Consider the following 117,222-nt stretch of genomic DNA (forward strand, 5'->3'; position numbering starts at 1 on the left):
CTGAATGGTAGCTGTCAGTAAAAAACTCATCTGCTGGACTGCATTTCCCAAAATGGAAACATGGACAGAACTTAACACTCATATATCTATAGCAATGCTAAAGTTTCTGCTTCTTACCAAAGTTCATAACACAAGTAAAGATTTTAATATAAAACTTCAGGGATGACTGCTGACCATAAGTATTCTGATCAATACTTTATGATCAATATCAGGACAGATGTTACAATTCCAGCTGTTACATTAGACTGCAGTTATTCACAGAGAAATTAAAACATCACATTCCTCATAAAAACTAGATGGGACTTTTATTAAATAAAGTGTTGGTGAATAAACAGTGTAAAAAGTGCAAAGCAGCTCCATTAAATCAGGAGATGTGAGACTTCCACAGCATGGATCACCATCTGCTGTGTTGATTCATAGCTGAATGTCACAATGAACTGAGCTAGAAAAGCTGCTTTGAGCTGCAACATTACGGTCTGACAATCCAACACCATCACAGTTTTCATCTGGTTGTTTTGCTCCAACATGCTGTGAAGTTCAGTTTTTACCTGAATCAATACAGAGATTCTATTTCCAACCAAGACTGGAAGAAAAATTAGAATGTTAAGAGGTTATTAATGCAACTAAATCCTTTCAGATGGAAGGATTTACTTCTAATTTCTAATTCAAGTTTCAGTTGGAGCGCATTGCATTCACAAAGAAAAACAGTGAAACCTTCATAGCAACATTTAGTAAACCTAAAGCTTCCCTGTTGGCACATTGGTGGAGTTTGTTACTGAGCATCTGAACCTTAAATCCAGTGAGACGACCATCTTCAGTCGAGGCCAGTCAGAGAACTTCAAGACCTTCCATCAGCTGGACCAGATGTGGCATCATCTCCCTCTGAACATCTGGATGACAGGAGAAAAGACAGAAATCAAACACAGATCACAGAAATACAATTTATTCACTTTCATCATTTTATAAAAGTAGCATGAAGTTTATTAAAACTTGACAATATCAGTAATGAAAGTAAATGTTTTTATCTCATGTTGAAGCTAAATTTAAAGTCAATTTTAATGACAGTTTATCCTGAGAGAAGTGAGAATGGAGCTTTTCTTTCCTTTTTAGAATATTCCCTCAAAATATTCTGTTTATTATTGGCTTTAGAAGCATTTTTCTTTACTTATTTATTTTTAGATACCTCAGACTGATACACTTTGCTGGTTTGCAGATAATTTCATGTACAATGACAAAGATGTTCTATTATAACATATTGCTAAAACAAGAACTGCAAACCTTCCCCACCATCTCTCAGTCTGCAAAATTCCAACTGCGACCAAGAATTATCTGATGTAGTTATTATTATAATCTTTACTGAACCAGCCCTGGAATTAATAAAAATCTGTATATGGATATGATTTTCTCTGATGGGACCACTATGGAAGCTGTAGTAACAATTAACTATCCTTTGAAGGGAAAGATTAGGTCTTCATTCAGGTGGATAAAAAAAATGCTCTCCCTTAAAAAAAAAAAAACTGCATACAATAAAGTAAATCTCTTCTGCACTGCACACATACTACACTTTCATATAACTCTGGATGTCAGAGTAAAGGCAGACAGATCCACTGATCAGCCACAACATTCTGACCACTGACAGCTGAAGAGAACAGCATCCATCATCTTGTTCTAATGTAACATTCTGCTGGGAAACCTTGACATTCATGTGGATGTTTGACATGAATCACCACCTAAACACTGCAGGACAAACAACCCCCTAGTCTCCATGGCAACAGCAGTCCTTGATGCCAGCTGCCACCCTCAGCAGGACAAACTAATACTACTCAGGAGTGGTCCAAGGAACACGACAGAGCTAAGCTGTTCACCTGGGTTCCACACTCCCCACATCCAGATCTGATTGAGCATCTGTGGGATGGTCCAGGATCAGCCTGGTCTAGGTAGGACCCACCCTGCAACCCACAGGATCCACAGAATCCACAGGACATCCCCAGAGGTTCTGATGAACCACTGGGTCAGAGGAGTATTAGCAGCATAAAGGGACCAACACAGTATTAGTCAGGTGGTCAGAATGTTATACTGTTATATTGTCATGCTGATTATATGATCAGTAAATGTTACCATCAATTATAATGTCCACATTGATCAGGAAAAAAAACAATCAGTTCATTCAGAAACTGTGGGGTTGAACCTAAAAACACAGACCTCATCAGCAGTTTGTTTCAAAGCAGAACACCAGTCGGTTTTCACTAAAGAAGCTTTCAGAGCAACAATTAAATAACAGTTTTGTTCTCATTCAGTTCAGAGTCTGAGTCAGCCAAAATAATGTACACACATCAGGAAAAGAAAAACTTTTATAAATATTTCATTTGCATAAGTACTTCTATGCATATAGATACCTCTTTCTAAGTTTGATCAAATCACGATAACTCTGTGTCCTGTTGTACGATGTTTTCCCAACAGATGGCGCTACCCTCATGAATGGAGCATCAACAAGTGACGTCTACAACACAGCAGAAATGTCTGGAAGCCAGTGGCCACCACTTTGAGCACCTCTTGTAATTGTAGAGGCCAAAGATAACTTTTATTAATCTCGTGATGTCTGAATAAATTTGGTATTGAAATATTTATGCAAGTTTTTCTTTTCCTGATGTGTGTAAACATTATTTTGGCTGACTCTGTATAATGGGTTTCTGACAGGTCACCAGTCAACATCTTTTTATAATAATGACAAACATACCTGCATTCTACAGGAGTGATTTTCCTCATGTGCAGGTAAAGATGTGTGAGGAGCTTAGAGATGACAGGAGCAGGAGTCATCCTCACTAATTCAGCTTCCACCTAGGAACAGAAAGACCACAAACAAACACACTGATATACTCTCAAACGTTCAACCTCACAGCCTCAAAATATCTGTTTAGGAAGTGTTGTGTTTCTAAATTCTGCTGAAAGCATTGACAGACATTCTCTTACAAGGTTGTGTAAAAAGCAGCCTGTCCTTTGAGCTACTGAGAAATTTTCCTTAAAGTTTCTACGTGTAAATCGGCTCAACAAAAACTAAAGCCTCAGTCAGAGATAACAGGTATTGCAAATTATAAACAACTTTCTTTAACTCAGACTTTCTGCTTCAACCTCACATAAAAAGGGGAGTTTAACTCGTCAGGTGACTGAAAATGAACGGCTTGTGCAGTTCTAGAACCAAAAGTAGGATGTTTGAACTCATGTTTTACTACAAATACATGCAATAATAAATAAATACAATGGCTGGTTGTTAGTTTATTCACTATTAATGTCATTTTATATACTGGATTGAACTTGAGCAGTGGAAGAGAGAAGGAATTTAATGAAATTATGGAGATTCAGAGAGGTAATGTTGCGCAATGTTAAGTTAAGCTCGGTTTAATTCAAACCAGCTGAATGTTAAACTTCAGTGCAGGTGAACGGGTTTCAGTTAACCTTAAAGTAAAATAACTTTTTTAAAAGCTAAAATACACAGCAGAGAAATACAGGTTGAGAAGGTCATTCTAATAATGAGGACAGCTACGGCAGCAACTAACACAGGTGTTCAGGGGTAAGTTAATTAGACGCTAGCGAACTTAGCCGTTTAGCTAGCTAACGCGTCCGGACCAACTGCTCAAACACGACAAAACACAACTCTTCACAAGTCGCTGACTTAACCTACAAGACAACGCTACTAGTTAGAAGTATTTATCTTCTTACCGTGTTTTACTCCAAAAACAAGGTCAACAGCAGCCAGAGATGCTACCACACGTGCCGACCATAGATATATATAGCAGACTAGATACGCTAGCTCGCTGTCTTCTATGGTCTGACCAATCACTGCTCTCTGGCTCCGCCCTCTGAGAATCTTGTTGTCGTTTGGCTCCACACTTGCTGATGACCACTTCCGGTCTCAGAAAATTTAAAAAAACTGACCTTTTTTCGTTTCTGTCTCTTACTGATTTATTTATTTTTGTTATTCTAAATATAAAATGAGAATCAAACCATTTTATAAAATTTGGTATATCCCTTTTTGATCATGAAAAGGAAAAACGCCTTGTGTTTCAATTTAAATTTTTGTATTTTAAAACGAAAATCAAATAACCACTCTTTTTTTGTTTTTCAATACCCGTTTCAGAACGGAAAATCCAATTGCCAGATATATACACGGACCATGACAAGTTTATAGCGTTTTATATTTGTTAGTGCTTTTTTTAAAGCTTATTTGGGAGGTGAGGATTTATGGCCCTGTTGGCTTTCCATACTGTACACACGCGTCCAGAGGAAAAAAATGATAATAAAAATGATAAGATATGTTTCCTGTATTTGTCACTGGCGTAAATTACTACTTTAATTATTTATACCATTTGTATATTTATATACACTGTGTGATACACTCTGATAATTCAGCAATAACAGCACACTTTGCGACGACCAATCACAGTCCACAAACGATCTGGCTCATCCAATCAGCTGTGCGCTGCGGTTTATGTCCTCGCCCCCCCGCTGCAGTATTAATTTGACATGCTGACACGCTGCACCGGCTGTGGGATTTACTGTACAGAGAGCAGAGGACTGTGTGGCAGTTTTACGCTGAACTGGACCAATAACATCTGCAAAAATGGTTGATGCTTTCTGCGCTACATGGAAACTGGTGGACAGCCAGAACTTTGATGATTATATGAAGGCACTTGGTGAGCAAAAGACATTTTATTTTCCTTTTTGAGACACTTTTTGTACATGTTCCTCAAATACTTTAACTTAAGGTATAGACAAGAATAAAATAAAGAATCAAATGTTCTTATAGGTTCAATTTGCAAAATACATGATTAAAGATAGACCTTCTTTTCTGGGACAGGTGTTGGTTTGGCCACAAGAACGGTGGGCAACGCCACCAAACCAACAGTGGTGATTAGCAAAGATGGGGACAAAGTGGTGGTGAAAACCCTGAGCACCTTCAGGAACACTGAGATCTCCTCCAAACTGGGAGAGGAATTTGATGAGACCACTCCTGATGACCGTCATGTCAAAGTAAGCAGAGCAAAAGTTAAAGTATACTCCTGTGAGATGTTCTGTGGTGCTAAATAAGACATTGATTCTGCCTGCAGTCCACTTTCACCATGGAGGGAGACAAGTTCGTGCAAGTACAGAAGTGGGATGGCAAAGAGACCAGATTTGTCAGAGAAATCAAGGATGGGAAGATGGTGATGGTAAGAGCACGTTCTGTTGTGTTTCCCTGTTATTGCACCATGTAAAGCACTTGGAAGTTGTCTTAGGAAATTTGCAATACAAATAAACGGGCTTTGCCTCGTCATTGTGGTTACATTTATCAATTTATGGAGCCATTTGATCCACACAGCATTTCAGGCTTATTATGCAAGGCGCTTTGAATAATCCTGTTCTTAAAGGGTGTTCAAGCAAACCTGCCTCGCCTTGTCTTTGCAGTTGTGCAATAACTAATTTTATATGACTCACATGGATTGGAGAAAATTTTATATTTGCAACAGCAAAATGCCAACTGCCAAGTAATTATAATACACTGCATTTTCTTTTTTTCTGTCTCCAGACGTTAAGCTTTGAGGGAGTCCAGGCGGTCCGCACATATGAGAAAGCCTAACTTTACCTCCCACCTGAAAGAGCAAATCATCCCAGCACTGCGAACGATCAGCCAGGTGTTGTCCTTTTTTTAAAGGAAAAAAAAACGTAATACGTTGTTTTATTGCATGCAGTGATTTGTACCCAATGTGTTGTAACATGAGATAAATATTTTACGGGACTCTTTTGTAAGCTCTTTTGTACGAAACTCAGACAGTGAAGGGCCTAAAGTGTTTTAATTCTGTGTCACGTGTGGAAAAAAGGGAAAATAAACGACTGAACTAAACCTCTCAGATGTTTCAGCTGGTCATTTTGAAGCCCACAACTACCACTTTATCTCCACAGAGAACTTGCTTTTCTTTCTTCCCTACTTTGAATGCAGTCCCACATTTCTATTCAGATATGTCAGCCTTAATCGTGGGAACAGTGCGGTCCCTGTGATGGGTCAGTTCCAGGTGACAGCTGCAGGGTGACGGTGCAGGCCGGAGCCGACCGTGCAGCAGCAACAGCCAGTGTGACCATTGAACCCGGCGTCCTGTAGTAACCCCCAGATGGTCCGAGATGATGAGGGGAGGTGGGGGCGGTGATGTCACTCGCCTCGGGATAATCCGGTTTAAGTTGTGATGTCATTACGTAGAGGCATCATTCGATGGTGTGTGGACCAACCGTGACTGAAGGCTGCTGCTGGCATGACAGGCAGGTGATGGCGAGGGAGGACACCGTTTGTGTCAGGCCAACACTAGTCGGTCAGTAGTTCAAAGACTATAAATAGAGTCTGTCAATAAACCTTCGACCAACTGTGGGTCTTTAATCCAAACAAGAGGTGGATTCCCCTCATCTGTCCTCCGTCTTTCCCACACTATAAGAAGCTAAATCCTCCCAGTCCTGCCCCGTGTGCTGTGTCCAGCCTACTGAACACTGTGACTACAAGTGGCCATTCTTCTCATCGCCATGCATACGCTGCCAAGTTTCTGGCCACCTCTGAATAGCCTGCAACACAAAGAAACTGTGGTAACTGGAGTGGAACTCATTTGGCAGTTGCCAGCTGAATTCATTTAAATGAAAATCTTTTCTCATGCTCCAGTTATAGTAAACTAAAAAGTTGCCCCTGCTCTCACAAAATCATTTGCTTAGGCTGCATAGTTAAAAAGACAAACTCGAGGGAGCCCAACCTTAAAAACGATAAGAAAGGCAGCTTACCGCTTTCCGTGTTGGGGAGACAATGAGATTACATAGTTGAGTGTAGCTTCTTCTGTCCTCAGTGCTTGCAGAATTCTTCCCAGTAGAGCAGCAGGAGTTTCCTCTGCATGGGTAATCTGTGTCAGTGGTGTAAGCTGACCTGTAGTAACCCCTCTCTGGCCTCATTAAGGAGTGCAGCGTACAGACCTGACCAGCGACTGTATCTGCTCTTTGATTCACTTGTCCAACTTCCTCCACTGAACAACTCATCAAGGCCAAAGCTACCCCTCACAACACTTAGGCTATGTCCTTGGTAATTTCTAGAAAGTTCAGAGGATTGAACTCCACAACCTGCTGGCAAGTTTGGAAGGTATAGTATGTTAAAAAAAACTTCAAAATAACACAATTTATAAGAGCCAGAAACTGTAAAAACAGAACGACTCATCAGATTTTCAACTTTCCAGTGGTGCTAAACTTGATATTTCATCAAAATCACTTTATTCTACATGACTTATGTTAAAAAAACGACCAAAACTGAACCGTTTCACTAACTAGATTATGTCAAAACAAAAAAATTCAGCACTTCTTTGCACAGTCATAAAATCTTTAGTGACTCAGCTGCAACCAAAATTGACATGACAAAAATTCAGACTCAACTACATGCTGAGTTTACACAAAGCAAAGAGGACTATAGAGTAATTATAAACAAAATTTAAATAAAATTATGTATTAAAATATCAATATTATATAGAGTCACCATTTTTTCTTTGCATTGGTGACACATGTGGACACTTGAAAAAAAACGTTGCGCAGTTTGATGAAAAAAGAAAAACAAAGAAATCCAACCTTTATTTTTAATGAAATATGTCATAGCTGCGTAATACTGCACGGAGGACATTTGAGTTCCTTCTACTTCTAGCCATGGCTGTGCTGTTTCCATAGAGGTACAGGACTTTTTATTGCAGGGAAAAATGAGCCCAAAGTGAGTAAAAATGTGGAGCAAAAAACATCTAGCAAGTGCTTGAGGTTCAGAGGGTTGTTAAGGCAAACAGCATTCTGGATTCTGTTATTCAGATTATTCATTTATTTGCTATTGCTACAGAAAACATAATCTTTACTTGTAGAGCTTTTTTAAAACTAAAGCTACAAGACATGCTGTCTGTTAAGATTAAACTAAAAATGTTCCTTTTTGATGAATCGTATAGGTACGACTGGCATAAGTGACTCTGAACCATTCTTAGTTATGCAGCTATAGGCCACCTCTCTTTCTCTCTATATACACTTATAAGCCACAATTGCATGCCATCACTTTTCCTGTAATTTGTATTTTTGTGTTTTCTATCTGCTATCCTTTTCTATTTCTGCTTTACCGTTACCCCAGCCGGTTGAGGCAGATGGCCACCCTCCCCTAGCCTGGTTCTTCCAGAGGTTTCTTCCTGTTAGAGGGGAGTTTTTTTCTTCTGTACTGTTGTCAAGTGTGAATCCAGTGGAATCTTTGGATTTGTTGTGTTTCTCTTTATAATTTTGAAGGTCTTCACCTCACTATGTAAAATGCCTTACAAAAAACATGCTGCAGATTGGTGCTGTATAAATAAACTGAACTGAACTGAAAATCCGAATTATTAGTCAATATAATAATTTCAAAAAAAACTATTTCAGTGGCTGTGGTGTCTCGCCTAACCACCTGAGGGCGCTCGAGGACAGAGTGAGCAGGAAGGAGAGCAGGGTAAGAGCGCTGCTGGAATGAGGACCCTGCTAGCAGGTTTGTTCCATGCTATTCGTTGGCTTGAAATAAAGTAAAGAAATCAAGTAAGGACTGCTTGTGTTACATACCCAACATATTGGCGACGAGGATGACGGCCCTGAACCTGAGCCAGCCGGCCCCTTTTCTACAAAATGTCGGGGAACCGCCGGTCCCATTCAAAGCATGGATTCGTACTTTTGAAAACTACCTACTAGCACTGTCAGACGCTGATCTGAAGGAGGCACGTAAGAGAGCTCTACTAATACATTGTCTGGGGGCAGAAGGACAAAGACTCTTTTATACATTGACAGTAGCTGATGATAAATATGACACAGCACTGCAGGCCCTCACAGACTTTTTCACCCCAACTGTGAATGTGGTTGCGGAGCGCTACCGTTTCAGGCAACGTAGCCAGCGCCCGGGGGAAACTACGGATCAGTTTGTTGCCGCTTTGAAAGAACTGGTCACAACATGTCAGTTCGGGAACATGGAAGAAGAGATGATAAGGGACCAAATCATTGAAAAGACTAATTCAGCCCGCCTCAGGGAGCGGCTACTACTGGAAGTTCCCCTTACACTCGCCAAAGCTTTGACCATTGCGCGCCAAATTGAAACTGCGGTGGCAGAAGCTAAAGCTATGACTGTGTGCACTGGAGCAACAGACAACGCTGTCCAAGCTGTTCATCAAGGACCACAACAAAACAGAAAGTTTAAAAGAGGAAAACCTACACCACAAATATCACAAACGGGACTACAGAAATCATGCTACAGATGTGGCTCAACCCAACACACTGCAAATTTCAAAGGATGTGCTGCAAAAGAGGCACACTGCAATTCCTGCAAAAAGAAGGGGCACTTCGCCAAAGTTTGCCGAGGAAACAAGCATGTGAGTGAGGTTGACGCTGTCCCAGAAGTGACTATTTTGAATGTGAATAGTGTAGGCTCTAATGTCATAATGTGTACAGTTAAAGTAAGTACTGCAGAATCTGAGAGTCAGGATATTGAGCTAATACTAGACACAGGCTCAGCAGTATCCATCCTACCAGAATCTATGGTCACTGAGTACTTCCCTGCATCCTCCCTCACAGAACCAAAACTAAGATTGAAGGATTATGGTGGAAATTCTATTCCTGTGAAGGGTTGTCTACAAGCTAATGTGACATTTGGTGACCTAAGTGCAAACACTGTACTCTACATTGTTAAGAAAGGTTCAGCAGTCCTAGGCAGAAACCTGTTCAATGTACTAAAGATGCAAGTCGCTGGAGGAAAAGTCACTACTGATACCAATAAAACTACAGTAGCAAATGTGAAAGCTGAAGAAATAGGATGTGCCAAAGCTTTTGTCCATAAAGTTAAAGTTCGACCAGATGTACCACCAGTACAACAAAAACTACGCAGATTACCTTTCTCTGTGAGAGAAGCAGTGTCTAAAGAACTAAAGAAACTTGTGGACCAGGATGTTATAGAACCAGTGGACTCATCAGAATGGATTTCACCCATAGTAGTCACTACAAGAAAAGACAGACCTGAGCCAAGACTTTGTGTAGACTTAAGAGAACCAAATAAGTCTGTTGTCATTGATGGCTTTCCATTACCTCATATGGAGGAAATGTTTGCAGAGCTGAGAGGTGCAACACTGTTTTCCACATTGGACCTTCAGAGTGCGTACCATCAAATGCCACTACACGAGGACAGCCGTAGTTTAACAACTTTCATCACACATGACGGTTTATTCCGTTTTAAGCGGGTGCCATTCGGACTGGCATCTGCGCCCAGCTGCTTTCAACGGATGATGTCCACCATCCTCAAAGGTTTACCAGGTGTCCAATGCTACCTTGATGACATTATCGTCTCGGGAACAACGACTGAGGAGCATGACAAAAGACTCTCAGTTGTACTTCGTCGTATACATGAAGCTGGACTTAAACTAAATCACAGAAAATGCAACTTCAGGCAAACAGAACTATCTTTCTTAGGGCACACAGTATCAGGTAAAGGATTACAGCCTGATGCCTCACATGTGACTGCAGTCTCTCAAGCTCCTCCTCCTACAGACCTGCCCAAGTTGAGGTCGTTTCTTGGACTCACATCCTGGTATTCTAAATTCATACCAGGATATGCCGCTGTTGTCGAGCCACTTCGAGCGCTGTTACGGGGAGCAGACACATTCACATGGACACCAGAAGCCCAAGAGAGTTTTGAGACTGTAAAAAAGCTCATAGTGAACAGTCCTGCACTTTCTCTGTTTAACCCAGAACTACCTACTTTGGTCACTACAGATGCATCAGATTACGGACTTGGAGCAGTACTCACCCAGATTCATAAAGATGGATCAGAAAAATCAGTTGCTTTTGCATCCCGTACACTCACCCAGGCGGAGAGGAAATACTCTACTGTTGAAAAGGAGGCCCTGGGGTGTGTGTGGGCAACGGAAAGATGGAGAACGTATTTGTGGGGGAGACATTTCACATTACGTACTGATCACAGCCCTCTCACCACACTTCTCGCATCAAAAGGACAAGGACGAGCAGGTATGCGGATAGCCAGATGGTCCTCTAGACTGTTATCATTCAACTATGATATTCAGTATAAACCGGGACGAGAAAACGTGACTGCAGACTGTTTGTCTCGACTCCCACTGCCAAGCTCAGAACCAACTTCAGAGGAGGACACAGAGGTTGCACTTACCTCTACATTGACGGCCATTTCTGACTCTGCTTTTAAAGCTGCTTGTATTGCATGTCCTGTACAGACAAAACTGCGTGAACTGCTTACTTCCAAATGGCCAAAGTCAGGAAAAAACTTAACGCCTGATATCCAACCATTTCACAAGTTGCGACATGAACTTTCCCTACAAAATGACTTAATCGTGCGTGGCACGCACAGACTAGTGGTACCTGACAGTCTTCAACCAAAAATGATTTCACTGGCACATGACACTCATCAGGGTATTGTGAGAACTAAGCAGAGACTCAGAGAAGCATATTGGTGGCCAAAAATGGATGTACAAGTCGAAGCAGCCATCAAAGCATGTATTACATGCCAGTCACACGACAAGTCCGCAGTCACACACAATACTCCTCTACAACCTGTGCCATATCCAGATGGAGCTTGGGAAAAGGTAGCCATTGATGTGGTGGGGCCTTTTGATAGAGCACCTATAGACTGTCGTTTTGCAATAACACTTATTGACTACTACAGTAAGTGGCCAGAACTAACCTTTGTCCCACAGGTTACCTCAAGAACTGTTATCCAGTTTTTATCTGCAGTCTTCAGCAGGGAAGGTGACCCCAAGGAGCTAGTCTCGGACAATGGTTCCCAGTTCGTGTCCCAAGAGTTTGAATCATTTCTCTGTGACAGAGGCATCATACACAGGAAATCTTCAGTTTATTATCCGAGAGCTAATGGTGAGATTGAGCGCTTCAATCGCAGCCTTAAAGACACTCTGCAGACAGCCGTGCTCGAAGGAAGACCCTGGAAGGAGTTTATGAGGGAATTTCTACATGTCTATCGTGCAACTCCTCACTCTACAACCCAATGTTCGCCTGCTGAACTGTTACATGGTCGACCCATGCGCACAAAACTGAACGTGGCTGGACGTCCACTGACCACCAATAAAACACAGTCATCAGAACAGGTGGCTCGCAGAGTGAGTGAAATGCAAAAGAAGAGCAAAGAGTACACGGATAGAAAGCGAGGAGCAACAGCAGTGTCTTTCAAATGTGGATCATATGTCCGGGTCAGAAAACCTGGCATTATTCCTAAAACCCAGAGCAAGTTTTCCAAACCACTCAGAGTAATGGAGCAAAAAGGACAGTATACTTACCTGCTGTCAGACGGAAGATCCTGGAACGCATCTTACCTTGCGCCTGCTTCATGTCCGGAGAAGGGTAGTAATGGTCAACTACCGCCACTGGACTTTGTGAACACACCACCAACACCACCAGTGACACCTACACCCTCGACCAGACCAGTCAGGCTCAGACGATTGCCTGAGTGGACTAAAGACTTTGTGCGTTGAACAAAACGAATAGTTAACTGCTCAGGATAATGTTAGAAACTTATAGACTGCAAAGTTACTGTTACTTTATTCATGTTCTTTATGCAGACTTTAAGAAGGGTTCACTGATTTTATGAACATTAGAGCATGAGTTAAGTTCATTTCTAAATACTAATGCCAGTTACGAATAACATTTGTAATTCATTCACCTTCACAGCTAAAATGTTCATATAGATATAATGGTGGCTTAATTAAGGGGGATATGTGGTGTCTCGCCTAACCACCTGAGGGCGCTCGAGGACAGAGTGAGCAGGAAGGAGAGCAGGGTAAGAGCGCTGCTGGAATGAGGACCCTGCTAGCAGGTTTGTTCCATGCTATTCGTTGGCTTGAAATAAAGTAAAGAAATCAAGTAAGGACTGCTTGTGTTACATACCCAACAGTGGCATAAGTTAAAATAAGTTGTAGTCAAAGTTAAAAGGCCAGCAACAACAAAGATTAACCCTCAGTACTCACAGTATTATGCAAATAACCTCAGCCCTTTTAGGAGACTTGTAGCAAATCTGCTGATAGCAAAAAGCTCCAGTAATCAGTGGGATGTTGCAGCATTCAGGGGATTTAAAAGGCGTTACTGAATCAGATAAATTTACTCAAGCAGGTTGGACTTTAGCAGGAGAAAATCTTTGGATGTGCACTTTTTGACATCGTTTACACAATCCTGCAAGGCGAGTCTGGAACAGTGGATTGAACTGAGTGTGATCAGAAATACAATAAAATGCATCTCTTGAGCTGGTCCCAGACATGACCTCACCTGCATGATAGATTATAAAGATCTTCACATAGATATCTGCACTGAGGAACTTGCTCCCATGTGCAGAGATGTAAAAAAAAGTGCCATTCATGACTTTTCAAACCACAGGCTGCTTTTCTTAACCGCTAAAGGCTGTTACATTTGATTAAAGTTTTTAAATTTGTTTGTTAAGCACTCAAATCTTAATGCTCCGACACCAGAACATTACAGTTCTATAGGGTTATTGCTACTCTTCGTGTTGGAAATGTCGGCACCTTCAAAGAAAAGACAAATGCTTGCAGTGCTATGTTTTAATGTCAAATTGCCACTATTCACAAGCATAATGAGGGTCAGTTAAGGCATATTTTCAGTAGTAATGATTCAGGGATAAAACAACCCATTTTACCCATTTATTTAACTATTTACATCAGCATTATTTTAATATGAATGCTTTGTTTCTTGTACTTGTATGTAAGCAACACCACCGACAGACACATGTCAGTTTTTGGTATCAAATACCCTGATTCATATGTTCATAAGTGTGTGTGCCACATAAACATTTTGAGGGCATAAACAAAAGCACACACACATCATGCACAGTTCATTCAAAGACAAACATACAGTGATATACTCAAATAACTAAATATTGCACATGCTCACCTGGTTAAAGTGAGTCTTTTGATACATTTTAGATTGAAAGAATTTTGTAGCTTTTGTCACCATGAATCAAAATGTCTCATTTTGCAATAAAAAACATCTCCAATAACTGATATATTTAGGAACACCCACACCCTCATCAGTATCTCCATAAAACGACAGCTGTTACAGTTCAATTACTGGAGTCTGAGCTCACCGAGAGCTGCATCATTCCTCATAAAGATGTGTTCCTGTTATTTAAACTTAAAATAATAAGTGGATTTGCACTTGAATAGACTCAGGATTAGCGCCACAAGCTGTATTAACCGTCTCCTATGCAACATATGGAGCAAAATGCAGCGAGCCATATGTAGCTGGTACAAGCTGACTGAGAAATAATGTTTTACGTCTGAAATCATCCACTTGAACATGTGATACAATCTGCAGAGACCTGTCATCACATGGTGTGCCGATACAATCAAAGATGTTTAAACATTAGACTTAACATTTCATTTCTCTTTCTATCATTTTTCAGAAGTTTTGAATACATGATTTGGATATTTATGCATGACCAACACCAGTATTCAAAATCTGTCTTGCAGCCGTCGCTGCACATCTCAAGTACAGGATGTTCAGAAACACAAATCCTGTTTATTCTGTTGCATTCTAGCACACTTTATCTGAGATGTCATTATAAGATATGCCTTAATATTGTGTTATATATGCCCTTAGCATTCTATGAGACAATCACTCTCTCGTTTATAAGAACCTGCTTAAAAGGTTTCCAAAATATGTCAAGTTTCTACTTTGTGCACACACATAAACAGCCAGAGACTGAAGTCAGTGACGGCGTGTTTTTGGTCGATCAAGGAATTACAGAATGAATCTGATACTTGATGGTAGAAACAATCAAATTTAAAAAAAAAAAAAAAAACACAACTGAACTTCAACCTCATTCTGAGAGTTCAGGCTTGTTATTAGCACCAATAGCAAAATGAGGAGCTGGTGCAGATGTCCAGATGGTTTTAATAAGACTTTAAACACATTTTCAGGTAGTTTTCCACCAGTGAGTTTGGGAGCTCTCATATACAGTGCATGGTCATTCCTTTTGTTGCATAAAACTACAAAAATAATAATAAAAATATGTTGCTCTGACTTGAAAAATGCCAAGAGGATCCATTTTTCATTTGATTCCTTTTGTCCACCAAGTAAGGAAGAAATTGAGGAAAATTCCTAACAGAAATGGTTCCTTGAAATTCATAAAATAAATAATTATGAGCAACCACCAGTTTGGCATCAATCATATGGTGAAGAAAACAGCGAAAATTACACAGATGACTGAGCACAAAAATTAATGTTTAAATGTTTAGTGTACAAACCACTTTTCAAGTAAATGTAGGAGGAACTGCATCCCCTTCCACCTTTGATGAGCAACGTTCTTGTACCCTGTTTGCAGTTAATTTTGAACCATTATGTTATAAAATTGCACCATTGTGCACAAGCACAGTCTTTTTTTACAGACTGATAATGAGAAAATGAGTCATAAATACATTAAAAGTTTTTGCAAATGTTGCTTTATATACCTAAATGAATGATCCACTGAAGTTAATACACTAAATTGTTCCATTTTAAATATTCTCATGATATGTTATTGAGTGCATAAAACAAAATTTCAAAAAAAAAGAAAAGAAAAGAAAGGAATGACACTGGCTGCATGTATTTGGTACGAGAGCTCAACCAATCCTGGGAATAAAATAACGGTCCATCACATAAAATCCCCCATCATCCTCTGCTGTCCAGCTGCAGCTGTGTTTCAGCAGCGCAGGGTGTGATGCAACCTCGTCATTATCAGTAAATTGACTATATTGTAAACCTCAGACTGGATTCAGACTGAAGCCTCAAATCTGCAGCGGTGAGAAGGCATAAAACGGAAACTGGGCCTCGTCTTCGTCCACAAAGAAACACTGGAAGTAGGGCAGCTCGTCTGCGGAGAGACAGTAGAGAATGATGTGTTCCTGACCTTTCTCTGACTCCACAAAGAATGCTTGCCATCTGTACGCTTGTGCCATATTTCTGTTAGGAAAAGGGCAGTTTGTACTCACCCTCCATGAGAAGGCTGTCTGATACAGAAGGCTCTGCTGTTAGAATGGAAACATGATGTCAGCCATCAAACTATAAAGTATTTTATTCACTTATATTATGACAACACTACCTTTAACTTTCTCCTCCTTGGCAGCTTTCTTCGTCGCAGCTTTTTCTACAACAACAATAGATAAAGTGAATAAAAACTACACTAATATATTTCGAGCAGTACAAATTTAAATGATTCCCAAAAACAATTACCTTTCTTTGCAGACTCCTGTATCTCTTTAAGAACTCGATCCTCTGGAAATGACAACAAAACATTTAATTTAACACTGTTAATAATATATGTTTTCCTATTTCAACATTTTGCTGATTTAAATGATTAAAATTCAAAGCTGATTGCATACAATACCTTTAGCTTTCTCCTCCTTTTCTGCCTTCTTCTCAACTGTTTTTGTAACAACAAAAAGCAAAATTTGTTTTTGTACATGGATAATTCAGGTCTAAATTACAATAGGATGTACTGTGAACTGCTTGTTCGATTAGGGAGGCAAATAATGAATATTTTCCTACTAATTATTTTCTCAATTTTTCCTTGAGTCCTTTTTATAAGGTGCAAGTTCAGTTTATAATAAAACAAAACATACAAAAATATATTTGATAGGCTAAAAAATAGCTATTGTTGGAATTTTTGCCTAAGAATTATTGATTTCTTAACAAAATATAATGTTTTTTATCAATTAATTGACAATTTGTTGCAGCTCTAGTTTGATTACAAAGAACTCTTATTTTTCTTCTAAAAATTTTGCACATTTTATGATAATAATTACTCAGGGCTGATTGCATACCTTTCTTTTTTGCAGTGGGTTTGATCTTTTCTTTTAAAACATGAGGCTCTGTTTTCACAAATATGAAACAAACACAAGTAGGCAAGAAATCTGCAACATACTCTATAAACAATCATGTTTCACTGCCAGCCAAGACAGAGGTAATGATGCAGAATTTCAAAAAACACATTTTTACCCTTCAGTAAAAAGAAAAAGGTTTTCATTTTTGTGAATGCGATCCGGGGTAATTTGTTTGCGTATATTCTTTAGTTTTGGGGTGTATAATATAAGCTAATGTAAACTGAGTTTTACAGAACTATACCTCAGCATTGAAAGACATGCTAAAGTATAGCAAAGGGAAATGAAGCATCACAATCAAGAAACTTCTTTCTACCACTTCCTAATTGGGTTTCATTTTAAAGTGTTTGTAAGTCAGAGCAAAATTTCCATGGTCCATGTTTGCAGTTGTTTTATATAATCATATCAATCCATCGATAGTTAAAACATTTTGGTTGTTAACTTTCAGAAACCCACATTGGCTATTAATTTATAGGAAAGATCTGCCTATCATTTCTACAAAAATCAGTTTATAAACAGCTTAACTTCAGATAATGGCCTATCAGAAAGCAAGGAACCCATGAACAGTTATGCACTGTAAAACAAAATGAAAACAAAACATAAAATGGTGATATTCCAGCAGCGTAGACACCCACCTTTCTGCAGTTCTACAAGATATCTTTCATTTCAAAATCCATCTAATTATTTATTTTATTTTTTTAATGAAAAAATACAGAGCCAATATGTAATTTGCTGCTAATTGTCACTAATTGTATCTACGTTTTAGAAATATTTTTACAGTAGTAGACCTGAATTTCACAATTTAATCTATTAAATAAAAAAGAACTATTTGTAAAATTACACTAAATTATAAAATGTATTCAAACTTTTTGTGTTTTTTTGTTGTAAAAGTAGGATTATTCACAGTTAAATATTTTTTAACATTAGATGTTATTTTACATAAGACACGAGCATTTAGAGTTTATAATTCTATTTATATTTTCAAAAATAATCAAAAATACAAAAAATATGAAGGAAAAATTCTGTGAAAGTACAAATATTTTTATATTTTATTTCTTTACTATGATGTTTTGTCAACTGAATTGGCATTTAATTATTACTAAGCACAAGGGATAAACAATAGTCAGTGGGTTTCTCACAACACGTTACTCTCAGTTTGTTGTTGTACGTTATCTCATAACTTAGCCATAAAAGCACTGATAAATTATTTATTAATAACTAATTAAGTTATCCAAGTACTAAAACAAAGGCATGTCACCTCTGAAGAAACCTTGAAAACAGTGAAACATCTTCAATAAACTCACACATGTGCAGTTGCCTTCGTCTTAGCATTAATTAATTACCTAGTTGTGTCTTATAAACCCTTTATGAATGGGACTCTCTTAGAAAGTGGTAACAATACTTCAGGGTTGATTTAATCATTAGCATGCATGTTCTGTAAGACCATGGAACTTACTGTAAATCAATATATCTGTTATCCATTAACTTATTAAAAGATTCACAGAAAATAGATCAATAAACTTGCATTGACTTCATGAGACCATTTGCTTGCTGACTGTTAAGCTGTCTATATTTGTAGGTGATAGGTGAAGATTTATGACTCTTAACTTTCCATAATTGGTGAACTAATTGACATTCAGCAGGAAAATGTTCTCAGCCTTCAGCAAGAGCAGGTTTAATAGTTAATCTTTTATTTTTCAAAGCAAAATAGCCATTTTCCCTCTGAGTAACCCACTAACTACAGTTTGCAGTGGCCTTCATGTTGCAACCAGATTACATGATGTAATCAGATTACCACTGCTGGTTACATGAAGTACAGCCTTACACATGTACCTCTCCTCACAGGGACTGCTTTGGTCTTTTTCCTCAACATGGCTGCGCCATCAGGGACAAAATACAACTGATAAAACACACAGTTCTACTATTTGTGCAAATATTACTAATGATAACATATTTAACAGATTATAAGTCTCTAAGTCTCCAAACAGCTTAAAAAACTTTATATATCGATACATATAGAAGTAAAACATGTACTAGTATATTCTTTTGCTTCATGAAATGATCAAAACAATAATGGTGTAAAAATTAACAGTTGTCATTGCACTGTACCTTTCTTTACTGCTGCAGGTTTGTCCTTTTCTTTAGGAGCCTCCACTTCTGCAAAAAGACAACTAAGGTCAGATATGAGCAATCGGCACACTTGACTCTCCAAAAGAAGCCACACTTTGCCTATTTTCTAACAAAGCAGCTTAAACTACAGCAGTGCTACTCCACAAAGCATGATGCACTATAGCTAGACATTTGTAATCAGTTTTACAAAGTTATTTACGCCATTCTGCAAACAGCCAGAAGACATTTTCGATGTATTTTTATTGTCTTCTCAATATAAAATGGACTTATGACACTATTTTGTCTATGCACATGGATAACTATCGAAGTCTACTGGGGAAAGCCATTTAACTATTGTTGGTTTGACCACTTTTGACTCTTCACCCACTCACATCTTTTTATTTGATGTGGAATCTGTCACACTAGAGCAAAGGGCTTAAAGCTGCCATATTTACGCCACACATCCCAACATTTACAGCACATTGTTAATGTTTGGTGGATCAAATTGCTTTATCATGGAACTCCGCACTTAATTATGGTTGATCTCAGAGGCTCAAGGTTATCAGTCCAATCAGATGGTTTGTCACGTGACCTGACCTACATTCTGTGACCAGATCACTGCAGTCACAGTTCCACACCGGATTACGGCTTTTATAGAAACACCATTAATGTACCTTTCTTCACGTGGACAGGTTTGATCTTTTTCCTCAAAATGTCTGGGCCATCAGGGAGAGAGTACAGTTCATAATGTCATATAATTACACCAAAATACTGATGCAAATAGCTGTTTTTTTATAATCAGTCACAAACCATAACAATGTGAGACATAAATGTTGTTTTTGTACCTTTTTTAACAGCTGGTTTGACTTTTTCTTTTGTTACTTTGGGCTCTGAGTAAATCAGAATGCAGGATATGTAAGATAATGAGACTTGCTGTGTAGTTTGGTTGCTTTAGTACTATCACAATACAATAATACACTGGATGAAACCAGCGATTTTTGCAAGCTAAAAAAATAAAAAATAATAATCTACAAGCAGAAGGCAGTGGCAGGCTACCTTTCTTTAGGAGGGATTTGAGCTTTTCCTTCTTTATTTCAGCTTCTTTTTTAGAAGGAGCTAAATCAAATGACAAATAGCATTTTGAACTTTTTCAAACGATATACTTTCAGAATTAACATGAACAGCATATACCGTGTGTATGCATGTCAGGAAATCTGTGATCAATTTGAAAATGGAAATGAAATATAGAATAAAAGGTCTACACATGCTGTGCATCTATACATATATGTATATATTGTTTGTGACCTATTTTTAGTGTTTTAATGAAATATCTACCTTTCTTTTCTTGAGCTGGTTTAGGTTTCTCCTTTGCAACCTCTACTTATTTGAAAAAAGAAAATGATTTCAGTTGTTGTGTTAATGATATCTAACCTTAATAAATAATGATAATTTATATCTGTTACCTTTTTTGGCCAGGGCTGGCTTGGCCTCTAACAAGACAGAAGAAAAAACCGTGATGTGACAACCAACATGATTGGTAGATGATCTCATTTCTTTTTACAGGGGATTAAGTGACTGTATATGTAGTTTTTAAATCTGTAAAATGCATCTGTATTATATCTAATATTAGAAACTGAAACTACAGCGGCTGTGCACCTTGTTGTCAGACTTTAACCTTTTCTTTCACTGCATTAAAGGAACAAAAACATGAGAAAAAGTCACTGTGGCTCTTCTTAAAAAGCTTAGAAAACAAAGTGACTCAGCTTTTACAATTAACACATCAATAAAGCCTACAATAAGAGAAATTTGAACACCAACTTCAAAATGACAAAACTTTTGCTAAAACGACACCATTATAAGAACATTATGTGCAGTGTACTGAATACTCCACCTTTCTTTACTGCAGCAGGTTTGGCCTTTTCTTTAGGAGCCTCCACTTCTGCAAAGGAAGACTAAGGTCAGATGTGAGCAATCAACATATAGGACTGTCCAACAGAAGCCATTGTTAGCTCTTTTTTCAGCTATGCTCATTTAAACTACAGCATTGTTACTCCAAAATAAACTTCTCACAGCTTAAAGGAGAGCATTAGGCAACCAGAAAGCTGTAATGAATCATTTTTAAAGCGGCTGTATGTGAGCAGGAGTTTTGGATGGAAAATCAGCGATGACTGGATTAATTTCCCAACAGTACTGCAAATACTGTTTCTACAGCAGATTTATCAGTAGAACTATGTTACAACTAAACACTACAACCACACAGTTCTGCTTTATACCTTTCTTCTTTTTAGCAGGTGCTGGTTTTGCCTTAGCAACAGGTGCTAGAATAATAAACGGTGTGATTACTTCTAATGTAAGTATATGGAGCGATATAAGAACTATGAAAGACTAGCAAGATACAAACCTTTCTTGGGAGTCACTGGCTCAGCCTTCTTCTCCTTGAGAACTTCAGCTTCTAGAACAAATAATAGCAACAAAAATCAGTGCAGATTTATGTGGGGGCTTGGATATGACAACAGTATGATTACAGTTACAATGAATGCAGTTCATTCCCACATTATGATGCTGTACAAATCTGCAAACAGACCACTGTAACTACCTTTTGTTGTTGGTGCTGGTTTCACTTTTTCTTTTGGAGTTACAGGCACTAAGACAGAAAAAGAGTCACACAAGTCATAATTTGAGTTTGCAAAAATATTCAGAACACATGACTGTATGCTGAGGAGTTGGCACTTTGAATAATAAAGTGTACTGTAGTGATGGACATATACAAAATATTAAAGTTAATTGTGTAAACAACAACACGTACCTTTCTTCAGTGGCACCACTTTGGCCTTCTCCTTTGTTAGAGAGATATTTTTCTGTGGTACTTCTGCCTCTGTGAGAAAAATGAATGAGTATGAAAATTAGCTTGGCTATAACTGTATATATTCAAACGTATGCACATGTTTGAACGGCTTACAGCAACTTCAACATGAACATAAAATGTTACTCTCTTCACACCTTTAAGCACTGGTGCTGGTTTTGTCTTGATTTTTGCAGGTTCTGAGTAAAGACATTTTCGCTTCAGCATTACAGACAATAAGACACACTGATACTGAAAAGCTAAATACAGTTATGACTGCTGTTCAAACTTTCTGTCTTTAAACCTGAGTAGCTAAACATAATGTGTAACATAACATTCAGTTTGATGTAATCAACACTCTGAGGGTTTAAAACTTATGTCATATATGTGACGTACTTATCTTAGCAGAGACTTTGACTTTCTCTTTTGGTGCTTTGACCACTGTAAAAAGAAACAAACAAAAGAAAAACATGACACAGCAAATTATGAAGTGTTACGATTAGGACAACTCAGCACTAAGATATGGTAGAATCTGAAAGCAATGAAACATGAAATGAAAGACAATGACCTTTCTTCATAGGCACTATTTTGACCCTTTCTTTGGCCAGAGTGGCATTTTTGGGAGCACCTTCTTGTTCTGTTAACAAGAATTTGGTAGTGAAATATACAGTATTTTATTTAGTTTGGTATTTTTATGCACATTAGAACTGAACCACTCTTACCTTTGGTCAAGATGACTGGTTTGGCCTTTTCTTTTGGAGTCTCCACTTCTGCAAAAACAAAACTACAGTCAGGCTCGAGCTATTAACACACAGAACTTTGCAGCAGACGCCACTATTATCGTAGGTTCAACTACTCTGAAAGAAACTTCTCACACCTTGATGCAGAAACTAGAAAGCTGTAATCAGTTTTTTAAAGCAGCTACATGTCAGTGGGATGTTTTGATGAAAGCTCCCTAAATAGTGTTTCTACAGCAGATGTAATTAATCAGAACTACGTTACTAAAAGCACTATGAACACACAGTTCTGCTGTATACCTTTTTTCTTTTTAGCAGGTTTTGCCTTTGTAACAGGTGCTAGAATAATAAATAGTTTTGTTAACTTTAATGTACGTATGTTAAAAAAAAGTAAAAAACCACAAATAAACATGAAATGGGTGAAAATACAAGAGAAACAAACCTTTCTTGGGAGTCACTGGCTCAGCCTTCTTTTCCTTGACAATTTCAGCTTCTAAAACAAATAGTAACAATAAAAATCAGTACAATTTTCTGCAGAGGTTTGCATACAGCAACAATGTGATTGTTATTTTCACAATTACAACTGATGCAGTTTATTCCCACACTATGCTGCTGTACAAATCTGCAAACAGACCTGTTGTAAAGAGGGGAAAACAGAAAAAATGTACATGGAAGCTCATAAAAAATACAGACACGTGCAAAAAAAAAAAAAAATCATAGGTAGTACTGAGTATTGGTTCCTCTAGTATACTTGACCAGTAAAAGGTTCAGTTACTGCATTTACCTTTTTTAGTTGGTGCTGGTTTCACTTTTTCTTTCGGAGTTACAGGCACTAAGATAGAAAAAAGTGTTACACAGTTATAGTTTGAGTTTGCAAAACCATGGTGGGGGTTGTGTCTTAGTTACAGCTGCTAGAATAATAAATAATTACATAAAAGTAATGATAATTTAATAAATTGGGTACTTCCAATGAATAGTATGTAGAAAAAACAACAACTGTTCTATATATAATACGGGTAAAAATAAAGATAAACAAGAACTGTGAAAGATTAAAAAGAACCAAATACAAACCTTTCTTGGGAGTCACTGGCTCAGCCTTCTTCTCCTTGAGAACTTCAGCTTCTAGAACAAATAATAGCAACAAACATCAGCGCAATTATCTGTGTAGGTTTACTGCAACAGTGTGATTATTATTATTACAGTTACAATGAATGCAGTTCATTCCCACATTATGATGCTGTCCAAATCTGCAAACAGACCACTGTAACTACCTTTTTTCACTGGTGCTGGTTTGACTTTTTCTTTCAGAGTTACAGGCACTAAGACAGAAAAAAGTGTTACACAGTCATGGTTCGAGTTTGAATTAAAAAAACTGACAGTATTCAAAACTAATGAATGGATGTTGATCAGTTTTGAATAATAAAAGTGAACAGTAGTGAGGAACATACATAAAATATTATGGTTAGATGTGTACACAACAAGATGTACCTTTCTTCAGTGGCACCACCTTCACCTTCTCCTTGGTTAGAGAGATATTTTTGTGTGGTGCTTCTGCCTCTGTATAAAATAAAAAAGTACTGAAATTAGCTTGACGATATATGTACATATTTAATTTAAAAAGCTTATAGCTTCTTAACCGTGAACATAAAAGTCTAGTGTCATCTTACCTTTTACTACTGGTGTTGGTTTTGTCTTGATTTTTGCAGGTTCTAAATAAAGACATTTTAGATTCAGTTTTACATTAAACTGAATGAGTTAAACTTTAAACATATAACATAATGTTCAGTTTGATAATATTCTGATTGCTTAAAATATACACTACTGTTCAAAAGTTTGAGGTCACCCAGGCAATTTCATGTTTTCCATGAAAATTCACACTTTTATTCAAGTGTTAACATAACTGCACAAAGGTTTTCTAATCATCAGTTAGTCTTTCAACATCATTAACTAACACAATGTAGCATTAGAACACAGGAGTGATGGTTGCTGGAAATGTTCCTCTAGATATTCTTAGATATTCCATTAAAAACCAGCCGTTTCCAGCTAGAATAGTCATTTACCACATTAACAATGTCTACACTGTATTTATGATTAATTTGATGTTATCTTCATTGAAAAAAAATTGCTTTTCTTTCAAAAATAAGGACCCCAAACTTTTGAATGGTAGTGTATATAAAATATGTGATGTACTTGTCTTTGCAGAGACTTTGACCTTCTCTTTTGGCACCTTGACCTCTGTAAAAAAAAAACAAAAAAACACCACAAACACATTATAAAGCATTAAAATTAGGAAAAGTCAGCTCTGGGGTATATATGATTCTGTATCTAATGAAACATATGAAATGAAAGACAATGACCTTTCTTCATAGGCACTATTTTGACCCTCTCTTTGGCCAGAGTGGCATTTTTGGGAGCACCTTCTTGTTCTGTCAGCAGAAATTTGGTTGTAAAATACACAGTATTTTAATTTGTTTGGTATTCTTTTGTGTATTAGGACATGTACCACTCTTACCTTTGGTCAAGATGACTGGTTTGACCTTTTCCTTAGGAGCCTCCACTTCTGTAAAAAGAAGACGAAGGTCAGACACGAGCTCTCAGAACTTTACAGCAGAAGCCACATTTGGTTATTGCTGCTTGAACTACTGTTGCTACTCCAAAACAAACTTCTCACAGAGCCTGATGCATCTACAGCTAGAAAGCTCTAATGTTTAGTCAGAAAAGCTGTATAAATATTGTCTCTACAGCAGATGCACTATATTACAAAAAAAAAAAACACTACAGACACACAGTTCTGCTGTATACCTTTCTTCTTTTTAGCAGGTGCTGGTTTTGCCTTAGAAACAGGTGCTAGAATAATAAATGGTCTGATTAACTCCAACGTACATCATATAAAAATGCGAGAAACCAATAGGAACTAACTGCACTATACATATAATGTGGATAAAACTTAAGAGAAATAAGTGTGAAAGATTAAAAAGATACAAACCTTTCTTGGGAATCACTGGCTCAGCCTTCTTCTCCTTGAGAACTTCAGCATCTAAAAAGAAATAACAGCAACAACAATCACTGCCATTTTCTGCAGAAGTTTGAATATGGTGACTGTGTGATTATGTGATTATGGCTGCAAATGATGCAGTTAATTCCCACAACATGATGTTGAGGAAACCTGACAGCAGACCTGTTGTGAAGAGGTGATACCAGACAAAAGATATGCATAGAAAATGGAAACATTTATACATAAAATCAAAATACATGCAGTAAAGTTACTAATTAATATTGACCACATTAGGTCATCTAATGTATTTGTGAAATAAATCACTCTAACTACCTTTTTTTGTTGGTGCTGGTTCAACTTTTTCTTTTGGAGTCACAGGCACTAAGACAGAAAAAAAGTTTGTTAAAGGCTTCAGAATTCTTGCATTCTTACTCCAAAATAAACAGAGCAGAGCATGCATCTATAACTAGAAAGCTATAATCAATCATTGTTTTTACAGCAGTTACATGTCAGTGGAATGTTTAGATGGAAAATCAGTAATGACAGCATTTCCCGGCAGTCCTGCAAATAATGTCTCTACAGCAGATGGAATTTATCAGAAGAACTAAGATGCAGCTAAAGACTATAAACACACAGTTCTGCTGTATACCTTTCTTCTTTTTAGCAGGTGCTGGTTTTGCCTTAGAAACAGGTGCTAAAATAATAAATGGTTCAATTAACTTTAATGTACCTTTAAAAAAAGTGAGAAAACTGTACAGTAAATTCAATGGGTAAAAATGAGAGAAATAAGAGAAAATAAGAGAAAGCGAAAGGTTAAAAAGATACAAACCTTTCTTTGGAGTCACTGGCTCAGCCTTCTTCTCCTTGAGAACTTCAGCTTCTAAAGCAAATAACAGCAACAAAAATCAGTGAAGTTATCTGGAAGAAGTGTGATTACATTTACAGCTGATGCAGTTTTCTTCCTTTATACTGATGCTGTACAAATCTGCAAACAGACCTGTTTTAAAGAGGTGAAAGCAGGAAAAACACACATAGAAAGTTGCATAAAAAGTACAGACACATGCAGAAAAAATATTAATACTATTAAGAAGTGGTCCAATATATTTATTAAATAATATAAGTGTTCAATCGCTGTATGTACCTTTCTTTGTTGGTGCTGGTTTGACTTTTTCTTTCGGAGTTACAGGCACTGAAACAGAAAAAAGTGTTACAGCGTCAAAGTTTAAGTTTGTGAAAATACTATAAATAACCAAAAGCCATGAATGGGTGTTCAACTGTTAGTATTTTAAATAATAAAAGTGCACTGAAGTAGTTAGGATGTATCAAATATCAAAATTATCTGTGTAAACAACAAGATGCACCTTTCTTCAGTGGCACCACCTTCACCCTTTCCTTGCTTAGAGACACATTTTTGTGTGGTGCTTCTGCCTCTGTAAAAATAAATAAGTATCAAGATTAGCTTTATTATATATAGATATATACACATTTAAATGGACACATATGTTTAAAAAGCTTACAGCTACTTAAACATGAGCATAAAGGTTTAGTGTGTTATTACCTTTAACAACTGGTGCTGGTTTTGTCTTAGCAACAGATGCTGGAATTATAAATGCTCTGATTAACTCTAATGTACATGCAGAATTAGAAGAGTAACCACTGAGAAGCAACTGTTTCATATATGAAAAATAAAGGGGAAACAAACCTTTCTTGGGAGTCACTGGCTCAGGCTTCTTCTCCTTAAGAACTTTGGCTTCTAAACCAAACAAAAATAAAAGATCAGTATAGATTTCCACAGAGATTTTCATACAGCAACAGTGTGACTGTTGTTATTACAGTTACAATTGATGCAGTTTATTGCAACACTATGATGCTGTACAAAATCTACAAGCAGAGTTGCAGATTGTAGTCAGTTGGATGTTTAGATAGAAAATGATTTGCACTACGTGTATTCAGAAAAATTCATTTCCCAATTGTAGTGCAAATACTGTTTCTACAGCAAAGGTAGTTTATTAGTAGAACTATGTTCCACAAAACACTACAAACACACAGTTCTGCTGTATACCTTTCTTCTTTTTAGCAGGTGCTGGTTTTGCCTTAGAAACAGGCGCTACAATAATAAACAGTCTAATTAACTATAGTGTACATATATAGAAATGGGAGAAACCACTAAGAAACAACTATAAACTATATAATAATGGTTCAAATAAAAGAGAAACAAACCTTTCTTGGGAGTCACTGGCTCAGCCTTCTTCTCCTTGAGAACTTCAGCTTCTAAAGCAAATAATATCAAAAATCAGTGCAGTTTTCTGCAGAGGTTTACATACAGCAACAGTGTGATTGTTATTATTATTACATTAAAGAATGATGCAGTTTATTGCCACGCTAGGATGCTGTGAAAGTCTGCAGACAGGCCTGCTGTAAAGAGATGATGTCTCCTCCCACTCAGAATCAAGCACCAAACCTGGGGCAACAGCCTCCTCCACATCTGCCCCACACTCTGGAACTCCCTACCCCAACACATCCATGACTGCACTGACCTGACCACTTTCAAATCACTCATCAAGACCCACCTGTTCAGAACTGCTTTTAATATATAATACTAATTTATTTTATGATGTGCTTTATGACTTGATGTCCCTCTGTTTTAATGTTTGCTGATTTTATAATGTAACTATGTATAGTGTCTGAGTACTTTGAACAGCGCTATCCAAATAAAAGTAATTTTTATCATCATTTAAAAAATGGAAACATTTAGATTTAAAATCTAAATGAATGCAATAACGTTATGAATTAACATTGACCACATTAAGTCACCTAATATATTGGACCAATAAAATGTTCAATCACTGTAACTACTTTTTTTTGTTGTTGGTGGTTTAACTTTTTCATTCAGGCAGACAGAAAAAGTGTTACACAGTTATAAATATAACTCTTGCATTTCTACTCCAAAATAAACTTCTCACAGCTTGAAGCAGAGCATGATGCATCTACATCTGTAGTACAAATAGTGTTTCTACAGCAGATGTAATTTAGTAAAACTATGATACAACTAAACACTACAGACACACAGTTCTGCTGTATATTTCTTCTTTTTAGCAGGTGGTGGTTTTGCCTTAGTAACAGTTGCTAGAATAATAAATGGTCTGATTAACTCTAATGCATGGTATCTAGAAAAGTGAGAAAACTGTGCTATACATAATATGCATAAAAAGAACAATAACTGTGAACATTTGAAAGAATACAAACCTTTCTTGGGAGTCACTGGCTCAGCCTTCCTCTCCTTGAGAACTTCAGCTTCTAAAACAAATAGTAGCAACAAAAATCAGTGCAGTTTTCTGCAGAAGTTTGCATATGGTAACAGTGTGGTCACAGTTAAAAATTATGCAGTTTATTCCCACATGATGATGCTGTCCAAATCTGCAAACACACCACTGTATCTACCTTTTTTCGTTGGTGGTGGTTTGACTTTTTCTTTTGGAGTTACAGGCACTGAGACAGAACAAAGTGTTTCAGAGTCATGGTTTAAGTTTATGAAAATATTAAGTAAATATTAGCCATGAATGGGTGTTTAGCTAATAGGTGTGTACCTTTCTTTAGTGGCACCACCTTCACCTTCTCCTTGGTTAGAGACACATTTTTGTGTGGTGCTTCTGCCTCTGTAAGAAATTTTAAAAAGTAATAAAATAAATGTAACTACATATTTAAATGTATACACAAATTTTAAAAGCTTATAGCGACTTAAATGTGGGCATGAAAGGTTTCGTGTTGTTTTACCTTTAACAACTGGTGCTGGTTTTGTCTTGATTTTTGCAGGTTCTAAGCAAAGACATTTTAGGTTCAGCATTACAGACAATAAGACACTTTGAAAATAAATCTGTAGTCATTGTTGTTAGGACTGGTTTGAGCTCCTGTTCTGAAGACTCAGGCCAGATATGAGCGACCACCACAAAGAGCGTCATAGCGGAAGCTGAAATTAGTTTATGTTGCATAAAAGCTTATTGCACAGCTTGAAGCAGAGCATGAGGAATCTACAACTAGACAGCTGCAATCAAGCATTTTTTAAAGCAGCTACATGTCAGTTACAGCTGATGCAGTTTATTGTCAGTAGGAAGTTTAGATGGAAAATAAATGATGACTGGATTCATTTCCCATCAGTATTGCAAATCGTGTTTCTACAGCAGAAATAGTTTGTTAGAAAAACAGTGACAAAACACTACAAACACAGTTCTGCTGTATACCTTTCTTCTTTTTAGCAGGTGTTGGTTTTGCCTTGGAAACAGGTGCTAGAATAATAAATGGTCTGATTAACTCTAATGTATAGAACATAAAAAAGTGAAAATCCACAAAAAAACAACCGGATTATTGTCAAAAATTTGGACACACCTTCTCATTCAATGCTTTTTATTTATTTGTGTTATTTTCTACATTGTCAATTAATACTGAAGATTAACACTTTTTTGTTTACAACATAATTCCATATGTGTTCTTTTATACTTTTGATGTCTCCAGTATTAATTCACAATGTACAAAATAATTAAATATGAACCATTGAATGAGAAGGGGGCTGCACAGTGGTGTAGTGGTTAGCACTTTCGCCTTGCAGCAAGAAGGTCCCTGGTTCGCGTCCCGGCTTTCCCGGGATCTTTCTGCATGGAGTTTGCATGTTCTCCCTGTGCATGTGTGGGTTTTCTCCTGGTACTCCGGCTTCCTCCCACAGTCCAAAAATATGCTGAGGTTAATTGATCATTCTAAATTGCCCGTAGGTGTGAATGTGAGAGTGATTGTTTGTCTCTGTATGTAGCCCTGCGACAGACTGGCGACCTGTCTAGGGTGTCCCCTGCCTTCACCTGAGTCAGCTGGGATAGGCTCCAGCCCCCCCCCCGCGACCCTAATGAGGATTAAGCGGTGTATAGATAATGGATGGATGGATGGATGAATGAGAAGGTGTGTCCAAACTTTTGACTTGTACTGTATAACATAGATTAGAATAGAAGAGAAACAAACCTTTCTTGGGAGTCACTGGCTCAGCCACCTTCTCCTTGAGAACTTCAGCTTCTAAAACAAATAATATCAAAAATCAGTGCATTTTCCTGCGGAGGTTTTCATACAGCAACAGTGTGATTGTTACTACAGCTACAACTGATGCAGTTTATTGCCACACTATAATGCTCTGAAAAATATGCAAACAGACTTGCAGATTGTAGTCAGTAGGATGTTTAGATGGGAAATTATTTGAACTACATATATTTTGAAAAATTAATTTCCCAACAGTAGTGCAAATAATGTTTTGGTAGTTTATTAGTAGAACTATGTTCCACAAAACACTACAAACAGTTCTACTGTATACCTTTCTTCTGTTTAGCAGGTGTTGGTTTTGCATTAGAAACAAGTGCTAAAATAATGAATGATCTGATTAACTCTAGTGTACAGTATATATTTAGGAGAGAAACCACAAAGAAATAACTGTTTTATATAAAATATGGGTAATAATCAAAGAGAAACAAGAAATGTGAAAGACTAAAAAGATGCAAACCTTTCTTGGGAGTCACTGGCTCAGCCTTCTTCTCCTTGAGAACTTCAGCTTCTAAAGCAAATAGTAGCAAAAAAAATCAGTGACGCTTTCTGCAGAGGTTTGAATACTGTCATTACAACAGTTACAACTTATACAGTTTATTACCACACTATGATGCTCTACAAAATCTGCAAACAGAGTTGCAGATGCAGTAGGATGTTTTGATGGGAAATTATTTAAACTACATATATTTTGAAAAATTAATTTCCCAACAGTAGTGCAAATAGTGTTTCTACAGCAGATGTAATCTAATGGAAAAACAATATTACTAAAAGCACGACAGACACACAGTTCTGCTGTATAGCTTTCGTCTTTTCAGCAGGTTTTGGTTTTGCCTTGGTAACATGTGCTAGAGTAATAAATTGTTTGATTAACTTTAATGTACAGTTTCTAGATGGGTAAGAAACCACTGCATTATATATAATACGAATAAAAATTAAAGGATACAGACCTTTCTTGGGAGTCACTGGCTCAGGCTTCTTCTCCTTGAGAAGTTCAGCTTCTAAAACAAATAGTAGCAACAAAACTCAGTACAGTTTTCTGCAGAGGTTTTCATACAGCAACAGTGTGATTGTTGTTTTCACAGTTACAACTGATGCAGTTTATTCCCACACTATGATATTCTGCAAATCAGCAAGAAGTCCTGTTGTAAAGAGGTGAAAACAGAACAATATGCATAGAAAATGGAAACATTTAGAGAAAAAATCTAATCTGCAGTAAAGCTATTAACTAATATTTACCACATAAGGTAATTTAATATATTTGACCAATAAAATGTTCTATCACTGTAACTACAGTACCTTTTTTTGTTAATGCTGGTTTGACTTTTTCTTTTGGAGTTTCAGGCACTACGATAGAAAAAGTATTAGACATGCATGATGCAGAGCATGATGCATCTACAGCTAGAAAGCTTTAATCAATCCTTTTAAAAGCAGCTACAGGTCAGTAGGATGTTCCAATGGAAAATCTGAAAGGTCTGGATTCATTTTGCAATAGTACTGTAAATACTGTTTCTATGAAAGATGTAATCTATTAGAACTATGTTAGAACTAAATAATACAAACACAGTTCTGCTGTATACCTTTCTTCTTTTTAGCAGGTGTTGGTTTTGCCGCTAGAATAACAAATGGTCTGATTAACTGTAATGCACAGTTTATAGATAGAAACAACTTTTCTATATATAACATGAACAAAATAAAAGAGGAACAAGGACTGTGAACAACTAATAAGATCCAAACCTTTCTTTGGAGTCACTGGCTCAGCCTTCTTCTCCTTGAGAACTTCAGCTTCTAAAACAAATAGTAAGAAGAAGAAAAGAAATCATAGCAACAAAAATCTGTGCATTTTTATCGGGATGTTTGCGTTCAGCCACAGTGTGATCACAGCACAACTGGTGCTATTTATTCCCACATTATGATGCTGTACACATCTGCAAACACACCACTGTAACTACCTTTTTTTGTTGGTGCTGCTTTGACTTTTTCTTTCGGAGTTACAGGCACTGAGACAGAAAAGGTTTTACAGTCAGAGTTTGCGAAATGCTTCCAAACTCAGAGATGAATGTTGAAAATAAAAATGTTAAACAACAAGATGTACCTTTCTTCAGTGGCACCACCTTCACCTTCTCCTTTGTTAGAGACACATTTTTGTGTGGTGCTTCTGCCTCTGTAAGAAAAAAAATTAACATCAGTAACTCTCAAGTTTAAATGTATATTTACTTCAACATGAACATAAAACGTTACTCTCTTCTTACCTTTAACTACCGGTGTTGGTTTTGTCTTGATTTTTGCAGATTCTAAAAAAAAAAAAAACAAAAAAAAACCATTTTAGATTATTTTTTTCAGACAATAAAACAGGTTGAAGCTCTAAAGCCAAATACAGTCATAATTCATATATGTGACGTACTTGTCTTTGCAGAGACAGCTTTGACTTCTTTTTTTGGTGCCTTGACCACTGTGAAAAACACCACAACGAGATTATGAAGCACTAGAATCACAGATGTCCAGCCCTAATGTATATAAGAATCTAAATGCAATGAAACATGTGATATGAAAGAAAATGACCTTTCTTCATAGGCACTATTTTGACCCTCTCTTTGGCCAGAGTGGCATTTTTGGGAGCACCTTCTTGTTCTGTAAACAGAAACGACAGAGTGAAATCTACAGTATTTTATTTAATTTGGTAGCTCTTTGTGTATTAGGACATGCCTGACTCTTACCTTTGGTCAAGATGACTGGTTTGACCTTTTCTTTAGGAGCAGCAGCCTCTGTTTGTCAAAAAGGACATCATTTCTTATAGGAGGGTTGTTCAATTCCCACAATGGTAATTATTTATTTTGCTCTTTGCCAAAAAGAACATTATCTAAAGACGACTGTAACTTATGATAAAATATAATGTGACTTTACCTTTCTTTGCTGGAGCTGCTTTGGCCTTTTTCTTTGGAACTTCTGTGTCACACATAAGGCATAAAATTAGCATAGTTCTACAGTTTTGATTAGTTGTTTTTAGATTTTACATTGAAAAAAATTCATTTCGTACTAATTGTGAGGTTACATTGTTGATTTAAGTTAATAGCCTGAGCACAAGAGCACAACAAAATTAGAAACACCCTTGAATATATGTAGTCCAATTTAAGACAGAAAACCAACAAAAGCTGACAATTAAAAGGTCTAATTTTCTGTGGAAAAGTTCTATTAATAGTATAAATAGTAAATGTACCCTTCTTTGGTGGAGCTCGCTTGGCTTTTTCTTTAGTAACTGCAGCATCTAAAAACAGAAAACAACATAGAATATGGAACTCGCTCATAATATAGTATGTTCTTGATACATAGCTTAAAGATCAGACAATATTGGATTAAATACTGCAGTGAATCTCTTTTACCTTTCTGACCAGGTTTGGGCTTTAGTTCAGAAACTTCAGCTTCTACAAAAAGAAAATGGGATTTTTTTTTTATTATATGATCATTAACTTTCACATGCATCATTTAAAGAAAAAAACTAAACAAAACCCTGAGATCAAGCCTACCTTTCTTTTTAGGGGCTGCTTTTTCCTTTTCCTTCACTGCATCGATATCTGCAGGATTAACACAAAGCCAGCATACACCCTGCACTAATCACTGCTGGTCAAACTACTGTACAATAAATTAGCAGCTGTAGACGTTAAATCTGTGAATTATTGTTCGTTACTTTATACCTTAATGTAGGAATCATTTTATATTTTGTTGTCAATATCGAGCCACTGTCCAACTATATTTTTTCAATATTCTAACTGAGGCAGTCACTAAAGTTTTTTTTTTCATTACCTGGTTTTACAGGTTTACGTTTGATTTTTTGCTTTGGTTCCTTCTTGGCCTCCTTGGGAGCTGCCACTGGTGGGAAATTATGACATCAAAAAGCCTTTAAGTTTTAAGTTTCTACTAATATATATATATATAACGCTTTGTTTGTGTGTTCTACATATAAAAAAGTATGTGTCCTACACAGAAAAAGCCAGTGTCAGCAAACCAAGCATATACAGGATATCTAACTAGAATACAATTAAGTTTAATTCTTTAATAAGTCTGGTGAGATATTAGGTCATGAAACATTTAAATTACCTCCAAAAACAGAATGAGCTTCTACAGATGAATGTGTAATTGACAGAAGAATGTCAGTATGTTCGTACCTTTCTTTGTCACTTCTGGTTTGGCTGTCACCTTTGGGACTTCAGGAACCTCTGCTGTTGGGAAGCGTTCGAACATGTAACTCTTTAGCTCATCTTAATTTCACATCTACTTGCACAAGTGCTCTGTGACACTCACTTACTCGTCTTGATTTGTTATATTCTAGAAATTCTGTTTTTTAAGGTGATTCAACATTGACACACTGTTGCTTTAAAACGATTACAAAGTGAGTTGCCAGTTACTTACCTGCTTTAGTAACATTCTTATGTTCCTTTTTCAGGGCAGGAGCTATTTGCTTTTTAGCAAATTTAAGCACCTTTGCAGACTTCTTGGGTTCTTCAGCTGAAATGGAATTGACAGAAAAATAATTCAAGCTAGGTTAGGGTGTTGTGAATTTGGTTTATTCCCTGATGTTTTATTTGATTTAGAATTATAATGATGACTTATTTATCGAAATTTTGATCTTAACCCCTAGGTTCCATTCATTTGTTACGAAAAAGGTTGTTTGTCGGTGCATTGATTGAACTGACGCCCTGTCAACATGAAGACACAGCAGCAGTAGAAATAAAATTACTTGTTAATATTATGTAGCTTTTGGCATCTGAATCCAACGTTAAATCTAGGAAACAGGTCTTAAATGACATTCATGTGCTGTGTTTAGCCATCAATCAATCCCAGTCTCATCTGTGAAGCTCAATGCACCAGCACAGAAATATTACATGTTTCTAACTTTTAAACTTCTCCTTCATCCTTTCAAGAAGTTTATGTAAGGTTCTTCACAAGACAGCAAAGGGTAATTCATTGATCCCTTAACATTAAACTCAATTACTCATTCTTCTCCATATTGTCTCACCTGCTTTGGTAACATTAAGATGCTCCTTCTTGAGGACAGATGCAACTTCCTTCTTGACTACTTTAATTCTCTTTGCAGACTTTTTGGGTTTAGCTTCTGAAATTAGAAGAAGAGTTGTTTGACCAGTTTCACTGATTATGCAGAGAAAAGATGAACGTTGTCTTTTATTAAGAACAGTCGCATCTTTACATTGTGGTAAAAGCATTGTATTGTTGGCCCATACGTACCTGTCTTGGTGACTCTCTTCTTCGTTGGTTCTTTGTCTTCTTTGGTAGTTGTCTTGATTTCTTTCTCTTGTTTAGAAGGCTTTATTGGTTCCTTTCCATCTTTTGAAATCTTTTCTTTCTTTGATTCTGCCTCTTTTTTGGCTTCTTTAATAGGTTTCTTCTCCTCTTTCTCTTTTTTATCTTCTTTGGGAGGTGTCTTCACCTCCCTTTCTTTAAGGGGTTTCTTCTCTTCTTCAGAAGGTTTCTTCACTTCCTTCTTTTCTTTAAGGGGTTTCTTTTCTTCTTCAGAAGGTTTCTTCACTTCCTTCTTTTCTTTAAGGGGTTTCTTTTCTTCTTCAGAAGGCTTCTTCACTTCCTTCTTTTCTTTAAGGGGTTTCTTTTCTTCTTCAGAAGGTTTCTTCACTTCCTTCTTTTCTTTAAGGGGTTTCTTTTCTTCTTCAGAAGGCTTCTTCACTTCCTTCTTTTCTTTAAGGGGTTTCTTTTCTTCTTCAGAAGGTTTCTTTACTTCCTTCTTTTCTTTAAGGGGTTTCTTTTCCTCTTTGTCCTCTTTGGAAGGTTTCTTCATTTCTCTCTTTTCTTCAAGAGGTTTCTTCTCTTCTTTCTCATCTTTGATAGGTTTCTTGACTTTTTTGTCTTCTGAAGGTTGCTTCACTCCTTTCTTGTCTTTGGGAGATTCCTTTTCTTCTTTGACTTGTTTGAGGAGTTTCTCAATTTCCTTATCTTTGAGAGGTTTCTTTCCTTCTTTTTCTTCTTTGGGAGGTTTCTTAACTTCTTTCTCTTCCTTGTGAGGTTTCTTTACTTCTTTCTCATCTTTGGTAGGTATCTTGGCTTCTTTGTGAGGTTTCTCATCTTCTGTCTCTTCTTTGATAGGTTTCTTCTCCTTTTTGTCTTCTTTGGAAGGTTTCTTCACTTCTCTCTTTTCTTTGGGAGTTTCCTTTTCTTCTTTCTCTTTTTTCAGAGGTTTCTTAACTTCTTTATCTTCCTTTTGAGGTTTCTTGATTTCTTTCTCTTCTTTGGTAGGTTTCTTGGGTTCTTTTTCGTCTTTGGTAGGTTTCTCGGGTTCTTTCTCATCTTTGGTAGGTTTCTTGGGTTCTTTCTCTTCTTTTTGAGGTTTCTTGACTTCTTTCTCTTCTTTGGGTGGTTTCTTGACTTCTTTCTCTTCTTTGGGTGGTTTCTTCACTTCTTTCTGTTTTTTAGAAGGTATCTTCTCTTCTCTCTCTGTTTTGAGAGGTTTCTCCTCCTCCTTGTCTTCTTTGGCTGGTTTCTTGGCTTCTTTTTCCTCCTTGAGAAGTTTCCTAACTTCTTTCTCCTTCTTAGATGGTCTCTCCTCTTCTTTGGGAGATTTCTTTACCTCTTTCTCTTCTTTAAGAGGTTTCTTCACATCCCTCTCCTTTTTAAGGGCCCTCTCCTCTTTATTTTCAGGTTTATGTTTATCTTTAGCTTCTTTAATAGGTTTCTTCTCCTCTTTCTCTTCTTTAGGAGGTTTCTTCTCTTCTTTCGTCACTTCTGCAGCTTTAGGAGGTCTCTTCTCCTCTTTCTCCTTTTTGGGAGGTTTCTTAATTTCTTTCTCCTCTTTAGGAGGTTTCTTGGTTTCTTTCTCTTCTCTAGGTGGCTTCTTCACTTCTTTCTTGTCTCTAAGAGGTTTCTTGATTTCTTTTTCTTCTTTGGGTCGTTCTTTCACTTCTTCCTCTTTTTTAGAAAGTCTCTTATGTTTCCTTACTTCTTTGTGCTCTTTAGGTGGTTTCTTGACTTCTTTTTCTTCTTTGAGTTGTTTCTTCACCTTCTCTTCTTTGAGAGGTTTCTTGACTTCCTCCTCTTCTTTGGCTGGTTTCTTCACCTCTTTCTTTTCTTTAGAGGGTTTCTTTATTTCTTTCTCTTCTTTGAGGAGTTTCTTTACTTGTTTCTTTTCTTTGGGCAGCTTCTTCGCATCTTCCTCTTCTTTGAGAGCCTTCTTCACTGGCTCCTCTTCTAAAAGCAATCATTAAAGTGTCAGTTTATACTGTAAGATATAATGGACTGACATGTCAAGGAGTCTGAATATTGCACAATGTATCACATGCTCTTTGTGTGGAGAACTCACTAGCATCTTGTATAAAAGCATTTAGTAGAAATATTGTACTGCAGTGTGTGAATGCAGTTAAATGAACGATGTAGGAGCATATTTCACATTTTATATACACAGTGTGCTACACTTGAGAACACACACTTTTGAACAGTGTTTTGTAATTTCCTGATTGTATGTGATTACTTTTGGGTCTCTTTAGTTTCCATTCAAGGGGTTTTGCCTCAAGTTTGGCCTCCTTCTTTGGTTTTATAACTACAGTTTCTTCAAGTTTGACTTCATCCACTTTTTTCTCCTCTTTTTTAGCTTCTGCAGCTTTGACATCTACAAGTTGCAAAACATCGTCACAAGCTAATCTACTAGGTACATACATTACATTCATGTGTGTATACCCAATCAGTGCATTTAGTTGGAGTAGTAGGAAATACAAAACAGGTTTTGGGATTAGGAAAAGTTAAGAATATCCACAGGTTCAAGAATATTACCTTTAACAATGGCATCTTTAACTTCTTTAATTGCATGTCTTTCCTTTGCCTCTTTGAGAACTAAAGTGTATCATACAGAAATATGTAAAAATGCACAGCATATAAAAGTACAATTCTGACCAGTGATTAGACCTGTAATGTACTAGTAGTGTAGAAGTAGTCAACTAGCAGGTATCACGACAAATAATCATGCTTGCGAAAGCACTATAAGCGTTACAGTGCTAAAAACACCACAATCAAAAACACAACACAAACTATGTTGTTATGTCGTTAAAATAGTCAGATTTGTGTTTTATATCTAGACCTCAAAGACGTACAATAAAATAATATCTAGTTATTCTGTAATCTTCATTCAGAAAACTATGAGTGTTTTAATCTGCCTTTTAGCTCCACCTAGCTCTTTGTTGTGCTCATGACTCCAACTCATGCTAAGGGCAAGGACGGCACTGCTTGGATTAGGAACACTTTAGCACCTTGAGAAATAGACATGTCTGTACTGAGTCATCAGAAAGGAAAAAGCACTGTTTAGAGAGCTGGTTATAATCAGTCCCAAGATCTTCTTTCAGTGCAGCTGTTCACATCTAAGTCAAAATGATCTAAATAAATCTTGACTTATCCTTGTTCTGTCTATTTTTATTTGCTGTCAATTATAACTATATTTGTAATTTGTCTCTTAAAGAAACACATCAACTGTAATGTGTTCATGTCTTTCCTTTAGTCAGATGAGAAGATCAATATCACTTTAGCGCCTTTTTTTGAGTAAAGAGACTGATCAGACACATAAATTCTTTTTCAAGGATTATAATGAAACCAGATTATAGCCATATACCTGGAAAAGGTCACATTATTTCTCACAGAGGACTGGAATATAATATAATATAATATGAGCCTGAACACCTAAAACCATTGTTCAGACTGAATTCAAAGCAAGTTTTAGAGGCACCCTGACAGTTAATGCAAAGATGTAAGCTGTTGTGACCAGCATTCTGGTTAACACCATGCTGGGTAACACAAAAGCTGAAATACTGAAGCTCAATTTGACATTCTTACATTTTACCTTAGATTATATAATTGTATTACTTCTTAAACAGATATAATAGGAAGAATGGAGAAAAATAGCATAAAGAACTCAAGTTTCTACTGAGTTTTCAATCAAAATACATTTCATAAGTTACAGATAACAAAAACAAAACTTATAATATCCCAAAGTTGAAATTCTTGTGTTTAAAATGGGTTAAGCCCACCGCTTCAAATCAATCAAAAATTCAAATACAACTTTAACTCTAAAATGCTTTTGTTTAATTGGATTCTGTCAGCAAAAAAGGCTGATCATAAATCTGTCTGTGTGTATTCGCGACCTCATTTTCCAGTTTGAGGTTAAACTGATGTCAACCTTCTCTGTTGATTTATTTAACAGCTAATTATGATAAAAAAAATATATATCTGCTGGCTTTAAAAAATTGCTCTCTAGTCCCGCCTTTTCTGTGTCTTTTTAGCTGCCATGATTAAAGACGGCAAAATGCCAAAAATGTAATCTATATAGGTGTGCAGATCTATGAAGTTCCCGCTTCTCTCTACCCACCCCTTTGCTGCTCACTGCAGACTCTGCTAGAACATGTAAAGCTCCTCTACGTTGCACAATGCCAGGTTGTCATATGGATCTAATTCTGACAAACATGTTACAACCAGAAGAAATTCTACAGCAGAATAATGATACAGAAAGCCGCGCCCTGCAAGCTGACAGCATTTGAATCTTTAGGTTTGTTACATATGAACCCCTGGAAGTCAGAATCCATGTCTAGCTCATAAGAACGCCATAGTGACATGCTGACAAGGTAATAAAACTTGACTTGCACTAAAAGGGAATCTTCAATAAAGTCACAAAACCAGATCACAAACACATGTTAACACAAAAAAGAGAAGCAGTGGAATAAAAACATGATCAGTCATCAAACAGATCAGATAACATCTGTTAGGCCCTAAACACGCCAGTCATTACAGTATTAAGAAGAACACATAAGAAGAAGGTAAATCCACTACACCATCACTCTACATGTCACTCATCATTAATCAGCACACTCATCGGTCAGACATATTTTCACGACATAATAATGAAAGACAGAATGAAGAATATGTGATGATAGTGGGAAGAGTTGTGTACCTTTCTCATGTTTGCTGAGATGTTCTTCTTTGTGAGGCGCTCTGGATCCGACTCGTCTGAGCTTCTCAAAGGGAACATGAACCTTCCTCTTACGTTTAGGCTCAGTCTTTCTGCTCTCACTGTTGTTGTTGTTTTCATCGTGATCATCAACAATGTCAGCGAATTCGTCTTCATCATGTTCAGGTAGTAAAGTTTCTTCTTCAGATTCAGGTATCTGATCAATATGGAGCTTTTCTGATGCCAGAATTTTAAGATCAAGCTGTTGGACTAATGGTTCTTCTTCTGCATCTTTATCATCCTCCTTGATCTCTACATAGTCCAGTTTTTCTCCTTCCTCCTCCTCTTCATCCTCATTGTCCATTTCTAGATCCTGATCTTCTTCATCAGTTTTCTCGAACTGATCTCTGGCATCATCGTCAGTAATTTTGATGGTTTGTTGGACTCTTTCATCCTCTTCTTCTGACTTAACCTCCTCCTCCTCCTCTTGCTCTTCCTCCTCCTCCTCCTCTTCCTCCTCCTCCTCCTCCTCTTCTTCTGCTAGGTCTTCAAGTTTTGGTTCCTCCTTCTCCACATCTTCTGCCAAGTCTTTGTCAGTTTTGGTCTTATCATCTTCCTCATCCTCCTCCTCCTCCTCCTCCTCATCTTCGTCTTCTAACAAAACATCTTCAGTTTTGGTCTCCTCCTCCTTCTCCTCATCTTCATCTTCTGCCAAGTCTTCTTCTGTTTTGGTCTCCTCCTCCTCTTTCTCCTTCTCCTCATCTTCTAACAAAACTTCTTCAGGTTTGGCCTCCTCCTCCTCCTCCTCATCTTCATCTTCTAGCAAAGCATCTTCTGTTTTGGTCTCCTCCTCCTCCTCCTCTTCTACCAAAGCATCTATTGTTTTGGTCTCCTCCTCTTCCTCCTCCTCTTCTTCTACCAAAGCATCTTCAGTTTCGATCTCCTCCTCCTCTTCCTCCTCCTCTTCTTCTACCAAATCATCTTCAGTTTTGATCTCCTCCTCCTCTTTCTCCTCCTCTTCTTCTACCAAATCATCTTCAGTTTTGATCTCCTCCTCCTCTTCCTCCTCCTCTTCTTCTACCAAAACATCATCAGTTTTGATCTCCTCCTCCACTTCCTCCTCCTCTTCTTCTACCAAATAATCTTCAGTTTTGATCTCCTCCTCCACTTCCTCCTCCTCTTCTTCTACCAAAACATCTTCAGTTTTGATCTCCTCCTCCTCCTCTTTGTCTTCTACCACCCCGTCTGCTGCTTGTGCCTCCTCATCTTCTTCATCCACAGCCTCCTCTGTCTTTCCTTGATCTTCTTCACCCTCCTCTTCTTTTTTGTCCTCCTCCTGTTCCTCGCCTTCCTCTTTCTCCAACTGCTCTGCAGCTTCCTCTGTTATAATCTCCTCTTCTTCCTCTTTATCAGCCTCTTCCTTCTCCTCCTCCTTGCTGTCATGATCAAGGATTTCCTCCTCCAGAGGAGTTTCAGATTCTTTTTCTTCAAGGTCGACATGTTTCACTATTGACGTGACAGCAATACGTTTAGTGCCTGTTACCTATCTTTAATCGAATGAATGTGACAGTCAAAGAAAAGAAATCGTGTCAATACCCTCATCTTCCTCTGCATCCTGCACATCTGCTTCACTAGCGGCTTCAGGTGGCACTTCAGCCTCCTCCTCCTCCTCCTCCTCCTCCTTCTCCTCCTCCTCCTCCTCCGTCTTTGAGTCTTCACTTAACTCTGCAGCAGGAGCAGCTTCATCTTTGGCAGTGTGTAAGATCTCTGCAACTGTATCATGAACCCTCATCATCTGATTTGTCTGAAGTTCACATCTTTGGTATTATAATAGGAAATGAAGCTCCAAATGTATTTTATGATACAGAAGGGATTTTATGGGGTGAAATGGCAACGATGACAATAACAATGACAATTCATGACTTTTTACAGTGTACACCACATGCGGCAGTTAGTAACTGTCACCGACTGCTTATGGTATTATTAAAAATCATTTTTCTCACTGTTAACAAATCTTACAAATGACCAAAACCAATAATGAATTATTTTCTCTTTCAATACTTGCCTCTACTGATTACTTAACTGATTAATACACTATGACAGGATGACATACTAAACTATGATTTTTTTCAAGTTGTTTTTTGGACCCTTTAGTTGATTTTATTCAATAAGCAAGTAGAAAGGAAGACAGGAAAGCAGGGAAGACCTGCAGTAAAGGGCCATGAGCTGGAATCGAACCTGCGTCTCTGACACAGTCCTGTTCCTTGGCAGAGTAATAATAGTGTGAAACCCTGAAAAGATTATTTTTTTATTTTTTTTTAAATGATCTGGCCCACAATGATTATAGTATAAAAACTGTCTGCTATGGATTAAGATGTATCCTCTATTTACAGATTTTTTTCCTGCATATAGGACAAACTCCAAGTAAACTGAGATGCACATGATCATCTTAATGGAAGAACTTGCTTCAAAATGCAACAGTATGGCTTACTGCTGTTTAAAGTGTTTTTGTTAAATAGAGCAGAGGATGTATGAGCATTTGGCAACTCAGACAATAATTCATGGGACCAGCTCATTGTTGGTTTTAGTCTTGTCATGGAATTTCATAAAAAACTAAAAGATTACAGTCACACTTAATCGTTGATCTCCCCCCAAATACTCCCATGTTAAAAAGCCTCTCCAGACTAACTTTTGAAACGTGGTGTAGACTTGTATGATCACATGCATGGGAGTAACAAAATACTTCACATGAAAACATGTCTTCCAGTTCAGACAGTTCAAATATAAACAAATGACAGTTAATTATATGTTTTGAATACAGATGGCAGTCAGTACAGAAGATGCAGACAGAAGAATGCAACTCCAAAGGACACATATCATTAACAACTTGTCATGCACGTGACGCAAAACAAACTTTTAGATATATGACTGGATCAAGAGCAGCTTCGCAAAACACATGAATGCACAGTTCTATAAATCAAAACAACAAATGGTGAATGTGGCAAAGAAAAGGGGGAATGCAGTCATCAAATCCATAACAACGTGGTTGCTTACAGACATTTATTATAATAACGATGTACAACGGTTATAATGCGCATTTGTTCATGCCATAGGTTATCAAGTACAAATAAAGTTTGTTCAAACAGGACAGTTTCACAGTACATCAAGGAGGCTGTATTACACTGAACAGTAAAACGTAACACAAGTCAGATCTGACAACACTTTCCATCACGTGGCAAAGAAAACAAAATCAGTGCAAACATGCAGAAAAAGCCAGAAAAAATGTGTACAAAAGCATTCAACAAGTCTATGCATTCTATATGCTGGCAACACACACTGCACCTGTTGAAAAATACGTTGTGAAGAGAACATGTGCAACATGTGGGGAATATTTCTTACCTTTTTCAAATGGAGGCAGAAATTCACCTACGTTTCAAAGAAAATGTAAAGTAAGACCGTAAGCCTGTTTTTTAAATAAAGGATTTTCTGTATTGTTGTAGTGGAAAATATAGAATATTGCCATTACAATTACAATACTTACCTTTCCTTCTCACCAAATTGATGTCAGATGGGGCAGCGACAGCTTCATCTAAACCAAGTGAAACAAAGATGCTTTGTGAAATATTTGTGAGTTACAAGAATATTGTAGGATGCTTCCAAATGATTTACAACAGTAATTAAAAAGTGAAACCTTTTTCAGTTACTACATTTACAACTGGAGGGGCGGCAGGTTCACCTGAAACAGCAGAAAAAATGCATTAAGATGTCAGTAGATAAGCATATTTTCTGATCAAAGCAGACTATACATTTTTATACAAACCTACCTTGATCACCAACCAACATGCTTGACATATAAGCCACAAACAAATCTTTCTTGTCTGTGAACTCCAGCACTGCATCCTCAACAACCTTCATGGGGTCGAGGGACACTTCAGGCATGATTCCTGAAAAAGAAAAGAAAAGTCAGTGAGCAAAAGCTGCTTTTTAGAATATTTCTGCTGCATATTCATATATTGGAGTAGCCATGTTATGGTATGTAGTATATAAGTTATATTTTTTCATAATATAAGTTGAAACAGACCTTCTTCACCAATCAGTGTTGCTGAGAAGTAGCTCACAAGCATGCTGATCTGTTCTTTGGTGATGTCCGCAGTTGTCTTCAGAACCGACATGGGACTGAATCCCACTGCCTGCTGAATATCTGATCAACAGAGAAAAGAAGGCCGTTACTCACGAGGTTTGTGAAAACTGCAAACAGCGACTACAGCAGAGTGTGTGTTGCAATGAGACACATGGATTAGGTCCAAAACTCTTGGCAGGTACTGTACCTTTTAATGTGTCCAGTATCACATCCAAGATTACACAGAGCACATCCTGGATGTATCCTGCTATTCCACTCACAAAGTCATTAGTAACACTGAAGACATTCCTGCCAATAACCACAGGGTCAATGAAGCTAATGTCAGTTGTTCCTGAGAAAAACAACACACATTCAGGACAAACACTCCAGTGAGTTACTTCATTCGGCAAATTCAGTGTTTTCTTGTTACATAGACATCGGAAAAGATGGTTAAAGACCAACAGTAATCCATCATTTTCACTATAAAAACAAGCAATATTTGTATTTTAGTAAACAGATCAAGGTTACTTAAAAAGGACACAAGCTAAGATTTAATGAGTATTATGTTGATTTAGTCATCAATTTCTAATAGAGTTTTGAAAAAAAAAATCAGGCAAGAAGTAAACAGAAAGACATGATAATGTAGCATGTAAATGTTGGACCACAAACAAAACAAAGGGGGAAAAAATGGAGTAGGTACCTTTAACTATTTCCAGGATACTGTCTATGATGGTACAGAGTACGCTCTGGATGTAGCCCACTATTCCATTCACAAAGTCATTAGTAGCGCCGAAGGTATTCCTGCCGATTACTACTGGGTCTATGAAGCTAATGTCAGTGACTCCTGAGAAAAATAAACAGAAAACCAGTCAGCACACATCCAGCATGTAAATCCAACACTATCAATTGTGTCAAAAAGTCATTTTTTAGATGTTAAAAGGTTACAGGTTAACCAAAAGTGTAAATACCTTTCACTACATCCAGTATAGTGTCCAGTATCGAACAGAGCACACCCTGGATGTAGCCCACCACTCCACACACGAACTCATTAGTAACATTGAAGACACCTCTGCCTATTACCACAGGGTCTATGTAGCTAAGATCAATTTTTCCTGAGGAAAAAACATTTATGAGGGAGGAGATTAATTAATTAATGCTTCAACCAGGCAGTTAAAAGCTAGAATTAGATCAAGTTTAGTGCAATTTTCCCATGATACATTTATTTAATGTTATTTAATTTAATATGAAACAGGGAAAACAAAGTGTTATGTCAGAAATAAGCATTAGAATAAGGAAGACATACCTTTATTTATCTCCTGTATGGTATCTAATATAGAGTCCACAACAGTACATAGTGTGTCCCTGCAGCCGCCCACCACTCCACACATGAAGTCATTAGTTGAATGGAAAGCTCGTCTACCAATGACAACAGGGTCGATGTAGCTGAGGTAGAAGGTCCCTGCAGGTTTGGAGCAACATAATTAGAGACACGATGACTTCATATTTATATTAAACTCCTCTTTTCTCATACATGTGTGTTTGAAGCTTTAGTAGAAGCATGTTGTTGTACCTTCCTCATCTGAAAAGTATCGAACAACTCCATCTTTTGCTGCTGATATTTCCTCAGCTGCATAAGTGGCAGCAGACATGGGGTCACTTAAATCAGGTGCACATTCTGGGAAAAGAGATGTCAGACATTTATTACAATACTCACACTAATATATATATATTTAAAAATAAAGTGTAATGCCACTACCTTGAAACTTATTGAGCAGGCTGGTGGCTTCATCCACAGCATCGTTTACAGCTTTAACAGGGTCCGTAATGATTTGCTGAATGTCTGAGAATAATTGTAGAAATGTTTATAATTCTGCATGTATCTGAAAGTCCTAAAGAGATACATTTCCGGGTGTTTGTGACCTACCAGGGACTGCTTTGTACTCCACAAAGTCAAACATCACCACACCCACGACCACCCAGGAGAGCAGAGCAGCCAGGGCGATCAGCAGCTCCACGGACACCTTCAGCTTATTGAGGAGACTCAGAGCTCCGGATCTGAGGAAGCCCGGCTGTGGTGCTGCTGCTCCATTGGAGCCACCGGCTGCAGTAGCAGAGGCAGGTTTGGCCCCTGAAAAAAACAGAAGTACAAGAGTCATTCTGGAAAGAGATTTTAGTTTTTGGGTCACTAGCATTACATCTTTTTATACTGTTAAACTAATTGCTACAACTGCTGCACTGGACCAAAAGGTTATTTTTTAAAGTTGTTTAAGTGCTTGAGTGAGTTTTAAATGTTTCTTTTATTATTCACCACCTTCAAAGCTTATGTAGATTAAAATAAATACACTGATGAATAAGCATGGCTCACATGTTGCCCAATATTGACTTTTAGAATATTTACAGTAACTGTTACACATGACTGCTGATAAGTAGCATGAAATTGCACTTTAGAAATCCTGACATAATATTTAATTAGAATTACATAGTTTGTCCACCAGAGGGCACTGACATTTTTCATTTTTCAACTGTGCAATGTTCCCTGGAGTACATATCTCACTTAAATATTCATAGAGGACCCTATGAAAAATGCTTATTTATGTGTATGTGAAAATAATAGTAGCTTTAGAATTACAGAACCAGATAAGCACTTGAAAACACAACACAAAAGTTTGCGTTGCTACACAAAGAGTTCCTGATGAATATAACTTAGTTCCACAATTCTGTAAAGCAGCACTTTGAATTAGCAGGTGCACCAGTTGTACTGTCCCTGAAATGTAACTTGAGTCAAATCTTAAGTGTAAGGAAATATCATAAACTTTTGAGCAATTGTTTCAAAGTTCACTGCTCAAAAACTCAACTAAACTGCCTTATCAGGATTGTTTTGTGAGATTTAAACACATCTGACAAGGACAAAAGAAGAAATACACAAAATGCTGACGTGAAACCACCAAAAATATCCAGATTTTGTGACCCCAAATGTGCACACATGTCCATAAAATGGAAGCTGGTTGTGAACATAGCTGAGGAGTTCAGTAATTCCTAAATAATGATGTTGCAGAAGTCCCTGATACATTGTTTTACCATTGATATTCAGGTATTATTTTGTAACAAACAAACCAGGAATATTTGTTCAAATTAGAAATGTACATTTCTCCCAGGGATTTCATGAAAGCAAAAATTGTCAAATATCTGACAAGGACATTAACCGTGAAAACAGAGTCTCAAGCTGCCTTTTAGTCTAATCATATACACGCTAAAGTTGAACCATAACAGGTGGAGGGTGTTTCCTGTTTGATGAAAGGATTCACACGACATGGTGGTGACTGTGTGTCTAACTATTGCATTTACTGAATCTCATTGTCTGTTCTAAGCTCATTTAGTCTATTTTCTTCCTTAGTCTTTTTAGATTTATCTTTAATATTTTGAAAACCTCAGGAAAGACAGGAGCCGTCTGTCAGCAGTAAGCTTGTCCACCTGTATTCACTCATTTTCCACTTGTCCAGTACAGTGAAAAATGCCTGTCCAGCGTTTGGTGGCAGCCTCGATGTCATCAGCTGACAAGGTGTGAGAGTATCTGTTCTGCTCTGCTTTCCAACCTGCACCTGGTGCCAAGGTGTTAGAGACACCTTCAAACTGTGAATGAACTCTGAGCATGCCCGACTCATGACTCACTTCCTCATATGCAAATGCTGTTATGAAAAGAGCTCAAAACAGCTCCTTCAATCAACTGAGTTATTCAGGACAGATGGTGTCAGTGTTCCACCAAACATTTGCACTAATCCTGAAGTAAAACTGCTTGTTTTTGCACTTTTCATGGCTGCTAAAGCTCTGAAGATTCAACAGACAAAACATTTCGTATTGAAAGACCACTTGTTTCAACAGATTTCCCAAGGCAATAAGACTTTCAAGTGTCTGGAAACCAGGGATGGAACACAACTAAATGGATTTACTTAAGTACTAGTTTAGTAAAAACATGATGTATTTGCACTTGTAGAACTGAGTATTTTCATTTAAATACACATTATATTTGAACTAAACTTCATGTGAACCTGAATTTGCATCTTCATTTGATCCGACAGCTATGGCTACTGTTTACTTCACGTATTAAGGTTTCGCATTAAAAAACATGCAATATATTTAAATGCAGCACGCTATTAGGATGGCACTAGTAGTTTTAAACCTTTCTGGCTTGTGACACCTCATAAGAAACCTGCTAAGGGCGCTTTATTATTATATCTCAGATGTTTATGAGCAGTTTATTGTCAGAGGTTTCTCTGACAAACCTCTTAAATGCTTTCATTTAAGCAACTGTTTGAGGCCCAAAGAGGGTCCAATTATCTAATAGTTCACAAAAAACACAAAGATTAAAAGAAAGTCCCAAAAGTAAAACCAGATGTGTTCATCTAAACTGTTATTTTTCCACTTTCCAGCTCCTTATTCACCTCATTCCTTTATTTAATCCAGTAGTTCCCAACCTCAGACTGGGAACTCCTGGGCTAAATTAAAATACTGTAATATTTGAGGAATATATAATAGTTAAAACTAGCTACACAGTGGCTATTTAAAGGAGTAAAATGGTACGTACACACTGATGCGCCAGTATTCAGAGCATAATAATGTCACATGTAACAATATATCAGGCACAGGGAACATTTTACTCCAGAATCAATACTTTTGTTGTTGACACTTTTAAGTTTGCTGATGACACTGATTAGGTCCTTTAATTCAAGCAAAGAGTTCATCAACAATCATGGTTGGAAACTCAGAGGTCAGCAGCAGTATGTCTGTCACAGCAGCGCCATGCTAACACTCCGGCTACATGATATCTTTTATTTATAGCAACCTACTTTCAACACTTCTTCCTAAGGGGGCACTGCTTATCAAAACATCTCCATTTATTTATTACACAGCATAAATAATCAAGGATTTGTGACAGTAAATCTAACCAACAGTGGTTGAGGAAACAGGTGTAAGAGTTGTACCTTCAGCCATGGTGATGTGGAGACTATTTCAGGTAGGATCCGTTGAATTGGGGGCAAAGCCTCCTCATGCAAAACTAAATCCAACCAGCATCAACTCTTTAAGTAAAAAAAACGTCCAAGTTAGTAGATTATTCCATTTCCACTTGGTGGTTACAGCCTTGTTTCTTTATCCATGGCATCCACAGGTTGAATTTCTTCAAGATAGATTTTAAAAAAGAAGAAAACGGAAAATAAAGCTTAAAATTGTAAACTTAAAGGTGGTGGGGAATTTGGAGCTGCCAGTGTGGCAGCATTGAAGCGGGGGGTCTGGAGATGGTGGGGCAACGGAAAGCAACGCAGGGGAGGAAAGAGCCAAGCTAAGCACAGGGCTGGGTAGGGTGAGGGGCAACAGACAGAATATCCCACCCAGTGTTACTGGTGCCTCACATGGGTATAGGTCAGAGCACAGAGCGGGGAGGCTGCAAGGTAACTCTACACGCCTCAAAGTCCAGGTTATTCTTAGCTGGAGCTCTGAGCACCAGCTGCTCTGGCAGGCCTTTTTTGGCGGTTGAAGGGTGTGTAAGATCAGTCGGCCGAACTGGGCACCTCTACTGGTTGCTGCTGCAGTCTGCCCACTAATCATCACATCAGGTGTCCGAGCTAAGAAATGGACAACAACAACAACAACATTGAGGAGTTTTGCTGATGAGGAACAAACAATATTCTCACATCTTCTGCCTCCTCTTCTGTAATATTATCTTATTTTCATTGTTTATGTTAATCATCCACCACTCTTATGGTTTGGCGGCTTCAAAACGAACATGTTTCCAAATTTATAAATGACTTCACCAATGAACCAGCATTAAAACAGTGCCATCTTGTGACACTTTCTGCAATATGCAACAGCTTTAACTGCTATATTAGTAGTTGCTGCGTGCACAAAAGATTGTAGAAATGGTTCACAGCTAGTCTTGTAGCTAAATAAGTAAAACATAAATGAGCAGAAATGCATGTTTTTCCTAGAAAACTAAAAAAAAAAAAAAAAAAAAAAACAGGAGTTGTTCTGGAGCTATAAGCCTTCATGCTAACATACAGATGTATTAACCACCTTAGTTAGATATAATGTACAGATGTTACTGTGAATACCAGTTGTGCTGAAGTAGCAGTCAAGACAATAACCAATATGGTTGATTGACAGGTTGATTTCCATCCCTAGAGCTGCTGCCAACATATCTTGTGCTCTAATAACCAAAGACATTCCTCTACGGTGCCAAAACAAACAAACATTGACGTTTTTATGGCCCAAAATTTAGCCTCTTTTCACCGAGGCTGAACTATGAGCCAAGTTTCGATGGTAATAATCATTGCTGGCCATCAACACCAAACAACATTAAAAAAAGAGAAAAAACGTGGTTTATAAATTGTGTCAGTCAAGACACAGTTTATAAACCACATTTAGTTTGCAGAAAGACTGAGTGCTGCTGCAGGTCTGCACAGCTTTTCGTACAGAATTTCCCTGTTTTCCCAGTAAAATGTCTGTGATGAATTCTAGCAAAACGCAAACATTTTGTGCAGGACTGAACAAAATTTATACAGCTGCTTGCTCAGCCAGAATTCACAGTAAATTATAGTCAAAATCATAACAGCTTAGCCAAAGTTTCTATGTTGTGTAAAGACACACGGAGAAAAGACTTTATTGAAACATCTGCAAAAAGCAACTGTACATTAGATAAAATACAACAAAAGCTATTATTGGCTTACATAGGATAAATTCTGAGATGAACAAGTTGATAAAAAGTGTTCAGACATCAAACACTGGTGTGTCTTTACAGTGTAGCAGCAGCACTGGAGTTGACAGGCCTGATGATGAGTGTGAGCTCCACCGGAACAGGAGGAGGAATGTATCTCTCCACCCTCAGCAGTCGCAGCAACAAATCCTCAGTGTCCTTTGGCCAGCGGTAAACACGCGTGTTCTGGAGCCAACACGGCACATGTGTCTGTATGGAGGATGGGCAGGTTATTATTAATAATAGAAGACAGTCTCAGTAAGAAAACTTTGGGGTAAAAAGTGCTTTCTGACCTGAGACGCACCGAGGAAAAGAACCGGTATGAATCTGAAATTCAAGCTGCCTTGCTGGATGTATTCAGTCTGCATCTGCAAAATCAGATTTACAGCAGAAGTACATATTAGCAGTTCTTCTCATATTTATGTCTCATTTAAACTCATTTAAACTAAGTAACAATATGCACTATCTTAAGTAACATATTTAAGTATAAATTTAAGAAACTATAAAGGCGTCAGATTGTTTTTTTGGTTTGTTTTCTAATAATAGATAATAATAATGATTTTATTTAAACAGTACCGTAGAAAAACAGAGTTCACAAATTGCTTCACAGGCAGGGCAAAAAAAAAAAGAAAAGACAGATACTCAGGAAGAACACTGAAAAACAGAAGGTTGGTCATGGTAAAAATACTTAAAATAAATTAGCAGAAAGATACCAGATAAAAGGGAAAGAACAACTGGAATAAAAGAGAAATAGAGGGTGAAAGCAATAAACACAAGGCTAAAATTATAACAATAATTAAAGTAAATAAGCAAATAAAGGGTAAAAGAGAACATGATGAACAATTAAATTAATAACGTTAAAATAAACAATAAGGTGATAATAATAATAATAATAATAATAATAATAATAATAATAATAATAATAATAATAATAATAATAATAATAATAATAATAATAATAATAATAATAATAATAATAATAATAATAATAATAATAATAATAATAATAATACAAACCAGGACTTTCATGTCTCCAGGTGTGAATTGTTGTGAAACCAGGTGGTTTATCAACAACAACAGCCATCATCACAGTTTATACAAGAAAGGATGTAAATCTGTCAAGTCAGGAGTGACTCAAGATGTTAAGGAAACTTTCTGGGGAGAGACCTTATCACCGCGCTACAGGTGTTTGATAAATGGTGCTGCAACCCCCTCCTCTGCTTGCAGATGGCTCTTCCAATTTGACATAGATGGCTTCCTTCACTCCACTCTTAAACTATCTGTCCAACATGTGTTCACTGCTGTCCTCAGAGGAACTTCCTTCATATTTCAGATGCAGGTGAACTGTTGAGTCTTGTCCTGAAGAGCTGCTCTCCTCTGTTGAGTCATGTGGTTGTTCAGTCTCTCCTATGTACAAAATGTTTCATCAAACACCCGTAACGCAGTGATAAGGTCTCTCCCCAGGAAGTTTTGCCATCGTTAACATCTTGAGTCACTCCTGATTTGGCAGATTCACATCCTTTGTTGTGTAAACTGGCAGCTTCACCACCATGATTGCTGTCGTTGTTGATGGATCACCTGGTTTCACAACGGTTCAGACCTGGAGGCATGTGAGTCCTGGGACCTTAATGGGCCATTAATCATGTGTGACCTGGAGTGACTGTATGTTCTGTAAGTCCCGTTAGTCAGTTAGACCTGAAGAAGCCTCTTGGATGACGGTGAAACATCTTCATGAACCTACAAAAGAAGTCTAGCAAAACTTTTGATACTTTAAGTACATTTCCCTGATTTTTCCTACATACTTTAAGTTAACTACACAATGATTCTTTCTTACCATTGAGTGAACATATTTAGCGTGCAGACCATGGTTGTCCACCACAGATCCTTCAATGTCTGTCTTATACTTAGGACTGATGGCGATGATAATCAGAGTTGCCGGCTGTTAAAAAAGAACACACACACACTGAATATGTAGCATAAATTTAACAGTTAAAGTACATATTTAGTCAGATTCTGTCATAACAGACTTTCTGGAAATTGAAATTACTAAGATTTTAGATAATATTGTAACAACAGTAATACAAAAATGTTCCAAAATGAGATTTTAACTGTGACATTCACTTACATCTTTCAGGTAACTGTCCTTCCAGTGGTTTATGTCCATGCGTCTGATGGGACTGTCAAATAAGTCCATCTGTAGATTTAAAATCAAGGCTCTAAGTTGAAGGTTTTTGTGATTTATGGGGTAAATAAAACAATTTTTGTCAAGACGTGAGAGCTTACAGCAGGTCGAAAGCCTTGCTTGGTGAGGAAGTCCACAAAGGGGACCATCTCTGAGGACACGTCCGAGGAGTAAGTTATAAAAATGTTACCTGAGAAGAGAGGAGATCATATAATCTAAAAATCTGAAGTTACACAAGGCAAGTATTTCTCTTGTACGTTCTGTGGCTCTGCATTGTTTTGCATGAACAGTGGTTGTGGTTACTGCGCTGTCGCTTCTTCCTGTAGTTTTGGGTGATTTAGTGGCGTCCGGTAACTGAGATTTATTTTCATTTGTTTTGCGGTTTTCAAGCTGCTTGCTAAAGGTCTGCAGCTGCACACTAACATTTGCAAGAACGTTTAATGAGTGCTGTCATTATAGATAGAGAGACTAAATTTTTAAAAAAAGAATCACAGTTTTTGCTGAGACTAAAAGAGGTTTTCTATTTGGTTGCACTAAACCACTTTGTACTGAAAGTTGTTTGTGATATTTTAAAACTTCTTACAAAACACCCATTCCACTTTGATAGCACATTGCATCAACAGCAGTTAATTAATTATCATGGATGTGAAGTAACTTTGACGTAAACTGTTTTGTGTCGCATTCCAGTGTGAAGTGATTTGCCTTGACTTTGGTGTTGCTCACCTTTTCCAAAAAATACTAAAAACACGATTGCATTTAAACAGGGAGAAAGTAGAAATAATTTGAATTTGCTTGTCTTATTATAATAAACTAAAACTTCTGAAAATAAAAATCAAAGTTCAGTTGTTTTACTTTAATGGGCAAACTTCACTCCCCTTCTGTGCCAACAAGCGAAAGTACTTCGAGCGCATCTTTTGTTTTTAAATCACTTTAACCAGCACTCTAACAGGTTTGGCAAGTTTATAGATTTATTGTCACACCTGGATTAATCGCCCCATGGTTTGCCACCTCCTGTAGGTTCTGGTAATAACACGTTCTTAAATAGTGAACTGTTTAGGTAAACACCTGAAGCTCAAACACATGACTCACGGCACTGATCTGGCAGACTGATGGTTCTTCTTTTCTCCTGTGGACGTGAGGCTGATTCTTCTGCTCCTGCTGAGTTCAGGTTCATCACACTGACCTGAGAAACTCCTTCAACTGGGGGGTCGGAGAACTGAGGCACGTTTACTGTGACGCTGTCACACATGAAGCTGTCATGATGCTGGAGCCTGATGCAGAGAAAGAAAAAACATCATCACATCACCTAACTCAAATCTAACCTTTTTATTTCTCATCTCCTCAGTGGAGTTCTCTATTTACCAGTTTTGTGGCTCATTCTGTGCTCTCCTGTGGAGGCCGGGAGGAGAACGGTGACTCGGCTCAGGAAAGTGTCTGTTGACAGAGTTGTAGTTGAAGCACTCGCCTTCTGCTGCCAGGTTGTAATTCCTCACATCCACGACGTGATGGAGATCTGTCGATACAGTTCAAACATTTCATGCTGCGATTCTGTGCAGAGCGGAATAAATTCTCTGTCAACTTTCCAATTTATGATTGAGGGGCGGCGACTTAATCCTGATCACTAATCTCATGCAAATTTCAGCAGGAGAATGTTGTGATCAAGAATTAAACTATTTCTGCTGCGTTTCTTTTCATGTTTAAGTGAAATTCACAACTTACACTGACACAAACACACTAATTACACAAAAATCCTGAGTTTTTTTTTATAGCCAATCATATTCAGTCTGTCATATACATTATTACCTGCAATAATAACAAAAATAATTTTAAATTAACATATAAAAAATACATTGTACTCTCCAACACTAATGTTTACTAAAAGCTTATTTCAGCTCTTCAAATTTTATGTATTCTGTCGGTGTTTGTTTTCTGCCACAAACTGTATACTTTATTATATGTAATAGTATTGCATTCTCCAATGCATTTGCACTTTTTATATAAATTTTTTTATTGCACTTTATTTAATTCTAATGTTTTGTTTGTCTTAAATTGTTTCTCTTTTAATTGTCTTAAGCATTTTTATGGCTCAGGTGCATATTGTTGTCTGACCGCAATGTAGTGAAAAAAAGCTGCTCAACTCAACTTTCTACTAAATACTAAATAAAAAAATGCTTGTTGTTCTGCGTCGTCTCTGTACTGTATCGCTCTTTGTCCTCACTATGGGACAGCAGGAAACCTGTTGTGTTCTCCACTGCTTGTATTTTAGTATGCAAAAAAGCAAGTAAGTAAACGCCAAAGGATGTTTTTATATAGCACTTGTCTTTTCTTTGTCAATTTTTTTACTATCACATTTCACTGCTAAAAGCAAACCAATGACAAACAAAAACTATTTTCCGTACCGTGGTTGTGCATGTAGCGGTGAGGAATTAAAAAGGGATTCCACGGTTGCCACTCATTGTCAGCTCTCAGCGGTAAAGGAGGCTCCAGTTCCTCCTCTGCATCACTCTGACAATTGAATTCATCCTCCCCACTGAATGTTAAAAGATTGTTGTGTTTTCTAGAATATATCCTTGAAATTAACACCAATTTATAATACATTTTTGTACACAAACACACAGAGAGTTGTTTTAGTCACCTGGTTGTGTCTCTGCTTGCAGGTTCTTTTGTTCCAACATCTTTAGGTCCACAGGCCCAGCAACGGCACTCTCCTCTCGTTCCACTTTGCATGCTTTCTGAAGGATCCAGAGAGAAGCTCGCAGGAGGTTGATGTTGGAAATTCATCCCGGCAGAAGTGGCACCTCCAGCTTCTGGTTCTCTGAGCTGCATCAGCTCAGCATGAGCCGACTGTCTCCTAAACTCCTGGTTCTCTTGTCCACTTGTATATGGGCTTCTGCAGCAGGTTGGTATCATGTTATTATGATGTGGATTAGCATGAAATATCCGACTTACTGTGACTTCAGGGCTCATAAGACGGAGGAAGTTTTCTGACTCATTTGTGTTGGCCAACACACTGAGCTCTGGTCCTTCAGATTTCTTCATCTTATTTTGGGAAGAGTCCTGCAAGTAACAGAGCAGACAAGTTTTGTTAATTCTACGATTTCATTTAGCATCTGAGAGTGGATATAACACAAGCAATGATCTAGTCAGGAGAAAACAACCCGGATAAGTGCCAGAAAACATGATGAAAAACAACTTCAGTGCTTCATACATACATCTACAGTGGGAAAATCTTGAGACATTTTGTGACATGCAGGTACTAATAAGCAAAAGAGGCAACAAGCAAAGAGTCTGAACAGAAAGCAAAAGAATGACATACCTGTTCATTGCTGGATTCTTTCCTCCTGCGGGTGCACAAGGCTTGTGAGCGTTAGTCTGCTATATGCAAATTCTGCATAGCTTCAGCTGCATCCAATCAGAGCCAAGAATGTACACGCGTGTGTGTGTGAGAGAGTGTGTGTGTAAGGTTGCACATCCAGACACGTTATTACTTCTACTATTAAAGCTAAACATATCTATTAAAAAGCTTCAACAAGGTTTTAAAGTGCAAAGTATGATTAGGATAAATGGGGTAAACATATAAGTAGCATATAAGTAGCAGTAAAGAGGCTACATTCACACAAATATCAAAACAGTTTACAGATTTAGTTATAAAACATGTTCATGATGAAAAAACATAAAAAGCTAATGAAACACTTGTGTTAAATTTGACTTTGTTCCACCACATGACACTCGTTTCAGCTGAAAGCATTTACGCAACGGTGATAGATTTATGCTGTCAAAAATGAACCAAGCAGTCAGAAAAGCTTTAAAAGCAGCACCAAATAGTGGCATAATAATGGCAAGATTGTTTATTTCAAAACCAGCTGTGTACGAGTAACAGACAGAGACAATAAATAATGCAAGAGACCAAAAACTTTCTGTAAATCTACTAAATTAGGGTCCAAAAAGTGATGCAAAAATAAGTTTTTGCATCATTTTTCTACCCGTGGAAAGCAACATAAATACACACAGGGATGATGTGTGCACCCAGAAAGAGAAAAAGTTACTTAAGGATAATAAAATGTGGTAAAAATCACTTAATTATGTTACAACATAGAAGACTGGCCGAAATGTTGAGGAAAAAGCGAAATGAAATAAAAGATATTTGGTCTCAGTATGCTATTTCCAAATACACATTATGGAGGGACAAACACTGGTACACATCCTTCATTCTCATCATGACATGGCAGTTTGTTTGTGTGGCCGCTGAAGCAAAAAGACAATGTAGAATTCTTACACAGCCTGCTGCCATACATTAATGCAACGTACAGTTTAAAATATTATCATTATACTAAGCAGTCAGCTGAACAATGGCTGCAGTCGGAGAGGACGTCAACCCTCTTCTCAGCTGCACAAAGCTGAACTAAAAGTTACTTCAAGCCGATCTAAAAATCATTGGCAGAAGCTGAAATGCAATGAATGCACTTATATGCCATACAGCTGGGGTTTGGGGCAGAAGAGTCCATGATGCATTAAGTTAGTGTGTATAAAGCATGAAGGCATTCCCTTACAATATAAGAATATTACTAAACATGAAAAGGCAAGAACAGGTGTTATAGTACATCTAAGTTTCCTTGAGAAGAGGAGGAGAGAAGTATATTAACCTTGTAAAAAAGGTCAGCGGACTCCCAGAAAAAAATTTCAGAGATACTTCATGTCCACAATTTTTAGCATTCCAACGGTTATAATGTCGAGATCTGGAACCAACTGTGAGCCTTTCTCTAAATCTGAAACGACTGTAACCTCGGATTTAAAAAAAAAAAAAAAAAAAAAAAAAAATTCCACACATTTTCCAAATTATCAAAAGCAATATAAAATGAAACCAAAAAAAGAGAAGTAAACGAGCAATTTATATTTACACTACATACAAGTTACACCCATGGCAGTCATTTTTTAATTTTGTTTATCTCTGCGTCCCCTCCCACCTTCGAAACATCCTCTGATTTGATAGTCACTTTGCTGCTCCGTCCCTGTTCCGTATGAAGCCTGGAAGTCGAGAAGTCAAAGTCGATGAGCTTTTGAGATCAGAGCCACAGGATGAGAAAGAGAATGTGTGGCGTCTGGCCTCCTCTGGTGGGAAGCCGATGGAATTACATGAGATGAGGGGCGGCGGCCGCTCAGAGATTATCCCCGGGCTGGTATTGAGGCTCAGTGGCAGTGAAGTAGTCCTCCAAAAAGGCTTGCAGGTACTCGAACGTAGGCCTCTCCTCCGGGTCCTTCTTCCAGCACTGCACCATCAGCTCGTGCAGGGACGTGGGGCAGTCCTGTGGGCACGGCATCCGGTAGCCTCGCTCCACCTGCTCCAGCACCTCGCGGTTGTTCATGCCTGGGGACAGACATGTGGCGACATTCAAACTCTAACTGACCTCATGTATGACTGTAAATACCTCCAGATTTTCTCTACTGCATAATGTTTACATGCTCAAACTTTTTCTTTTACCATTTTTCTCTTTTTTCACATTATTATGACGTGCTTCCTTGTTACCGTTTTTTACAAGCCTTTTATTTCCATCATAGAATTAAGCTTTTTTTTTGTTGTTGTTGCTAATTTTAAATGTGGAATAAAGATATTTTCCTAAAATAACATGATTTTAAGCTTAGATTTGATGAAGTTTCTCAATGGAACATTACATGTCGCAGATGTTTAGGTCAAGAACTGTCAGAAAGTTCTTAATGTTTGTACAGTTTCTGGCTCTGATAAATGGTTTCATTTTGGCATTTTTAAAAAATACAATATGCCTATTTTGATGCTTTTGTGTGCGGTGGGCTTTTGAGTTTAGAGGATTAACAAGAGGGATGTATTTTGGTCATTTTGCTGATAAAATCACTTCAAATTGCCTACTGCATACAAACAATCATGCTGGACTACTTTAAATATAACTTACAATCTTTAATCTCTCAGTGTTCTCTATTGCATAAAGTTTACATGCTCACAACACGCTGCTGCCACCATGAATATTTTGTCTATTTTTTTTCCTTTCTCACATAATTATGACACTATTATTCATTACCATGAGATTGTTTCACTTGTACAAGCCACACAGTCTGCAGTTCAGCTGAGTTCAGACAAAAAGTCCCAGAATATCTGCCAGGTGACTGTCGGTTGAAACTGAGTCAGTCATGGCTTCTCCAGTTTGCTGAGGACCGTAGAATTTCTTGTTTTTTACAGAATCTGGTTAATGCAAAGGAACTTTTTTTTTTTTTTTTTTTTTAGCAGTTTTTAATGAGAAAAGTGGAATAAAGTTATGATAAAATAAGATGATTTTAAGCACCGATTTGATTAAGATTCCCAACGTAAAAGTATGCCACATATGACTACTTCAAGGACTGTTGGAAAGTGGAAATCAAACAGTTTTTGTTTACATGTTACAGTTTCTGGTCCTGAAAAAAGATTTCATCTGGCCATGTTTTTTTAAAAAGACAACATGCTTTTTAAACGTGCCAGCAGGTTTTAGAGTTCAGAGGGTTAAGAGGGAAGCATTTTGGTTATTTTGGCCTCTGGAAAAAAAATAAAAATGATTGCTGGACTACCCTGAATATAATTTTCACTATTGCATACAGTTTACATGCTCACAACATACTGCTGCCATCATAAACATTTTTAAACTCTTTTTCCCTTTTTCACATTTGTATGACATACGTCTTTGTTACTGTGAGATTATTTCACTTCAACTAGCATTTTTTTTTCTCATCTGCATCACTGCATGTCACATTATTTCACAAAATCTATTCTAAAATTCGCCTCTTTAAACCATTCACTGTTATAACGCGACTGATAAATCCGGAACAGTGGATGGTTCACTCATTTAAATGTCTGAAATAGAACATCAAATGGCAGTTAAACCAGAACATTTCACATTCGCACATGCAGATGGGAACATTTCTCTGCATAATGCACAGTGTAGTGTACATTATGCAACACGCTGCTCTTTTTTTAGCCTGGTGTCTCATCAGACAAACGCCGCCATTAATCAAACACGAAGCAATCAGCCGGATTCGAGAAGCGGTTGCATAACGCTCAAAGCTCAACGCTCTCACCTGGATAGGGCACTCTGCCCTTGGTCACCAGCTCCGTCAGCAGGATGCCGAACGACCACACGTCTGACTTGATGGTGAATTTCCCGTAGAGCGCAGCCTCGGGAGCCGTCCACTTTATGGGGAACTTTGCACCTAAAACGAATCCAGACACATTTTGTGAACTTTCTCAAACACCTGCAACATTTCTACTGTTGTAGTTCTTCCAGGAGTGGAGATAAACTAAAGCAACGTTTACAAAACCGAAAGAGTAAGTCGGTCAGTGGTCGCTGTGCAGAGTTTTCTCCTTCATCTGTGATTTCATTAGTGCAGAGACAAAAGGAAATAATAACATCCCACCGGGGGAAATAACGGAACAGTTCCATTATCTCCGTCTCAGTTTGCACTTGGCCCAGGTCGAACGAGTAAACATTTAAATTGCTAACAAATGAGTGAGAACATGTTGACAAAGTGACTAACAGAGTCTGGAAGTCCTCCTGCTGTAGTTCACGTCTGACTCAGGAGAGAGAACACTCGAGTGATTCAGGGTGTAACCGCTTATTCTTCAGCCTCCCAGTAAGAGTCACAGCGACAGATTGATTTCTGTGTTGAACAAGTGCTTAGTTAAGGGCATTTTTCTGCCATAAATCCTGCGCTGTGCAGTTTGCACTTGTATAAATATAATCGGCTGTTTTTGCACTGTGCTCCGACCACATGTGCTTCTGTTTTCCACTGACCTCAACAAGACAAATTCATGCACGTTTACTGTACTTATGCTGAAAAAGCTCTGCGTGTGTGTGTGTGTGTGTGTGTGTGTGTGTGTGTGTGTGTGTGTGTGTGTGTGTGTGTGTGTGTGTGTGTGTGTGTGAAATGTGACTTGGAATTGACTGCATGGAAGAAATAACCTGCCAGCCCACAAACTGCTTCCTCTGATGACAAGGTTTCGGAACATATTGTGGCTGAGGACTAACGGAACATTACAGAAACATTTAGGTTACGCAGAAGGTTCGCTCACAAGTCACGAGTCTAATCTTTCATCCAAAAGCGTCACACACAAAAAAAAATGCAACAAAATACCAACTGATATGACTAACATGAGCTGTTACTTTGCATACTTAAGATGCTACATTAGCATTGGAATAATCAGATTTCTCACTTTGTGGTTCTTGATTGCAGCGTACCCAGGGATTCCTTATTTTTATAACAAATCATTGCTCCCACATCATCAACCAACCCACACACTCATGCAGATGCACAGTTGATTTCAGGGTAATCGTCTGAACTCCAAGCAGTTTCTAGGTGGTGTTTTTTTGCTCTCGTCACATTTTTGCTCACTTTGGGCCCATTTTTCAATGCAATATAAAGTCCTGCACCTCTGTGGAAACAAAACAACATGGCTAGAAGTAGGGAGACCTCAAAAATGTTTCTTTGATTATTTATCTTACAAAGGTTGAAAAAACTTGCAATCAACCTGTAGAACATTTTCTCTGGTGTCCACAGGTGTTTCCAATACTGGAAAAAAATACGGTCACTCTACATACGATAGATGTTCTCCTGTTTACATTTTTCATTTGTTTCCATACTTGTACCTATCTGTCCTGTGCAAACACACAGCCTGCAGTTCAGTTTCAGTTCAGCCAAAAGTCTCATAATATTTGTCAGGTGGCTGTTGGTTACAACCGAGTCAGGCATGACTTCTCTGTTTTTCCAGAAAGAGCAGAATTTTTTATTTTTTACCGAACCTGGTTAATGCAAATTATACATTTTTGACTAATATTTAAATGAGACACGTGGAATGAAAGGAATAAAAATAAAACAACTAAATTTTAAGCTTAGATTTGGTTAAGTTTACCAAAGAAACAGCATGTCATAGATGATCAGTTCAATGACTGTTGAAAAGTTGAAAATCCAACAATTCTTTATGTTTTTACAGTTTCTGACTCTGTTAAATGGTGTCTTTTGGCTGTGTTTTTTTAAAGATAACATACTTTTCAAACAAGCCTGTGGGTTCTGGGCTTCAGAGGGTTACAGAGATGCATTTTGGTCATTTTGCTAACAAGAAGGGTGGCATCTTTCTGATCCTCCTTCAAATCACCTCCTGCGTACAAACAACTATTGCTAGACTTCTGTTAATATAACTGAAAAACATATTTTCAGGCATATTTATGAGCATTTTTTCCCCCAGGAAGTCCAAGCAAGCAGACTTATGAACATTTATAACTCATAATGATATCCTTGCAAACTGTAAACCGCAATGAATCTGAAACGTGTGTTATGTCTGAGTGCTCAGACATGTCTGTATTACGACTTCAAACAGGAAGACGACACAGTTGAAAGTATCGTTAGCCTTCAGACAATGTTATTTCTGCATGTTATGTTACAGCTAGTGATTCTTCCTGATCACTGTACACAGCTGGTTGTTTTTGATTGGACCCTAATCCAGATGTTTCCTACAAACTGGCATTAATTAGGTACCTTTGTTGCAATGGTGCAACCTGATTTAGAAAATAAGTGGTTTTAAACTAGCAGATAAAGAACTAAGTGATGGATTTATGGTCAGTCCAGTCTTCCTACCTTGTCTGGCTGTGTATTCATTGTCCTCAATGAGCCTGGCCAGACCAAAGTCAGCAATCTTGCACACGAGGCTGTCACCGACGAGGATGTTGGCAGAACGCAGGTCCCTGTGGATGTAGTTCATCCTCTCAATATACGCCATCCCTGCTGCCACCTGGGAAATGGAGTTATTTTTTCCAATGAACATCATATCACTGAACAAGCTTCAAGGTCATTAATCTGTGTTGAGCAAGATTTCTACGTAGGTTTGTGGATTTCTTTCATCAGCCCCAAAAAAAGTGGGACTGCAACAGAGCGGTACATCTCTTGACTGAAAACCTGTAGATTTATCATATTTACAAGATAAACTACATTGTCAGATGTGATTATTTATCAACTCAGGGGAAGTTATGAATCACAGTCAGAGAGTAACATATAAACAGTCAGCCTGAATCACTAACTTTAGAGATTTGCCCATTTGGTCTTTACTATCTCAATAAAAAAACAAAAACACTGTACTGCCTTGAGGTTAAGTGGAAATCTTTCTATTACTGCTATTTGGCTCTGCTACCATGAGAATTTGCCTAGTGAAACTGCAAACGCTGCCATAAGATCAGGATGGAAATGATCAACACTGAGCTTAAATGAATTAGTAACAGCTGGCAATGGTTAAAGTGACTTTAGCTCTTAAAAAACATCTCTTTCACAGTTCTCTTGCAGCAAATCCACAGTGTAGAGCATTTCAGATTTTCAGAAGCGCACCTGAGCTGCCATGTCCACTAGATTCGGCAGTTTGAGGCCTCTCCCTTCTCCATCCTTGAGAAAATCAAGCAAACTCCCTAAAAAAGACAGAGATGAAGCATGAGTTAGAATCTGCTGTTCTGTATTTTCACAATCTTAACTCAGATCTGATTAAAAACAAAACAAAACCAAAAAAAAAAAACTGAAGGAACTCGTAGCTAATACCGCATCAGTTCTGGTATTTCTGCCATGAATGTTACACTTTGCTCACATATATTTGTTATTGCTGTGATAACTAAAGATTTTAGTTTTTTTTCCAAACATCACCATATCCTGATAAACTATATTTGCTACAACATGCGGATCGAGCATCCTGCACCGAAATAGGACACACACTCTGCTGTCCACGCAGATGTATAAATTATGTAAACACTGTGTAGGTGTGTGCAAGAATAAATGTATGTAATATTAATAGTGTCTTTGCTTAAAACAGCACCTACCTTTGCTCATGTACTCAGTGACGATATAGATGGGCTCTTCTGATACCACAGCGTATAGCTGCACCAGCTTATCGTGTCGGAGTTTCTTCATGATCTGAGCTTCTTCCAGGAAGGACTCGGGCGACATGGTGCCGGGCTTCAGCGTCTTCACCGCCACCTTGGTGGTGCCGTTCCACGTACCTGAGGAAAAAAATGGTTGATATGACATCAGGATTTTAATTTGAAAATGAGATCATTTAAAAACAGAATGCCTAGTCTGATATACTGAAATGTGAGAAGTGTGGAAAGACAGATAATACATGAAAGAAATGTAAAATGTGTGGTTGAAATCTACAAAGTTATCAGTTCTAAAAGTAGTGTTTTTCTTAGGTTAAAGACAATAAAAGCATGCAGTTAGCAAATGTATATAAATATGAAGTTTAGTTTGGCATAATGTCATACAACAGGTAGCCATAAAAACACAGTAATATAGGTAAAATTAATAAAAATGTATAAAGATATAAAAATAATGTGATAAATTAAGAAATAAATGAGTTTATACAACTTATTTTGGAGTGAACTGACATCTATCTGCATAGAGAGTGCCTCAAATGATGAGGCAAAGAATTCTTTGAGGACTTGAATTTAGGTTTAAGTGAGACTAAAAAGTTACTACAGGTTGAAATTTTGTTTCTACACGTTTAGGTCTTTGCATATCAGGCACATTTAAAGCCCAGTGCAGGAAAAATTAAGTTACACTGAACTAAGCTGAACTAAATACAGTGTCTAAGCCAAACTGAGATAAATCATGTCACATAAACGGCATATATACACTACAGGCCAAAAGTTTGGAAGCAAGATCAAACTTGTACAAACAGATCATAGTTTCATTGGTATGCTTTGCAATAAAATAAACAAGATTATAAAAAGAGTCACTCATCAGAATACATTTTTACTATAATTATCAGGTATTTGTATCTGTACTATTATTTCTTTACACAGCTGTTTATTTCTAGTCATTTCTGTGGTAGTTATAGAGATGTGGACACAGTTGAGATTTATTGGGATTTTTGTAAGCAAACTCTCAAAAGCCAAAGAGCTAAAGTGAATAATGCAAACTGGGATTGGTTTGTTACTTTTGCACTGAAGTTGTGACTCTCTTAAATCTCCTCAACTCTAAAAGTAAACTCTTCTTTTCTTTTGTTAACATTTATTCTGCAATTGTCTGGTAACATCAATGAATACCTGAAGGTAAATTGAGGAAAATGGTGCATGTCAATGGAAGCAAAGTTTGATCATGCTGTAAATACATCCTAAAATCCATAGAATTCATCCATCCATTATCTATACACCGCTTAATCCTCACTAGGGTCGCGGGGGGGGCTGGAGTCTATCCCAGCTGACTCAGGTGAAGGCAGGGGACACCCTAGACAGGTCACCAGTCTGTCACAGGGCTACATATATAGACAAACAATCACTCTCACATTCACACCTACGGGCAATTTAGAGTAATCAATTAACCTCAGCATATTTTTGGACTGTGGGAGGAAGCCGGAGTACCCGGAGAAAACCCACGCATGCACAGGGAGAACATGCAAACTCCATGCAGAAAGATCCCGGGAAAGCCGGGACGCGAACCAGGGATCTTCTCGCTGCAAGGCAAAAGTGCTAACCACTACGCCACTGTGCAGCCCCCCATAGAATTCATACTAGTTTTTATTTATTTTTTTAACCTTTTTAAGGAAGACATTGTAAACAGAAATTTGAAGTGTAGTAGTGTACCAGGTTTTAACTAGTCTACAGGCCTTTTCACGTCCTAAATCCAATCAGAAATCATCTTCAAAAATCTTGTTCCAGTCAAAATGGAAGAAGATGAAGGAAAATTTTAAATTCTTCTCCCTGAAATCTCTCACATACAGCTGTTGTGCAACACTGCCCACAGCTGTCCAATTCCTAACCCGTGCCAAAAGATACACACCCATCCAGACTTCTCCGAACTGGCCGTTGCCGAGGCGTTTAATGAGCTGCAGCGACTCCCGCGGGATCTCCCACACGTCTTTGGTTTTCACAGACAGGTCAGTCAGACGAGGCATGCCTTTGTGGCACGGCACGATCAGCCGGCAGCACAGCCCTGCGGCCCTGGCTGGAGTAACAGTGCAATTTGAATATGCAACCATGTGTCAGATTTATGGAAAATGTACTTTAAAAAGAAGTAAAAACCAGAAACGCAGATGGGTCACGTCTAGACGTTGTTGTCGCTCACCAGAGTAGTGCTGAACCAGCTGCTGGAGCGTCTCAAACTGGGCTCTGGTGGTGATGTAGTAGCCGCCGCTGTCCAGTTTGCGGATCTTATAATGCTTGACGTGATCTCCCTTGATGTCATCCCAGTCCTGGATGGAGAGAGAGTAGGCCCCTGGAAGCAAGACGACACGCAGATAAAGAGCTAAACGCACATTTATGGTAATATTTTAACATATACCGTAACCGAGTCGGTTTTAATGGGATTATAGAACATGTGAGAGTGTGTGATATTATTTTTAATTAACATTTACATAGCACTTTGTGCAAAAATATGGGGCCATGAATATGAAGCAGCTGCACAGCAATGACATGAAACGAAACAAAATTCTGAAATTAAGCAAAGCTGCCATGTTGGGCGTGATGATTTCATAAGTTTATCTATAAATAATTAGCTTTTACTCGCCCATTTAAGGAAAGCGTTGCTAAATATTTACTGATTCTCAAACACATTTGTCTGTTTTCCTGAAGTTTAAATGCATTTAACGTGTCAGTATGTTCAGTGTGAGTACCTTTGGTTGTTTCACTCTCCCGGATGAGGAAAGTGCCTCTGGCGTTGCCGTTGGAGAGGAGTTGCCTCTCTGCATCCTTTCGACCTAATTTACCAAAGTACCAGCTGCAGGGAGGGAAAAAAAAGAATCAATCTATGAGGAATAATATTTGTTCTAAATCTTTTTCAAATACTGATACTGTGTGTGCCACTGTCATGTTTAAGAAAAGGTAGTGAGAGGAGTTGTCAAATATTTACGACATGGTGACGAAGCCGTGCCTCCCAGACTGAGGCTGTGTGTGCTCACATGAAAAAAAGAAAAGTTTTACTCACTCTTCAGCTTGGATTGAGTCCACAGGAGCTACGTAATTGCTGGGAATGTATCCAGTTCCACCTGTAGTGAGAGAACGAGCCTCCCACCAGTCTCCCTCACTGAGCAGAGGACCATGGAGGGTGGATGGATGATTCCATTTGGAATAAACAGAGAGAAACATTCACATTTACACATTATTTAGACAGACATGGATACAATTTTGGATGTAGAGGATGCAGAGAATAGAACATATGAATACACAAACCAAAAACAGCTGTTTTTTTTAGCATACAGTCCACAAAAATTCAGTGAATCCTCATTTTAAAGTCGTATTAAACAATTTTCTTGAATTTGTATATTTGTTCAGATATTAACATGTAATACGATTAGACAGGGACAATATATGCGTGACTTGCCTTTGAGAATATCTATTATCGTATTCAATATATGCCTTAACTTCAAGCCAGGGCCGACACCGTTGCCCCATCTGTGTTTTAAGCACTCTGTATACTTTAGGAATGACTGTATGTATATGGTGCTTTGAGTTTGAACTGTTTCTGTCATTTGTCATAGCATATTTCCAGGCAACAATAACCAACTTCACCTTTGCAAAAGTAGTTGGAAAGTCGTTACCCTGGCTTCCACTTTCCTTGTACAGTACATATGGCAGGTGACAAAGTAAAGGAAAAACCAACGTAGAAGTTTCATGAAGGTATTTTGTCACCACCTGCTGCCAGAACAGCTTCTCTGACTCTCTGATACTCTGCTGGAAGACAGTTGTGGAGAGCGCTGTCTAACATGTTGGTCCAAAATCTCCCAAAGGTGTTAAACTAGGCAGCCATCGGGTGTGATTCATATAATTTTATATTTACTTACTAATCAAACCATTCAGTGACTCCTTGTTCCCTATGAATGGAAGAGTGACCGTTCTGTCTAAGGGGATAATTGGACTCAAAAAATTCCAGCAAAACACCCTCTACGGCATAACAGAGTCACTTTATTCCCTCACAGCAGAGGTCACGTGTTCAGACTTTTCCTTTAATTTGCATATCGAATGTTGTACAATGGTCAAAGAGCTTAAACATGTCGACAATCAATGGCATGACGTCTTTTATCAATGTTTTTATTATATACAGGACAATGTGCTCTAGTAAGCAGCACACCACAGAAGTTAAAATTGGGTCTCCTAGCAACAGCATTTGGTGGTGAAGTCTCGATTGTAATGTGATTCACAATACAATCTTTTAAAGTTAAGCTTCTGGTCAATATTTGCTGTGTAATACATTGAAAACGTGACGGAGTATTAACACACGAGATACCATCAAAATTGTGACTGTCACAGACCGAGAACAGCATGAATGTGTAAAATCTCTAACACAACAATGCAAACCCTCAGTCAGACTCACTGATTGAGGGTCTTCAATTGTTCAGCCCTAATAAGGATAAATGTCTGGCTGTGATTTATTAATTGGAAAACAGATATTGAGAGGGAAAGTGTGATGCAGTCTCTCAGATGTTGGTCAGCTGTTGCTATTGGTAATGCCCTTTCAGACCACTGTTCTTTCTTTCGCTTTAGAAAAATGAAAAAAATACACAAATGCTACAAATAACTGTAGTTTACACAAAAAGTGAGGAGAATTCAGCTTGATTTTAAAATACAAGGATCAGATCAGTAAGGCAGAGCCATCATCTTGCTTTTTTTAAATCACAGTTGACTAATTTAAACTGAAGTTTAAAGTAAGACTATTTCTCCTCTCTATAATACCAACTGTCACAAACATTAAAGCAGCAGTCAGATTCATTAATCAGTTGAAGTCTATAGCAGACAGACCAGTTCGCTCAGTCTTTGCATAACATTTCATTCCAAAAGCAGCATTTAAACACTCACAACAGACGAGAAACAGAGCCACAAAACACGACCGCCACCCTTTTAATGCCGTCATGCAGATGTTTCAACACTTACGTGCTGTTGAGGATCTGAAACCTCTCCCCCTTTCTGAAGCTGAGGTCATCCTCCGTCCTGGCTTCATAGTCGTAAAGAGCCACAAACAGAGTCACCCCTGCAGCAACACAAGACATGGTGGTTGGAGTTAGTAGAAGTGAATTACATGGATGAAGTATTACGTTGGGTTTTCATTGTGTTTCTACTGCTGGGTTAGTTCATCTGTGTAACACATGGGATGGTTATTATCTAAAGGCTAAAAGAATTACTGCCTTCTAACACTTTACACCCCATCTGTTGGTTAATTTTAGAAACTTATGCACAAAATAAAAATTTAACAGACAAATAATCCAGATCAGCTAAGGTTTTATTTTAGAAGTTTCACAGACTCACCAACCGGATGTAACTTTTAAATATTTGTGGAGAGCTTAACATAGTTCAAAATGATTCCTTGCTTGAAAAATATGAGCAACGTGCTGTAGATATTTTAAAGACTTTAGCCTATATTCATCATTTACATACATTATATTTCATAATTTGTGTCTTTGGCATCATGAAAATTGTTGTGCGTTATTTCTGTGTTTTTTTCCAGACGTTTTTTTCTCCCGCATATTAAGTAATACTGTTTGATTTTCAAGCTGCATTAATCAGTACTTTTATATCAACATTAATCAACGGACTAAATGAACTGTGCAAAGATATGTTTATAGTAACAAGCATAAATTAAGTATATAAGAAAATTTTCACCTAAGTATTTTAGTTCATTACATTTAACTCATTGTTTTGGGTTGATGTCCTTCAACTGTAATGTTTTGGTTTAATATTCTGCAATTTAATGTTTTGGTTTAATGCCCCACAACTTTAATTTTTGGGTTTTATTCACAGCATGAAGCTATTTTGCAGCATTTTGCAGCTGAAGATGCAAATATTTCCCTCAGGAGTTGGTGGAGACCAAAGCGGAGCCATAAGGGGAACCAATATTTGACTTAAATTTGTCAGGCATGCCATGTCTTCATAATAATAATTTTAGAGGCTAATAAGACATCAGCCAAAACCACTATAACAAAAAAATGACTACAGCTTTAACACGCAAATTAACAAAACTCCTTGTTTTGCAGACAAAAATAGAAATCTGACACTATTCTATCAGACAAAGCGTCCTCTATGAATAGTGACTAAACAATTGCTGCCAAGTTCTAGATGAGGGAGGTCAATCAAAGCGTACTGATTTGATAAGGATGGCCCTGGAGTCCCTGAATCTCTTAATAAGCCTGAAACTATAAAATGATTTCATTTTCTGATTGGATCTGAAGCCTCCCTGGACAGTCAGAACTAGAGTGCTGCCTATCAATGCAATGATCTCTGAATCTTGCGCCGACCAAAATTGCTCACTGTCTCTTAGTCATTCATGCTGAAGTCTTCACAGAGAGGTCAGATGAGGTTTTTGTTCTGCTTCTGACCTTGCTGAGTGTTCTGTTTTGTTACTCAAGCTCTCACTTTACAATGTTCAACATGAATGTTCCTTCACGTTGCCCTCGTCCAGTAATTTCTTATTCATACAAGCTGGCATTGGGACTGTAGTGTTTTATTTGTGCTGGGATGTTACCTCCAGAAAACAGGCCCAAATTAGCTGTTAATTTATGCATCACACATGATATGTATCTATAAAATCTTAAACGAGAAACTGTAAACTCTATTCCTCCACACTGGAAGCACTTTTGCAGCACACTGTCTGGTCTGTCTGCTTGTCAGATGTGCCTCACAGAGCACCAGCGATAATTTAGGTCACTCTGTTTTCCATTAACTTGCGGGCCGTGGACATTTATCTTCTGTAGCACAGTATCAGTGCAGACAAGAGAAGGATCCCATATTCATTCAGCAAACCCCAGAAATAAAGTGACAACCCAAACCTTGATAGACTTAACTGGAGATCAACCAGTTTCCCTGGTTGGACTGACATCCTCTTAAAATTATTCTGTTTGTGATCTAACCCTATGTTTAATGATAGCAACATGCTTTATCCTTACAGCGTCACCTTGTCTTAGATAAGCAGCTCCATCTTTTAGGATATCATTTTTTACTTTCTTGCAGTGACTTAGATGAGAATAGTGACACCACTCTGTCAGTATGATAAATACAGCATGTAGCGACTAGCTTTACATAAAGACTGGAAAAAGGGGGAAACATCCATCTTTGCATTGTCAGTAACATGTTTCTTCACAAGGAGCACCAATTCTGATCTACCTTTTGCCACAGAAGCAAAAAATGGACTAAAAATGACTAAAACTGCTGTTCTACTACTGTCAATATTAGCTTCAGTGCAGCATTTTAGTGTCGTGATGATTTTAACCCACTGCGAGAGGCTTTACCAACCTGCCAAGTGTTTGTTTTGAAGAAAGTGTCTGCTAAAATGGTAAAAACCTGCAGAAAATCAAACAGCAACAGCTTTTACAAACCTGGTTCAACTAGACCATATTGGCCACTGATCAGCTGTTGTGCATTCACGGAGAACCTCACCTGTTCCTCCCCGAGACCGAAGCGTCCCGGACTGCGAGGACGTGTGGACGCCTCCGAACACGGTCACTCCCTGCGTGGCGGCGCCGTGGAAGTTGTTGTAGTTGGGAATGGTGGTGATCCCGAAGCTGGGGTAGTGCTGCGGCGTGGGGTCGGACCCATAGCGGAAGCCTGAGTTGTGCGAAAGGCTGGTCTCCCGGTCATCAGTGAGTTTTGCTGCTTCTTTATCCTTACATTGGACGCAGCCCATTCTCTACTGTCTGTGGGTGGAGGGAGAAAGAAAGAGACGGGATTAGCACGTAGGTAAAATAATAGCTCAAAAGCCATCTCCATTGGGGAAATTATGATTCAATACTCCATTATTTCAGAGCTTCCTCCGAGACTCAACAGAGAGCCCACTGAAAACCTTTCAATTAGGCAGAAATTAAACACGATACTTTAAATTCCATTACTAATTAAACAGAGGAACATAATGTGACGGGGCTCTATGTGCATGGCTAATGTGATCACTGCATTTAAACACATGGTGATGTTGATGTGAGATACTTTACGCTGAGAATATCCAGCTGAAGCTGCAATAAGAGGACTTAACGACACTACTTATTATGGTTTACTTTTCCATCTCACTCCATGACCACACTCGCGAGGAAGAATTTACACCCGGCCACTGCATTTACAAGTTGGCATGCACTTTATTTTTGTTTGCTTCACAAGCAGCCACACACACGCACACACACACACACACACACACACACACACACACGTGTAGATTCACAGGGCAGGAACTGAAATGCACAAAGGGACCCTTAACAGCAAACCACTCCCTGGCTCTACTGATGGAGCATTTGGCCCCACTAAAGCAAAGCTAAACCAGTTTCTGTAATGAGTGAGGCAACCTGCTTCGTCAATTAAAAAGAGCCATACCATCTTTATAGACCCAGTTAAACTAATGAACGTTTCGCCTCAACTTTAAGCCCTGGAAGCTCAAGAAGCTGGTTTAACACGGCTGGGAAGAGGCCGCTGACAGCAGCCTCGTCTTTCATCAGCATTAGCAGCCAGCTGACTTCAGAGACGGCTAATTGGAAACATACTTGTTTACAGCGTCTGTGGATGGAGCGAGGTGGTGCTGGGGGCAAACGCCAGCGCTGCAGCAGACGGAGGTTAAGGAGAAACTACCTCACCGCTCCTCATCTCAGCTAAAGACTCGCTCACCCACATTAACAGCAGGCTGTCGGCTCGCAGGTTGTGTGCGAGGAGTTACACAATCACCTTTCACGCTTGAAATGACAATTTCCTTTAATCAGCCTTTATTTAGGCAACACTTGTGAAATATCTGAAAACGATTATGTCCTGTGTTTGAAATCTGTGTTAAGGGAAATTATTTTGCAGCCCAGAATGAGCAGGAATCAGGCGTCGCAAGTAAAGCTGTGCAGTATATGACCCAAGTCCTTCAGGCCTGTTTTACATTTACTAGCAAGGAAACCCAAATGCTTACACAGGGAGAAAAAAAGTGCAAACAGATGTGTCACTTGCTGCAGACTGCAACATGCTCCCAGCAAAGTTAGCCAGAGGACTAAATTCATGTATGTTAATTTGGTTGAAAGCAGCTCACGTTTAACACGAATGGAAAACAAAAATGTTCTTTCTAAGAAGTGGTCTGGTCAGCATTACCAGTGTCACATGATGCTGGAGGTGAAAACAATAAAAATGGCCTTTAAAATGGCAAAAAGTGCCAACCCTAAAACACAGAATGACAGTACAAGAGTCACTCGTCAGTTTTTTTTTAAAAAAAAGCTTGGCGAAGTGGTGGAAAACGTACTTTGATTTAGCCTTAAACTTTATGTATCAATACAAGAATTAAAACATTCCATACAATTCTTATATCTGAACTCCTACTTCTTATGTATTGGCATTAATAGACATTATATATTAATGTTAATACTGATGCAAAAATGTATTAATAGCATTGTATTGATGTTGCTGCTTGATATGAAGCTAGTTTATCTACTTTAGATAAAGTTTGGTAGTGCAATCCAGATTTTTTTACCAAATCTCCTGTAAAGGGCAACAAGATAAATCTGGAGAGATGTGCAATGACTAATGGAGTAGAAAAACACAACATTATGTGCTTTCTCTAAAAACCTTTTGTATGTTACAAGCTTATCAAGTGTTTTTAATGTGTAAATCTAAATATTAAACTATTAAATAAAGCTGTTGAGGGGCAAAAAGAATAGTTTCCTTAGAAATGTAATGGAGTATGAACAGGAAGTAGCATAAAAGGTTGCATTCAAGTCAAGTAAATTCCCTTTTCCACCACTGCTGCGTTGTCATTCAAATCTCTGGCTGTCCTCTCTGTCAACAGGCTGCAATAATAGGAAATGACTACTTTGCGACACAGATGACAGCTATAAATCACTGCTGTGTCACCTGCAGCCCAAAAACACCTGGAGGGATTCAGAAACACAAAGCACGCGTCTGCAAAACACAACATCCACTTCCTGTGTGCAGGATCCGAACACACCTCCAGGTTGTAGAGCGCTCGCTCCACTCTGCTTAACCAACATAAGAAGGAGCCACTGCAGAGAGAAAGAGATCACTGTGATTCATTACTGCCAATAAAACCACATAAAATACCCAGAAGAAGGAACGAGCCCAGCAGCAGCATTACAGAATAAGCTCCGACCAAAGACCCCAGACAGAAACACAAGGAGGAGGACTGCTGCTTGTCCGGTAATCTGTAAGACACCAAATAATCTTCTCTGACATTTATATTTACATCTTCCAATCTTCTGGTATTTACAGCACCACTCTCTGCAGTGTAGCAGATATATTTAATTTAAAAATCCCCTAAAACACATGCTTCGGGTACAACTTCCATTTAGAGGGAACAATTTTGATGAACAATAAATTAACAATGGAGGAAAAATGTGTCAGTTCCAGCTTATAAAACATTAAGATTTACAGTTTTTCTTTCTTGTTTGGACAAAGCGAGTAATTTGTGATCTGTATTAAGAGCATTTTCTTTACACTTTATAGCTCAGCTGCAGCCCTGCAATACACAGCAGACTGAGTTTACTTTCCAGAGTAAAGACTAAAAAAAACTAGCGATGCATGATTATTGGTATTGATCCAAAAGGCTTTAGAATGAAATATTGGCATCAGTCCAAAATGAACACTGACAAGCAGATAACGCCTGTTGTGACAAAAGGAGGGAAAAATGCGCACATATGTCAGTTTCAGCAATGGTAGTGATAAGAAAAAATAAACTATATTGTGCATCCCAGGCGAAAAACAGTATAAGCACAAAGAAGTCGGAGCTAAATAAGTTTTTAGAACCCATTCCAGCCTCAATTTAAACTGCACAAGCATGAAAACACTAACTGGACTGGAATTAAACAGGTAATGTCTCTTTTCTGGTGGATTTTCTCTTTAACTGCAGTGATTGAAATAGCGCCGCTTCCACTCCTGCAGGGATCAGAGTAAATGAGGGGAGATCTCATGTCGTCGTGCTGTCTGTGGGGATTAGGAAAATCTTCCTGCTCTTCAAGTAAAAAGACCAGAGAGTACCACAGCTTTTACACATCTGTAACAGACAATGTAGGACATTTGTATTGTTTATGTGCATGTTTCCTGTGTGGATACGAATCATGTCTTGTGTCTGGACATCAGGATAAAACTTTCGTTGCAGGAGATAAACAGTCATTTAGATTTATCAAGTGGATTCAGCAGCAACAGGCAGACTTATTACATTTTCACAGTAATATAATAAGAGTTTCACAGGCATTCATCACAGCCTTTCACATCCAAGAGGCGACTTTCCTGTTTTTCAATTACATGCATGAGTCAACACTATGTATCATATCAAAATGTCAAGGCGAACCCACGTAATCTAATGATTTTGGGGTCGGTGCTGGTCCTGCGTTTCACCATGACAGAGATGTTCCTCCCCTCAGCGTCTGACCTGCAACTTTTACCCCTAAAATAAAAAAAAAACAATAAAAAGGCAGATGATGGCATCGTAGCCCCGGGGCTCGTTTCTTTCCATGGCACAGCCTGGGTATCGCATGACCACCTCAGCCTCTGCGAGCACAATCATCACGCTATTTTCAGACCCAAATGAACAGCTTGCCTCGGAGAGGGCCACAACGGCGTGATAAAGAGGGTCCTGTGGGGTCGGAATCGCAGCTACGTGTTGAAAGAGTTAATAGCAAAAGGCAGGAGACGATTAAAGAGTGGGAGGACTTGACTTTCACACAAAAACAACAGGCAGCCAAGGCTAGGATGGTAAAACTCCTCATTTTGATCTGCTAAATCCTCTTTTCTGCTGCGAGTTTCCTTCAAATCAGCTGCAGAATGAAGACGGATGAAGGAGTTAATATGACCTGAACACAGCAACGGTCAGCGCTGCTACATAAGCCTCAACCACTGGACTCCACTGGAAATTAATTTGCCAAAATGACAGCCTTTATTTTGAAGCTGTACAGGCCCAAGTGTTAATCATCTATAATAACAGTCACAGCGCTGGAAGCCATAATGGGATACTGGGTCATTTATAGTAAAGCTGCGATCAATATACTAAATGAAAAGGACAGACGTGTCAGGGTCACACAGCGTAACTGATGGATTAAACAGCAGACAGTCAGTCAGGCCTGAAAAACACACGTATGTACAGTCTGATTTTGTCTTACAGGGGGGAAAAAAACACTATACAGCTAAATAAATTGGATGATTAATCGACTGATCAACAGACAGAAACTGCTTAAGTTGTTCATCAGCCAAAAACAACAAACATTTTCAGTTTGCAGCTTCAAAAAAGGGAAGATTTGATTATTTTCTCAGTGGTGTATGACTTTAAATTAAATATCTGTAAATGCAAAACAGAAGTTTGAAGATGTCACTTTGAGCATTGAGAAATTATGCAACCTTTTTTGGCATTTATGACTGATTTAAGATATCACATAAACTGAACCATTGATCAGTCAATTTAAACTAATTATGTATCTTAACTTTTGCTGAATCTCACTTGAATGTACCTGTTATTTCAAACGGTCCTTTATCTGTTTCTTAAAGCAAATTTCACATTCTCTGGGTTAACAAAGTCATATCTTTTCTTATAATACTACAATGGAAACTATTTTTTATCAACACTGAAACTGCCAGTTCGAGATTGGACCTTTCAAGATTGGTTAATTAATCATTTTGTTTTGAAAATGACCAAAGAACGTTAAAAAAAAGCCCATTATAAGAATTAAATACCTTATTTTGTCTGACCATTTGGCTCAAAACTCCAAATTTTTAAGTTTACTCTTGTAAGTGGCCAAGAAAAGCAAAAAACTCTCACAAATTGAGCAATTTTTGACTGAAATGAGTTGCTGTTTCTTATTTTCTGAACCATTAATAGACTAATTGTATCTGCTAAATAGGAACACACTAGTTAATGGTAACACATTTGCCTGATACTATTATTGTCTGTCTTTGTGGTGCAAAGAACAAGTTCGATAAAGAAAGATTGAATGTGGTTTTGAGGCTTTTGAAATGTGACTGAAAAAACTGTGCTCATCTGGTCATTAAATCTGGCAATATTTTCACTATTTAACCTCTGCAAACTTATGAAATCTCTCCAGAATACAATCACTTTGCGATTCTACGCAGCTTTCAACAAGACAGCCCTGTTTAATTTGAGGAGTGGGGTCCCTTTACACTCAGATCATTGACATGGCACAAAGCAAGGTCAAACTTCCCACATCCCTCCCACTGGCATTGCACTCACAGCGACCTTATTCAACTCCAAAAAACTCAACTTTCTGTTCATTCAACAAAGGCATAACCAAACGGAGATCATTTTCATTTCTGGGCCATTTGAATACATGTAAAACCCGCTGCGAAGTTGGCTGGATTCAGTACATCGCTGACAATCTCCTCCTTACGGCTGCCATTCTCTGAATAGTTACAACATTTGCTTGTGTCAGACAACTGAGTTCATTCAGTGTATCAACAACGAGACAATGGGCACATTTCACTCTGCTACAAGATTATGAGCACAATGAAACACAGTGTTGAAGCTTTCAAAGCATTCTTGGTGCACTGAATGAACAGAGCGACTTATAAAACCCACAGCTGAGCTTCATACAGTATGTACGTGTGGGTTTAAGCCTAACTGTGTTTTAGCGTCACAATGTCCGCAGTTGAGTTTGTTGAGTCATGTTGTTAAATCACTGAGCCCATTGTGAGAGTCCATTCAGTCGGACGGATTCATGTCTCGCAGATGAACACTTTTCAAACCGGAGAAAAGGGCGACATTTTTAAAAAATATGTTTTATTTCCCATTTTCTTGTTGCTTCTGCCTGTCAGTCTGAACTGAGGGGTTTTAAGTGGTTCTTTCCAAATCTGTTGCCAGTGGAGGGCCAACGGTCAACGTAAGAATCCACTGGAAATAATGATGTGTGGGTCTACAGCGATGGAGGTTGGAAGGTTTCGTGTTGAACTAAAACACACTTCAGTTGATGGAAAGTGCCGCACAAGTGCTGTTTGCAGAGCTGGAACCATTAGCGGATTAGTAGATCATGAAAAAATAAATAGTTTAAGCTATTATTGAAGCAAAAAAAGCCAGAAATCGCACGTGGCAGTTTTTCCAGTGTGAGGGTTTGCTGGTTTTCCCTGTTATAACCTGAATATCATTGACATAAAAGATGCCACGAGTACCAATAAAGGCCGATTTTGATTTGATTTTGTAGCATTGTAGTGCAACCAACTACTATTTCCATTTAGATTAATCAATTTATTGTTTTTTAAAAAAGTGCAATGGATATTTATCATGATATTTGCACATTTTATAAACCACAAATGCAGTTAATTAATAGAGTAAATCAGCAGCTCAATCCATGCTGCATCATTAATTTTGATTATTTTCTTACTTTATTATTAGTTTAGTTTAAAAACATCAGAAAATAATGATTCATGTCCATCTTTATTACCCAGAGTTGATGTTTTTAGCTGTCTGACCCAGAATACAAAGTTTTTCCATCATTGTAGGACAAAGAAAGCAGCAAATGATCGCATTTCAAGAGCTAAAACCATCTTTAAAAGTTGATTCACGATTAAAAGATCATTGAAAGTGTTGCTGACTGACTAATTGTTGCAGCACTAAATGAAAACAATCACTAGTTGCAGCTAAAGCGATCTGAACAAATTGTGGAAATATCTAACTGCAATTTTTCTGGCAGATATTGCAATCTGATTTGTGATATCGTCAAGCTTCAGTTCAATATTCACTGCATAGTAGATTAAAAACACAATGGAGCTTTACCACATGACATATAATGAAAAGTGTCTTGTAAAAAGACGAGTAGATCAATTTGCAAAAGCACTGGCACTACAATTTAAATTCTGGGTCAGACGCTCTGAATGAAACATAAAACAAAGTGCACCCTTTTTGCTAACTGCATTCTTTAAAATTGTAATGCATGCATAGTTCGGCCCTTTTTTTGCAGCTCTGGCTCCATTTCCCACTATAAAATATCTTGCGATCCACACATTTTTCTCAACATTTACCTATGATATACTTGTGCAGCAGCTCGTGTGCCAGTGTGCCTGATATGCAGCTTTACATGGACAGAAATTGTCCTGAGGCGACCACTGCCACGGTCCATGAACCACAATATGCACCTCCTTACAGTCAAACTTGATGCACATCACGCACCACAATTTTGCAGTCATTCAGGGACAGCCAGACTACTCAGAGCATCGGGATGCTGAGTGAACATTTGCCAGCCATCACTAGAACTATTGCCTAAGTTGGTGCACATGAGGTTATCTCCCAGCTACACACACACACACACACACACACACACACACACACACACACACACACACACACACACACACACACACACACACACACAGTGTTTGCCTACAAGATGGATGGCTGCACCTCCAGACACATGAGATAAACCCGATTAAGACAGCTTTAATTGGTTCTTTAGCAGCGTGGCAGTGCAATCAGCTCGCAGCTATGATCATTATTTTGGTGGGAGAATCAATAGGAGGCTGTCTGCGGCTCGTCGTGGCGTTTTTTTATTTTATATTTTATAATGTGTGGCCTCAGTGGTCAGCTCTGTTCTGCAGCGCATCCATCCCTGCTGCTGCTGCTGCAACACAAGAGCCTCCTCTCTCTGCTAAACATCATACACAAACCAGTAAAACCACCTCACTGCCTCTTTTTCACAGTTTTTTTACTCTCCCAGGAGCAGAAGTTATCCTGATCAGACGCAGCTACACCTGCAGAAAGACCGGAGGAGCCTTAGAACGTGTTATTCACCTCCTCTGCTTCCTCTCTTTCTCTCTCTCCGGAGATGGATTCATCTCCACAGCGCAAAAAAAAAAAAAAAAAAAAAAAATAGGGGACAAGGCGGGTGCACCGATTGATATTCAACAGCGGAGAAAAAAGCGAGCTTACCGCAGACAAATCAGATTAATCCATCGGAGGTTTCCAGGGGGACGTTTCCTGTGAGGAGGTGAATCCGCAGATGTTTTTCTCTGCTCTCCGTCAGCGTCCCTTCTTCCTCGCACACACAGACACAGAGAATAGCGGTGGACAGCGGCCGTCCCTGCCGATCCAGGAGCTCCTGTCGCCGCCGTGTGTACAGATAATGACGGTGGAAGACGGTCGAGCTCGCAGCGGCGACGCGCGCAGCTTCTGGTTAAGAGTTTCAAAATAAAAGACCTGTTTCCTGTGAGGTTTCAAAAGAGAGCTGCTCACATTCAAGCCCAACGGTGGTGACTTCATTCTGGTCGTTTTGTTTCTCTGTGATCTGTTTGTGTCTCGTTTTGTCGTTGACTTGTGTCTTTTACTGTCTCTTTGGTAGTTTTATGTGTTCTTGTGCTCAACTTGAGTCTTTTGCAGTCATGTTGTGTCTTTTTGTGGTCTCTTTCCATTTGTTTGTGGTCATTTTGCATTTCTCCATTAGTGTCATCATAACTGTATGATGCATGAAGACTCCGCTGCTGCTTTTTGAAGTTGATAGATGAGATTAGCCTTGAGAATTTACCAAACAAGTTTAAATATTGAAATTAAGACCCTAAGGTGTTACTTAAGGTGTGAACTTACAGCATATTACAGATTAAAATCCTACAAAACATTATAAAAACTACAACTTTACCTGACAATGATAAATACCAAGACTAAGATCCTCCACTATTAATAGATATGGCGATGAACCAGTTCATTTCTGAAACAAAGATACACATAAAAGCCCAACAAATCTAAGGATTTCCTGGATTCCCTATGAGCACTCTTTGTTTTAATTTTCACTTTCATGTGTATTATTTTGTATTCTCTTTTCATTTTCTGTTATTTATTTTTTCCGATGTATATTAGGTATGGTGAAGAGGAGGGATTCCCTTTAAACAGCAGAACAAGGCTCCGAGAGGCCAAACAAAAAGGTTAAACTATAAACTATAGTAGCAGACGAGTAAAAGAGAAAAGTAAGTGAAGTCTTTAAACAAATCAATACAAAACGGTGGGCTGATAAAAAAAGGAAGAGTGGACACGACTAGAACTGCTAAAAGCAAATGAAATAAAGATAGGCCTTTAATTGTGATTTTAAACTGCTAGCAGTGAGACAGGATTTAGAGCCTGGGTGCAAGAACCAAAGAAGTCCTGTCACCTCTGGTTTTGAAGTGTGAATGGGGGAGCTGGAGGAGTAACTGTGATGACGATCCGAGGAGCCAAAACCATTCAGGGCTTTATAGGCAAACTGTGAAATTTTAAGCCCCGTTTAAATTTAACTGGAAGTCAATGCAAATGAGCCAGAACCTGTGAGACAACAAAGAGGAACCAACACTTATTTAACTTATTTACCCTTCAATCATTCCTCTACACTCGAAATAGTAGCATTTTAGGCACAGCAGATAATTAAATTAAACCGCTGTTCTTTTATTTTGACTGGAACAGGCTGTTTTATCTTCCTGTTTGTGTGCGGTTGTCTTGACGCAGCTGTTATTGCGCACGGCTGATGCGGATCTACACGGACCCGGAGCTGTGATTGGCACCTCTGTCCTCCAATGGCAGGCTACAATGTGGAACGGGGGCACCGCCTCGTCTTTGGAGTGACTGAAAAACAGGGCAAGGTTGGCAAAATAGTCTGTTTTTGTTTAAGTCGTGCAGAGCTGTCTGCGTGGTGTCATGTTAGCTCTGGAAATGTGAGTAAGAAACACAGTTGCTCGCAGGTTTTGTCGCATAAAGACACTTAAACGAGGTGTTGAATTCAAATTCAGTCAAAACAAATGATGTCCACAAACATTTGGGTCTGTTTTATCTGTCCACTCCTTTGTGTTGTCAACAGTTTTCCATGAGGGTTTGCGTGCTGGAGTTTCCCTCCCTACCTGAAGGGCTGACAGTAAACGACATCACCTGCTGGGGTGGTTTAGTTGCACTTTAAAGGTGCATGAAACACAAATAACAGCCAGATAGTGGTTTTGTGTACAATAGAAATAGTAAACAGCAACTGATATTGGAAAAACCTGCTTTTCTCCTGCAGTATTGAAACATCAGCATAAATTCTCCCACTGTGAGGGCTGTAAAATGAAACGTATTTATGTAGAATTAGCACAAACAATCCTCTTTAGAAAACAGAACTTTCTGATACTTTATGAGGGTTGCTGGTGATTTAAACCTCTTCAGGAATGTCATAATGAATCACAATGCTGACCTCTGACCTTCATTCACTGCACATTCCTCCATATTAGCAGCTGGGAAAATTCACTTAAGAGTAGGTCTCAATAATATAATGTGATTAAAAACTTTTAAGTCAAGCTTCAGTCTTAGATTCACTGTTTAATAAGATTAAAACTTGTAATGGAGCATTAGCACATTAGATACTAAAAGTGTGACTTTCACACAATGAGGATGGCATTAATTTGTAAAACCGCTGACGAAACTGTTTAGACTCTGGGTCAGACACGCTGATAAATACACAAAATGTGGCTGTTATGATTCATTAATGTGACTAGACTCATGTTAGTCAACTACAGAGTGCATGAATGAACCACACAGTTCACATTAGTCAAAGAGCAGCATTAGCAACCCCTGAAAGTTTCTGCTGAAATATTTAAAACTGAATTACAGTGTTAGACTCAGCATTTCACATATGCTTTAATATCCTGCCTTTGTGGTTTTCCTAATTCCAGTTTTAACGACCAATTGTTTGTCAATTTTTTCACTACTGGCTTGAAAGGATTAATCCAATTACCGAGATTTCAGATCAATTTTACGTCAGTTGACAAATCAGTTCATGAACCAACAGTTTCAGTGCTACATGAGACATTTTGGACATTTTTGTTATGTGGGATACATTAAAGAAATGTGACTGACCCAAATTTTAGGTAAAGTTTCTGAGCTTCAACACACATTGAGGTCAATGTGCAGATCTGTTCGGTTGCTACATATTCCTTATGGCTTCTCCCATTAACTGGCCACTGAGGTTTTGGATCAAATTCAGTCTCAAAATACATTTCTTAGGTACATTTCTAACTGTAAATTGTCTTAAAAATGCTTCTCATTTGTCTATGTAAAATTTTAAATGTGGTTATTAAATATTGCCTTTGTCCACAGTAACAGTAGTCATTTAAAATGTCTTAATAGGTATGTACTTTACTGATCACATTTCTGGCACAAAAACTATTGACAGAAGTCCTAAAACAGACTGAAGACCTAAGTTAAGGTAATAAAAATATTTGTAAAACACAACATGGAAACCATAGAGAATAGAAAATATATAATGTGAAAAAAATTGAAAATCTGTGAAATAAAACATGTATAGTGTGCCAAAAAAAGAAAAAAAAATCTAAAATCTCAATATAACATACAATTTAAAAATATGCATGTAAGCATATGGAAAATTCTGTGAATATATGTAACATTTTTAGACGACTGTTTAAAGTTTACTTTTATTCTAAACCTGCTTTGTAGAGATCTATACTTACTTACTAAGGTGTTATCAATTAAAAAACATTAACAATATTAACCTAAAAATAACAACAATAATATAAACCCTCGTAGCTTTTTTTGTTTATTTAAAAGCACTCCATGCCCTACTGGCTTTGTTCCAAAGTTTCCATATTCATGGCAGCTCTCCATAACAATTAGAGCTTTGCATGTAATCAGAATATGACAACAATGAACGTGGCCTAGTTAGCTGCTGAGGGAGGGTGAAAGAAGTCACCCTAATCCTCAGACTGCTCTGTCTTGAACTCACTCTCACCCTACTTCTCCACAACCAGGAGGCTTGATCTAAAGCCCTCATCAGCAAACGTGCAGCTTCTCCCTCGCAGCCATTTTGGACCGGTAACCATGGAGATGTGGGTCATGCAGTGATGGCAGCGAGAGGAGACTTGTGGCTGGTGGTGGAGTCGGAGCACTGAAGGCTGCTGGAGCAGCAGCACAGAGCCATAAACTCTCATTATATCTGGGTCACTGGGATGCTCCAGCTGCAACTAGCAGACAAGACACTATTATGCAAGAAGAGGGATGAGGGAAGTCGTGGGCACAGGGGCTTATAGTTCCAGGGGACGTCTGTTTACTGAGTGGGCATATGTCAGGAGGGAGTCCTGGTGATATAACATGAGACCAGCTGAGCTGTGCTTTCTCCACCCAGACTTCCAAATCAATCTGTTGTTTTGATACATGCATATATTAACTCAGAAGTTCTGATAAACAACTTCTAATGCCCTATTTGTTGCAGCCCTGTACAGTGAACACACTCATTTCACTCATTGATGCTAAAATATATTACAAAAATATAGTTTGTAGATTTTATTTTGCACAGAAACATAACTGCAAACTGTGAAGATGACATTTAAACAAAACTCAAGTGGTTTATAGAAGAAATCTCACTCAGTGTGCATAATGAGTAGAGCTGCAGCGATTAATCAATTAGGTGGCAACTAGTAAATTAACTGCTGACTATTTTGAGAATCGATTCATCAGGGTGAGTAATTTTTTAAAAGAAAAAGGTAAAAAATTCTCTGAATATTTGTGTTTTTTTTGTTTCTCTGTAACAATAAACTGTATTACTTTGGCTTGTGGCTAAAAGTAAGGCATTTGAAGACACCATCTTATGCTTTGGGAACCACTGATCAACATTTTTCACCATTTTCTGACATTTCTTTCAACTAAACTACTGATTTATTAAACTCTTATAAAAATATGACATGCAACCATAGAATAACAAAAGAATGCAAACCATGTATAAAGGGTGTGTGTGCCGCGATATTTTATGTTTTGCAAATTTTTTATGCAAAATTAGCACATTTAGGAGCACCTGCTTTTAAATCAGCTCAAGATCTAAATAAATAGTAAACTTGTTTTTTGAATTTCAAAATTTTAGATTTGTCTGCTACACATGCAACCAATTTAACTCTCACAGTATAGCGTATCTATCTATCTATCTATCTATCTATCTATCTATCTATCTATCTATACATCTTGAAAACAAAAACACAAGTTAGTTATATTGTTCTCATGAACTGGTAGAATAATCAGCTGTTTAAAAAGGTCAGCTCTGCTACTAAATGTGACAATTCTGCAAAAAAAATTATTTGCAATATATTAAGTATTACACTTAAAAATGAATGAGGGCTCCATTATTTGCCAGTGCAGAGAATGACTGCTTTTCAACACATAAACAACACAAAGTGATAGCCATCTGCATGTAAACAAATGTGTTTTGTAGTTCTCTTCTGAACCAATAAACACATTATTTATTGCAGGATAATCAGATATTTCTAGCATATCACCTTTAAGATCGGCATCCAGGTTAGTGTGATTGTAGATTTTAAGGATCCATGAATCATGAAACCTGAAAAATCAAGCGTGAGCACTGTGAAAACAAGTTGTAGGCCATGTTGTTGTGTCTCTCCCATTGTCCGCGGCCCCCCCACTCCGTGACCTCCCCACTCGTCGGAATCCGGCGCTCTGATTGGCGGAGACGGGCCGGCGGTGACGTCACGGCCCCGGCACCCATTCATCAGCGGACTTGGGCGTTGTACTCCGCATCTCATTTGCGACGGGGGCCAATTTCTCCATTTACAAACTCCGCTCGAGAAAAAATTGCAAGAACCCCCCGTTTCTTCGCACCGTCTCTCCGGTCAGTTTTTTTTCCTCCCGAATCTCGCAAGCGCACATTTCTCCTCCTTTTTTTGTGTGTGTTGCGGTCCCTTTGATTTCGATTCTTCGGTTTTGCAAGAAGAAGAGAAGGAGGCGTTTTGGAAAAATTTTTGGGGGGTAGAGAGGAAGCTTGCGGTCTTTGTTCATTCATTTGATCGGTCGGGTTCCTTTGTTGGAACAAAAGCATGGGAGCACAAATCTCCAAAACCGCTGGAAAAGAGGACGCCGCGGTGGAAAAGCCGGCAGAAGGCGCGGCAGTCGCGGCCAAGACGAACGGACAGGTAAATGACGGGGTTTGAATTATTTGTCTTAATTGCTCGCATGAAATTTCGCCTCAATTTGAGCAATGTGTTGCGTCAATGGCGTGCTCCGTGTTCCCTGTAGCGCATCCCCACGCTCGCCGGCATTCAGGGAAAGTGGCCACATGGATCCATTTTCACTTCATTGTTGCAGATTTAGCTCTCTTTTTGCAGCGTTTTCCATCGAAACGCTGCAGATTTGATGCACAAATTGGATTTAAATGAATCATCTGAATATCAAAGCCTAAATCCGCACAGCTAACCAGATGCACGCTTTGGTTTTAATCACAGCTTATTTGATTTATTACGGACATCTCCCAGCTGCTCTGAGGTTTCACTGTCTAAACATTTTTAATTCATTCGGTTGGAATGTGTGCAGCAGGGTTTTTTTTTTGCGGCCGCTCTCACTGTGGCATGGCCATTTTAAAAAACGGTACCACGCCTTTGTTGCCAGGTTCAAGAAAGGAGCCACGTTTTATTCTTTCTTTTGCGCACAGAAACACCCACAAAATCAACACGTTATAAAAGAAAATGGAGGGTGACACAAGAGGAATGCCGCAAAAATTAAAATAATGCACTTTGGTTTGACTTCACTGGTCGTAAAAAAAAGGGGGGGTGGAGATAAAACCAAATTCCTATGTTGTTTCCATTGACTCCACAGTGAACGCCACCTGCTGGACGCGCGCCGCACTGCAGTCTAACCACAGTAGCCTACTGCTGAGAACCACAGATCTGTCGTCACTCTCCTAGTAACAGATGTTGCTGCAGGTTTAAGGCTATTTCTCATTGGTTACTACTAGTCTGTGTATTCAGTCAAGCATCACATCATCCTGGATTGTTTTAGGAGGTAGTTTTGCACACAAATGTCCACATACAGGCTTTAAATGGCACGACTACAGGCCTTGACCTCTTGAAATTGCATGTTTAAGAATGATATGTTTCCTTCTTCCAGGAGAATGGTCATGCCAAGACCAACGGTGATGCTTCTCCAGCTGCAGATGAGGCCAACAAGGCCGAGGTGCAGGCCAATGGAAGCACTCCGACCGAGGAGGCACCCAAAGAAGAGGGCGAGAAAGTAGAGGGCGCTGAGGCCAACGGAGAGAAGGAGCCCGCTGCCACAAACGGTGATGCTGCTGCCAAGTCAGAGGAAGGCACTGCATCCACCAGCGAGGATGGCAAGCAGAAGAAGAAGCGTTTCTCCTTCAAGAAGCCCTCCTTTAAGCTCGGCGGCTTCTCCTTCAAGAAGACCAAGAAAGAGTCTGAGGAGGCGGCAGAAGAGGGAGCAGCGGCAGCAGAACCAGCCGAAGGAGAGAAGGCGGCATCAGAGGAGGCAGCTACTGAGGAGGCCAAACCGGCCGAGGCTGGCGAGGAGGGAGCCAAGGAGGCTGCAGCTGAGGAGCCAAAGGCAGAGGAGGTGAAGGCCGAGGAGGCAGCAGCACCGGCAGCTGCGGAGGAGAAACCCGCTGAAGCTTCACCTTCTGAGCCAGAGACGGCAGCCAGTCCAGAGGCCGCCGCCGCCGAGTAATCCTGCTGAACGAGACACCGGAATGAAGGAGACGATGTAGCCCGTCTGAAGGAATGCGAGGACTTGTCTAAAACCAGGGATTTTTTTGTTTGTTTCTTTTTGTTAATTTTTTTTTTTTTTTGTTGGTGTTTGTTTACTACTCTGCAACCATCTCATCCATAATGACTGCAGTGTCCCTGGCAGTGATGGACAGGAGGTGTAGTGGAGAGTGTGCTGCTTCCTCACTGCTCATTGGTGCTTGCATTTGTGACATGGGTGAGTGTGAAAGTGCGAATGTGAGTGGGAATGTTTTTTCTACATGAAACCATGACTGTCGACACGTTGCTGAATTTGACATATATTTAATCAACAAGTATTTGGTGCTGGGCGATTGGATGTAGCAGCTAAAGCTGTGTCTGCAAGATCTGACACATTGTGATATTTAAAGGGAAAGTCCTAATCCAAGTCTTAAATGTTGTCTTTGCAATGCACAGTTGTTTACAACTCTTTAAAGCTCAACGCTCCTGTGGACACAAACCATTCCTTGAATGAACTAGATTTAGTGAACTGTCAAAACAATAGGTGCTCATTCACTTTCCGTTAGATTCCACCATTTCCAAACTCTGTAGTAATGCACGTTGTATAGACTTTGATATTACTGGTTTTATGACTGAGATGTACCTAAATGACTGAAGTTTTTAACAGATTACCCATTGTAAATGAAGTTTTCTTGTTTTTCACCATTTGTAAGATTGAATAAAATTGGGAGATGTTTTAAGCAAGTTTTGCATCAAGCTGTGATGACTACAACACCACTTAAAAATCGACACGAAAGCACACAAATTCGTGGTTGAGGATACAGTCTTTAATTATTATTTTCTGTATATAACAAGGCTCACCTTATTCAATATGGAATGTAACAATGACTGCAAACTGGTATCAAGGTGTTCGGTTTATTCTGTGAGTACTGCTGAAGAATAAAGCAATGAAGTGTGAATTGGCACTCTGAGCTCATTTATTCATAATGTTAGCACACTGCTGCCCTTTATATACATTCTTTAAACTGAGAAAGTGAGATTAAAGATTATAGTGACTGAGATCAGCAACTACATGGGTATAAAGATGGATAATTTGCTTCACAGCACCCTCATGTGGTGCACTGGAAAATATCTAGTGACATGTTCGTCAAAGCATTTCTTAAAATCCCGCATAGAGCTGTATTTAGAATCTCACAATATTTGTTTTAGATGTAATTGAATTTAGAGAAAATTGCTAATGCTTTGGCTGATTGTTTAATTCTATTAGCAGCAACATAAAACACTACACAGCTTCTTAAAAAGATGCAGCTGTTCCTTATAATACCACTTTCTTCCCTCCTCTTCCAATAAAATTCAGATTTCATTGATTGAAATGGAGCAAAAATAATGACAAAATAGCAGCTGAACTTCCCCCTTTGAGGCACCTGTCAGCACATCCTAAATTGTATGTTATTAACACAAGAACATTTTTCTGTCTAAACCAGTCTAATTTGCAGAGAGCACAAAGTCACATGTGCCCACTGCTCTACGGTATTTTTAAGAAAATGACGGACTTGCTCTGGGAAGGAACCGCAACGTAATTATGTCATGAGATCCAGGGACGAGCTGTGTTTGAGTCAATCACACAGCCTCTGGCTTTACACCATAAATGATAGTGTTAGAAACAAAACATTTTTACGACGTCTAGAGGTTTAGCATCTACAGCAAACAACTGCAGCACAGGCCTAACAGATGCCTGAGCTCACCATCGACATGTTGGGATTCCTTCCACAAAACCCCATAAAGACACCAGAATCTTTTTAGGAGTGCAGGAGATTGCAGCAAAACTCCTCTTGGGTGTTTTTAGTGGCCTGCAGCTGTACCCAGGCTCATTTCAAACCATCTATTTCCTTTGCACCCAGTTTAACCCTGTGTACTACAGCTCCGGCCACCGCAAGAAGGGTGTGTTTTACACATAATATGTCTATTTATGCTTTCCAGTCTGCTTGTCCATCTTGGTCAGGTTGTTGAGAGGGTTGCTGCTCATTTTGGCCTCCAGTGTGCCTCACAGAAATGACGTAGCCCATCATCACCATCTCCATCCTGCTCGAACCCTCCTGGTTCTTCTTGCTCGTTTCTTTCAAATACACAAATGTACAGACATACTGATGGCATAGCAGGTGAGCCCTCAAACGAAAATATATCAAAGTGAAATATTCCTTTAAGTATGATAATTTGGGAGTGCGGCTTGTGGCGTCGGCCGGAGGCAGCGCTGCAACTGTGCCGCTGTCTGTCCCACCTCATGCAGCCACCACAGAGCGTCTCTGGATGGCAGCACCCTCAGATGGCAATCCCCAGCGGTTTCTTTCAACCAGCTTCCTCTTCTCTCTGTTCCCTCGGGCCCCTCACCTAACCACCGTCTCGGTTCTCTCTACCAAGGGAGATCAGACAGCTGCTGCCATGCGAGAAGACCATCCCTGTCCCTCATCCCACACCCAGACTATTTTCAGCTCGCCCGCATTCAGACTTGCATGGTAGAGTAGCATTTGTAAACTTTGGCTGCCAAGCAGGCAACCAGTGGCCATCATGTGGGGAGAGATTCATATTTTATCATGCAGCTCAGCTTCTATATACGGCTAGTCATACCTAAGTACATTTACTCAAGTACTGCATTTAAGTGGGTGTGGATTTCCTAAGATTTTTTTAAAACCAGCTTTGTTAACTTGGACTCTACCAGCTGCAAAAATGGTGGGTGTAACTGATCTAACTGAGTAGTTCTAAGGGAAACTGCGCCACTAAATTACAACAAGGTAAAGAGGGTTGGACTTGTATTCTTATCCAGTTGTGCATTTTATATTTGTAGTTTATGTTGTGCTCACAAGATGTAGCTTTCTAACAAAGGTGTTTTTAAGTGATCACAAACAAATGAAAGAATCAGTAATATTTGGGTGTATGAGTATTTACACATTACAGAAAGAGCAATAGGTCTTTCTCCCCCCCGAAGCCCCTGAAAGAATAAGTCAGTCACTTTTCCATTTCACCTTACTCTATATTTCTGTTCCGTTCTGTACTTCTACTCCACTACATTTTAGAGAGTAAATATTGTACATTTTATTCTACTGAAGTTGCCACCTATGCAATTGTTTCTTACAAAACATATAAGATGCTAAAATATGATACCTTGTTAATGAAAAACAACCCATTAAAGAACATTAAAGATTAAAATGCTTTAATGCAATAATTCAGTAATCTAATATGCAATAATAAAACAAGCCAAAATTTGTCAATCTGCATATTAAGTAATTAGATAGCTGCTTTGAATGCAAGACATTACTTATAATAGAGTATTTTTATGTATTAGTCAGGCAAAAAGTATTTGAATGGCTTTACCACTGACAGGTAGTTTCATTTCTGATCCCCCAGCATGTACTGAAGTGTTCTTGGGCAGGATAGTGAACCACAGGTTGCCTCTGATGGCAGGTGCACACCATCCATGCCAGCTCTGCCAGCACTGATATGTGAGTGTGTGTAAATGAGAAACACATTGCAAAGTGCTTTGAAAATCTATCTATGGTCAAAATATACTATATATATATATATACTGTATACTGTAAGTTGCAGACCATTTACTATATAACATGGTAGCATTGCTTTCTGTGTATCCGATTCTTATGTCGTATTTTTTTGTCCGGGGCGTAATATGCATATCTGTCCTTCATGAGTCATTCTTCCTCTCATTATTGTACTGTTTTGATTTCTGTAATTATTACTTTTGAATATTTTGGCAGCAGGTTAATCTTTCATTCAGCCTGTCAAATTTTTTTGGAAACACTCATTGTTTTTGAAGTGCCTTACTGAGTGATTGATTTAGTATTGTGCAGGAAAAAATGGGTTTTAGTCTTAGTTCACGCTAATAAATTAAATGTTCTCTTGGGGTAGATTGACTTCTATATTCTAGAATTGCACAATTATAGATTATAGAAGACTTTGTGTTGCTGTGTATTAGCTACCAAGTAATTTGTATAAAGTAGCATTAGTGAACAGTTAAAATTGATCTATGTCTCATTTACCTCTTGATTAAAATTAAGCTGTTTTGCATTGTTAACATGCCTATATGGTGTTTTTTATAGAATACAAACTGCTAGAATTATATATAAAACAAACCTATGGATCCAATCCCATCAATTCGCCGGCTGTGGTTTTATGTCTCATTGCTCTTCTTCCGAATCAGTTTCTGGATTGTATGACTAATTTAATATTACAGCTTGCTTTTGTGTAGTGTAGATTAGCTTTACAGTGTTTGACCAGGTGAGCTGGTGTGCTCCAGCTGCAGTGAGGGCGGCGAGGTGGGTGGAAAGAGAGGTGTGAACTTCGTAGATCTGCATGTTCTGAAGAAGGCAGCAGTGTAGTGGTACATCTGAGCCATTAAAAGAAAGATAATTAGGTAATGATTAGAATAAGAGGGATCATTCTAATGAAAGCACCTTGTAAATATGCAACTTTGGCACAAATATGAGTTTTTTAGCATTTATTAAATGAATGGAGAAGAAATGCTCATGAGACAAGGTATTCGTTAAGACATCATTTATTTAGGTCATTATGCTTTGCATGTCATAATGCATGTCCAGGGATATAACAATGTTGTTGTTAAACAGTTTGTGTCTGCATGACAGTATTCTGGTGACTTATTTCATTATAATGGTCAATTTGACCATTACCATTTCACAATATATTCAAGTCACATTTAGTTACAACATGTTGCACAGAAAAGCATTAGTGTACTTTTAATAAGATTATTGGTCACCCAAAAAAAAAAACAAGGTTGTACAAAAACAAACAAAAACAGACAAACACTAAATTAAGAGTCACCAGTTGAAGTCAGTATAAAAGGAACAGAGTGGAAAAGAAAATTCAGGACACAACACAGTTATAACACCTCAATTTCACATGCTGTCTCCATTACAAAAGCTCACTGGTAACTTTGTGGATTGCTTCCCCCATCCCTGATCACCTGTTTTCATAAATTAGTTTTCCTTCTTCTAAGCACCTATTTTCTTGTAGTTTTCAAGTTGAGATGCTACTATTCCTCAAAGAAGGGTGAACTGCCTGTCTGTTGGGTTGAGGAAAAATTAACAGGGAGTTTACTTTGAGAAATAGATTGCAAATTTAGTTGGTTCGGCTTTTGGGAACTACTGTATCAACGTATCACGTTGAAGCAATGAGGAACCCAGAGAAAGAGCAGTGGACATTCTCGGCGGCAAAGACACCATTGGCCTCCTCATCAGGGATCTGGACATAGACTGTGTCCTGCTCATCGAGCAAGAGGACAGCACTACCAGACATCTGGTCCAGGAAGCCCTTGTTGTACTCATCATAAGTGAACATAACAGGCTGGCCATTCTTGTACAGAGCCACCAGGGCATGAGCTCCATTCACATGGATGCTGTAGGAGAAGTAGTAAACTCCAGGAACCTGGCAAGTGAAAATGCCGGTCTCAGGGTCATAGTGATTCTCAGCGTTGTACACAATCTGGTCAAACTTAATGGGGGTGCCAGCAGCAGGGTAGGGGGTGGCCAGAGATGCAGTGAAAGCAGACATGGGGGACTTGACCATAACCTCACTCATTCCCATGCCCTTCTCGAACACAACCTCACCGGGAGGACCAGGAGGGCCAGGAGGGCCAGCTGGGCCAGCCTCTCCATCAGCTCCAGGCTCACCGGGAACACCAGGGGGACCCTGAGGTCCGGGGACACCCTTAGCAGCCAAACCAGCAGGACCAGGAGCACCAGGGAGACCTGGGTGTCCCTTAAGGCCAGGAGCACCAGCAGGACCTTGAGCACCACCGGGTCCTCTGGGACCTGGAGCACCATCAGATCCAGAAGCACCGGGTTCACCTGCACGGCCAGGATGACCTTTGGGTCCAGCAGGGCCTGGAATACCAGGGGCACCAGGTGTACCTGGGGCGCCAGCATGACCTTTGTCACCAGTGGGTCCAGTGGCACCTCTGGGTCCAGGAGGACCAGCTGCACCTGGATAACCCTGTTTACCCTGGAAACCCTGAACTCCCTGATCTCCCTTGTGTCCCTTGGGTCCCTGAGGTCCAGTTGCACCTGTGTCACCTTTAGGGCCAACAGCACCAGCTTCACCTGGGAAACCTCTCTCACCCTGAGGTCCAGTAGGACCAGTGGGGCCAGTTGCACCAGTAGCACCAGTATATCCTGTTGGACCCTGGTCACCCTTAGCACCTGTGGCACCTGGACTACCTGTAGCTCCCCTCTCTCCCTTCTCTCCATTTGCACCTGGCTTTCCATATCCGGGGACTCCAGGGGCACCAGTGGCTCCAGCAGGTCCCTGGTGGCCTTTAGGGCCAGTTGGACCAGGCAGACCTGGGGCACCATTCTCACCTGGTTTACCTGGAAGGCCTACACCTGGGGCACCGGTGTGTCCCTTGGGTCCCTGGGGTCCCATAGGACCAGTGGCACCATCTCTACCTGGGCTACCTGACTTTCCTGGCTCACCGGGTGCACCGGCCTTTCCTGGCTTTCCAACTCCACCCACACCTGGCTGTCCAGGTGGGCCCATAGGTCCTTCAGGTCCTGTCTCACCTTGAGGTCCTGGAGCTCCCACCCCTCTATCACCCTTAGCACCTGGAAGTCCAGGGACACCTGGATGACCTTTCAGGCCAGGTTCTCCTCTAGGTCCCATTGCTCCAGGAAGACCTGCAGGTCCAGGCTTGCCAGTAGCAGTAAGACCAGCAGGTCCGGGGCTTCCAGGAGATCCAGGGGCTCCCCTAGGTCCTTGAGGGCCAGTGGCTCCAGTATCTCCCCTCGCACCAGGCTCTCCATTGCTGCCAGGTTTGCCAGGTCCACCTGGGGAGCCAGGCTTGCCAGCGATGGAGCGGCCAGGAGCACCAGGAGGTCCAGGAGGTCCTTGGGGTCCAGGCAGGCCTTCACCGTTCTCACCTGGGGCGCCGGGAGGGCCAGCAGGTCCCTCAGGACCAGGCTCACCTGGAGGACCAGGCTCACCTGCTACTGACACAACTGTGAAGAGGGAAAGAGAGACCATCATGAGTAACACCAAAACAAACAAAAACAGACACAAAGTTGCTACATGGAAGCACTCACAGACTGTGTGCTGCTTTGTTGTGTTATTGTCACTATAAAAATGAAAATGCTATAGTAGAACTTAAACCCAAGATGTTGAATATGTTCAAGAGATTGCTTCAAAACATCTTGTTTATTTTCTTTTTATACTGTAATGAACCTGTAGTCTGTGCATCAAATTAAGAGTGATATCAGCAGTCTACTCAGCACCTCCAGTATCTATCACTTTGTTTATGAACATAACATGGATGCACTTCCCAGCTTTCAGGTCTGAGTTTGTTTGAGTCTCAGTAAGTTTCGTAAGTGACTTGTTTCCTTTCATCAGGCTTTTCACAAAACAAATGTGAAATGAACTGAAAATTTTGAGAGAAGTTCTCCAATGAGTGTTGTTCACCTTCACGGTTTGACCATAATGGCAAAAAAATAGTTGAAATATTCTCTTCTGATTGGTCCTGTTTCAGTGCTTCCTGGAGGTGGGGCAGGAAAGCTGTAAATGCTGTAAACTGTGTATGCCTACATTATACTGATTCACTTATTTAGTTTATAAAATCTAACTTGTATTTTGAAGCCTTTAAAATAAGTGAAATAAACTGTCCCTACTTTCTTTTTAAAGAATGCAATATACTGTTATTTGAGCTTGTATTTAATTCTAATATAGAAAAACTGTAAGTAAAATTAAATTGATTGTTCATAACCTGTTTTATTGCTATTTTAATATGCAGTGCAGGTCAATGACTTGTTTGTGAAACAGTAGTTCTAAATGCGGGGGAGGTTTTCTTTTCTTTTTTTTTTATTTGCTGCCTTAATGTGGTCACATGTGTTTGAGTGTAAAAGGCTCACTCCCTGGCTCACTCTAGCTTAGTTTGGATAAATCCAAACAGATGTTTCTACTTCTGTGTTAAGCAGGCACACCCAAACAAACCACACTGCTGGGTGATTGGACTGTAATTGTCAGTGTCAAACTAAAAATAATCCACTAACAGCTACTTTTCTAAATAAAAATAGCAGCATGTTGATTCACATAAAAAGCATAAAAGAAAAAAACATTACATATTTTGCATTGCATTTTAGGAAACACTCATGACCACACTGTAAATCCTATTTTTAAGGTGCAGAAATTTGCTTTTTGTTGCATCAAAAATCTGGATCTCCTTCATGTTTTGCACAGGAAATATTTTGGAAAAGCAAAGTTAACTTGCGCTAAAAACAAACTAAATTGTGCCTTGACAAACATGAGTGCAAGAAAATGAACAGGCAACATTGAGAGCAAAATTTGAATGGGAAAACAAATCTGCCAAATTAAACACACTACATGCAGTGAATGCAGCAGCAGCCTTACAATTTTTTTTGCCTGTTAAAAATGCTAGATGCATAGATAATGTGAAACAACACACAACAAGTAGTTAAACACACAACAGTATGAATAGATGGTGCAACAATGAACACTGTGTACTGACAAAAAGCAGGCACAACAAATGTTTATATAGTATCTTGCATGCTAATCAACATTATTAAAAGCTTTTTAAAAAAATAAAATATATATAAAAAGATTTCATGAAAAATGTTGCTAATGTGACTATATTGGCTGAATAAATGGACAAAAACTTCAGTAAAAACTACAAAAAGGTATGAAGAATGAAGACCTAAATTCATCAAAATTTAGTATTTTCAGAAAAAAAAACATTGTTAAGTGTTATTATTCAACTCTCAGATCTAAACAGACTGCGTGATTGGAGAGCCTTGCAAACTGCTGTAGCCAATCAGAACACAAGACTCTCCTAGTGCAAAGTGGAGTTCACTTTTCAAAGTAAAGTGCAGCTGTGGCCAGCATCTGTCTGACTGCTTACAGTGCTCTTTTTGGCCACAACAAAGATGCTAATTCCCTCACTTAAGATTTGAAAGGTAAGGCAAGACTGTTGTGAAATGTAGCTCAAGTAAAGATCGCTTTAAGGAAAGATAGTCTGACTTTATAGTCTATGTTGTACTTTAAAAGAGAAGTCTTTGCATGCTTTAGGGTAAAAAAAAAAAAAAACAGACTGTCTATAGAGAAAGAAGTTGTGCATTCTTACCGTGGCTCTTCACAGGGTAGGGCATCACCTTCTTCACCACGTACCCCTTTCCGTGGGCAGCTGTGGAGGCCACCATGAAGAGGAGGATGGCTGCTACTCGCATGTCCATTTTGCAAGGTCAGGCCTGTAGGGGAAAGAAGAAGACAGTTAGCACAACAGTTTCAAGCTGCAAAGAGTTAGCAAACTTTACTTTCTGAGTTATATACAGAGGATAACAACTTTCTCAGCTAACTGTACATGTTCTACATTTCTTTCCAAAAACTCACTAGACAGGGAATAAGATGTTAAAGTAGCAAGGTATACATTAAAATCTTATCCCAGTCAGAGTATTCTGAGTCCTTCAGGAGTCTCTGAATATCACCCCAGAAGCTCCAAATCAGTCAAGGTCTGCCTTGTGTTCCCAGCCTGCCATAGGAAGCGCTCAAGGCCTAGATAAAGCCGAGATGTTGCCTACACTCCTCCAGAGATAGATGCAGTTAGATTAGGAAGAGAAATCACACATACCGGCATCCAATGAGGGGAAAACCAAGTCTCTTCAGCACCAGTAAGCTCCTGGTGCTGCTGTATATCCTTAGGGTAGGAGCACAACTGAGGATATGCTGCCCTCCAGTACAATGATGAGGGTATTTATACCATATCTACCCCTCGCATCATTAAAAAAAAAAAAAAAGAAAAGCCCCCACCACGCAAGTACCTCCCTCTTCGGAGCTAGGCTGTAATTAGCAGACAGATCTGCCCAAAGCGGGCATGTCACATCAGGGTGCCTCTGTGTCTTGAATATCCAGACACATGATTATCACTTATTTCAGTCTTCTTTTGAACTTGAAGATATTCATGTTGAAAGGAAATAAATAAGAAAAATTTAACACATATACAAAGAACACAAACAAGCTCTGCAGGAGGAATAAACTGAAGACACCTTTTCACTTGCAGCTTTGTTTCATTTATATTTATAGTTTTTCAGCAACATTTATAAGTTGAAGCACTCATGTTTGCACACACACACACACACACACACACACACATATATATATATATATACATAGATTTTTTTTAAACCTTCGACTCGAGTGTGAACATGTCTGAAAATAGTTAAAACAGATCTATAACAAACCAGACATCCAAATCTGTAGTGGCACCTGTGTTGCTTCACAAAGCTTGCATTGAGGATGTACAGTACAAGACTCATCACTCAAATTTACATCTTGTGCAGGCGGCTGGAGGAAACTCGTCTTTACCTTTCCTGACCGTCTGGACACCTCCACGCCTGAAGTAACGTAAACAAGGGAAATGGTGGAAAACCACAGATGAAAGGTACTGGAGATTTTAGTTGCCTCAAACTAAAAGCAAACGATGATGTTCAGCACTGATGAAAAGCCATCATTTAAGGGATTCACATATTTAGATGTCTTAAGTACTTTTAGCTTTATACATTTCCTGGGTATTATTTGGTCAGCGTGTTATTGTGGATAATAAATGACAAAGTGGCCTTGATTTCAGTGTCTATTTCAGGACGGACATTTTTTCTCAACTTGTGTATTTTTGCAAGTGCTTTGGCCTCAAAACAGCTAATAAAGCTATATAAGGAACCACTGGAAAAGACATTTGGGCTTGTTTCTGTGCAACCTTGTGAATGCAACCCAGTGTCCAACAGCCCTAATGTGCAGTACTCATGTTTAGACACCAGAGGGCAGGTTTTACTGATCCACAGGGCCTCTCCATGGAGTTGAGGTGCGCTGCAGAGAGAGAGCCATGCCCCTGTGGTCATTTGTTATTTTTGGCCCCCTCAGTGCAAATACACCATCAGAGGTTTCAGGACCTATTCCTACAATTAAAACCGGTTTCTGTCGTGATGTTGTATTTCCTCAATCAGCGCTATCCTCCAGCATTATCCTCCCTCAGCCTCACCCTCCACCTTGCCTTGCTTACTTTGAGATCTTCCAACTGTAATTTCTCAGTTTCACCCCAGCCACATAGGAAATGCATACACCCAAATAATCACATGTTCTCAAACACACAAGTGGCCATAAACGATGTGTAGGGTAGCCTGCGTCCCATCCCAAAAACCTTCCTGAACACACAACCATTTATGGCACATGTTCTTCCTGTGTTCTTATAATGTACATACAGCACACACACACTGTGGGAACATGAGTATATGTGTAGAAATTATGATGAACTGTATGACTGAGGGCTTCGCAAAGTTTCTATATGAGACGTCTGTACTACACGTGACCGTGACAGCCGTCTTTCACAGGCGGCATAATTAAAGATTCTACAACACGGCTTGTTTGAACCCCACTTTTTTTTGTAAATTGGTCCTAATTATCTACAATTTTCCAAAGTGCTACCTTCCCTGGCTTATAGCACTTAATCATGTTTGGCAAGTATTGTTTAAGTTCACTCTTCCTGTCAAATAAAACACAATGTAATTTGTGATCTTCATTTCCAAATGTTTGAAATTCTGTTCCTAACCAAGATAGGAGTGACAGGTGCAGACTGGCTGCCTGAAGCTGTGTGATGATTATGATACGTCACACTACATGCACTTGTAACACGTGCAGCTCAAGCAGGAGAAGCACCACAATCAGACATTTTTCATTTTGATTGCACATGCTTGGTCTTGTTTTATCAGCTGTGGAAAGTCATGTTTATCCTGCAAGTTTTCAGCATTCGAGTGTTAGATTGAATTACTGATGAATGCAACACAAGTGTGCCACCAGTCTTGATAGTTGTTTTTTTTAGCTATATTTTATTATCATCACATCTCTTCATGATTATGCCCTAAGAGAAGGTCTAACCTCTCCAGCTTTAGTCAGATTTAGATGAAATGACAGAGCAAAAGAGGGTGTAGTTAGGATTTTACATGTTTATAGATTCAGATAATTTCAGTTTATTTATGTTTTTCAGACATGGCTAAACCACTGCAAATGAGGTTCTCCGTTTTTAGTTCGATGTTCTGAGAACAATGATTCATCTCTTTATGAATAAAAACAACATCCTGCATCTGCATGTGAGCCCAGTGAAGAGACAGAACCCTTCATGCTGTTCTTTGGAACCAGAAGTATACTTTGGCTTGAGGAAGACTCGAATTAACAGTGTAATTTCGATGTTGTTTATAACCTCACAGCAAATTTTTTCATTTTCTTAACACGCCACTGCACCCATCTGAGAAGGACTCTGTGTCCTTGTGCTCGTAGCGGTAGAATTGGAGGCTGTGAAAGTGTATGGCGGAGCTCCCTCTGCTCTGCTCTGCTCTGCTCATTACAGTACCGCAGCAGCTTGATGTGGTTGGCAAGCTTCATTGTAATAACCATTAGGAATTAGGTTAACAGCCTTCAAACTGAAGGTGGTGACGTCGCTCTGCTCTTATACTGTCGCGAGTCCCTCACTGTAAAATATGCTTTCGGTTTCATGTCACTTCATACACTTGATATATGGCATAAAATGCTTTTACTGATTTTAGGAAAGTCAGAAAAAGACTAATTATAAACACACCCAAAGTCAGTGAGGGCAAATGAAAGCTCAATGGCCTCTTGTTTTCGGATCACATGGATTTTAAGATTTGTTTTATTTGTGGTTTATGGGATGGATGCTGTCAGTGGTGGAAAGTAAGTAAGTACATTTACTGAAGTACAGTACTAAAGCGCAGTTTGGGGTAAATGTGCTGTTTTCTTATGATTTTATGTTACTCCAGAGAAAAGAAATATCTTTTTTTACGTTATCACATTTATCGGACAGCTGTTGTTTCTTTTCAGATTCAAAATATTAATACATATTGATTTTGATGACTATTGTAACACAATGATTTGTGCAAGTGTTTTATTACGACTTAAGTACAAGACTTTAGGACTTTCTTTAACCACAAGTTCATCTTTAGGAGCATAGGTCAGCAAAAATTTTTATGGTCCTCAAAAAAGACTGAAAAGAAAGATAAAAAAACAAGCCTGGGAAGCTGTGACAGAGCAAAGTTTCTTCTGCTGACCTTTCCTCAGAGGACATAAGCTGGCATTTGGAGGTCCTGCTTGTTGTTCAGGCCTTCATCTGCATCTAACAACAGCCCATAGATTTCACTAAATTCCCCAGAGAGTGCTGCTGGACAGTGTTACTGGCAATGTCAGCGATGTTTGTGCTTGTACTTCACAATGATAACAGTGTTTGAGAGAAAGGTTTTCGTATTTTGTCTGTTTTTGTTCGCTCTACTGCCCAGGAATTGATGTTTCTGGTTTCTTCGAAATGTCGACCGAGGCTTAACCCACACCCAGCAGAAGAACATAATTGGCGGTTGATGTAAGGGGACCCGACCGAGCACGTGAGTTAAGCAACGGCTAAAGATACACCATCACTGCTGGGATACAAATTTAATGTTTCAATAAACTCCATGGACCACTAAGAACTACTTTAAACTTTATGAATGGCAGACTTGACGGGGGCCCTCCTGAGTGATTGGTGGGGAAATTACAGGGTCCCGAAAGCAAACACGGACACAAATGGAGCCGGAAGTGTAAAAGTAACTGAAAAATGGTGGTGGTGGTAACCTTAGAGATGAGAGCTGGTGTCTGGGAGGTCACTATTTCGAACCCAGAATGGCAGGAAAATGGGGGGGATGCATGAGAAAGCAGCAGCTGGATGTCCTTCAGCAGATCCCAGGTGTGAATGCATGTAGCTGTCTGAGTGTGAAGCAGCGTGTTGGTGTGAAACCTTCACCCAGTCTGACACGACATAATGTGCTAACGTAAAATTTTTCACTTCGTGGGGTTTTATTGTGTTAACACATGAAATTTGCTGTGTAATTAAGTTGAGAGGTTGGAAATAGTGGGAAATAGTTGGAAATTTGCGCTCACTTGCTGCTTGTGATATTATCAGCAGTCTACTTGATGAAACCGCCACTGCACACACGCTTCTGTAAGTGAGGACTTGCTTATTGCCAGTCAACCAAAGACAAGTACTACTTTATCTGATTCAATTCTTTCTGTTTCCATAGTTTAATCTGCTGTAAGTTTATTTCTGGAAAGGTCTGACTCAGCTGAGGCAACTTTCTTAGTCTTTGTTTAGCAAAGGAAATCAGACTTTCAGAGCTGCAGCAGCCAGAAACTAATTTAACTTAAAATACTCACCCAGGCGGTTTATGAGGTGCTGCAAAACAGCAACAGAACTTTCTGCAAAGGTGAAAAGGTCAGAAGAACATATATAGATATTTTTTCCATTCTTGTCATGCGCTCAAGCGAGGAAACCGTCTTTCTTGTTATTTGTTATGACTTTCTGCTATCCTCTGGATCATCTTGTATTATTCAAATAAAAAAAAAAATCCCAGTCAAGCACAAGACAGACTGCTTGAAATATCTACTTATTGCGGGATCATTTAAAGATATCAAAGCGAAATAAAACCACCTCTGCAGGATTTTCAGCGCTTAAGCGTAGGTGGCAGAGTCCTCTATTTAAGGATAATGACTAATCCACTACATCAAGCCTGCGAAAATTTCAGGTTTCACTGTCTGTATCAGGCAGCATCAGCCACTTCACAGCAAATGCCAGAAAAACCTGCCGCAGTGTGTGTGAAGAAAGACAGGAGGAGCAGAGGTGGATTTATATTTGACGCGACTTCTCATAATTACATTTGACTTGAGCGCAGACTGCAGCTGGAATGTGTGGCGGAAAATGACACTCAGTGTGCCTGAAATGCAAAGTGACAACCAAGAAACAATGTTTATACAACACAATGTCACCTCACTTTGCTGGAGCAGATAGTTAGCACTGCACCATAATGACTTGTGGAGAGACAAGACAAGTGTTGTTTCTCTACACTATATTTGGTTCCAGCCATGTCTCCCTCAAAATAAGTGTTGGAGCTAAACTGTTACTTAGGGCCCACACGATTCACATATCTTTGCTCGTGACGTTTGCATATAAAGACATGACCGCAGGAAGTTAGCTGGAGTTTAACGTACAGTACGTCCTAAACAATGCCAGGGGCCGAGGCTTGATCCGGTGTGGTTTGGAGGTTTGTTTTGCTGGCTGATGGACACTGTGTGGGTTGATACTCGGACTGGAGCCTGGAACAGTAGCCCCAACTGTGTCTAAATGGGAGTCATTCCACATTATATAAAGTACACAACCAATATCATCCTGTCTACTGCCTCCATACAACATAGTAGCAGTAGTGATGCATAAAGAGCTCTTTTCACTAGTTTTTTTTTTTCTCGAAGAATTATTTTTTCATGCTACTTTGCCTTTATAAGAAAGGGATAGCTGAAGACAGACAGGAAGCTGGGGTAGACAGGACATAGCCAGGGGCCCAGGCTGGACTCTAAATCACAGTATATGATGCATTCACTTTACAGGTGAGCTACTGGGCATCCTCCCCCTTTTTCTTAAGTTTTAAAGGTCCCAGACTGGTCGCCTTTCCAGCAAATTCTCACAATTCAGCAAAATCTCACGTACCCACAGTGTGTCTTTTAGTTTTTCAGCCCAAAATACTGCTAAGTTGGTTAATTTTACCATTTGACAGTATAATCCCTGGTTATAGTGTTATTCTAAACGGGATTTTTCAGAGTCTGTAGTTTTAACTGCTGAGCTGCTGTTGTCCACACCCCCTTCAGGAAGAAGACTCTCTCTGTTTGGACAGTTGACTGCACCACAGCTGATAGAAATGTGACTTTTTAATGCCTCAGGATTTAACACCAGGTGATCATTTTACACGTATATACAACTAAATACAAAGTGCCGCATTTGTTTTTAACTTATATGTACAACATTAAAGTTATGAAATCACTAGTTTAGTGCAGAGCCACAGCATGGAAATGAGTGCCAGTTCACATATAGCCTTAAATGACTGCGCTTCAGTCCCTATTTTACACTCATTCAGTGGTCTGACAACAGAAACAGAAAAATATGTGAATGAGAACAACCTTATTGGGAATTCAGCTGTATTAATATTCAGTATATGTGAGCAAAGAGAGCAGAAGTGAAGCAAACAGATATAAATAGTGGGTGTATTTATTTTGCACTGAAGCACAATAGGTACCATGAAAACATATGAACTATCGCACAGTGCTTGTTTATTGGTTTTATATCACTTTTAAAGTTCCCACCCTCTCTGAATGTCCCTCAGATTTACAATTTTTTCACAATGTCTGTGCTCATATGATGATCAAAGTTAACGGAAATGTTAGCCGTTATAGCCATGCAGTATGCTAACACTTCACATTCCCCTTTGATGTGCATACATTGACATCAAAGATAAAAGTTATCCACTGGATCTTTAGTTCCTCAGATGCTGGGAGTGCATGAAGACTCTTATATTCTCTCTTGCAGAACATTTGGAGAACTTTGCTCATGGTTGAGATATTTTATAGTTAGCAGAAGGAGCTCTAGAAAGTACACAAACCTCTTTAAATCAGGTGTTCTTTCTTAATGGCTCATCTCAGAATCAGCAGGCAGTGAGAGGACAGGACTACACAATTTTTTAGCTGGACGACTATTTCTCCTCAGTTCCTATTTACCTGCTGAACAAAACTCTGACTGGCTTTTAAAGCTGCTAGGACATCTAGTTAAGGGAGGGCTAGAGGAGTGGAGGTAGTAGGCATGTCCATGTTAACTTCTATATTACAACTCCAAGTTTTTAAGACATAGAAATGAAATTTTTCCACAGCGAATGACAAATCAGTGAACAGGAGAAACAGTCAAGGTTTGTGGTTACATTCAGAATCACTCAAGGCACTGTGTGTATTCTTAATGTCCAACAAACTGCATTTATTTCCTCCTAAAAAGTTAGTAAAGCTACTTTTTGTTGCTTTGTCTTCATCAATATTGTCATTCACTAGTACCTGTACCAGTATAATGAACATTCAATAGTTTAATCAATATCCAGCAGTAAACTCAGATTTCAACACCTGCTAATCATTGCCTTTTTATGTAAGCTGCTGTTGGATTGTGCAGCGGTTAACTTGCCACTGGCAATAAGCATGACCTATTGAGAATAGTGACACAAGGACGTATCACAGAGCAGGTGAGCCGAGGTACAGATACAACCGAGGGAGACAGAAATGAGATAAAGATTTTATTTTAGTTTTATTTTTTTGTAAGGATAGGGAAGATTGGGAGCATGCTCGGGGAAGCTTGTGCTGGTAGCTAAGGACCAAGGGCCGAGGCTGAGGCAGAGGGCAGTTATTGGGTTCAGAGTGGGATCTGTGAGCAGATGAGTAGCGCAGGACTCCAGAGACTGAAGTCAGAACAGAGAGGACTGCAGGGGAGATGGAGAACAGGATGAGTACTGTGGAAACACAGCAAGACATGAATGCTGAATAGCAAACCTGGTAACTAATTTGGCTTGGAGCGTTGCAACATTGACAGGAAGCAGAGTCTATAACCTGGCAGAGTGGAAGTGGGCCGAGTATTTGAAGAGGTCCTGATTATGGAACTGGTTGCAGCTGGTGGGGTCTGCTGTGACTCCTCACACCTGTATCCACTCACACTAACACACTCACACATATGGAGAAAGAAAGAGAGAACCACTGAGGGAGTGACAGCAGGTTAAGGAAACACTGAATTGGAGGTGGAAGTTGGTGCTGACGATGTCTAAGGAGCAGATATAACAAATAGTTTCAGCACAGACTCCGAACTCATGATCCTGCGGTGCAACACGCTCAAACTTGTACACTAATTTTGTAAACCACCAGTTTAATTCCTATTCAGTAATAGCCTCACTGGTCTGTCTGTTGGTTGTGTCAGTATTTCTGTTTGTAACTGAAAAAAAATGAGGCCACAACATCAAATTGTGATTTAAACATCAATAAAACCAACAGCGAACAAAAAGGCACTAATCTCAACAAAATTAAAGTTAAAAAAAAAGTCAAATATGCAGTTGGTTTGGCAAATGAATGCAGATGCAACCTAGAAATGGTAAGTCTTCCCATAAAACCAACATTAAAGTATTCGACTGGCTCAGACGAGTGGCTCGCTGCAGATGTTCTGGAGTTTCTTATTGGTAATCCACAGAAACAAGAACATCCCAGAATAAAACAGAGCAGAATACACAAACTGTTTCATTCCATATGGTCTGCATGTTGGTAGTTGGCTCCTCATTGTATTTGTTTAAGGGGTTGACAGAACCAAACTTCATATTTGCAGGATATTTTGAAGAGACGTGCCAAAGGTGGATCCTGAGTGCAAAAACATTTGTGTTGTGTTAGTTTGTCCAAAGCCTCACGTAGCCTTCGACTGGGGAAAAGGAAAGCTGTCCGACACAGCGTGGGTCCAAGGTATTTCTTGCCTTCTGTGTATCTTTTGATCATCTAACATAAGAGAAACCACAGAGCATTAAACCTGTTTAACCACAGGTCATTTGGGTCCGTCCCTGACATTTAGACAAAACAAATCTGAAGTCAAAGTACAAAAAAAGCACTGAAAAACTAAATTTGACTGTTGCGCTTGGTGTACATTTACTTAAGAGTGCATGAAACATAGACTGAACCTTTTGTGTTTGCTGCTCTGCATGATGCTGTGAAATTACAAATAATTTCAACTTTGTTCCCAAAGAAAAGTCATGGTTTTGCACATCTTTAAAGGAAATAATAGACCAGCATTTATATGAAATGAGCTGTTAAAACCCAGAGCTTTAGCAGGTAACTGTGGAGTTCAGGGTGATGTGCAAAAAATGTGCACAGTTGGAATTCTCTCACTTATTTACATGCACTTGTTAATAAATGGCTTTCTTCTGGAGAGACAAAGGCTTAGGTGTCTTCTAGTCAGAATGGTAGCTTGGTTTTGTGTGACATAATGTGCCTTTATAAATGAAAATCACAGTATCTTCATGGGGGGTCCAGCAGATGATTTATTTTTTCATACAAGTTCCAAAATTAACCAACTCTGAAATGCTCAGCTCACATTGTTCTCAGAGTTGATTAACATACGAGGACAGAAATAATAAATGCTTCCAGGTGGTCTGCAAGGTCGATGTCGCGAAGCAGAACAAAGAGTTTGTTATTTTGATGAGCCAACAGTTTTGCTGTGGAGAGCCTGTTTTACTGTGAGGGTTTGTCCCATCCCGAGAACAGCCGAGTGGTCTTAAACACAGAGAGTGTGTGAGTCATTGTGCTCTGTAATTTCGGCACACTGCAGCTGTCCTAAGTGACCACGACTGTAGACCTGTTAACCGGCGTGATCCACATGTAAAACTTTCCCTTCCTCTTAACATAATAATTATAATGTCACTTCCCAGAGCTCTCCCCCTCAATTGCAGCATGTATAGGTTTAACTGCAATGACAGCTTGCTGGAAGATCTTTCTAGGACAGGCCTGATGACTATTTTGGGTATCTGACCTTCTTTCCCGACAAAGAGCCTCTGTTAATCTCTTCTATAATTCCTGTAGCAAATCTCCTTTTTTCCTGTATAATGCAGCTACTGTAAATACCATTTTTCCAAGGTTATGGGCTTTGCTTTAAAGGCACATCTAAAACCTTTAAGTACATGTCTTTCTCTCTGGCATTGAGCTGGAGCTGGACATTTGAGTCCCGATGGCAAAAGGTGAACTGCTAACTCGACTGAATGCGACATTAAAGACGACTTTAAAGATTTTCCAATTGGTATTTTTCTCAGCTATTTACGGTCCTGTATTTCAAACAAAATCTCCAAATGTGGAAGTTTGAGGTCATGCGGTGAGGGGAAGAGAGAATTACAGCCCTAATACTGGTGCACTTTTTCTGCTACACTGTTTACATTGGTCTAGTCACTTTCTGGTCAGATTGCAACAGCTTGCGGTTGAATAAAACTGTGGTTGTAGTGGCTGCTTGAATGCCGTCTTCTGCCAGACAGACAGGTGGACTGTGTCTGGAAACTCTTGAAGTAGCATTTAAATGGCAACGGCTTTCTCAAGTGGCTGTCTAATAGAGGGACAGGAACATTTGATCAAACATGTTTTCCCTAAGAATGGAAACACTCATCACTAACAGACTGTGCTGCTGTGTGCATCATGTTCAGTCAGCCAAACCAACCATTTCCAAGCTGCAGCTACTTTACTTGTAACAGCAAAGAAAAGATTTCCTCTTTATTTAAAGGCCTGTTTCTTCATTTGATGATTTGTTAAATAGACAGTTAAAAGATGTACTGATTTCTTTCCTGTCTTGAAGCCACTGCATGTTGATTTTTATAGAATTATAGGCAGCTTTTAAATCCTTTTGATGGCACGTTTTTCTCTTCAATATTGTAAGGCAAACCTTATGGAAATAAGTGCAACATATACAGTACATGTGCTGCTTTGAGCTGATTTATCTTAATCTTCCAGCATCAAATCCAAAAGAGTTGCTACTTAGCAGTGTGCATTGCTTAAATAGAGAATGTTCAAATGTATATATCAGAGATACAAACCTTCAGTGACTGTTTATTTCAAATAAGAGGAGATTATTGGCTGAGCAGGTCATCCATCCATCTATCCATTATCTACACACTGCCTAATCCTCATTAGGGTCGGGGGTGGGCTGGAGTCTATCCCAGCTGACTTAAGGCGAAGGCAGGGGACACCCTGGACAAATCACCAGTCTATCACAGGGCACCATGTAGAGACAAACAGTCACACTTCCATTCACACCTACAGACAATTTAGAGTTGTCAGTTAACCTCAGCATGTTTTTGGACTATGGGAGGAAGCCGGAGTACCCAGAGAAAACTTACACATGCACAGGGAGAACATGCAAACTACATGCAGAAAGATCCTGGGAAAGCCAGGACGGGGATCTTCTAGCTGCAAGGCAAAAGTGTTAACCACCAAGCAGCTGTGCAACCCCGAGCGGGTCATGTATGTTGCTTCTTTTACAGCTTTTTTGTTGGATCTGTCTGCTGCCACTGGACGTTAAGTTGACAAAAAACAAGAAGTCCACTAAAACCAAAACTTTGTCCTAAAAGATGCTAAAATGCTCCAGGTCTTTTGTGGATATAAATGAATCAGGTGCCGGTTTGTCACATTTGCTTCTTTGTGCTGATTACAGCAGTATTAAATATATTCCGCTGAACTAGAGCATGCAAGAAGTTGACCCACAGCTGAGGTCATGGCTTATGGGTGATTATCCAGAGATGCAAAATGTCTGTAATCAGGTATTATATTCCATCTCCCATGACAGGATTTTCCACTTCTGTTGCTCTGTTGTTACGCCAGGCTAAATTGCATACATTTGCTGTTTTCCTTGCTGAAATAAGATTTAAAACCTAAACAAGATGAGTTTCATGTTTGCACTCTCATTTCAAAGCCCTTCACTTTCACCTTATGCACACAGTGTGAAGCCCCTCTGTTGAGTTTGATCCCCTCTATACCTCACAGACAAGCGGTTTGCTTCATTGAAATTAAACAAATTATATTCCACGCCTGTACACATGCAGCCACCGTAAGCTATACTTTCACCCGCCATTATCGCAGTAAGGTTTCATGACTGTGAAACACCCTTTTCCAAATTAAAGGTCGGAAAAGTGCCAAAACCTGACATTATAAGCTGGGGAAGCTTCTCCTTTTTTCAGAGTTAAAAGCTGCCCAGTCGCTCCAGTCTGTCAGTCTGTACCAGTTTGACATCAGCTGCCAACTGAGAGCTTAACTTAAGCTTCAGCCTGTGGAAATCAGTCTTTTTTTTTTTTTACTTCAGCAGGAAAGCTGCTAGTACAGACGCTATTCTGCTCTGTGATGAAACGAGGCAATAAACTGTAAATGTCAGTAATCACCTGGGGATAAAGAAAAGAGACTGGTATGTGCAGTCGCACAGAGGTGCGCAGACACACACTTTGTCAAACACATCTTCCAAACAGACCATAGCTGGGAGGCGTTTTCTGCCTTTTCAGACCACAAGCATCACAGATAATTAATCAGTTTATTTACTTTACACTTGAGGCTTTTAATTCAAATGTGGACCATTTATTTTTACGGTTTGTGATTTGAATCAAAAATGAGTTTTACTTTTTACTACCTTTTAGAAATAATGTGGGTGAAGTAGTCTGTGCTCAATGTATTTCTGCTCACTCCAAGTTTTGTGCTCCCTGTAAGACTAAGAAAAACAATAAAGTCACAGTCATTCTGTTGTAATAGTGAATTTGAGATGACACAATATAGACCAATAAAGCTTTAAAAAACAGTTCCATGCTGTTTTTTTTGCCCTAACATTTATGAAAGTTTCATTTTCAAATGTTTGATGTACTTTTTTGTGTCAGGATTTGAACACAGTGTGCAAAATCTACTTCCCCAGGTTTTATGGGCTTTAAGAACAGACCAACTCTGGTTTACTCACACATATAACAGTGGCTGTTGCCATGGTTTTGTTGCTTCATTAAGCAACATGTTAGGCATACACAATGTTATGCTATAGTGCTCAGAGTTGGTTTCGGTGTTTAGACAATGGAAAGCTGGAGAGCTTTATTTAGGATGCTGTGATTCACTGTGCTGCCACCACAACGATGACTACTCTCTGATTTACTGCTGTATCGGGACCCACAGGGTTTGAACACATGTTGAAAGCTAAGTGAACACATCATTCTGTAGATGATCCATCATAGATAGAGCTCGTATCGTGGTGGCAGTTTTTTTTTTTGACAAGCTGGACCAAGAAGCGGTAAAAGAAGTGCTCAGATGTTTTACTTCAGCTGTTAAGAAGCCTAAAAATATTCCATTAAATGCAAATATTCTGCCTCGAAATCTTACTTGAGGAGAACGACAGAATGGTTTCCTGCAAAATGGACTTGAAGGATGAAAAATAACAGTATCTTTTGTAGAAAAATATCTATTGTGACAGACATTTTGGCATATGTGACTTTACTGTGATTATTAATACTGATGCATTAGTGTGTAAGCAGCATTTGACTTCTTTATGTACAGTTAAATACTTCAGCTCTTCAGTCTATTATGGGGTGTTTTCTGAACTTTTAGTGTTCAGGAAAGTGAGAAAGCCTCATTTATTTAAAAGAATCTCAAAGAGTACATCAGTTTTTTCCAGGAACTGGTAACAATTTAGACGTGTCACAGAGGAACTGAGGTCGATCAGACTTTAGGATTTTATCTGACAAGCCAGAAAAGATTGATGGTTAAACTATTAGCCAAAGTGTATTTTCTTATAAGCTCATCATCATGTTTTGTTTTGGGGTTTTTTTTGGTAGAATTTAACACCGAAAAGCACCTTATAACATACAGTTGTCCAATCATTATAGTGGAAAAAAGGTGTAATGATGTAGTGGAGGATAAATAGCATGAAATAAAACTCAAAAATCACTCATCTTTGTTGTTTTTGTAGTTATTCTGCCGCCACTTGTTGCATTAGTTGCACATGTTTCACTGCTGTTTACAGAACTTTATTTTTCCTCATTCACTATATTTTAATTATTAGCATATGGCATTTTTATAATTTATTTGCATTGTGGTGGTGGTCACTTTGCCCTTTCTGTTTGCTGCTGTAACAACAGAATTTCCTCTTGGGGATCAATAAATATTTCTATTCTATTCTATTCTGTTCTATTCTATTCTATTCTAAAATTATCAACAGTGACGCAGCATTTCATACCATTGCCAGGTTCAGGTTCTTTAAAGAAAGTGTTACAGTTAAAGCAGCAGAGTCTGAGATATCATCTTTTTTACACACACTCTTCTGGTGGCACGGTGTTGCAGTGGTTTATATTGTTGTCTCACAGAAAGAAGGTTATGAAACTGCTTTTTCGGGTCTTTCTTTGTGGAGTTTGGAGTTTCCCTGTGCCACAGTATAAAGCTATAAAGACACGCATGCTAGGTTAATTGGTGATTCTAAACTGGCTGTAGGTCTTTGTGGAGAGGCGTGGTTGTGTGTTTCTTTGTGTTAGGCCTCGAGATGAACTGGCAACCTCACCAGAACTAATGAATAGATTGATGGCTATTGTAGCCTCAAGTAGAGATGAGGTCTGAGGTTCTTCTTTTCCAAATTTGTGCTCTTCAGAGCCACAACGATGCTGCTTCAAGTCAGTTGAGAATATGTATCTGGTTTTTGAACTTTTTCCACATAAACAGCATTTCACAAGCCCTAAACAGACTTTCATGTATGAAATCTGAGCACAACCACATTAAATGCAGTTTTTTAACGCACCAAATCACAACTGGGATCAGAGTTAACAGCTTCCACTTGGCACGAAAGAAAACAAAACAGAAATTCATGCCCTTTTGAAACAAATATTAGCTGTACTTCTTCACTCTTTAATCACAGAACATCTTGTACTCTTAAGGAATTGTTTTTTTCTTTAGATTCAAAGAGACACTCTTGAAATACCCTCAAGTATGAGTATGTGTCGGTGCATGAAACCACAAAGTGCAGAGATGTCGTGCAGCTTCACGTCAGCTGAGAATCATTCCATTCTTCAAGCAGGCTCCGTCGCAGTTAGGGTTCATGAAAGACTTAATGAAAGCCTTGAAATCTCCTCCTTTCGATACTTCCAGAGATGCTCGATTCTTAGAAATAGAATTGTAATTCTATGCTTTGACACGATATACCTCTAATTTGACTGCGCTGTGAATGGAGCTTTGATTGCTATATATAAGTTTATGATAGTTCATGGGGCTTTTTCTGCAGTAAAATACAGATTACTGGAGATTCCTGCCCAGACGCTTCAGCAGATTGAATGAGGTCCCTTGGGGTTAGTGCTGGATTTCATGCCCCCTTGGGCCTTTATTGTGTGGGTTACAGTAAGTTCAGCCCATGACAGCAGAGGGAGGGTGTTTAGGCTCCAGCGGTTGATATCAGGGGGGCATCGGGACATTTTTAACTCCCTGGCCTATCTGTTGTGGTGAAGGGTGTGTACATCTGTGGGCAAGATTGGCGCTAAATATCTAATTATGCGTGATCCTACTTTTCAACTTTCCCAGGGTACAGTAACAGTAACTTAATGCGGCACATGCTCTGTAATCAGTGATGTCAAACACCACATGAGGCTCAGTCTCACAGATAATGCGCCCCTGTGGTGCAGAACACACGTCCCCCCTGTTGTCAGAGCTTTAATTAGGTTCCTTTCACACAGGAAAAGACCATGAAGGCATTTTTGCAGGGTTGCATTCATCACCTGCTGCCTGCTAAATAGACCTCTGAGAATGTCAGCTGTACAGTCCTCTCAATTAAGATGTACAAGAGATAAAATGTAAATTACCCGTACATGAAATTAATTGGATGATAATTGAGTTTATTTACACGAATGGGTGAAACGGTTACACTGGCAGATTGCAGTTTCTGCCCAACTTTTAGATTAATCAGCAGGTCTTTCTGTTTCTCTTCCCAGAAACCCAAATGGTGCAGAGATTAAAGGTGCTGGACCTGGAAACGAGACATAAGCCTCCGAATTCAACGAACCAGATGGACGATCGCAACTAGACCCCTTGGGCTGAGCACTTAACTCTCCACCTGAAATACACTTATTAGAAAAGAGCGGCGTAAACACGGGCTGCTGCCAAAAAGTCGTAGACTTTCCAAAAATGGACCCTCATTCTTCATCCAAAGTGAGTCATTAGTCCTTTCAAAGTACATATCATTAAACTCATGCCAATTAAGTTGTTTAGGAGTACATCTATTTATGGGTGAAGCAGGTCAGAAAGAAGCATCTGAAAGAAGTTTCTGTGCTGCTTTTGATATATTTGTGAAATTTCTGGCAAGTGCATTGCAAAAAAAATTGAAGCTTTGAGGGTGGAAGACTGTGTGAAAATGATTGGGGTGGGCAGGAAGGCTGAGCAAAATATTTCACTTTTTAATGAATACTTGCTTCCACCCTGAACCTGATGTTCCTCTTCTGAAATAAGACTCCCTTATTTTATGAAGAGAAACTTTTGTATTGACACTAATATCTATAAACAAAGCTTTAATACTGGCAGTTATTATCAACATGTTTCAAAAGCATAATCTAACAGTTTGTGACATGAGAAGCAGTTAATTCAATGAGGAGGTGGTGGAGACCAAAAACAGAGCTTAAACAAAATCAATATTGGATTTACATTTGCCACTTGAACAGAAAACAACTTCAAATGAATGTCAGTGTTCTTTTGTATCAGCTACATGTGTAAATAAGCACGTTTTTGCATTTTTTTAAAATTTGATTTGGATAAATGAGGAGCTATGGATTGAAGAAATTGTGAGTTCATGCATGCAGAATAAATTACGTGCAATAAAAAAACCCTTCAGCTTTTTGATGCCAAATAAACAAACATAAGTAGCAGGAACACTGGCTAAAATTACCTACAAGTACAAATTTTTTTTTTTTAGATAATGCTTTCAATCAATCAAATGTTTAAATAACGCTAACAATATTTTCCTCTTCAACAGTTTCTCTATCAGGTTAATATAATGCTTTAATGTCAACATTCAGAAGATGTTGTCAGGAACAGACTATGTTTCATAATATCAAAGGAGGAACATTCTCAACATTCAAAAAATGTTTTCCAGATATCATCAAGGCCTCTACTTCTATAAAATGTTCCCTTAATGTGATATATTAACAAATGTAGAACCTTCTTCCTGCAATATTCTGAGAATGTTTCAGGGATATTGTTGAAAGAATGCATTATAGAACATAAACTGTTTCCACAACGACCTAAAGGAAGGGTGTTTTCAGTTTGTTCCTGTGATGCGATATATTAAAGGTAGAACATTTTGCCTTTTTGTTTAGGGAACACATTGTTGAATGCTTTTCTATGAAACATTCTCACAATGTTCCATGACAACAAAGGAAGACTGTTCTCAAGCCAGCATTTGGAAAACATTTTCAAGCTGTTATCGAGGCCTCAGATTACAGAATGTTCCTATAATGTGATATATTAAAGGTGGACCATTGTGCCTTTTTGTTGAGGGAACACGTTCTAAGACGAGTAGACAGCAATAGCAAAGGAAGGATGTTCTCAATGCAACGTTCAGAAAACATTTTCAAGAAGTTATCGATGTGTCAGATGACAGAATCTTCTTTGTAAGACATTCCTGTATTGTGATGTATTAACAAAGGTGGCTGTGTGTAAAGTTCTAAGGACATTTTGAGGATGTTGTCAAGGGAACACATCATAGATCCTATAAAGCGTTCCCACAATGTTCCACGGTGTTACATGACAACAAAGGATGGACGCTGTTATTGTAACAAGTATTGAGAACATAATGGTTTGACAATGTTATTACCAAACATACTTAGAACATTTTTAGTTATTCTACCTTTAAGAAGAACATTCTAGGAACTAAAAGAAAACTTATCACTGAAAACATTAGTAGAACTTTCTCAGAATTTTTCTTCCCCTTAACAATTTAATGCAGTCCCTAAACATTATACCCATTTATGTAATGATATAAATTTATGTCTTACATAAACTAATTACCTGGAGGCAAATAACTGATATTTTTTCAGCAAAGATAATCATCTGAAAGTAGCAGTTATGTAGAAAATTGAGATATATCATGTCTCCCTCTACATATTGCATCAAGAAAACAGTTTTAATGACTGAAAGACGCAAAAAGAGACGATATTAGCGCGGTGGAGTTGGTTTCACTCTCCCATACAGCAGGATGTATATAACCCACGGCTGAGTGCAGCAGGGCAGGGTGGGTGTCTGTGGTCGCTGTCTCGGCTCCCTGTGTCTCCACTGAGCCACCCTACACATTTCTCCCAGTGGCGTTCTGCCAAACCCCAAGGTAGCAAGCCATGAAAATGGGAGTGTTGCCTTGGGAGTTTAAAAAAAGCCATGTTTTGATCATCCTCTTTGGCTATTTCTTCCCATCCTTGCTCAGCTATATCTACAGAATTAGTTTTTGCTGGGGAAAGTGGGAATTAAAGTTCAATCGTTTAGGTTTTCTGCTACCTTACCATTATTGCTGCCAAAAGGGCTGCAAATTAAGATTCTCCTTGTCTCTCGGCAACCACTAGGACTGAAAAATGCGTCATAAGGGATATGATACAGTAATTTGTGGCTTTGACTATAAATATGATGCATGATGCACAGAGAAGAATTGTATATTCATTTTCCCCATAGGCTTTGTTTAGTGAGCTACCTGCTTCAGTTTTCATAATCCTGAGGCATCGTGTGCCTCATAGTCTTTTTACGAGTTGATGCTAAAGTGAGGAATATATATATATATCTTCATGCATTTCAATGACATTTTTATAACTGAAAGGTATTAAATATTAAAGTAAATTCTTATAAAGTCTTTTGTTGACACTGGCTTTTCTTACTCATCATGAGGTGGCCCTGGCTGCTATATAATCACAACTGTTTTCTATTAAATATCTTTTATAAAATTATTATGTAGAAAAGCATTAAAGTGCTAATCTTTTCCTGTGTGACAACTTAAGCTTGTACATTTGATGAAGGCTGCAAAAACACAGGAGCTGCCACAAAGCACTCTTATTACTCCAAAAAGGAAATGAATCAGTCTGCAACAAACATAGTTATTTTGTAGAAAAAAAACGCAAAAGTCATTCACAGCCAACTTCATGTTCTTGCAAACAAACTTTGAGGAACAAAAATCTTTACAGACTTATTTTGGGATTTGGCACGTGGACAGGAAGGGGTTCAGCCATCATTTTCTAAAACAAACAAATGCAGTCTGCACCAATCATATAGTATAAAGAAACATTAAAAATCCCCATAAAGTCTGAGGCCCCAAATAGAGCAACGTTTTTAACATTGCTATGCTTTTGGACTGTAAAAGGGCCCAAAACAGAACATTATTTCAATTTCTTTATTATTCTTTGTCAGTCCAAAACAAAACTGTGTTGTCATGTACACAGTTGCATCCTACAGTCCAGACAGCAGACATTTTTGGTCTTAAATTTAGAAACGCACAGGAAGAAAATGTTCAGAGTGCTGACTCTGTGGCTGCACGGGTATTTATAATGGGAGACCAGCGTCTGGATACTCACCATACTTTCCTCCATAACTGTTGATTTTTGCACCCAGTCCACTCCCCTTATATGTATGACCATCTGGTCAGCACCCTGCAGAGCCTTCAGCACCCTGCTGTCATCCAAGGTCACAGCATTCCCATCAACAGACACTGCT

General features: G+C 38.8%; 5 protein-coding genes and 1 long non-coding RNA gene across 58 annotated transcripts in view; 1 reads left to right on the forward strand and 5 right to left on the reverse strand.

The window, feature by feature from the left end:
• Positions 1-8,428, reverse strand: part of LOC118470791 (uncharacterized) — a 9,764-nt gene extending 1,336 nt beyond the window's left edge. The window contains exons 1-4 of the long non-coding RNA XR_008600009.1: positions 6,793-8,428; positions 3,718-6,582; positions 2,738-2,838; positions 1-890 (exon numbers count right to left, since the gene is read on the reverse strand). The exon at positions 1-890 is cut by the window's left edge and continues 1,336 nt beyond it. This is a non-coding gene — a long non-coding RNA (uncharacterized LOC118470791). The remainder of the gene's footprint in view (positions 891-2,737; positions 2,839-3,717; positions 6,583-6,792) is intronic.
• A 5,170-nt stretch (positions 8,429-13,598) lies between these two features.
• On the reverse strand, positions 13,599-50,146 carry si:ch211-266g18.10 (titin). Of its 50 annotated transcripts, none has more exons than XM_055005825.1 (84): positions 49,730-50,146; positions 46,675-46,878; positions 46,507-46,590; positions 46,321-46,425; positions 46,054-46,209; positions 45,719-45,862; positions 45,451-45,594; positions 44,959-45,102; positions 44,712-44,831; positions 44,455-44,574; positions 44,322-44,366; positions 44,172-44,219; positions 44,030-44,056; positions 42,227-42,403; positions 40,634-42,136; positions 38,473-38,532; positions 35,926-37,893; positions 35,699-35,794; positions 35,092-35,187; positions 34,848-34,898; positions 34,486-34,551; positions 34,209-34,256; positions 34,065-34,106; positions 33,902-33,949; positions 33,589-33,630; positions 33,402-33,449; positions 33,247-33,315; positions 33,089-33,136; positions 32,937-32,978; positions 32,780-32,848; positions 32,637-32,684; positions 32,422-32,472; positions 32,265-32,297; positions 31,984-32,031; positions 31,635-31,685; positions 31,145-31,195; positions 30,616-30,666; positions 29,850-29,894; positions 29,386-29,427; positions 29,199-29,267; positions 29,053-29,100; positions 28,858-28,908; positions 27,832-27,882; positions 27,674-27,718; positions 27,314-27,364; positions 27,170-27,208; positions 26,973-27,041; positions 26,753-26,800; positions 26,441-26,491; positions 26,261-26,305; positions 25,945-25,992; positions 25,603-25,653; positions 25,419-25,463; positions 25,129-25,176; positions 24,974-25,042; positions 24,807-24,851; positions 24,284-24,325; positions 24,105-24,173; positions 23,888-23,935; positions 23,688-23,738; positions 23,401-23,448; positions 23,059-23,109; positions 22,917-22,955; positions 22,602-22,649; positions 22,448-22,516; positions 22,276-22,320; positions 22,038-22,079; positions 21,844-21,912; positions 21,634-21,681; positions 21,439-21,489; positions 21,311-21,355; positions 20,929-20,976; positions 20,501-20,527; positions 20,373-20,417; positions 20,094-20,153; positions 19,883-19,927; positions 19,712-19,753; positions 19,038-19,085; positions 18,762-18,803; positions 16,436-16,471; positions 16,282-16,323; positions 16,151-16,195; positions 16,041-16,076; positions 13,599-15,922 (listed from the first exon to the last, which is right to left on the reverse strand). In XM_055005825.1, the coding sequence occupies exons 1-84, from the start codon at positions 49,737-49,739 to the stop codon at positions 15,837-15,839; spliced, it is 8,484 nt and encodes a 2,827-aa protein (XP_054861800.1). In that variant the 5' UTR covers positions 49,740-50,146; the 3' UTR covers positions 13,599-15,836. The 50 variants fall into 50 exon arrangements, with proteins under 50 accessions (XP_054861800.1, XP_054861799.1, XP_054861801.1 ...); XM_055005824.1 differs by having other exon boundaries at positions 20,373-20,414; positions 34,848-34,901; XM_055005826.1 differs by having other exon boundaries at positions 16,041-16,073; positions 34,848-34,901.
• A 1,219-nt stretch (positions 50,147-51,365) lies between these two features.
• Positions 51,366-57,080, reverse strand: LOC111573250 (E3 ubiquitin ligase TRAF3IP2-like). Of its 4 annotated transcripts, none has more exons than XM_023277318.3 (10): positions 56,994-57,080; positions 56,313-56,734; positions 56,077-56,234; positions 55,040-55,190; positions 54,767-54,948; positions 53,779-53,867; positions 53,621-53,689; positions 53,330-53,434; positions 51,789-51,863; positions 51,366-51,705 (listed from the first exon to the last, which is right to left on the reverse strand). In XM_023277318.3, the coding sequence occupies exons 2-10, from the start codon at positions 56,714-56,716 to the stop codon at positions 51,535-51,537; spliced, it is 1,404 nt and encodes a 467-aa protein (XP_023133086.3). In that variant the 5' UTR covers positions 56,717-56,734; positions 56,994-57,080; the 3' UTR covers positions 51,366-51,534. The 4 variants fall into 4 exon arrangements, with proteins under 4 accessions (XP_023133086.3, XP_035807379.2, XP_035807381.2 ...); XM_035951486.2 differs by lacking the exon at positions 56,994-57,080 and adding an exon at positions 56,890-56,964 and having other exon boundaries at positions 56,077-56,207; XM_035951488.2 differs by lacking the exon at positions 56,994-57,080 and adding an exon at positions 56,890-56,964 and having other exon boundaries at positions 51,800-51,863.
• A 430-nt stretch (positions 57,081-57,510) lies between these two features.
• On the reverse strand, positions 57,511-80,713 carry LOC111573260 (tyrosine-protein kinase fyna). Its single transcript, XM_023277329.3, has 12 exons — positions 80,516-80,713; positions 72,064-72,320; positions 69,568-69,664; positions 67,625-67,723; positions 67,314-67,417; positions 66,767-66,916; positions 66,482-66,646; positions 64,525-64,704; positions 64,046-64,122; positions 63,305-63,458; positions 60,755-60,886; positions 57,511-59,042 (listed from the first exon to the last, which is right to left on the reverse strand). Exons 2-12 carry the CDS (start codon positions 72,308-72,310, stop codon positions 58,834-58,836), a joined length of 1,614 nt encoding a protein of 537 aa, XP_023133097.1. The 5' UTR covers positions 72,311-72,320; positions 80,516-80,713; the 3' UTR covers positions 57,511-58,833.
• A 5,513-nt stretch (positions 80,714-86,226) lies between these two features.
• Positions 86,227-88,809, forward strand: marcksb (myristoylated alanine-rich protein kinase C substrate b). The gene is made up of 2 exons (XM_023277361.3): positions 86,227-86,505; positions 87,476-88,809. Exons 1-2 carry the CDS (start codon positions 86,410-86,412, stop codon positions 88,046-88,048), a joined length of 669 nt encoding a protein of 222 aa, XP_023133129.1. The 5' UTR covers positions 86,227-86,409; the 3' UTR covers positions 88,049-88,809.
• A 3,804-nt stretch (positions 88,810-92,613) lies between these two features.
• col10a1a (collagen, type X, alpha 1a) lies at positions 92,614-97,877 on the reverse strand. The gene is made up of 3 exons (XM_023277341.3): positions 97,721-97,877; positions 97,217-97,340; positions 92,614-95,084 (listed from the first exon to the last, which is right to left on the reverse strand). Exons 2-3 carry the CDS (start codon positions 97,323-97,325, stop codon positions 93,250-93,252), a joined length of 1,944 nt encoding a protein of 647 aa, XP_023133109.1. The 5' UTR covers positions 97,326-97,340; positions 97,721-97,877; the 3' UTR covers positions 92,614-93,249.
• Between the last annotated feature and the right edge of the window lie 19,345 nt (positions 97,878-117,222).

The sequence above is a fragment of the Amphiprion ocellaris genome, chromosome 20 (assembly GCF_022539595.1).
Source record: "Amphiprion ocellaris isolate individual 3 ecotype Okinawa chromosome 20, ASM2253959v1, whole genome shotgun sequence".
NCBI classification, from domain to species: domain Eukaryota; kingdom Metazoa; phylum Chordata; class Actinopteri; family Pomacentridae; genus Amphiprion; species Amphiprion ocellaris.

Excerpts from the sequence above, each read along its gene's own strand:
- si:ch211-266g18.10 (XM_055005823.1), bottom strand. Across the intron at positions 24,852-24,973 it reads AATAGTGCCTATGAAGAAAG|AGGTCAAGGTGCCAAAAGAG; the intron begins GTCATTGTCTTT and ends TTTTTTTTACAG. Across the intron at positions 20,528-20,928 it reads ACCTGCTGCAGTAAAGAAAG|AGGCCAAGCCAGCCCTGGCC; the intron begins GTGGAGTATTCA and ends CTGTCTTGTTAG.
- LOC111573250 (XM_035951485.2), bottom strand. The coding sequence starts at position 56,916 with ATGTCTCAAGATTTTCCCACTGTAGAT. Across the intron at positions 56,735-56,889 it reads AAGATTTTCCCACTGTAGAT|GACTCTTCCCAAAATAAGAT; the intron begins GTATGTATGAAG and ends TGTTACTTGCAG. Across the intron at positions 53,690-53,778 it reads AGCAAGGCTTTCGACCTGCT|ATGGACTTATTTGACAGTCC; the intron begins GTAAGCTCTCAC and ends TTAAATCTACAG.
- LOC111573260 (XM_023277329.3), bottom strand. The coding sequence starts at position 72,310 with ATGGGCTGCGTCCAATGTAAGGATAAAGAAGCAGCAAAACTCACTGAT. Across the intron at positions 66,917-67,313 it reads GGAGAGTGAAACAACCAAAG|GGGCCTACTCTCTCTCCATC; the intron begins GTACTCACACTG and ends TCTTGCTTCCAG. Across the intron at positions 64,705-66,481 it reads GTTCGGAGAAGTCTGGATGG|GTACGTGGAACGGCACCACC; the intron begins GTGTGTATCTTT and ends TTTTTTCCTCAG.
- marcksb (XM_023277361.3), top strand. The coding sequence starts at position 86,410 with ATGGGAGCACAAATCTCCAAAACCGCTGGAAAAGAGGACGCCGCGGTG. Across the intron at positions 86,506-87,475 it reads CGGCCAAGACGAACGGACAG|GAGAATGGTCATGCCAAGAC; the intron begins GTAAATGACGGG and ends TCCTTCTTCCAG.
- col10a1a (XM_023277341.3), bottom strand. The coding sequence starts at position 97,325 with ATGGACATGCGAGTAGCAGCCATCCTCCTCTTCATGGTGGCCTCCACA. Across the intron at positions 95,085-97,216 it reads CTACCCTGTGAAGAGCCACG|TTGTGTCAGTAGCAGGTGAG; the intron begins GTAAGAATGCAC and ends CCCTCTTCACAG.